Below are 144,179 nucleotides of genomic sequence, written 5' to 3' on the forward strand. Positions count from 1 at the left end.
GTATGTCTCTATCAGTTTTGCACATCGAGAGACTGACATTTTTTCCCATTCCTCCTTGCAAAACAGCTCGAGCTCAGTGAGGTTGGATGGAGAGCATTTGTGAACAGCAGTTTTCAGTTCTTTCCACAGATTCTCGATTGGATTTAGGTCTGGACTTTGACTTGGCCATTCTAACACCTGGATATGTTTATTTTTGAACCATTCCATTGTAGATTTTGCTTTATGTTTTGGATCATTGTCTTGTTGGAAGACAAATCTCCGTCCCAGTCTCAGGTCTTTTGCAGACTCCATCAGGTTTTCTTCCAGAATGGTCCTGTATTTGGCTCCATCCATCTTCCCATCAATTTTAACCATCTTCCCTGTCCCTGCTGAAGAAAAGCAGGCCCAAACCATGACGCAGCCACCACCATGTTTGACAGTGGGGATGGTGTGTTCAGCTGTGTTGCTTTTACGCCAAACATAACGTTTTGCATTGTTGCCAAAAAGTTCAATTTTGGTTTCATCTGACCAGAGCACCTTCTTCCACATGTTTGGTGTGTCTCCCAGCTGGCTTGTGGCAAACTTTAAACAACACTTTTTATGGATATCTTTAAGAAATGGCTTTCTTCTTGCCACTCTTCCATAAAGGCCAGATTTGTGCAATATACGACTGATTGTTGTCCTATGGACAGAGTCTCCCACCTCAGCTGTAGGTCTCTGCAGTTCATCCAGAGTGATCATGGGCCTCTTGGCTGCATCTCTGATCAGTCTTCTCCTTGTATGAGCTGAAAGTTTAGAGGGACGGCCAGGTCTTGGTAGATTTGCAGTGGTCTGATACTCCTTCCATTTCAATATTATCGCTTGCACAGTGCTCCTTGGGATGTTTAAAGCTTGGGAAATATTTTTGTATCCAAATCCGGCTTTAAACTTCTTCACAACAGTATCTCGGACCTGCGTGGTGCGTTCCTTGTTCTTCATGATGCTCTCTGCGCTTTTAACGGACCTCTGAGACTATCACAGTGCAGGTGCATTTATACGGAGACTTGATTACACACAGGTGGATTGTATTTAACATCATTAGTCATTTAGGTCAACATTGGAACATTCAGAGATCCTCACTGAACTTCTGGAGAGAGTTTGCTGCACTGAAAGTAAAGGGGCTGAATAATTTTGCACGCCCAATTTTTCAGTTTTTGATTTGTTAAAAAAGTTTGAAATATCCAATAAATGTCGTTCCACTTCATGATTGTGTCCCACTTGTTGTTGATTCTTTACACAAAAATACAGTTTTATATCTTTATGTTTGAAGCCTGAAATGTGGCAAAAGGTTCCAAAGTTCAAGGGGGCCGAATACTTTCGCAAGGCACTGTATTAGTATATATTAAGATCTCTCTCTCTCTGTCGGCGCCAATAATGAACCTCAAGTGTTGTTTGAGCCCCAACATTACACCATTTGCAGGTTATGCTACACAGCAGATGAATTTGAGTTTGACTTGAGGTGGGTTTTCTAAACGAGTGAGATGGAAGAAAATGGGATCATCGTCTACTAATGTTCGCTACACTGTGTCCCAGTTCAGAAACATCTTCTCCAGCCGGGGAGTTTAAATCCTGTCTTGTGATTCTCCCATCGCTCCTCCGTTAACTCAGGGAACATCTCGGAATATGATTTACTTGCATTTTTGTAAGCCGAACTTTACTTCAAAGTGCGAGATTAATTACTGACCATAATTCTATCGTCCCGATTCCTGCTTACAAGCAAAAACTAATGCAGGAGGTACCAGTGACTGGTTCAATACGGAAGTGTTCAGATGACGCGATGCTTCGCTACAGGACTGTTTTGCTAGCACCGACTGGAATATGTTCCGGGATTCATCCAATGGCATTGAGGAGTATACCACCTCAGTCACCGGCTTCATCAATAAGTGCATCGGCGATGTCATCCACACAGTGACCATATGTACATTTCCCAAACAGAAGCCATGGAATATAGACAACATCCTCACTGAGCTAAAGGCTAGAGCTGCCACTGAGTGTCCTGCATCCGGAAGCTTATAAGAAATCTCGCTATGCCCTGAGACGACCATCAAACAGGCAAAGCGTCAATACAGGACTAAGAATGAATCCTACTACACTGACACTTGTTGGATGTGGCAGGGCTTGAAAAATATTACAGACTACAAAGTGAATACCAGACGAGCTAAATGCCTTCTATGCCCGCTTCGAGGCAAGCAACACTGAAGCATGCATGAGAGCACCAGCTGTTCCTGATGACTGTGTGATCACGCGCTCCGTAGCCAATGTGATCAAGACCTTTAAACAGGTCAACATTCACAAAACCGGATTACTAGGACGTGTCCTCAAAACATGCGCGGACCAACTGGCAAGTGTCTTCACTGACATTTTCAACCTCTCCCTGACCGAGTCTGTAATACATACGTTTCAAACAGACCACCATAATCCCTGTGCCCAAGAAAGCAAAGGTAACCTGCCTAAATGATTACTGCCCCGTAGCACTCATGTCAGTAACCATGAAGTGCTTTGAAAGGCTGGTCATGCCGGAAACCCTAGACCCACTGCAATTTGCATACTGCCCCAACACATCCACAGATTACACAATATCAATCGCACTCCACACTGCTCTTTCCCACCTGGACAAAAGGAACACCTATTTGAGAATGCTTTTTATTGACTACAGCTCAGTGTTCAACACCGTAGTGCCCACAAAGCTCATCATTAAGCTAAGAACCCTGGGACTAAACACCTCCCTCTGCAACTGGATCCTGGATTTCCTGAAGGGCCGCCCCCAGGTGGTAAGGTCAGGCAACAACACATCTGCCACGCTGATCCTTAACACTGGGGCCCCCTCAGGGGTGCATGCTTAGTACCCTCCTGTTCTAAGTTTGCTGACGTCACAACAATGGTAGGGCTGATCACCGACAACAATGAGACAGCCTACAGGCAGGAAGTCAGTATGGTGTCAGGACAACAACTCTCTCTCAATGTGATCAAGACAAAGGAGCTGATGGTGGACTTCAGGAAAAGGAGGGCCTAACAGGCCCCTATTAACATTGACGGGACTGAGGTGGAGCGGGTCAAATGTTAAAGTTACTTGGTGTCCACATCAACAAACTATCATGGTCCAAACACACCAAGACAGTTATGAAGAGGGCAGGACAATGCCTTTTCCCCTTCAGGAAACTGAAAAGATTTGGCATGGGTCCCCAGATCCTCAAAAAGTTCTACAGCTGAACCATCTAGAGCATCCTGACCGATTGCATCACCGCCTGGTATGGCAACTGCTCAGCATCTGACCATAAGGCGCTACAGAGGGTAGTGCGTATGGCCCAGTACATCACTGGGGCCAAGCTTCCTGCCATCCAGGACCTATATACTAGGCGGTGTCAGAGTAAGGCCCAAACATTGTCAAAGACCCCAGTCACCCAAGTCATAGACTGTTCTCTCTGCTACCGCACAGCAAGCGGTACCGGAGCGCCAAATCTAGGACCAAAAGGCTCCTTAACAGCTTCTAGCCCCAAGCCATAAGACTGTTGAACAATTAATCAAATGGTCACCCGGACTATTTACATTGCCCCTCCCCCCACTTTGTTTTTACACTGCTGCTACTCATTGTTTATTATCTATGCATAGTCACTTTACAAATGACATCGACTAACCTGTACCCCCGCACATTGTTATGTTATTTTCTTGTTACTTTTTTATATATATATATTTTTTTTTACTTTATAGTTTATTTAGTAAATCTTTTCTTAACTCTATTTCTTGAACTGCATTGTTGGTTAAGGGCTTGTAGGTAAGCATTTCACGGTAAGGTCCACCTGTTGTATTCGGCGCATGTGACAAATAACATTTTATTTGAATTTGATTTGACAAGAGACTAATAAGACAATAATAGCTTCGGTAATTCATGTAGCTTCCCCGACATGTGTCCTGCACCACCATACACCCACCCACCCCACCACCATCACCCCGCAACTAAATATTTCCCTCCATAGCCTTAAATATTTTGACTTGTTTTCTCCACACCACCCCTTTTCCTCCGCACACTCAAAATGATTCATTATCTCATGATTAGCCCGAAGAGTCAAAAAAAAAAAACAGAAGTTGTTCTCCTTCTTGAAAGACAGAAAACACATCTCTTGTGAGTGTTTTAAAGGCGGCAATTTGAAGGACCGGATCACGAGGGCACTTGCGAAATGGCAGTTTCAGTTTCCTCTCTGACAAGTGCTCAAATGGAGGGGATTAGCCTAAGCCAATGATCTCCAATTTGAGTGTGTCATTGAAACCTCATTTGAAGTGGCGTCAATAACATTATCGCGCCTATTTAGAGAGAATCAAATCTGTCGGCATCCCCAAAATTGTGATTTGGGACTTCTGAAGAAGCGAGTTTGTTTTGGTGCCAAATGTGGAATCGAGGCTTCTTGTCTGCAGTTATTATCTGTATCTATTCACTGGGCCTGAGAGATTTGAACTCGATCCCTCAGTCCATCAGCTCTCAAATTACCCTTTCTCATCAAGTGTTTGAGAGAAGATTAGGCCATAATACAATCTATCATGGTGAGAGGCAGGGTTAACAGATAGTTGGATGTTTCTTGAGGGTTAGACTTTGACTCTCATACCATTTTCATCTTTCATTGTAATTTCTAGAAAGCTAATGCAGTTTGTCTCACTACACAATATCCTATACCGCCCTGTCCTTTCCAGTTGTTTGAAACATTTTGATCAAATACAGTATTTTGTACACAAAATGTTATGTTCCAGTAAGTGAACAGCAATGGTCAATAGATGGCACAAGCATGGCTTAACCCTTCATTTGATAGTTTGTGTACTCAATATCTTGTATTACGTAAACAGTATGATGAATGATTATGATCACTTATTTTTCTTCATGGGCAGTATATAGTAAAGCATTCTTGTTCAGAGCGTTCTTGTTTCTCATCTGATTGTGAACAAAAAGCTCAAACACTTTAACGCTTCAGAGGAGGAGAATACAATTTGAATTGTGGGGGATGGGGGAACCAAGTGTGTGTGTGTGTGTGTGTGTGTGTGTGTGTGTGTGTGTGTGTGTGTGTGTGTGTGTGTGTGTGTGTGTGTGTGTGTGTGTGTGTGTGTGTGTGTGTGTGTGTGTGTGAATGTTTGTTGGTGTGTGTATATTTGTTGGTGTGTTGGTGTGTGTCTGTGTGTGTCCATTTGTTGGCGAGTGTGTGTGCGCACGCACGTCTGTGTGCACGTCTGTGTGTGCCTGGGTATGTGCGCCCTGTCATATGATAAATGTGCTCTCTCTCATAATCTATGTGCTTCAAAATATGATGTATGTGAGGATGAACTTTGAATTATAACCTAAAGAGGGACTCATAAATCTTGTTACTTATGTGAGTAGCGGTCCACAGGAATCCATTCTCTGTGTGTCTGTGTTTGATGAATAATGCAGTCGAGTCTGGCCAGTTGGATCCAGAAAGAGACATAGAGACCTATGGTTGCTGACAAACAGCTCTTTTGGGTTGAAATGAATGTAAGGAGAGATGTGTTGGTACTCAGACTCAAGGTCAGGTGTTGCAATGACACTACAGTCATTATTGGGCATCCAGGACCTAACCTTGGCGTTGTACAGGAAACATGCATTTATGGATGCAGACCTACCCAAAGTCTAATACTGCGTTCAACTTGGCGTAGGTGCAAAATAGTTTGAGGGTAACTGAGAAAGTGTGTGTGCGCACACACACTCGCGTACGTGTGATTCTATTTGCAACCAACAACAAGAACCTTACAGGTACAGAACTAGTAAAGCTAGTTGCCGTAGATCTAGTTGCTGTAGATCTAGTTGCTATAGATCTAGACTTAGGGCTCTATTCAAGCCGCATCGCGGAGGTTCAGCTTTACAAGGTGGTTGAAATTCAAAGGCAATGTTCCAGCTTTATCGGAGACCGCATTTACGGGTAAACGCTGCACATGTCAGCTTAATCGGAAATTATCGTTACGTTTCTGTTGCGGAATCAAATCAAATCAAATGTATTTGTCACATGTGCCAAATACAACAGGTGTAGACCTTGCCTGTGAAATGCTTACTTACAAGCCCTTAACCAACAATGCAGTGTTACAGATTGAATAGAGTCCTAAGCATGGGTAACTCCCCTCTTCGGTGGCTTGAGTGTCAGCTGGCTGTATTTTTTTCCCGGCACTATTTTGATCTGTTAAGGACCCCAAATTACACACACCTGGTTTCCCAGGTCTTAACCCGACACTGATTTGAAAATAAGAACAAAATCCAGCAGACACACAGGCCTCCGAAAGTCCAGAGTTGCTTCATCCCTGGTCTAGACATTACTAGTTGACGATCCAGACATGATCAGTTATCATAAATCCAGTCAGTGCTATTTGATGCGGACCCAAAACACAACTGCTTACCCTGCCACCCATAGACATCAAAACCAGTAGTTGGTGATAGTGCTGACGTCATCCATGTATTCCTATGGAAGACTCCTGATGATGCGTGGAGACAGAAGTATTTGAATTTGAAGTGCTCCATATTGCTGAACGTGCTGAATTGGCACATAAGAATCCTAAGGATCATGGTGATAGTGGCCGTAACTAGCAAACGATCACGGTCGATGTAGTCAATTTCATCCTGCCTGAGAGAGTCAAAGTCCAACATTTTTTTGTTTGGCCATTCCTAATTTTACATAGGATTTCTAGTGCAAGCCAAGGCTTTTGGCACCGCTAGGTTGTTACGCAGTAGCCGACCAGCAGAGCTTGTGACTTCACGCTCCAGACCGGACACTGGGGGCTTGGTGCCAACAGACAGTGCTGTAGGAGTGGCTCCAGATGCAGATGAGAGACGGTGATAAACACTGGGATGTGCATTCTCTGCCCTTGTCAACACACTCTCCTGTCTGACATCACTCATCATCCTTCTCACCAACCCTCACCACCGTTGCACACAGAGAGATCCGCAGCTATAGCCAATGCAATTCAGCACAAAACCCTTCATGAATTTTAATTAAAACCGCACACACACAAAATAAACGGTTGTCGAATAGAAAGCCGTCAGGCCCTCGACTTATCATATCCTTTTAGCAAGACAATAAATCATCAGAGATATTCCAGGTAAGATCAATTAGATTGGGGCTTTGATTGGAGGGGATGTTGTGGTCTACAGCAACAATTAGAACGGCATCAGGCCTTGTGTCTCTCTGAAATGCAACTCAACTTCAGTGTGTGAAATTCTATACTGCAACGAATTCGGGGGCAGACCCAACCGGTACCCAAAACTGAGTCCAACGTCTTTCAACTCCTTGACAAGGTTACTATGTGTTGTTTTCTTTGATGTACTGTGTCTGTAATACACCTCCCAAATCCGAAGAGATGAAAACCGCTCACCTTCAGATAAAAGCAGTAGAACATGAAGGAAGGTGGGAACCTACCAGTTGGCAGAGTCTCAACCTTGTTGATGTCACCTTCTGGTCAGTAAGGATATGAAATGGGACCTACAGAAGAAGAAAAAAAAGAATATGCTGTAGTTCAAAGTCAGGCAATGAGAGCTTTAGGAGGACTGTGCTCAGGGCACTCGGTCAGTAGGACTGACCTAAGATCAGTCATGTCATTGTTGAAGAGGTATAACTAGAGGCAGTTTATTGGTTTACAGCTGATCGAGGGAAATCAGACAGTGCTACATCTTCTGCTAATTGAGTCCCACACCAACAGTAATCGGATCAGAACCTCTGTACTCTTTATCAATTAAGAGAGCAGACTCATTTAGAAGGGAAAGGGACTATTGCACCGATTTATCTTGGCCATGTCAAAGGTCAAGGTTTCTGTTTGTCAATGCAATCAGAGTCGTGTTCATTAGGCACCGCAATGGAAAACATCTTTCAACAGAAAACTAAAATGAGCATTTCTTATTGGACCAGCTAGTTTCCCATTGTTTTAGTCCATTTGGTGCCTAATGAACATGACCCAGGTCTCTTCAAGCAATTGGGCATTGCCAAAGTTATAATGCAGCGTGTCCATGAATTATAACCTCTGTTATAGGTCCCAGAGGTTTTCCTGGTCAAGGTCATGTACAGTAGTCATGAGATCCTGGCCCTATATATGCTGCATTATATGGAGATGTTGAGGTGTCTCTTCATAAACAAAATGTTACACATTCTTTTATGGGCATAGCTCTAAATGTACTCTCAGCCATCATACCATCTTGGGGTATAGAGGATATTCTCTCACTGAGGTACAATGCAGAATAACAAGGTTTGTGTCCAAGCTGGGACTTCAAACAGTCATTTAAGGCCTGAACACAACCTGACAGTGTCCTCTTAAGCGGCCAGCACAAACGGTAAAACCCCCTTCTTCAGGAAATGTAAAAACCCTTAGACTGTCTGTCGGTTCAGAGGCCACAAACTTTCCCAAACACAATACAACGTGTTTTATTTCAGAGCTGGGTGGCTGTCACCAGGGCTTTCTCAGCTTCTCAGAGGTTTGATTTGAACCTAAATTGCATCTGTGGAAACTCATTGCTTAGCCCTTCCTGCTTTCATCCCCTCTTTGCACTCCACTGCATCGTCCCTCCAGTCCCCCTCCCCAAATCATGATATGTCCTTGTCTCCTCCAACCACCAGGGAAAAGACATAGGATGGACAACAATTAACTATAGGCCCAAAACGAATGCTTTCCGCTTAGTTGATCGAACACTGTTCCAGGGAGGTTGAGCGGCTTTCCCCTAACTAACTAGGGCTGTTACAGCGAGGAAAGGGAATAAAACATGAAACTGATGCCTCTGTTACGCATAGGAGTCAGTTACCTTTAAAAAAAGATATATATATATATTTGTCAGTGTGTTGAGAGGTTTTATAAATGAATTTGAAATTAATAGTTTATTGATTTTATTCACTTTAACTAGCTAGCTAAATATGCTAACTCTGCTGTGTTAGCTAAGGATGCTAACTCTGCTGTGTTAGCTAAGGATGCTAACTCTGCTGTGTTAGCTAAGGATGCTAACTCCGCTGTTTTAGCTAAGTGGCTAATTTTGCACGGCCATGTCATCAGGTTTTCAATTTACTATGTTCATTTTGGGGATATTTGCCTAAATCCGTCTTAAAAGTCTTAATGGCTTGACATGGGCCATCACAAAACACTTAAACCTAGACCCTCTGGCACTTGAGGACAAAATGGGCTTTAATGGTGAATTTATTTAGAGAGAATATCACCCCAATGTTTTATACCTCTTCATGTTTTACTCCATTACAAGCTTGTGGCAGTCTTTTTTCATAAGCCCGTTGCATTTCAGTGGTTGATCAATTAATATGACTCCTTTTTTGGCAGACCAGATTAAGGATATACAGTATATACCAAGAATCAAAAGGTTTTAAAATTGTGATTCTGAACTGAATCTCTACCTAAGATATATGCATACATTTACACGCACATAGTACTCATCTGTCAGGGATGCACCCTTCTTACCCCATCCCTTGCTTTCATGTCTTCTCTCAACACCCTACATAAACAGCGGAGACAAGATGGAGAAGAATATTTTAGACAGAGAGAGATACATTAACAACCTTATTACTAATGGCAGTGACCTTGTACTGTAGTGTAAAACCAAACAGCCTTAGCCAGGTGCGGTGCAGGAAGCGCGACCCGTCAGATCAATCCACCATCCATATTCAGAGTATTTACTCTGCCTTTGAGTGAGAAAGATTAGCTCGGAAAAGTTGATTTATGGACAACAGAAAGCTTGTGTGTGTGATTCCGCCATGATTCCCAGCGTTCCCAGTCATTCCCAGCCGGAAAGCCCCTTGATACCCTGTTAGACCTGAGGTGTAATGTTTGATAATATACTGCTTCTGTCACGGCTCTCGTTTTTTTCTCGCTCTCTGTGCAAATACATTACATTCAGGCACAACGTTAAAAGATTTATGAGTGGAGGGATAAAAAAAAGAGAGAGAGAGAGAGAGAGAGAGAGAGAGAGAGAGAGAGAGAGAGAGAGAGAGAGAGAGAGAGAGAGAGAGAGAGAGAGAGAGAGAGAGAGAGAGAGAGAGAGAGAGAGAGAGAGAGAGAGAGAGAGAGAGAGAGAGAGAGAGAGAGAGAGAGAGAGAGAGAGAGAGAGAGAGAGAGAGAGAGAGAAAATATGCATTGATTAAAAGCCTCAGATAGTCCATCCTATACCGCCCTGGAGAACATCAGTTATTTGCATTCTGACACAGCGATTGATAACTGGTAAATGTGTGCGGGAATGACAAATGCAGATTGAAACAGGCTTTGACAAAAACGATAACAGCATCGGTCTCGGAGAGCAACTGAGGTATGAGCAGAGGCTGTTTAAAATATTTAATCATTTTATGAAGGCTGCAAGATGTTGTTTGACCCTGGAGGAGTGTGAATGTCATGAGGATCAGAAATTGCCAAGACCTTGAAGTAAAACAGGGGGGCTGGTATTCCAATTTTCTGTTACTTGGTCTGGACCCCTGTCTTGAGGATATAGAAAATAATATATTCACAGGCAAGACAGGGAGAGGGGATGATATGAAACTATTTGCACTAGTTCTATCATTATCAAATATTAAGAACAAAGCAAATACAAATAGGTTGTTTGTCTGCTTTCTTGCCAACAGGCAAGATGTTAAGAAAAAAAAATATATATACAATATGTATATTTGTTACAAATTACAAAGAAATCTGAACATGATAACAAAACAGGAGGAATTTAATTCCAATAAGGTGGCACAGTTACTTACGGTATTAAACTTCCAGACATTTTAAGTCACTGCCCAATCATGCCCATCATCCTCTTTTGTAGACAGCAGCATTCTGAATCCCTCTCCATATGGCACTTGGCGGGGCCCTGAAGAGAAAAACAGCGGGAAGTGGGAAATATCAAAAGATTCCAATCCCCCCCATTCCTCCCCACCTCCCCAATTCCAAAGGGAACTTGGTCATGTTCGTTGAGGTTTGCATCGGAAAGTTTTGCAATGGGAAATGAAAATGAGCGTTTCTGATTGGACAAGTTCCGGGAAATCCCTCCCTGTTTCAGTCAGTTTCTTCCCAATTGGTGCCTAAAGAACATTATCTTTATCTTGTCTAGTATAGCATTTGGGGAAATCAGCCCCCGAAACATTGACCACCAGTACAATCCTCTTATCAAAGTCTGATGTCTGAGAAGCAACAGACAATTAAGAGGTGCCCACTAATGAAGGAGATTAAGGACTCATAGTAACAAGCATTACAATGATTTGTGTACATGGGTCACAGACAGGAGATAATACACTGCATGACCAAAAGTATGTGAACACCTGCTCATCGAACATCTCATTCCAAAATCATTGGCATTAATATGGAGTAGTCCCCCCCTTTGCTGCTGTAACAGCCTCCACTCTTCTGGGAAGGCTTTCCACTAGATGTTGGAACATTGCTGCGGGGACTTGCTTCCATTCAGCCACAAGAGCATTAGTGAGGTCGGGCACTGGGCAATTAGACTTGGCTCGCAGTCGGCGTTCCAATTCATCCCAAAGGTGTTCAATTGGGTTGAGCTCTGTACAGGCCAGTCAAGCTTTTCCACACCAACCTAGACAAACCAATTCTGTATGGACCTCACTTTGGGCAGGGGGGCATTGTCATGCTGAAACCGGAAATGGTCTTCCCCAACTGTTGCCACAAAGTTGGAAGCACAGAATTGTCTAAAATGTCATTGTATGCTACAGCGTTAAGATTTCCCTTCAATGGAACTAAGGGGCCTAGCCCGAACTATGAAAACAAAACTTTACAGTTGGCATTATGAATTTGCGCAGGTAGCGTTCTCCTGGCATCCACCAAACCCAGGTTCGTCCACTGGATTGCCAAACTGCCAATGTTTGTCTATGGAGATTGCATGTCTGTGTGCTCGATTTTATACACCTGTCAACAACGTGGGTGTCCACATACTTTCGCATATATAGTGTATGTAAATTGAGAGCTCAAGGAAATTTGCCAAGTGTGATGTACCTGCTTTCAACATTGACTTCAAAGTCCGGTAAATCATGCATTGATTTCAATGTAAGTACGCGCAAGTATTCCAGACTATGATTTGTGTGGTTCAATTGGAACTTCCTGCTTGTTACAGTTGCAGTTCATGTAACAACCCCATTCTGCCCACTGAGAGAGAGAGAGAGAGAGAGAGAGAGAGAGAGAGAGAGAGAGAGAGAGAGAGAGAGAGAGAGAGAGAGAGAGAGAGAGAGAGAGAGAGAGAGAGAGAGAGAGAGAGAGAGAGAGAGAGAGAGAGAGAGAGAGAGAGCGAGAGAGGCAACGTCTTGAGCCAGGTTCAGTAGACATTTCACAAGGATTTGGCTCTGCCTCTTAAAAACCTCATTGACAACTGAGATCGAAACAAACACTTCCACAATAGTTACCGTCAACTGTGAAGGATGCCATCATTGCAAGTAAGGTATTTTTTAGATTTAGGAAGGAATCTAAATGTGATATTTTGTCGTTTGTAGCAGTATTTCGGTGAGCACACACACAAAACACACATTTCTAATTCCTTTAATACATCAATTGTAAATGTAATGGCAAAAATAATTATGATATCATATAATTGCATCTAAATAAAAAACAAACTTGTAAGCTAGGATTGGGTCCCAATTCCATTTCAATTATGGAATAAACTGGAATGGGTTGAGTCACTGATGTGGGTTGGGTTGTGCCGTGGCGGAGATCATTGTGGGCTATACTCAGCCTTGTCTCAGGATGGTAAGTTGGTGGTTGAAGATATCCCTCTAGTGGTGTGGGGGCTGTGCTTTGGCAAAGTGGGTGGGGTTATATCCTTCCTGTTTGGCCCTGTCCGGGGGTGTCCTCGGATGGGGCCACAGTGTCTCCTGACCCCTCCTGTCTCAGCCTCCAGTATTTATGCTGCAGTAGTTTATGTGCCAGGGGGCTAGGGTCAGTACTTCTCCTGTCCTATTCGGTGTCCTGTGTGAATTTAAGTGTGCTCTCCCTAATTCTCTCTTTCTCTCTTTCTTTCTCTCTCTCGGAGGACCTGAGCCCTAGGACCATGCCCCAGGACTACCTGACATGATGACTCCTATAATCTCCACCCGGCACAGCCAGAAGAGGACTGGCCACCCCACATAGCCTGGTTCCTCTCTAGGTTTCTTCCTAGGTTTTGGCCTTTCTAGGGAGTTTTTCCTAGCCGCCGTGCTTCTACACCTGCATTGCTTGCTGTTTGGGGTTTTAGGCTGGGTTTCTGTACAGCACTTTGAGATATCAGCTGATGTACGAAGGGCTATATAAATCAATTTGATTTGATTTTGATTTGAATTGGATCATAATTTCAGTTCAATTTCTGAATTGAAATGGAATTGACCCCAACCTATCATCATTGTTGTCTCTCCTCTGAACCATCCTTGTTCCATGACATGGGAACATTCACCGATGCCAATACTCTCTGTTTCTCAACAGCAGCCCAGTTTTGCAGTGCTCAGTGTGCCAGTTGGTGGCGTTTGTTGGCCCTTCTAGGTGCGTACACACATAGCATGTCCTTGAAAACGTTGTGCTCTTCCCTCTCACACCTGCAAAGCTGTCATATTGGCTCTTGTCACTTTTCTCCTAAGGTTACTATACACGCTGTGGAAGGTGACTGAGGAGGAGAGGCAGACAGACAGTCAATTGTACACCAAACCTGTCTACGGTATGAATCAGACCTGGTTTCAACATTGTATTTATTTTCTTTCAAATATTTTAGCTGTGCTTGCTTGAGCTTGCATGGTGCGATGGAAAAAAAAAATGCCAATCAATTTTTACAGTTTATGCTACGGCAATGGGTGGTGAATTGATATAGAATTGATATTTCCGGTTCAGTTACCAAATCAAAAATACTATAGACGATTTAAAACGAACGTCCAGATAATATTGAGCAAAAAAAAAGGTCATTTATTCAGAAATGACATCAACTCAAACTTTACACTTTTTATTAGGCATTTTTAGTTCAGCATTCCACTTTGACTTCAGCACATTAGGGCCATGAAGCAAATGGTCCCAATAACTCTAATCCAACACTGGTAATAAAGTATTACCTGTCAGTTTTTCATCATCATTGCTAGAATTTGATACTCCCCAAAGTAATCTCAAATATACAGCTATGAGAGACTACAGAGGACCTTTTAGAGGGAGAGAGAGAGCATCGTTACGACACAGTACATAATAGGACATTTGAAACATCTCTATTCCTCTGAAGAAAAATCTGTCTATTTCACTTTTGTTTTGTATTTATTTCACTTGCTTTGGCAATTTAAACATACACTATACAGTGCCTTCGGAAAGTATTCAGACCCCTTGACTTTTTCCACATTTTGTTACATTTCAGCCTTATTCTAAAATGGATTAAATAAACATGTGTACTCATCAATCTACACACAATACCCCATAATGACAATTTTTTTTAAACAAACATAAGTATTCAGAACCTTTGCTATGAGACTCAAAATTGAGCTTAGGTGCATCCTGTTTCCATTGATCATATTTGAGATGTGTCTACAACTTGATTGGAGTCCACCTGTGATAAATTCAATTGATTGGACATGATTTGGAAAGGCACACACCAGTCTATTTAAGGTCTGACAGTTGACAGTGCATGTCAGAGCAAAAACCAAGCCATGAGGTCAAAGGAATTGTCCATAGAGCTCAGGGGCAGGATTGTGTCGAGGCAGTTTGGGAACCACCAAGACTCTTCCTAGAGCTGGCCGCCCAGCCAAACCGAGCAAGCGGGGGAAAAGGGCCTTGATAAGGGAGGTGACCAAGAACCCGATGGTCACTCTGACAGAGCTCCAGAGTTCATCTTTGGAGATGAGAGACACTTCCAGAAGGACAACCATCTCTGCAGCACTCCACCAATCAGGCATTTATGGTAGAGTGGCCAGATGGAAGCCATTCCTCAGAAAAAAAACTAATGATAGCCTACTTGGAGTTTGCCAAAAGGCACCTAAAGACTCTCAGACCATGAGAAACAAGATTCTCTGGTCTGATGAAACCAAGATTGAACTCTTTGACCTGAATGCCAAACATCACGTCTAGAGGAAACCTGGCACCATCCCCACTGTGAAGCATGGTGGTGGCAGCATCATGCTTTTTGGATGTTTTTCAGTGGCAGGGACTGGGAGGCTAGTCAGGATCAAGGCAAAGATCCTTGATGAAAACCTGCTCCAGAGCACTCAGGACCTCAGACTGGGGCAAAGGTTCACCTTCCAACAGGACAATGACCCTATGTACACAGCCAAGACAACGCAGGTGTGGCTTCAGGACAAGATTCTGAATGTCCTTCAGTGGCCCAGCCAGAGCCCATACTTGAACCCGATCGAACATCTCTGGAGAGACCTGAAAATAGCTGTGCAGCAACGCTCCCCATCCAACCTGACAGAGCTTGAGGGGATCTGCAGAGAAGAATGGGAGAAACTCCTCTGGCTATTTCAGCCACACCCATTGCTGACAGGTCTATAAAATGGAGCACACCGCCATGCAATCTCCATAGACAAACATTGGCAGTAGAATGGCCTTAACTGAAGAGCTCAGTGACTTTCAATGTGGCACTGTTATAGAATGCCACATTTCCAGCAAGTCTTTTCCTTACATTTCCGCCCTGCTGCAGCTGCCCCGGTCAATTGTAAGTGCTGTTATTGTGAAGTGGAGACATCTAGGAGCACCAACGGCTCAATCGCGAAGTGGTAGGCCACACAAGCTGACAGAACGGGAGCACCAAGTCCTCAAGCAGGTAGCGTATATAAATAGTCTGTCCTCGGTTGCAACACTCACTACTGAGTTCCAAGCTGCCTCTGGAAGCAACGCCAGCACAAGAACTGTTTGTTGGGAGCCTCATGAAATAGGTTTCCATGGCCAAGCAGCCGCAAACAAGCCTAAGATCACCATGTGCAATGCCGGGTGTTGGCTGAAGTGATGTAATGCTCACCGCCATTGGACTCAATCACGCTTCACCATCTAATAGTCTGACGAACAAATCTGGTTTTAGCGGATGCCAGGAGAACACTACCTGTCCCAATGCATAGTGCCAACTGTAAAGCTTGGTGGAGGTGGAACAATGGTCTGGGGCTGTTTTTCATGGTTCGAGCTAGGCCCCTTAGTTCCAGTGAAGGGAAATCTTAACGCTACAGCATACAATGACATTCTAGACGATATTGTGCTTCCAACCTTGTGGCAACAGTTTGTGGAAGATCCTTTCCTGTTTCGGCATGACAATGTCCCTGTGCACAAAGCGAGGTCCATACAGAATTGATTTGTCGAGACCAGTGTGGAAGAACTTAAATGCCTTGCACAGAGCCCATCGAACACCTTTGGGATGAATTGGAATGCCGACTTCGAGGCAGGCCTAATCGCCCAACGTCAGTGACTGACCTCACTAATGCTTTTGCGAGCGAGAGAGAGAGTGTGTACAGGATTAATAGTACTTCAGGCATCTGCCGTATGATGCACAACAAATTTGATTTACTCCATCACTCACTTTAGGAGGATGACTCTACAACTTCACAACCAATCCCTCATCTTTTATTCAAAACTTCCCCTCCCCCATCTCTCTCTCATTCAATCTCCATCTACACCGCACGCCTTCACACTTCCCAAACTTTGTTGTCATACTCTATGGCTAGACGGCAAGACACAGGTATAGCATAGCTATCTGACAGAGACATACTAGCTGGGTGTTTTAGAGGGAAAAATACTCCAAATGCCTTTAACCAGTCAGTAACACAGCGGGATGCCATGGCAGCCTCATGCCCTTAATAACGGTAGCTGTCAATGCAGACAAGGTTGCTGAACTCGAGAGGAACCTGTCAAAAACTCTGAGGCTGTGACTAGCAGAGCCACTATTGAATGTAAACATGAGTACCCATTTGTACAAGCTGGGGGGGGGTTTGGCTGATAAAACGACCATCCTTCTTTCAAAGCTGGTTCAAATCAAGACCATAGTACAGTTTACCTATTGACATTTTAAGGGCTTGGTCTGCTTGTGTTAGTTGTAATTTACTGTTCTGAATTGGTCTTATTGAAGATTGTGTTAAAATAGTCAAATGAGTGACATCAGGGGTTTGTTTAGAAGGTTAAAATGTCTAAAAGAATGCAGGTATGTCTATGACGTTGCTCTCTTGAATAAGCTCCATGTTTTAGACCATCAGACCACTAAAGTGTATAAAGAGCTAAACAATTTGTTGAAGTGACTGACGGGGGTTCTCACTTTGTTTCATTGTCCAGGGACAGGTTACTACAGTTGTATTTCCTACACATACAAACACCACTTAGTTTTTTTATGGTAGAATGAATACATTTGGTACATACAGTACTATCCGACATACCCTAATGTGGAATGGCAACCCTAAAACACCAATGACAACATGATGGTAAGGTACTTAATATTAATTCCACAAAAATATAAATTGTTTGTTTATCACTGTCTTCCCAGTGACAGACGTTAAGCACAGTGACTCAGACAAAAGGAAGGAGAAGTTAAGTCAACGAGAATGGAGGCACGAAGATAAGTGAGAAGGGTATCAAATTAAAAAAGGGGCAATATAAATGGATGAAAATTGATTTTAAGTTGTGATAGTTCCAATAAAGAAAATACCAACCTAAAAAAATGGGCTCACAAAACTGCCTCAGAAACAAAATGGTGCCATTAACGATATAATAGGATTATAGTTTCTGTCTGTTTGTTTGTTATGGTGGATAAAGAAAATCAGCGTTAAAGAGAAAAAGCTTAACAGCACCCTGATATCACTGCCTCTGAAAATTAGCGGCAGACAGAGATCATTTGCATATTAATGTATTGTTTTGGGGAATTTGCCTCGTTAACTAGCCCTATCGCAGTGAACTAGCTATTGCCAATTATTTCCACCAAGCACGCTGTCATAAACACGTAGAAAAATCTGCTGGTTCTGGGGTGTCATTTTTAGATAAAATGTATCGTCAAACCTATATGAATTTGCACCCCAATTATGAGAGCTTGAGTGATGCGTGAGTGGGAGGTGATTTATTTATGAATAACATCAAAGTTGAAGTGCGGGCACTTAATAAAATGTGGTGAAAACAGGCATTCTTTGTGTGTGTACGTGTGTGTTTTGTGCTCGTGTGTCAATGCACATCTTAAGTGGATAATTTAAAAAAACAAGTGGAATTGTCATTTGATTTTAATTATCGTGTACAATTTGAGACAGTCCTTGATACAACGTTCTCAAAAAAGGCATATGGCTGAATACAAGAGGATAATGTGACAGGCTGTTAATTACAGACTTGGGTTATTGTCATTCTCTGGGGATAAACATGGTTTACACCACTACACACCTACAGTAAACAGAGGTTGAGGACACACGGGCCAGAATTCAATTGTACATTGAACAAAAATATAAACGCAAGATGTAAAGTGTTGGTCCCATGTTTCACGAGTTGAAATAAAATATCTCAACAATATGAAGGAGTATTTCCGTCTGTAATAAAGCCCTTTTGTAGGGAAAAAATTATTCTGATTCTGAAATCCATAGATTAGGGCCTAATGAATACATTTCAATTGACTGATTTCCTTATATGAAGTGTACCTCAGCCAAATCTTTTACATTTTTGGCTGCATGTTGCGTTTATATACCAATTCAGTACAGACAATAGAGTTGCAAAGCGCAGTGAAAGCAGACAACAAATACAGTAGATGCCTAGGCGTTAGTTTAGAGGGTTAACACAGCATGCAGAATAGCCAGATTGAAAGCTGGTTGGTCACGCTTGTCTGACATATTCAGGCCCAACCAATGTAACTAACTCAAAACATTAGTCCCTCCGTTTTCAGATTCATCTCCCTATTCGGTTGAACTTCCACACAAGTTGTGTCCCAACTGATGAGTTTTATAGGGTACCCTGGGCTCAAGGTAGATTAACTTCCGACTCATCCTCTTTGAACTGCAGATTCCATTTCAGTGATTAATTTGCATCTTTCGACCATGTCGCTACACATCGCTGGTGGTCTAACTTGTTAGTGCTCTGTGGAGCTGCTATCAGAGGATATGAGGGTCATTGATCTCAGTCTCTGGTGGCTAACCCGTTCTCCATTCGTTCTCCCCTCACCGGTTCTCCATTTGGGCTCCCCTCACCGTGTCGACTTTCCCCCACCATGGTTCGCCAACATAATGACCATCTCTGGGCTAGTTTAGTAAAAAGTTGCCTTGTCGACATGACCGCAGTTGCTTGGGTTCAAAACACGGACCTTAGTGAAACATAACCCCTCCCCACCCCCCACCCAGCCACCCACCCAGCATCCCCACAGCTTCCCCTGAAAGTGAACGATGAAAAGGGGCCTGGAGAAAAGAGAAAGAAAAGAGAAGATGGGAAGGATGAGGGGAAAAAAAGAGAGTGAGCCCAGCTAGACGGATAAGATGGCAGGCGGTTTTGGCCCGCGCTTCACTCCACATCGCACTAGCTACTGATCTGTTCTCCCGACACTGCCCGCCGAGCACATTTCCATCACAGCAGCATCAAACTGATCAAAAAGCTCCTCAAATGGCTCCAGGCACTGCTTTCTGTATGGGCTTCATTATTAACCCTTTCCTGGACTACTGGGGTGGTGTAACACAGTACATTGAGTGTCCATGTGTTGTACTATCAGAGAGTGAGATTCTAATTGTGGTGTGTGTGTGTGTGTCTGTAAATGTATAGGCAGTTTAAAGACTATCAATTCAAATTTGTACATGTGTTTTGTAAAAACAATAAGCTTCAATGTGTGTGTGTGTGTGTGTGCGTGTGTGTGTGTGTGTGTATACACTAGCGTTATTGTTGTTTGCATCTGAGTGTGTCATATTGAAAGTGATTAGCACAACGAACAGGCCCCAAGGTGCACTCAACCCGTGCTTATCTCTTATCTCTCACACACACACGCACACACACACACACACACACACACACACACACGCCCCTCTGTCTCCAGCAGACGAGGCTACATGTGCTCTTGATGTTAATGATAATATTACCAGGCCCCAGGCAGGGGATTGGAATGGGCCTTGGTAATGACCCATTAAAGGAGGAGGAGAGTGGCAGCCATCCCTACTCACTCAGTGAGCCATCACAGTATACGCCTTGGCTTTAGATTGCAGTATTCATACAAGGTACACCATTGCTGTTTTGAAATGGTAGGGTTATGAGTACTAGTTGACGCTGATATGAACATTGATTTCGTATGTTTTACCACTACAAACTCAAATGGATGTTCTATAGGGATTTCGCTGTCTGACGAACCGACATCCCAACACGCACACACCCGCAAGAACGTATGCACGCACGTAAGAACACATGCACACAATCACAATCTGGACTACTTTGAGATAGTACAATAAGCACAACTCTGTAGCAGCAGACAATAGAGAACATGTTAAATTGATAGAGTTGCATGAACCAAAGGTCATGTTTATAGCCTGTGAACTAAAGGGTGTTCAGCTGGCGTCAGCTTGAAAACCTGCAGTAGGACGGATCAGTAGTTAATTAAAACATTTTTTTTTTACAAACACATAAAACATGATAACATCAAACAAACATCAACTACATCGCACCTGCCCAGACCCACTGGCATATAGCCCCATCTCCAGCGCCCACATCACTTTCCACCACATGGCCTGAAACGGCACCATTTTGTTTCTCTCCGTAGCACACACACTTTCAATATTTAAGTAATAAATCATTTGATTTTTTTCCATTGTGCTAATGACGGTGAATTGATCGATTTCCACGTTGTTAGGATACGTTTTTTTCAAGATGATTGATGAGAAGAGAATCGTCCAACCCATCGGGAATCTCACTACACCCCCATATGGCATGTCTGGAAATATGCAGACAGATGGATTAAAAGTATGTTTACATAATAATACTTCTGACAGACAACTTTCTAGCTCCACCCACGACGTGATATAAAATCTTAACATTCTGTCGTGGCAATAAATGTATTACTTAAGTCATTAACTCTTCCATGCCTTTTTGTTTTCCATCTTGGACCAATTTTTCGGAGAATTTCTGAAAAGCTATTTAAGGATTTTTTCCGCGAGGTTATGTTTTTAGGAAGTGATATTAGTTGTTGTAGAATACATTTCATTTTCTTCCATGTTGTTATAGTGTTCTTTAACTATGAAGTTGTTCATGTTCTTAGCGTTATCCTTTGAAAATGAACAAGTAAAAACATTCTGGGGATCTTCAATATGTACCCATTGTTCCTCGTTAGTGCATTTAACAATATGTCGCAAGTAAAAGCCTTGGGTGGAGAGTTGATACAATTCCAAGTATGGAAAGTTAAAACCACCATCAGACTTAAGGAGATGTAAAACCTTTATTTATGACCGAGTATACTTTTGTAAAGAATGTCCTCATTTGGGTAATTGGTATTATCGACAATAAATACAAAAACGTAAATTCGGCATCAACGGCCATTATTGATAAATCTATATCTAGTTTTTTTTGCATATTTTGTTGAACTTAAACATGTTCTTGTATTTGTTTGTATGTGGAACTTTTTTTATATAAACCCTACTTTGATTGATATGTACCAAGTCTGGTAAGATTTTTGCCATTCGATTGCTTATAATTTATTAAACTTATGGGTGTCATATAATGGGACTCTCCAGATTTTTCTGGGTTTAATATAACTGAAATAACAGTTTGACACATGGAAAAGGGAAGTACTGAATTGAGTGACGTGTGTGTTGTCATTTGTGTAAATAAGGTGGCTACTTTTCCCAAAATGTTGAATAGAATTCTATAGGAAAGTCGTCCATTCCTGGTGCTTTTCTCTGTGCGAATGTCTTAACAGTATCGACTTCTTCTTCTTTGGTGATCTCTGTTTTTAGTGATTACTTTTTGTCTGCTGATGTTTGCTTCAGAGTTGTCGAGTCTAAGAAGGCTGTAGGATCCATCCAACTATTGTTTTAATTCTGATTTATGTACATACACGCTTTTACATGTTTTATTAATTACGTTGTTGTTTGTAATTATTGCTTTTGTATCTTTATGTTTTCAAATTATAATTGGTTTAGCATGTATTAGTTTTGTGAGAGCTGTGCGATATTCACCAGGTTCATTTTCCATTAAGTAGTATGCTTTATTTGAGTTTAACCTGTAGTTGCTGGCTCTCTTCAAACGTAAAAGATTGTATTCATTCTTAAGTTCTGAAATTGTATTTTCTTCTCTACCTTTTTCTAAGATAATGATTTCTAACATTTGTATTGAAATTTAATTTCTGAATCAGTTTTAACTTTGCAGAGTATGAGATTATTATCCCCCTAATGTACTCCTTAAAAGCATCTCAAATCAGAGGTCGGCTTTTTTCTGTCCTCTATGTCTACATTTGTAATGGTATAAGGTTTTTATTTTTTAATTTACGTATTTAATACATTTGGGGTCCAGAAGATGTGCTCTGTTCATTCTCCAAACTCTGTCACGAAGTGTATTTTCTATTGGTGTAATTAAACATGTTACCGGAGAATGATCCAATATCGGGGCGGCAGGGTAGCCTAGTGGTTAGAGTAACCGGAAGGTTGCAAGTTCAAACCCCTGAGCTGAGAAGGTACAAATCTGTCGTTCTGCCCCTGAACAGGCAGTTAACCCACTGTTCCTAGGCCGTCATTGAAAATAAGAATTTGTTCTTAACTGACTTGCCTAGTTAAATAAAGGTTATACATTTTAAAAAATCATGAATTCTTTTAATCCAGTAAATTGTTTGGTGTATTTTTGGAAATAAGAATGTAGTAAATTCTTGAATAGCTTTTCTTACTTTCAGAAAAAAAGGAATAGTCCTTTGTAGTTGGGGATAATAACATCTCCAGGTGTCCGGTAAATCATTTGTAGAGATTAACATTTTCAGCCTCTTTGGAGGCTCCCTAAATTTGTGAATACATTGTACATACATTTAAAGAAAGAATTCCACTTTTAAGAAAGAAATACAATTACATTGTAGTATAATTAAGTATTTTTTTCTCTCTCTCTCATGAACCAAATCCATCCCTCTCCACCACGCCTCCCCGTTCTCTCCCTAAAAAAACAAATTTGTCACCACCTCCCTTCCTTGCTCTCCCTTAACCATCCAGACCAAGTTTATCCCAACCTCCATCCTTTCCCCTCTCCCTTCTTTTCAAACATATTTACACCCCTCTATACTACTACTTAATCATCCATTCTCCTTTATTCACACAGAACATACACCCAATAACTACACACATCCATTCTCTACCGCCCTCCTAAACATATTCATATGCACCCTCCTTCACTCTCCCATTCATATACACAGACACATACCCACGCATACACCCACTCACACCCTCTTGCACACACACACACACACACACACACACACACACACACACACACACACACACACACACACACACACACACACACACACACACACACACACACACACACACACACACACACACACACACACACACACACACACACACACACACACACACACACCACACACATGCTAATTTCCTCTTTTATATTGTATTTTCAGTGTCCATGTATCTCATTGGCTCTGGCTAATTCTATCGTTACTTCTTAGAGAACAACAGTTTCTTGGGGACAATAGAGTCTAGATTGTATTGGGGGTAGGGTGAAGTACTATTGTCTCAGTATACGATAAACTGGTCTTGGGCATCACTGTATGTAGCCTAGTGTGCTTATCTGTTTTTTCCACTTCTGCCTCTCTGCTGGGTACTGGGCTCTCTTTCAACTGGAAAGGTTTCCTGCAGCCGGTTTAGTGCTTCATTGGCTCTTGTGAACTCCTCTCCATTCTCTGTGTTCCCTTCCATACTAACAGTATTGCTTGGAATCAGAGTTGGTTTGAGTCTGTGTCGCTTTACCCACATATTGGTATGCTGTTGTGTATACAGTGGGGCAAAAAAGTATTTAGTCAGCCACCAATTGTGCAAGTTCTCCCACTTAAAAAGATGAGAGAGGCCTGTAATTTTCATCATAGGTACACTTCAACTATGACAGACAAAATGAGAAAGAAAAATCCAGAAAATCACATTGGAGGATTTTTTATGAATTTATTTGCAAATTATGGTGGAAAATAAGTATTTGGTCAATAACAAAAGTTTATCTCAATACTTTGTTATATACCCTTTGTTAGCAATGACAGAGGTCAAACGTTTTCTGTGTTTTCACACACTGTCATGAAAGACCCAGCCACGTTTCATCTTCAATGCCCTTGCTGATGGAAGGAGGTTTTCACTCAAAATCTCACGATATATGGCCCCATTCATTCTTTCCTTTACACGGATCAGTCGTCCTGGTCCCTTTGCAGAAAAACAGCCCCAAAGCATGATGTTTCCACCCCCATGCTTCACAGTAGGTATGGTGTTCTTTGGATGCAACTCAGCATTCTTTGTTCTCCAAACACGACAAGTTGAGTTTTGACCATATGACATTCTCCCAATCTTCTTCTGGATCATCCAAATGCTCAGAGTAAGGCCCAAAAATTGTCAAAGACTCCATAGACTGTTCTCTCTGCTACCGCACAGCAAGCGGTACCGGAGCGCCAAATCTAGGACCAACAGGCTCCTTAACTACTTCTAGCCCCAAGCCATAAGACTGTTGAACAATTAATCAAATGATCCCCCGGACTATTTACATTGCCCCCCCCCCCCCCCCCCCCCCACTTTGTTTTTACACTGCTGCTACTCGTTGTTTATTATCTATGCATAGTCACTTTACAAATTATCTCGACTAACCTGTACCCCAGGACATTGTTATGTAATTTCCTTCTTACTTTTATATATATATATATATATATATATATATATATATATATATATATATATATATATATTCTTTTTTTTACTTTAGTTTATTTAGTAAATCTTTTCTTAACTCTATTTCTTGAACTGCATTGTTGGTTAAGGGCTTTGTAGGTAAGCATTTCACGGTAAGGTCCACCTGTTGTATTCGGCGCATGTGACAAATAACATTTTATTTGAATTTGATTTGACAAGAGACTAATAAAGAAATAATAGCTTCGGTAATTCATGTAGCTTCCCCAACATGTGTCCTGCACCACCATACACCCACCCACCCCACCACCATCACCCCGCAACTAAATATTTCCCTCCATAGCCTTAAATATTTTGACTTGTTTTCTCCACACCACCCCTTTTCCTCCGCACACTCAAAATTATTCATTATCTCATGATTAGCCCGAAGAGTAAAAAAAAAAAACAGAAGTTGTTCTCCTTCTTGAAAGACAGAAAACACATCTCTTGTGAGTGTTTTAAAGGCGGCAATTTGAAGGACTGGATCACGATAATTTTTTTCCTTATTTTTGTCTGTCATAGTTGAAGTTTACCTACAATGAAAATTACAGGCCTCTCTCATATTTTTAAGTGGGAGAACTTGCACAATTGGTGGCTGACTAAATACTTTTTTGCCTCACTGTAACTAACTGCTCACGGTCTCCCGGTTGCTTGGGGATATATTGCTCTATTGATTTTAATGGTGGCTCAATCTAAACTATGTTGTCTGGCTTCTACATATTTTGACGGTACAAAACGGAGCTACTATCTCCCCATGCGTCCTATCAGTAATTTCATGGGGCCATTAGTTCCTCTATGACATCATAGAGTAATTAACTCAATTAGGTTACACTTCCGTACCTCGGTTGCGTCATGCCATTGTATGAATGTTCTCATGCCGATGGCGCCAGAGTGGTGCCCAAAAGTCATGATAAGCCCAGTCATTCTGGACAGAGGCTAATGACTGTTTGGTCTAATTGACACTATGGTGGCATGGAACTACCATGACATAACTAAAGTAGGCAAATATTTAGTAGGAAACATCTTTGCCATCAGTACCATGTTTATTTTCATTTAGACAGATGGCAATGTTTGTCAAAAATAGCTAGCAATGCTAATGCTAGATACAATCCAGTTGTCTTCTATCAATCTTAGCTAGCTAGCTAACGTTATACTGAAATCAAAGTCAATATGGCGACATCAAACTGACGATGAAAGATTTTCCTACTAATTATTTGCCTCCTTTTGTAATGTCATTTTAGTTCCAATAATGTACTTTTGATGAACTCTTTATCAGCGCTTATTGACAATGCATTTAGTAGAATCCCCAGTCGGCATCAGTTCAAAGCAAATGTTCGAAACAATACTGTGACGAAACGTGCAAACCGTGAATAAGTTGTTAACGTCATCATTTGTTCTATTTCAAATGGAAACGATTGCCCTTCCCAGCCGGGAAGGGCAATAATTATGCTAATTATGCTTCATCACCATCTGAACAACTATCACCCTGCTTGGACTGGCCGACCAAGAGGTCAAGAAGGAGCTAAGATAAGGTGGCTGTCTCCTGGGTACATGCATCCAACACGGTCCTCAAATGCTGATTTATCACATAAATGCACACACTCATTTAGGTTACAGGACCATTTAGCTAGGCCTAAGACCCCTAGACATAGCGAGTGCAGCAAAATCAGTAAGCTAGTTATTGATTTCAGAACAATAGCAATACATTTTGTAAAGTTGCCTAAGCATTGTGGTAAGTTATGTACTTTTCTCTCTAGGCTAGCTAACATTTCCCCCTTTCAACATTGTTTTTAAGACTGGTTGATCACCATTGCTGCTGTGCAACAAGACAGACATGACATTGATTGATGGACCACATCAAATTTGCTTGCTAGCTAATGACAGATCATGTCAATTTTCCCAGCTAGCTAATAAGCTTACTTTCAGTGGATAAAAAACTATTTAGTTATCTCTTAATATTGTTTGATATGCTTGCCAGTGATGACATCAATAGTCAGACAGACAAGCTTACCAGAACGAGCTTTGATTCAAAATATACTTGTCAATTTTAATCTCTTTCCTAAAGGCTTATCTCTGGTAAAGCAAGCTAAATGACACAAGTTGCTTGCTAAGTCAGCTAGCTACATGTCAAGAAGACAGGCTACCCTCACTTATCTTAAATTACATCAGTACCTATCATGAAAAGCATGCAATTACTTACTGAGGACATAGCTAAATGTGCACAATTCCTTTGCATGGAAAAATCTGAAATTGGTAGTTCTGGCTTTTCAAAAGTTGATGATATTATATCCAAATGATTTTAACATGTGTCAATGGTTTTAGAGGAGCTGGGGTTCTCCCTGCACCACAGCAGGTACATTTAACTTTCTGCACCATTTTGTGATGTTTATTGATAACAACTTATTGTGACCCATTTCAAAGGGTGAATTCTCACTAGGTATCTTTTTGTGACCATTTTGTGTCAGTCATTTGTATAAAAAAAATAAAATTAAAATAAAAATAAGAAGTGAAAGCTATTAACATGCTCATACTATCAAGCTAGACTTTCTGTGTGTCTAATGGTTCCTCCTAGCATTTTGGACAGTTTGTTTTGTGTAAGTATAATGTAAGTATGTTGTATGTCTCTTGTCACTTTCAAACAGGCCCTGCCAGCTATTGACAGAGTGCAAGGTCAGCGTACTGTACACATTCTCAACACATACACCTGCACATGTAAAAGTTACATTCAGCAAGTTTTATGGAATTCACACTGGATCTGTTAGCTTAAGTTGCTAGACAAATCACAGAGTAATTCAGAAACTTCCAATCAGGCCTCTTTTGTAACTCATAACAATTAAGTCAAATAGAGTTGAAGTCAGAAGTTTACATACACTTAGGTTGAAGTCATTAAAACTCATTTTTCAATCACTCCACAATTTTCTTGTTAACAAACTATAGTTTTGGCAAGTCGGTTAGGACATCTACTTTGTGCATAACACAAGTAATTTTTCCAACAATTGTTTACAGACAGATTATTTCACTTATAATTCACTGTATCACTATTCCAGTGGGTCAAAAGTTTACATACACTAAATTGACTGTGCCTTTAAACAGCTTGGAAAATTCCAGAAAATTATGTCATGGCTTTAGATAGCTTCTGATAGGCTAATTGACATAATTTGAGTCAATTGCAGGTGTACCTGTGGATGTATTTCAAGGCCTACCTTCAAACTCAGTGCCTCTTTGCTTGACATCATGGGAAAATCAAAAGAAATCAGCCAAGACCTCAGAAAAAAAAAATTGTAGGCCACCACAAGTCTGGTTCATCGTTGGAAGTCTGGTTCATCCTTCAAACACCTGAAGGTACCACGTTCATCTGTACAAACAATAGTATGCAACTATAAACACCATGGGACCACACAGCCGTCATACCACTCAGGAAGGAGATGCGTTCTGTCTCCTAGAGATGAACGTACTTTGTTGCAGAAAGTGCAAATCAATCCCAGAATAACAACAAAGGACCTTGTGAAGATGCTGGAGGAAACAGGTACAAAAGTATCTATATCCACAGTAAAACAAGTCCTATATTGCCATTCCTTCAGCAAGGAAGAAGCCTCTGTTCCAAAACCGCCATAAAGAAAAGCCAGACTACGGTTTGCAACTCTGGTCTGATGAAAGAAAAATAGAACTGTTTGGCCATAATGACCATCCTTATGTTTGGAGGAAAAAGGAGGAGGCTTGCAAGCCGAAGAACACCATCCAAACTGTGAAGCATGGGGGTGGCAGTATCATGTTGTGGGTGGCAGCATCATGTTGTGGGGGTGCTTTGCTGCAGGAGGGACTGGTGCACTTCACAAAATAGATGGCATCATGAGGGGAAAAATTATGTAGATATATTGAAGCAACTTCTCAAAACATCATTCAGGAAGTTAAAGCTTGGTCTCAAATGGGTCTTCCAAATGGACAATGACCCCATGCATACTTCCAAAGTTATGGAAAAATGGCTTAAGGACCAAAAAGTCAAGGTATTGGAGTGGCCATTACAAAGCCCTGACCTCAATCCTATAGAAAATTTGTGGGCAGAACTGAAAAAGTGTGCGTGAGCTTGGAGGCCTACAAACCTGACTCAGTTATACCAGCTCTGTCAGGAAGAATGGGCCAAAATTCACCCAGCTTATTGTGGGAAGCTGGGAATGTGATGAAATAAACAAAATATTAAATAAATCATTTCCACTACTATTATTCTGACAATTCACATTCTTAAAATAAATTGGTGATCCTAACTGACCAAAGACAGGGAATTTTACTAGGATTAAATGTCAGGAATTGTGAAAAACTGAGTTGAAATATATTTGGCTATGGTGTATGTAAACTTCCGACTTCAACTATATAAACATCCCGTTACTTAAATACACATCCAATTCTAGTTTTTCTCGTATTGGTGTTGTGCGGCACTTGGTTAATTTTTTTATTTGTTGGCTCTCCAAAAGGTGGCTTGTGTGTGTATTAATAACAGAAGTGACTCGCCTATCAGTGATTTGTGTGTGAGCGGTGTGAGTGGTACGTGTGTGTATGAGTGTGTGGGGGGGGGGTGAAACGTGTGGATTTTTCCACCGCAGTGCTGTCTCGTTCCCCTCGTTCCCGGTGACAGGTCTGATCAGAAAGTGATGACAGCCTATGATTGTCAAACAGCCTGTCGCTGAGTGGCAGATTGGCTTTGGCATACGCTAACACTCTCCCTCACTCCCCCCTCCCTTTGCCCCCTTCTCCCTGTTTTTGTCACATCTCTGTTTCCTGGCAGTCGGGCTTGGCTTAACTTGGAGTGAAAGTTATAAAAAAAAACAACAACAGACACAGGCAGTGAGCATACCACCAGGGGAACTCAATCTCGGTGTGTTGTTGTGCTAGGGGAGTCATATTCAATGTCGCACGTCAAAGTTCCCACTGTTAGGTGAAATGAAAGGCATCGAAGATAGTGACAATGAGGGAGTCGCAGCTCGGGCTGAAGAAAGATAGCTGGGTTTGGCGAGTGCCTTGCTCAACGCAAAATAAGGCCTACACCCATCACACTCAATGACTGGACAGGTAGGATACTTCCAGCACATTCTGATAGTCAGTAAAGAGTGTCAAACAGAGTGCATTCCTGGATTATGCACTTCCAGAGATGTCCACTGTATAAAATAAAAAATAAAAATACTGTATAGATATTATATATTAAAATAAATATTTAAATATTATAATAAGTGATAATGCTTAAGTGAATAATAACATTGCCATCCCTAATTTCATTATTTACTGTACCTCCCTACAGCAAACAACCCTGTGTATTAGAACTCAGGATAAGACCCAGATGCAGACAGATAGAATCACAGATGTCTATTGACCAAACAGGGGGCAGGCAAAATACAGGTCAAGGGCAGGCAGAGGTCCGTAATTCAGGGCAGAGTCAGGCAGGTACAGAACGACAGGCAGGCTTGGGGTCAGGGCAGGCAGAATGGTCAGAACCGGGGAAACTAGGGAACAGAAACTTTCGAAAACAGGAAGACGGGAAAGCACGCTGGTAAGACCTGACAAGACAAGACGTACTGCCAACAGATGAACATAGCACACAGGTGTACATGCACAGGGGATAATGGGGAAGATGGGTGATGCATGGAGGGTGTGGAGACAAGCACAAAGACAGGTGAAACCGATCAGGATGTGACATTGTGTGCAGTATGGCAATGTCAACAACAATATATGGTTTAAATCTTCTATACTATCACAGAGGGCTCAACTTAATAAAAATGAGCTAGTCTTTGCTTTATGTAGAACTGGCCTTTGCATTGCGTCTATTTATAACCAGGACACAGTGGCTTCACCATCCAACCAGCTACAAGGGGAAGGATGGATATATTAGAATGTATCCTTCAGAAGGACTTAAGCCCCACCCCTAACCCCATCACTGATGATAGGAGAATCTCAATTGGTTTTGCTCGACTTCTCACGCCCTCTCTTCTGCCTCTTTTTGAAAAAGGTGAAAGGTAATCGAGGAGAGGTGGCGGGGAGAGGAAATGTAGAAACAACTGCTCTTGTATGAAATGAAACTCTCCTTCTCCACTCATCAAGCAAATGACATTTACAGAGGAATCCAAAAAATATATGTGTAAAGTGGTAAAATAAAATGTAGCTGGTTGTGCCAGGCATTTTATAGATAGAAGACAGGTAACATAGTTTTTAAATTAGTGGATGCTTTTCTTCTCTGAGAAAACAACAGCTGATTTAAATGGGGTGTGGTGGATTTCAAAACATTTCCGTGGTAGGGAGCCGATAGAATACCGATGAGGTTCCTCGGCGGGGAGGAGGCTATCGAGGAGAAGAGGACACTCTTCCATTCACCTATTAACGAATTGACACTCTCCTCGACCACTTGGGTCACGGAGGAGAGGAGGATGGAGGAGTGAAGGAGAGGACAGACTTTTGCCCAGTTGAGAATCTCAGCATCTACGGGACTGAGCCATGCCCACCACCCCTCTGATTGGTCCTCTGGTCAACTGGGACTCTATGGGTGCATCTCTATAGTCAGAAGGGGTTTACTCTACTCATCTCCTCTCCTTATCTCCTGTTCTTGATCTTCACTGATCTGAAAACAGAAAGATTTGTTGTCTGCTCTTTCATTTCAGTACAGATGAAAAAGCACAATTAATTGAATTAAAAGACTTAAATATTTATTATAAAGCACCTCGAAACAAGGACTTAAAATCAGCTGATGCTCCCCTGGCTATTTACAGGGGAGCATCCCTGATTTGATTAATCCATCCTGCTGTAATAATATTCAAGCTCACAAAAATATGATCACCTGGGAATCTGTTTGACATTTTTTTAAAGTACGTGTGACAAAGTATTCTCAAAGTGTGACAAGCTATAGGCCTCTGTCCCTCGCAAACTTTGTTGAAGTCAGCTCTGCTGCTCCAGTCGCAAGATCTGGGACACGGCAAACTCTCGGTGGAGATGTTAGGTAAGATGAAAGTGACAAGCCAGCATCCATCTTCAACTTGTCTATTTATATTTATATTCATATTCATGAGCCGTCGGACCATCGCGCCACCATGCATTTAGCGTTATTGTTAAAGGTGAACTTCGGCCTCCCTCCTGGCAGCTGACAGAGAACAATGACTCGAGCTGAGTGACAAAATACCGGCAGGCCTGCGTGCGGATGACTCGGGTTCCGCAGAAGCCGAGGAATCTCATCTGGGGGACTTGTAAAAAATGACTCTCCCCTTCACTTTGGGCATTAAGTGGATTGTTTGTTCCCTTATTAATACATCTCTTTAAAATATATACTGTATAGCAGTTACTGTCGAACAGTAGGCTGAGTTCCGAGGATATGTCCGGTTCATTTACGGCCTTCCCGTTTTAACTGACCATGTGACTCCTGCAAACTTTTTTCATTGTGTCACTGTAGAGAGGTCCACGGGCGCGTGTTGGAACTTTTGGTGCGGGGGGGGGGGAATGCACTCTTCATAAGCAGGAGAAGGCCGTTAACCTTTAAGCGAATGGATAATTCTAAACAGCACTGTAAAATTAATAGACTCTAAACATCAGCGTCGAAAGCAAGCAGCCTTGTCCACCACTCCGTAATCCATACAGCCGTATATCAGTGGCTCAACGCGTCCATTCACGACAGTTATGGGACATATGCTCTTAAAAAATAAACCATGACAGGACAAAGTGTTTGTAGACGTCTCTTTACACAGCATCGTATGCTACGGAGTGAGCTGTGAATGATTGCCCTATCTCTTAAAGTAAGCTGTTACATTGTGCACTGAGTCAATGAGAAGAGGTGAGTCAGGCACAGTGAGGTACAGTTCGTTTAACTAAACCACTAACATTTTCCATAATATGGGAAAAGCACAATAATGAGGAAGTTGCCCGTACCTTCTTTTCGGTTCAAAGGTCACCCCCTGAATTGTAATGGTGATCTTAGTTCTCATCATACACTACACTTGTTACCTTTGATGAGGCCATAACGAAGCCTCTCCAGTGCTCACAAAATACCCCTTCCCCTCTAGAGTCTTGTTACTACATCAGATAGAGGGGAGCCAGCCATATACATTATGCATAGATAGACTGATGGATGAGGATGGAGAAGAAATGGTGTGCCTTCAAAGTGACATGGCGGCAGGGATGTCAATGATGTCGGCAGCACCAGCGGCAGGGATACATATCAACATTGCTCCATCAATTTCAAATCAATGGGACATGTTTGTACATACCGTGAGTGCATCTGGTAGGACACAAGTGAGGTTCAGCCTGGTTCTCAGTACGGATGTATGACAATGTATCACTATTTTAGTTAACTTCTTTGTCTGTGTGTGCGTGTGTGTGTGATGGATATTGTATGAATATTTGAATGCTACACTAATGGTGGGGGACAATTGAGTGAATGCGATTGTGCCGGTCGCGACAAGTGAATGCTATGACCATGAGACTGATTGGGACTGCAGACTATTGCTGTTCCGATAGGGAAACATATTGTACATTTGATCAGTCAAAGTTATTGTTGACTCTTAATAATAAGAAGGACACTGCAGTTATGGAAAGTGTGTATGACTACCTATCTGGGCTTGTATACGACCATCCATTGAAGAAGGAAGTTCTACCCGCCATCTCCTCCCATCATCCCTCTGGAGTCCCTTCCCTGCGAGATTTCACCTGACAGCACTGCTGTACATAGAAACGCCTTCACCTCTCAACATTATGCGGATGCGTCGTCCGTGGTTCGAGTGAGCCTCGTTCGACAAGTGTCAGCAGCTTGCAGGTTTTCGGCTAATGATGCCGCACTGGCTCGCCCGCTGCCCCTCCGTAGGCTCCCGCAAGCAAGAAACGTCCATCTCGCTGATTATAAACAAAACCAAACCCCCCCCCACACACAAAAAAAGCAGGAGGGAACATGAGCCACTGTCAAGTCAGACTTGACGAGGACACGAGATCTGTGTCACCTGAATTTACAGGCATAATTGTGACAGCCAAGTTGGGATCGCCCGTCTGGGACATGTCACTTTTTGGAGTTTGCGCTTATTCTCATGCAAATTATGTCAGGAATCAGAATTGGACAGAATGTGAATGAAACTCTAGACGTTACGGGACCCACCACAATGTCCAAGGCTTATATACCAACCATGTGACAGCAGTTTCTCTTGTACCTTGGGGGGGGGGGTGGAAAACACATAGACATTCAAATCGGCCAACCTGTGCCAGGAATAGTCCCACATAACAAGGGAATGTCGACAGAACAATGTTATGAACCTCAGACTACGGGAAAGTACGAGCCATCTCTTTTCCACAGGCCCTAAAGGCTAAATCTACATTTCCTATACACAAATGGGGAAAGAGCTATCTCTGGTATTACTGATGTACACAGGCAACTTTTTTCCTCCTCTTATCAATTTAAGATTTGATTGCTAGAGGAATCCCACCGCAGCAGTGGTAGCTTTTGTTGCCCGTGGAGGCCCTATGCAATTACAGACTGAAGAAACACTATTCAGCCCGGGTGCAATTCAATCATTTAGTCTCGAATGCATGGAAATACATACCAATCTAACCACAATGCATGTGGACTGAGGGAAGAATACATAAATTAGACATAACAAATGTATTTCTTCTCATTGTTTGTACATGAGACGGTATATCCCGTCAGTCAGAAATAATAATGGCTTATTCAGTCCCTTCTAGGTAAACTAAGACAAAATAAAGGTGAAATAAAAAGTAAAGCTACTCAACGATGAAGAGGTATGCTTTCAGTTGCTTCCAACAGTGACTGATGCCAAAGCGAAGATGCCGTCGTCTGTCATCACCGCACACCTGCGGGTCCTCATAGAGGACGGGCATCATCAAGAAAAGCGTCTGATAGATTTCGAAAACACGGTTTGGCAGCCATCATTATTCTCCAAAGAGATTATTTTGTCACATCTCCATTCTTCATGAGCGTTAGACTCACCCTGATGAATAGTGGCGCGCTCTATCTCTGAACACGGCTTACTTCTGACAGGGACACAACACTTTACAAGATGGCTCTCGAGTGACTGGGACGATTTCAGCAGGGAAAGATGTGTCAACTAGCATTGGAATTAACTCTCTGTCCGACATGAAGGGTCTTTTGGAGTTTTGAGTCTTCATTTCCTATCTTCGGGCCTGGAGGCCAGTAACTGGCAATGGATAGATCAGCCATATTCAACAGCGGTTCAAATCCGAACCGAGAACAGGGTCATTACAGCCCGACGGTTCCAACAACAAACAAAAAAAGAAGGATAGAAAGATGGTGGTTTAGGTTCGCGCCCAGGCTCTGTCGTAACCGGCCGCGACCGGGAGGTCCGTGGGGCGACGCACAATTGGCCTAGCGTCGCCCGGGTTAGGGAGGGCTTGGTCAGCGACTCCTGTGGCGGGCTGGGCGCAGTGTACGCTAGCCAAGGTGGCCAGGTGCACGGTGTTTCCTCCGGCGCATTGGTGCGGCTGGCTTCCGGGTTGGATGTGCGCTGTGTTAAAGAAGCAGCGGCTTGGTTGGTTGTGTATCGGAGGACGCATGACTTTCAACCTTCGTCTCTCCCGAGCCCGTACGGGAGTTGTAGCGATGAGACAAGATAGTAGCTACTACACAATTGGATACTACGAAATTGGGGAGAAAAAGGGGTAAAATTCAAAATAAATAAATAAATAAATTTTAAAAAAGAAAGATGGTGGTTTGTTTTCTATGGCAATAAATTACAATATCCATCCGGACCTCTGCCACCTAGGAAATGTGTGCGACTGGGCCTTCTCAAATAGTAGTTGAGTACCCCTGGGATAAATGACGGAAGTAGAAAGAAGTTAGCAACTAATCGTCTAGAATATGATAGGATCATAGCAGCAATGCAGAGTACGCGATGGTGTACATTTTTAGGACATCTGTACTCTCTATGACACAAGTCCCTACTGAGATATAGGTGAGGTACATGTTGTTTAACACTGTGGTAAGGATTGTAATTCTATGTACTTCTAAGGTCTTGCAGGTGATGAGTGGAATGAGAGCACAGAAATATAAGATGAGTGACATGGGGTTGTTGATATTATTTACACAGTTTCCTTTTGTATTCATTTTGTAAGGAGGAAATTAATGTACAATGATATGTCTGCACAAGTCTCAATCCTTTACATTCCTTGTCCAATTGTCTGGCCACCAATACATCATGGAAACGTGATATTTAAAAAAATAAAACGTTTAAAGTCTAATTAATTTGCAGTACACTGCAGTGCTCGGACTGATTTTTCATTTTGATTATTAAAAGTTGTAAAAACAAATAGAATTGGTGATGCCTCCTGCTGTACACACCCTTTTTTTAACATCATATTTATGCTGTGGCCTTGTAGGGTAATGTTGATGACATCTAGACAATTTATTTATCCGTTTGTTTTACAGCAACAACAACAAAAATGGAATCGCAAGAGAACAAACAAAACATTGTCTGACTGACAGTCATATTGAGGGGCTGTGTTTGTGTGATGACAGCTCTTCCACAAGACGAGCAAAGGACTTCTCGCAAAACCTCTATTCATATTTCCTGTGGTTGAAAGCAATGCTGGTGCTGTAAACAGGATAGTTTCATTGTTAATTCTGTGATTTTGCTTTTCTATCATGTATGTGTGCCACAGGAGGTTGGTGGCACCTTAATTGGGGAGGATGGGCTCGTGGTAATGACTGGAGCGGAATTAGTGGAATGGTATCATTCCATTTTCTCCATTCCGGCCATTATAATGAGCCATCCTCCCCTCAGCAGCCTCCTGTGATGTGTGCAGTATGTAATACCAGACCATGGGTTTTAATGGCCTTGAGCCTGCCTGCCTGGTCCTGTGGTCCACTTATCAAGTTCCCTTTATACATGAAGTTGCTGGTTGAGTGGTATAGTCCGGGGTCTCACAAACTTGGTCCTGCCCCCCCCCCCCCCCCCTGGGGTGCACGTTTTAGTTTTTTTGCTCTAGCACTGCACAGATGATCCGATTAATCAAAGCTTGATGATGAGTTGGTTATTTGAATCAGCTGTGTAGTGCTAGGGCAAAAAAGTAAACGTGCACCTGGGTGGGCAGCACCAAGTTTGGTAAACCCTGGACTATACCACTCGACCAGCAACTTCTTGTATAAAGGGAACTTGATAAGTGGACCACATTTCAGAATTTCTCCAATATGTTTGTTCCATTAAAGAATATTTCCACCTGTTTGTACCTACTGAACAAACCCCGAGATGTTAGTTTTCCAAAGCAGGGTTTACCCCAATGTTTATGTCTCATGTTGCCTCACAACTTTTCTTCTGTGACTTAAATCTCTTAGTATGTGTTTTGTTTTGTTTTATGACTTCCAGGTACTGAACACATGCTGCTAGGCACCCCGGTTCCTCATTGTTTTGTATGAAGCGCCTCAGGCGAATGTACAAGAGATGTGTGGGGTGGCAGTACTGTGTGTCATCTTAAATACCATCCGGAAGAAACCTGCCATGCCCCCTTTATCAAGTCCCCAGGTGACTCGGAAAAATTGGAGGCTTAATTTTATAATACACCTGAAACTGTTAAGTCCCTCAGAAATCCTGATTTTAATGACAATACCCCTTATTCTCTGTATTTCGGTGAGAGAAGTGACTAAGCCTACTGTATATTCCCATTTCCTCTGGTAACTTAAATTTGAAGCTATTCCTACTAGGATTAAATGTGCTGAGCGTCAAGTCTTTGAGTTCTGATTTTCCCAAGTAGTCAGATGTTGACAAAGAACCTCATCTCTTACTGTAATATACAATATGTATGTTACCAGTTCTATCTAACTCAATCATTGGATTGGGCTATATTAGACATTGCAATCATCAAAATAACACGTTTATTTCTCCACCAGTCAGACTGTGGTAAATGTGATGCTATTTAACCAATGATTTGCCCCATATGACATACATACCACTTATGACTATGTTATGACATCTGTCATTACCAATCCATGACATTCAACAGAGATTCGTAACATTATTCGATTGACATGTGTTCGGTTTTGGACAACTATATTTGTCCGTTCAAGTAAAAGAGCGTTTGAGATGATCGTGCACTCAATACATATTTGCTCTCATACCCATTATTGTTATTTTCTCTGTGGCCCCGTGTCCATGACACATAATTGGCCCATAATTGAGTTGAAAGGAGTAAACGTTGGATTCCCGAAAGGAAACTGACATTTACCAAATAAGCGGGAGGCCCACGAATCCCCCTGGAATCGAGGCAAAACCATGCAAATCTGCTTAAACTGTGCCTATCTCCCAATGTTGCAGTCTGCTCCACAGGTAGCTGCATTGTGGCGTTACTTACGATTACAGTGATTTACATAGTCTAAGTACTAGGACCATGCTAAGATCCTTAACATAAGGGGGAGGCCATCACCAGAACCAGCAAAGCGCTGTCTGCTATGAGAAGATAGAGAAGATTAGCCCTTTCCTGCAGTCAATGACCAAAAGCGCCCTCTTTGGCCTCAGGGGTATGTTAATGTTTATAATTTCGCAATTAATAAAGATTTTTGGGAAAATCTGGTGTTTCTATATATTTCAGTCTTCTGCGATGTATATAAAGTGTATTATTGGTATGCAAACTCAAATTGTTATACATTTCAACTCTATATCTGACATGGTACAGGTGTCATGACCCTCCACTATGTAAAACAGCATAGGAAACCCACCTAAATTATATTTTTTCAACTTGAAATTGTATGACTTTTCGTAGTGACCCCAACATTCGAAAATGTTCATATTTCCATGAAAGCTGTACACAACCAGGGTACAAAGATTGTCTTTGGGTCAAAATCATTTACACACCACAAAAACCACAAAGACACACACACACACAATGACAAATTGAGATTTTGTGTGCTACTGATTGACCTCAGCCAGCAGCTCCTGAAGAGGAAGATCACCATGGTTGGCACAGTTAGAAAGAACAAGTCTGAGCTCCCCCCTGCACTCCTCACAACAAGGGGGAGAGAGACCTTCTCATCAAAGTTTGCCTTCACCCCCACTGTGACTCTAGTTTCTTACCTCCCAAAAGAGGAACAAGAATGTGGTCCTCCTGAGCATACTGCACAAAACGGCTGAGATCAGTCATTGTGAGGACAGGAAGCCAGCCATCATCCTGGACTACAACCACAACAAAGGAGGCGTGGACAAGGTGATTGGAACTTACAGCTGCAGGAGGATGACTGCCCGCTCGCCTCTGGTCATCTTCCATAACATAATTGAAGTGTCCTTATACAATGCCTTCATGATATGGAACAAGATCAACCCTACCTGGATGCCTGATAAGCGGAACAAGACGAGGGTGTTCCTGGAGCAGCTGGAAAAGGCACTTGTAACCCCACACATTCAAAGAAGAGAGCACCTCCCTCGCACAGCAGCCTCTGCAGCGCTTGTGAAAGCTGTTCAGGGGGCTGAATCTTGTCCTGATCCACCGGAGGCTGCAGCTGGGGCAGGCAAGAGGAGAAAATGCTATATGCAATACCTTTAGCAATAATGATAATAATAATAAACCTCTACTTTAGTAAAGAAAACAATTATGAAAGGTGTGTTGTAATATACAGTGCCTTGCAAAAGTATTCGGCCCCCTTGAACTTTGCGACCTTTTGCCACATTTCAGGCTTCAAACATAAAGATATAAAACTGTATTTTTTTGTGAAGAATCAACAACAAGTGGGACACAATCATGAAGTGGAACGACATTTATTGGATATTTCAAACTTTTTTAACAAATCAAAAACTGAAAAATTGGGCGTGCAAAATTATTCAGCCCCTTTACTTTCAGTGCAGCAAACTCTCTCCAGAAGTTCAGTGAGGATCTCTGAATGATCCAATGTTGACCTAAATGACTAATGATGATAAATACAATCCACCTGTGTGTAATCAAGTCTCCGTATAAATGCACCTGCACTGTGATAGTCTCAGAGGTCCGTTAAAAGCGCAGAGAGCATCATGAAGAACAAGGAACACACCAGGCAGGTCCGAGATACTGTTGTGAAGAAGTTTAAAGCCGGATTTGGATACAAAAAGATTTCCCAAGCTTTAAACATCCCAAGGAGCACTGTGCAAGCGATAATATTGAAATGGAAGGAGTATCAGACCACTGCAAATCTACCAAGACCTGGCCTTCCCGCTAAACTTTCAGCTCATACAAGGAGAAGACTGATCAGAGATGCAGCCAAGAGGCCCATGATAACTCTGGATGAACTGCAGAGATCTACAGCTGAGGTGGGAGACTCTGTCCATAGGACAACAATCAGTCGTATATTGCACAAATCTGGCCTTTATGGAAGAGTGGCAAGAAGAAAGCCATTTCTTAAAGATATCCATAAAAAGTGTTGTTTAAAGTTTGCCACAAGCCACCTGGGAGACACACCAAACATGTGGAAGAAGGTGCTCTGGTCAGATGAAACCAAAATTGAACTTTTTGGCAACAATGCAAAACGTTATGTTTGGCGTAAAAGCAACACAGCTGAACACACCATCCCCACTGTCAAACATGGTGGTGGCAGCATCATGGTTTGGGCCTGCTTTTCTTCAGCATGGACAGGGAAGATGGTTAAAATTGATAGGAAGATGGATGGAGCCAAATACAGGACCATTCTGGAAGAAAACCTGAAAGAGTCTGCAAAAGACCTGAGACTGGGACAGAGATTTGTCTTCCAACAAGACAATGATCCAAAACATAAAGCAAAATCTACAATTGAATGGTTCAAAAATAAACATATCCAGGTGTTAGAATGGCCAAGTCAAAGTCCAGACCTGAATCCAATCGAGAATCTGTGGAAAGAACTGAAAACTGCTCTTCACAAATGCTCTCCATCCAACCTCACTGAGCTCGTGCTGTTTTGCAAGGAGGAATGGGAAAAAATGTCAGTCTCTCGATGTGCAAAACTGATAGAGACGTACTCCAAGCGACATACAGCTGTAATCGCAGCAAAAGGTGGCGCTACAAAGTATTAACTTAAGGGGGCTGAATAATTTTGCACGCCCAATTTTTCAGTTTTTGATTTGTTAAAAAAGTTTGAAATATCCAATAAATGTTGTTCCACTTCATGATTGTGTCCCACTTGTTGTTGATTCTTCACAAAAAAATACAGTTTTACATCTTTATGTTTGAAGCCTGAAATGTGGCAAAAGGTTGCAAAGTTCAAGGGGGCCGAATACTTTCGCAAGGCACTGTAAATGAGTGGTGTCCACTGATTAAATGCAGTCTTCCTGCATTGTGAAGAGGGAAGGTTGTTTTTTCATGCAAAATAGATTTGGGGTTTAAAATTCAATGAAGGTGCTTTATTTTAGGGGTTTAGTGAAGGCGGGTCATTTCTTATCCTTAGAACAAGGGGAGTAGACAGAATGTTAAGACTACACAAGGGTTAAGCACATGTGTGTGAGGTGTATACTTTTGTTTCAAAGTAGATTTAAGATGACGAAGAGTCCCTCTGTGTGACCCTAATTTAGCCCACTGCAGTAAAAGGTTAACAGGCGCTATGGTGCTAAAATCACTAATATCTCGAACCCATTGTCATTTAAAATCTCTTCAAAGTGCAGCTTGTTTTTTGTTGGTCCAGGAGACAAATTCCCTCGTTGCTGTGACTATTAATGCTCATTGGTGTATGTCATCAAGAGGCTAACACAACATATACAACGAGAAATAGTCAATACGAGTCTCTCTAATCAATGATAGACAAACTACATACGAAATGTCATGTCTTGACCACTTAAAATACATTTTTTGCTGAGGGTCTGGTTACCTTCAAGCCGAGAATTGATATATCCATTAAGAATAAATCAATGTTTTCCTGATGCTACATTGCCTTGTTAAAAAAAATCCCCAAGATAAATAACAAAGCAGAATACTGGTTTAAAGTTTATTTTACAATTGCAGAAACAAAACAATACTTTCATGATTTAGAGGATAGAATTTTGAACAGTATTAATGATACAACATTGAAATGTATAATTTCTTGTGCATTGCATGTTCATTTTGACATACAGTACCATGCACCAGAAGAGATGCCTGCGTAGTTACATTTAATCATGTAAACCACACTGAAGGACCTACTTTTCATTGAAAAAAAGGACATGTTCTGGCTCTACAGTATATATACAGTATACAGTGCCATAGGAAACTAATCAGACCCCTTGACTCTATCCACATTTTTTTTACGTTACAGCCTTATCCTAAAATGGATTAAATAAATACAAATCCTCAGCAATCTACACACAACACTTCATAATGACAAAGCAAAAACAGGTTTTTCAATTTTTTTGCAAATCTAAAAATAAAAAGCAGAAATACCTTATTTACATAAGTATTCTGTTTATCCTGTTTCCATTGAACATCCTTGAGATGTTTCTACAACTTGGAGTACATCTGTGTAAAATTCAATTGACTGGACATGATTTGGAAAGGCACACACCTGTCTATAAGGTCCCACAGAGCAAAAACCAAACCATGAGGTTGAAGAAATTGTCCGTAGAGCTCCGAGACAGGATTGTGTCGAGGCACAAATCTGGGGAAAGGTACCAAAACAATTATGCAACATTGAAGGTCCTCAAGAACACAATGGCCTCCATCATTCTTAAATGAAATAAGTTTGGAATCTCCAAGACTCTTCCTAGAGCTGGCCACCCGGCCAAACTGCGCAATCGAGGGAGAAGGGCCTTGGTCATGGAGGTGACCAAGAACCCGACAGAGCTCCAGAGTTCCTCTGTGGAGATTGGAGAACCTTCCAGAAGGACAACCATCTCTAAAGCACTCCACCAATCAGGCCTTTATGATAGAGTGGCCAGACGGAAGCCACTCCTCAGTAAAAGGCACATGACAGTCTGCTTGGAAAAAGGCACCTAAAGATTCTCAGGCCATGAGAAACAAGATTCTCTGGTCTTGATGAAACCAAGATTGAACTCTTTGGCCTGAATGCCAAGCGTCACTTCTGGAGTAAACCTGGTACCATCCCTACGGTGAAACATGGTGGTGGTAGCATCACGCTGTGGGGATGTATTTCAGCAGCAGGGACTGGGAGACTAGTCAGGATCGAGGCAAAGATGAATGGAGCAAAGTACAGAGAGATCCTTGATGAAAACCTGTTCCAGAGCGCTCAGGACATCAGACTGGGGCGAAGGTTCACCTTCCAACAGGACAACGACCCTAAGCACACAGCCTAGACAACGCAGGAGTGGCTTTGGGACAATTCTCTGAATGTCCTTGAGTGGCCCAGCCAGAGCCCCTACTTGAACCCGATCAAACATCTCTAGAGACCTGAAAATAGCTGCACAGCAACGCTCCCCATCCAACCTGACAGAGCTTGAGAGGATCTGCAGAGAAGAATGGGAGAAACTCCCAAAATACAGGTGTGAAAAGCTTGTAGCATCATACACAAGAAGATTCTAGGTTCTGTAATTGCTGCCAAAGGTGCTTCAACAATGTACTGAGTAAAGGGTCTGAATACTTATGTAAATAGATATTTCAGTTTATTTGTAATAAATTAGCAACATTTTATAAAATCCTGTTTTTGCTTGTAATCATGGGGTATTATATGTAGATTTATGAGGGGAAAAAAACAATTGAATACATTTTAAAACAAGGCTGTAACCTACCAAAATGTGGAAAAAGTCAAGGGGTCTGAATACTTTCTGAAGGCACTGTATATACTATTTATACCTATATATAGTTAATTGTATATTTTTTCCATATTTCTCTATAAAATGACAATATAAAAATGCACACAGTACAAATGCTGAGCTGTAGCATATAGCAAGATATGATGACTTACATTTACACACGCTTGCTGATCATTTATTTATGTATCCTTTTTAAACTTCATTTACAAGTTGAAACTGAAACTGCACACAATACAAAGAAACGTGGTATCAAAGCAAATATTTCAATACCATCCTTAAATAATACTTGATTAGGGAAACCAATACTGTATGCAGAGAAAAGCTAAACAAATGAGTATTCTGTTCTTTCTGTAGTTTGCCATTTGACCTACACATCATCCTTTAAACTGTTACATCCCTTACGCAATGTTGAGGTGATCAGGAGAAGAGAGAGTCTAAATGTTTAAATGTCATCTGGCCATGGAGTTTATTTTAACAACCCTAATGTGTACCTCATCATTGTACCCCAAAAGCACTTATGTAAAGTGCAGAAATCCTAATTCCTTTTTGATTACAACTAAACACCTTCATATCGATCATATAGTTGCAAAATGTGTGGTTTTGTTCAACATTTCTTTTAAAATGTTAGTTTCATCTTAAAGGGATACTTTGTGATTTTGGAAATTATGCCCTTTGCTGAACGAAAAAATAATACGCAACATAAAGCAACATGCAACAATTTAAAAGATTTTACTGAGTTACAGTTCAATAATACGGAAATCAGTCAATTTAAATAAATTCATTAGGCGCTAATCGATGGATTTCACATGACTAGGCATGGGTGGGCTACATGGAAGCCAGGCCCAGCCAACCAGAATGAGTTGTTCCTCACAAAAGGGCTTTATTACAGACAGAAATACCCCTCCCAGACAATCCGACAGGTAAGGCTGTATGTGGAGGTCCTAGGCTGGCGTTGTTACACTTTGTCTGTGGTTGTGAGGCCAGTTGGACAAACTGCTACATTCTCTAAAACAACATTGGAGGTTGGCTTATGGTGGAGAAATGAAAATTATCTGGCAACAGCTCTGGTGGACATTCATGCCAATTGCACACTCCCTCAAAACTTGGGACATCTGTGGCATTATGTGATTAAATGGCACATCTTAGAGTGTCCTTTTATTGTCCCCACCACAAGGTGCACCTGTGTAATGATCATGCTGTTTAATCAGCTTCTTGATATGCCACACCTGTTAGGTAGATGGATTATCTTGGCAAAAGAGAAATACTCACTAACCGGGATGTAAACAAATGTGCGCACAGCATTTTTTAAATAATATTTTTGTTTGTATGGAACATTTCATGGATCTTTTATTTCAGCTCATGAAACATGGGACCAACACTTTACATGTCGCGTTCATATTTTTGTTCAGTGTACTTCCCCAGAGTCAGATGAACTAGCATGCTAGCAGATACTCACAGACTTCCAGTCATTGCGCTAACACTAGGTAGCATTGGCTCGAGAAACTACCTCAAACTTCCTCCATACTGGACACAGAAGCATAAATATGGTATCCACAAGTTCATCGGACTCTGGGGAAGTAGGTAAGTAGCCTCATTGCCAAAATCCCAAAGTATCTCTTTAATTCACTGAAAAACATGCACAGACAAAATATCATATAAATAATCTGCAAAAATGTGTGTTCAATTTAAAAATTAAATAAAATCCAAAACAGAACATGGCCCAGTTTTATGACAGCAGTTACTTCGGACTGATTCCAAAGTCTCAGTTAAGATGCAGTGCAGTATTGAGATATAGTGCAACGGTTCAGTAATCAGTCATATCATCAGCTTTTGTCCAGCTCATTTATGCTTTATCAAACTTTTCTAGTTCAGTGACAAAGATGAGGTGGTCCTCCGGAGACTTGCCATGCGTTTTGCTAAGGTGCAGTTTGACTGCATGCTTGCTGACAAAGGTCCGATTGCACAGCTTGCACTGAAATACAGAGCATGAGTCTTCCTCATTAAGTCCCAGGGAACTGAACGTTTTCTCCGTTATCATTCTGGTAACTGCCTGCTGCTCTCTAAGGTGATCTATGGAAAGCTTTGAGATGTCCTTCATGCTGAAGCCTAAGTGGGACTCCAAATGATTTATGTAAGAGGAAGGAGTCCTAAACTGAGAGGCACAGTCACTGCAGAGAAACAGGGGATGGCCCGAGTCAATGTTTTTCAGGAATTTTGTCCCGCCTGTCCGCCTCAGCTGGTACTTGACATTGGCCAGCCAATGGGAGATCGTGGTCATGGAGAGACCAGTGAACTTGCAGATATGGACCCGCTCCTGGGGGCCTAAGTCAGTCATGACGAACTTGCCGTCAGCCGTCTCCCGGAGACAGGAGGTGAACTGGGCCTGAAGGATGAGGAGGTGCTGAGGATTCCAGTTGGACTGCCGGCCTTTCCTTTTCTGGAATGCAGAGAGCTCCTCCAAGCCTTCCTCGAAGGCGCTGTTGTCCGCGTCAGATTTCTCAGAGATGGAGGATGGGGTGGAGGATTTCGGTGTCAGACGGCCGGTCAGGTTCTTGACCATGTCGGAGATGTCCATCAAAGCATTTTCCCGTAAAGGGGACGAGAGAGATTCAGACAAGCTTGAGAGAATAGGCCTGTTGCTGTTATTGGTATTACAGTTGCTATTGTTGTTCGGCGTAGTGGAGGTGCTGTTAGCAGTGCGTCCATTTGTGTTTTTGGATTTTGTCAAGTCCATGGGTTGGTCATCATTGTCATAGAATCGATTGATTGACTCAACTTGCTTGACCTGATTGGAGTTGTTCATGGGCTTCTCCATCATGTTGTTACTGATCTTGTACAGCATTGCCAGAGGGTCTAGAAAGGGGGTGGCTGTCTTCGAGGCCTTTCCCAAGTGATTGTTCATGATGGACTGCAACGCACTGAGGGGGTTGACAAACGACTGCTCAGGTGAATGATCCGTGATGATTCCCAAGCCGTTACAGCCATTGCTGGCTACCGTCTTTGGCACATCTGCTCCGTTCTTCATTGGCGGATCCGCTTTGCCGTCTTTTGCCTCTCCCTCTCTGCTTCTAGGCTCGCTCTTATCTTCTACATCAATGTTTTTCACCGGCTTGTTGAGGCTATCCGGCATGGGTGACCCCTTCCTCTCCTTGGACAGTGGGGACGGTGACTTGGTAGAGCTCACTTTGCATTTGTTTTCTGACGCCTTCTCGTCCTTCTCCTTCTTCACAGAGACCTTCCCTGTGACTTTTTCCACCAGCTCCTCCATGGCCAGCACATTGTTCTTGTGGCTTGGAGGTGGGGAATGGCTGATTGGTGAATGGATCAGATTGCTGGAGTCAGAGGACATCACCTTCAAGCTGCTAGTGCTGAACAAGGGTTGAACCACCTGGACACTCTGCATGGAGGACTTCAGAGACCCATGGAGCTGGTAGGCAGCGTGGATGCTAGGGTAGCCAGCACCACCCCAGGTGGGCGTTCCAGTCTGGGCCTTGCTGATTGCACTTGACACTGTGAACTCTAAGGACTTCAGGATATCCAGACCTCCTTTGGGAGTCTCTTCCAGGTCTTCCTCTGTGAGATACTTGTAATGTCCAGCCTTGCCAGTTTTCTCACTTTTCTCAGTCAGATCCTCTTTCTCTTCTTTGATCTTATTCTCTGGTTCACTCATCTCCATTTTCTCCTCGTGTTCCTCCCTTTTCTCTTCAGTGTGCGAGGAGTGCAGGAGAAGAGAATCGGGCTGTGACTTCACATTGGGCGCAGGGAGTCGTGTAGAGGTCGGCGGGAGAGGAATGGACTGCATCTTTTCCTCAACCAGGGGGTCAAACACCAGCTGCTTCCCCTTTTTGGACGCTGTGTTGGTCACTTTCAAAAAGTGTCCTGTGACCATCATGTGGGCTGTCAGTTGTTGCAGGGTGTCGTGGGAACTCCCGCACTCCATGCATTTGAGGATCTGGGCCTTGCGAGCCTCAAACTGCCAGGTGTAACTGGCGCCATTTTGGTAGCCGTAGCGGTTATTCGCTGTGACATAGGGGTTAACCACTTTCTGGTCTTTCGTGGTCTCCCCCAGGTGTACACCAGGTGTGACAGACTCTGGTGAGCACGGGGACACCAAGTCCTGAAATGCTCTTTTTCTGGTAGGTGGCACCAGCTTTGAGGTGAGAGCTGGCATGGGTTCTTTGAGAGGCACTTTCTGGTAGTGTTTTGTTTTGATCATGTGGACACTCAGGTCCTGTAGGGATTCAAAGGAATGGCCGCAGTACATGCACTTGAGAACCTTTTGAGCGTCCTCCTTGCCTTCCATCTCCATGAGGGAGCGTTTACGTGGCTTGGACCACCTCTTTCCCCGCTCCTCCTCCTTGTCCTTGTTGTCATCACGGTAGTGGCCTGACTCATTCATGTGTACAGTGAGCCCAACCAGCGTGTCATAGGCTCCGCTGCAGTCCTTGCACCGGAACTTGCTGGCACCGGTGAACACCGGACCGTAGAGCTTGTTGTTCTGCCGGTACAGCTGCACAGTGCTGAAGAGGCTCGGCTCGGGGAGGAGATTATATGGTGTATGCTGCAGGGTTTTGGCCAAAGCCGCTTGGTGCCAGTCGTAGGTCACTCCACCGGTGCTGCCAGTGCTGACACCAGTGCCATTGTTGTTAGTGTTAGCGGTGCTTGTAGCGGTAGTGTTGCTGGTAGTGTTGGTAGGGGCAGAGGTGTTACTGCTGCTGTTGGTGTGGTTATTATTGTTCACAAGTCTGATAGTATTACTGTTGGCGATACCGTTGCTCCCCTTGTGGCTGCTTCCATTGCTGTTGCTGATCACACTGATGACCTTGTTGCTGTTGCTGTTACTTCTTAGCATGTCCTTGGTGATGCTGGACCAAGAGGCGTCCGAGATCAGGTTTGCATAGACAGCTTTCATCTGCGCCAGGCTGTCCTGCAGAGACAGGCCATTGGGGATCTTTAGGTGGTCTACTCCTCCTCTGGCTGCCTCCTCCTTATCCAGTCCGTCCTTGGAGCGTGTGCTCTGGAAGTCGATAAGTTGGTCGCTGGTGTCGCTGAGAGGAGAAGCGTAGCCAGCGTCGGGGTTGGTGCCATTGCTGAACGGGGAGTTCTGGAAGCTGAATTGGTCCCCGGCATCGTCATCCTCGTTGCAGAGGTACTCGCCATCCTGTCCATCCAAGGAGAGACCATCATCTTGCAGGTGCTCCTCATCGATCTTGTCATCAGCCTTAAATTCGTCCTCGTCCCCATAAGCTGAAAAACACAAGATGAGAGAAAAAAGGGACATCAGGCAACTCATCGGGGCAGAACATTCCTAATGGCACCACTCAAATTGATCAGATGTGTCCACCTGATGTGTATAAAGATTCTCGATGTTTGCATCCCATAATGTGCGTTTAATGTGTGTATACCACGCACGCATGCGTGTATCTCTGAATGTGTAAAGAGTGGGTGAGTGTCGTGATTCTTAAGAGATTTTTGTCAATAGTCCTGGCGGAGGACACAGCTTTGCAATTATAAAGTGGCAAACATCGATATCTTGACTATGATAGATAGTCCCCTTCACTGTGCGGCCTAACGAAGGTATCGAACATTACGGCTCAGCAAGGGTAAAGGAGAACACAGATGAGCAAGATAAATATTTCCCCTTGAGTTCAAAAACTAGGGACACAAGCAAAATTCTACATGATGGAAAACCAGTTCCCAAAGCAGAAGATGTATATTAATCAACACAGAGTCCACTTGACAAAAAAGGTCAGTAGCCTACATACAGTATGTTAGAACTCTCATGTTTGTTGCTTTGTAGTGCCTTGATGTCTTAACTCCAAGTTATCATACACTATATAATTTTGATGTACACTGTTGAATACAAAAAAGGTTCACAGTCCTAAATCCTATCCTTCAAATGATTAGACTGCCCAGTGAAAAGGTGACCACAACAGCCACAAGCCGGTTCATGTACTAAAATGGCTTCCTCATCTAGTTGGAGGGCACTGACTCTCTCTGAGTTTGATCCAGTCTCTGCTACCACTGTGCCACTCACACCCTGCCCGTCAAGTGTGCAATAAGTGGGCGAGCATGCCAGGCCCTCGGCTGGGCTGGCATAGAGTTGGCATAGGCAGTGGACTCCTCACAGCGTGGCGCGTAGAAATCGCCGGTGGAAATGACATGACATGCTGTCACCATCCATGGTGTACTAGTTCTCAGGGAGCGGAGTGTGGCTGCTTCCGGGGGGGGGGGGGGGGGGGGGGGGACAGAATGTTATCCATAGAGGATGAGGGTGTGACTGAGTATACTTTCTCTACACAGACTCTTATATCAAGGTTCATCTACATACTATTTTGAAGTGCACTATTTAAAAATAATAATAATCTGAATTGCGGAAAAACGACACCAGTTATTTTTTCTTCAACACAAAAAAACAACAATCAGGCTGTCCTTATGTGGCCTTTCATCAGATAAAGAAGATATAATAGGTAACAACAGCATGGCTATGGTATGTGTCTAATGAAACTGCCTTTTCCTCTGGCATTTACACTTTTAAGTGTTGTCAGCCCTGAAAAGGGAATAACGGAACTCTTTGTCAGGCCACAACAAGATAGAAAAGACACACCATTTATTTAATGACCATTAAGGAAAGTGAATGAAAGCCACGTGACTGAGTACTTAACAAGGCACTACCTGTGTTGTTCAGCTGCCCGGCTGGTTATCTTTAATGGAAGACAACATGTGATTGCAACCCCTGTAGCCAAGCAGGAATCATGGCAGACCTTTTACTTTGAGAACAAGCCTATAACCAGCGTCAACCGTCTCTCAAGTAGAAATCCAGGCCCTCTGGACTTTGAGACAATGTCAGACTTCAACTGTCTCTAAACGGCACTAGGTAGCAAATAAAAAATTGTAGAGGAACACATTTCCAACAATCAAATGTGTTCCAATTTCACAAAACCATGTCACGTTTCACTCAATATGAAAATGTGCTGTATCTACATTACGTATGTTCCATACTGGTAAAGGAGAAATACTGTAAATAGAAAAACGGACAGAGAGAGCGAGGGGGAAAGAGCGAGTGAAAGCGATACAGAGACAGACAGATGGAGACAGTGCTCGGGCAGTTCACTCTATCCTTCCCCATAAGATGCTTGTCCAAGGTGCCAGTATCAGTCTCTAGCGAGGAAGCAGATGTGCTGTCAGCTCCTGAACTGCGCATGCCGCTCAGGCCCATAATCGGAGAAGACATAATACCTGATGTTTGTGAGCTGCCATTTACTGCTGCCTGAGAGAAGCTGGAGGGCCATAAGCAACTGTGACTAGTGTGTGTGTGTGTTGATATAAATGTGTATGAACATCAACTGTAGCGTGTACTGTATACACACAAAAGGTAATACTATTTTGCTCACATAATACCTGAAATCTATCTGTCCGGTACTACAACTAGGCATATCACAGAGCCCCACATCACACCCTTCCACATTTAATCCAATTAAAGAACTGACCACAACAAAAAATGTCAAAAGTGCATCCATTGCCAAGAGCATTCCGTATTTCACTTCATTGGAGCGTTTGGTTGAGTACCTCAAAGCACTGACAACTCTCCCATCACTCTTACTCTCTCACTGTCTCCAAATAGCTCATCACACTAAGCAACACACCCCCAAAAAAATCAATTAGCGTCTCCACTATAATTACCCTTAGCTCTGACTGAGCAGAGTGGGTAAAGAGGGAACGCCTTGACAGAAGAGACAGACAAGAGAACCTTACACTTCTAAAAACAATGCCAGTCTTTTCCTGCACACACACACCTACACCTCAGCCTAGATCCCCCCACATACACACACACACACCCCAAACACGTACTTCCCCCGACATCCCCAGACTGCTGCCTCCCCCTCGGAAACCGTCCGTGTCAAATCATGTGTCAGCGGGAGGGCGGTGGGTGTCACCGGGAGAGCGGTGGGTGTCAGCGGGAGAGCGGTGGGTGTCAGCGGGAGAGCGGTGGGTGTCAGCGGGAGAGCGGTGGGTGTCAGCGGGAGAGCGGTGGGTGTCAGCGGGAGAGCGGTGGGTGTCAGCGGGAGGGCGGTGGGTGTCAGCGGGAGGGCGGTGGGTGTCAGCGGGAGGGCGGTGGGTGTCAGCGGGAGGGCGGTGGGTGTCAGCGGGAGGGCGGTGGGTGTCAGCGTGAGGGCGGTGGGTGTCAGCGTGAGGGCGGTGGGTGTCAGCGTGAGGGCGGTGGGTGTCAGCGTGAGGGCGGTGGGTGTCAGCGTGGGGGCGGTGGGTGTCAGCGTGAGGGCGGTGGGTGTCAGCGTGAGGGCGGTGGGTGTCAGCGTGAAGGTGGTGGTGTCAGCAAGAGGGTGGTGGGTGTCAGCGTGAAGGTGGTGGTGTCAGCGTGAGGGTGGTGGGTGTCCGTGTGAGGGTGGTGGGTGTCCGTGTGAGGGTGGTGGTGTCAGTGTGAGGGTGGTGGTGTCAGTGTGAGGGTGGTGGTGCCAGTATGAGGGTGGTGGTGCCAGTATGAGGGGGGTGGGTGTCAGTGTGAGGGTGGTGGGTGTCAGTGTGAGGGTGGTGGGTGTCAGTGTGAGGGTGGTGGGTGTCCGTGTGAGGGTGGTGGTGTCAGTGTGAGGGTGGTGGTGCCAGTGTGAGGGTGGTGGGTGTCAGTGTGAGGGTGGTGGGTGTCAGTGTGAGGGTGGTGGGTGTCAGTGTGAGGGTGGTGGGTGTCAGTGTGAGGGTGGTGGGTGTCCGTGTGAGGGTGGTGGTGTCAGTGTGAGGGTGGTGGGTGTCAGTGTGAGGGTGGTGGGTGTCAGTGTCCACCAACAAGCCTTTTCTTTCAGCGAAAGAAAAAAACAACATCATTTCTTCTTCGCTCCCTCCTTTTTTGCCATCTGTGTAAAAAATAAATAAAATCAAAAAAGCTCCTGGTGTCACCGGTGGCTAATAAGGCAATCAGTGATGGGGAGATGCTGACAAGGCGCGTTGAGCCGCCCGCTTTCAAGCCTCACTCAGAACAATGGAGAGAGGGAGAGGAAGGATTCAAATAGGGGGAGGACGTCTGTTGTGGTTGTCAGTCAACAAAAGAGAAAAAGAAAAATAAGCCCACTTTGTGCTGTCACAGAGAATGGAAGAGGAAAATATGTTTGTAAAGACAAAAAAAGGAAAGACGATTTGGTTAGGTGTTAGCTGACAGAGGTGTGAACAAGAGAGTTTTGAGTTTGTCTGTCTTTGGGTGGGTCAGATGTGAAATCGACTGTAACCTGAGGCAGCGAGATAAAAATGAAAGGTTTGTGTGCGTGTATGTGAGTGAGCGTGGGTGGGTTTGTAAGCATCTATGCGTATCTATCCACCTGGTGTGCTAGGGAGATATTCTGTACGTATCCATCAGGCCTGTCCCTGTGTGTTTGTGTGTCTCAGTACGTTCATGTGTCAGTGTCAATGACGTGTGCGTGTTAGTATGTGTGTGTGCAAATGTGTGTGTGCGTCAAACACAGAGGGGCCGTGTGACAGCTGTGGAGAGGAAAGGGAGAGCGAGGCCATCTGCATCCAGAGACGAGCCTGTCACTTTGGCACAGGCTTCCTCCAGACAGGTGACACCTCGGCAGGACACTACCGGGCCTTTACTGTCACTGTCGCACGCACACACACACACACACACAAGTTTACAGTACATAGACAAAAACAGACAGACATTCATACAGTCACGCACATGCAAACATGTACAAGCCTTCTCTATGCCAAGCTCAAATCTGTTTTATAAACTGGGTGGTTTGAGCCTTGAAAGCTGATTGGCTGACAGGCGTGGTATATCAGACCGTATACCGCAGGTATGACAAAACACTTATTTTAGTGCACAAATTATGTTGGTAAACAGTTTATAATAGCAATAAGGCACCTCAGGGGGTTGTGATATATGGCCAATATACCACAGCTAAGGGCTGTGTCCAGGCACTCTTTAAGAACAGCCTTTAGCTGTGGTATATCGGGCATGTACCACACCTCCTCGGGCCTTATTGCTTAAATATAATACTGCATTCATCAAAGACATTGTTATCTGTCATGGATAAACATAAAAATAACCATTGTCCTCTTACAGTACTGTTTCTGCATTGTCTATATGGCACTGTGTTTGTGATAGCATGCACAGTGAATTCCCAACTAGCTGTGCTTTCACTCACATGCACTAATGTGTTGACACGCTCAAACGTTGCATCGGAATAACTTGAGAATCAACCGGCTTCAAAACAAATTAGACTAAAATTAAGTTTTGCTTTCCCGAGAGAGAGCCGGCAGTTTCTCTCTCTATATAACGTCTGAAAAATGGAGTCCCTTCATATATATTCTTCCTGGCTCGTTTCTCTTGCGCAAATCTGTCACTTAAACCCGTAACACTATCTATCTGTCACAGGGCGCAGGGGTTACACCATTTGGCTGGTGTCAAACTTAACCAAAGCTATCGTGAGGGAAACAATGTGAGACAGGGAGCGAGAGCAGTTGAGCGAGAAGCAGCACCACCGAATTGCAACTCACACACGTTACACACACACACACCCCTCCATATTTATTTACTCTGTCTCGGAGAAGAGGGCCAATCCCGGCAGTCATTTGCGGTACTAATGTCCAATTCCTCCTGCTCTCACTCCACTGATTTAGCCCGTGTCGGGCTCTCTGCTATTCCAGACCGGCAACCGAGTCGCCGTTTAGACGCCCTTCAAAATGGGGGCCGAAACGTGGCCAGTCTTATTCCTCTCTCTCTCTGCTTTGCTTTGTCACCGGGCCCTCCACTCGCTGCCACTTAGCTGTGATGGCTTTGGACAGGCCTGATCAGTGTGTGTCATTTGACCTGCACGATGTGTGCATGTGTGTGTGTGTGTGCGCGCGAGAGAGGGGGGGACAGTGGGACTGGCTGTAAATAAAATGACATTATTATTTCCTCTGTCCTATCATGTAGAAAAGCCAATTATGGTAATGCACCGCACGTCAGGGGGCATGTCTTTTCCTCCCTCTCTCCTTCTCCCTCTTTCTTCTTCACCGGGACAGCCACTGCTGCACAGGCCTGGGTGGCGTGATGCTGCTGTCTGTTCCAAGCGCTCGCTAAAGCAAGCTGGCGTTAAGGCCTACTGCCTACGTTCGCTAAGGCTAACCGAGGAAAAACTGCCTTTTCATTTACGCCTGTGTGTAAAAGGGTTGACAACTTAGTTTTCATTTCGAGATGATTCTCATAGTCGTTCCCTTTGTTCAAAAAAAGAAGAAAAAGGCCACAGGGCATCCTATTTTTTGGGCATCTTATTTACTGTAATGGTGAGGAACCTCTGTTTTTTTAGTACATGACTGCTGTTGCTGTACAATCTCCTTTAACATTATTTTTTTGCGATTTCAAACCAAATTTGCCTCCTCGATATGCCCAGGAACAAACTATACCAGGAAAGAGCATTCAGTTTTCACCCATCTTTTTCCATCATACAACCCATGCTTAGGGAGTTACCCATTCACTGATTAGCATTATTGTTGTGATTATGTCCACTGCCTTTTTTTTTGCCTCAAGACAGATTAAACTTTATCCCAGCCTCATCAAAAGTGGGGGCCTTTGAAGTTCTGAGGCTTGTTCTATATGGACCCCGCCCAGTATAAAGTGACATTGATTTTGTTTGCCGTGGATCTTGTGGAGTGGTCGCTCTAAATTAATATCTGATTTCCCCTCAACTGCCTGCTTATAAAAATCTGCTCACAGTTCCCAGCCCCCCCTTCCCCCTGCCCATGTGGAATAATTGACCATATGGCACAATACCTGCAGGGCCTCCAATAGCTGTTGTACCATTCCAGCAGGCCGTGCAAATTCATCTCCTCGGCTTTCCAAAATGTCCGGAGGTGGAGGAAAATCATGTTTATTTTCTATTCAATTCACTAAAATGATCATCATTTAAGCCAAATTTGTGTTCATACATAACATTTCTGCCTGTTTTTTGTAAATAGATATTAAAAGATACAAAAGTTGTATTAAGATAATTTGATATTATACACCTGTAGCATGGTATCAAATGTATAACGCATTTGTACCTTCTCATCCACCTTTCTCTCTCTCTCCATCTCACACACACCCCAATGTAAAGTCTACTTCGTCCGATAATAGATATATATTTTTTAAGGTTGTGTAGCACACTTTCCCTGTCATCTGCAGTACACGAACTTGCTGGCCACAACCAAATTATGCTAATGACCTGCTAAAATGGGTCATATAGACAGAGCGTTTTACATTAGCTTCAAACAATAGGGGGGGGGGGGGGGGGGCGCTAAGGTGAGGTCACTGGACTATTGGGTTGTGGAGGGGGGAGTTCTGTCAGTTCACTCTTATGTCCCTGTCCAGAAGAGGGAGATAAGTCCGACATGACTTATCCTGACCACCATGACAACTTTACTCACAGCAACATGAACAAGTACGTCTTCCATCACAAGTTCTTAGTCATGGGGAAAAGTTCACCTTGACCACCACGGTTTCATTAGTTGAAAATGAAACAACTATGCAAACCTCTTAACGGAGGTAATACTAGGCCTAACTACTAACACATTTCCAATACCCATTCAAACCACACAGCATTGACAATCCCAGACGCGGCAAGAGCTTTGGAGTGATCGTTGAATAATTGATGGGCTCAATTAGCGCATTACTCACAGTTAAAAGGATACAGACTGGTGTGTAGATGTACAGTGAAAAGTATTAGTACACCAGAAGAGGAATATCACCTCCCCAGATCTGTGCCTCGACACAATCCTGTCTCGGAGCTCTATGGACAATTCATTCGACCTCATGGCTTCGTTTTTGCTGTGACATGAACTGTAAACTGTGGGACCTTGTATAGACAGGTGTGTGCCTTTCCAAATCATGTCCAATCAATTGAATTTACAACAGGGGGACTCCAATCAAGTTGTTGAAACAGCTAAAGGATGATCAATGGAAACAGGATACAGTACCTGAGCTCAATTTCGAGTCTTATAGAAAAGGGTCTGAATACTTATGTAAATTAAGTTATTTATGTTTTTATTTTTTGTTGATGTTTGTAATTGTTGATCTTGGGGCCTCCCAAGTGGCACAACGGTCTAGGGCACTGCATCGCGGTGCTTTAGACATCACTACCGACCCAGGTTCGATCCCAGGCTGTGTCACAACCGGAGTCTCATAGGCCGGCGCACAATAGGCCCAGCGTCGTCTGAGTTTGGGGAGGGTTTGGCCGGGGGGCTTCACTTGGCTTATCGTGCTCTAGCGACTCCTTGTGGCGGGCCAGCTAACTGCAGGCTGATCTTTGTCATCAGTTGAAAGTTGTTTCCTCCGACACATGGGTGCGGCTGGCTTCCGGGTTAAGCCGGCGGGTGTTAAGGAGCGTGGTTTGGCAGGTCATGTTTCGGAGAACGCATGACTTGAACTAAGCAATATCCGAGCCAGTTGGAGAGGGGGGTAAAAAAATGTTGATCCTAGGTAAATATAACTCCATAACTCTTCATAACAAATTAACAACATACCTGTTTGTTCATATACGTGAAGACATTGTGGGTATTATAATTTTGTTTAAACTAACAACAAGCAGTATGAAACCTTAAAGTTATTTGCTTTATTCTTTGCTGAATCAGTTAACTATAAACAAACAATTTTGAATTTCACAAATAAACTTCTGATAATCAGTCATTTTACTCCCCTGCTCTTCGCTCCTGCATTGCAGTACAGTCTCTCTCCTTCTTCCCTGTTCTCCCTCTCTCCTTTCTCCCCTCCCTCTCTGTTTGTCCATGTTCCCTGGGAGCCAGCTTTGAGCAGCCATAGCGACGGTTGCAGTCAATAAATCACCTTTCCCCCCCACTGTCAACTCCAGGCTGCTCAGAGATGAGACAATGGCCATTATATCATAAGCACTGCAGAGCCAACCCCCATCTGGCTGGCTGCTTCTGTTGAAACCCATGTAACTACAAAGTCGCAACGTTTCGCTAATCTTAGCTGAATGCTACAGAACATAGAGACTAGTATAGCCTCTGCCCCCATTATTGCCGCTTCTCGAAATACGATTTGCTAATGTTAGCTGAGCGTTAGTGTAGCCTCACACCCACTTGGTTAAGCTTTGGGAGAAACCGCCTGGAAGGTTTAGCTATTACAGTTAGTGAAGCCTCTGCGTCACATAGTTATTTCTGAAGAACTACATTGAAAAACGGATGGTTTTGGAAAGGTTAAAGGCAACATTGGAGTGCTTCTGGTGCCACTATAAGCACTCATGCTTCGCTTAGTGTAGTACATTTGAATTCATACACAACAGGTTCTAGGATAAGCATTTTCATAGACCAGCTGCATTGACCATCTTCCCTCATTCCCCGATGTCTTTGCCAATGGTAGGGTCAAATTGAATCATCGTTGTATCACTATCTACCTCTTTATTCCACAGGCATTGTTTGACTTCAAGGGATTCCTGGGAGCTTGACGAAATTCAGTCCTTACTGTTTCTATCTATCCTAGTATTTTCTCTGCACTGACTAAACAAACAAAAAAACAGATTAAAACAAACTGAAATCAACATGCACAAGAGTTCTCTGGGAAAAAGAACAAAACAAAAATGGGGCCTGTCCCTTTAAATCTCCCCCTGAAGTCACCTGTGTACTGCCTGCCCCCTGACAGTGGAATTTCCCTGGCCCAAACAACAGCTGCTCCCATCGCCTAGCAACAACAGGTTGATGGATGACCCCAAAGACGATAATTACCATAAATCACTCTCTTTCTGCAGAGGACAAGAGAGAAAATGGCAAGGGAGAGAAAACAAAAGTATTGCTCAGATACACCTTTCCATGACCCCTGTTGCATCAGTCACACTTTATTTGGTGAATATTTCCCATGAGGGAGAAAAATTTGTATGAGGCTCCCTAATTGGATAATCACTGGTTGCTGCCCAATCGGCGTGGCCGTAAAAAAAAACGCCGCAGCAAGATCTTTTGCTAGAGTTTCTCAGGAGTCAGAGACAGTGTTTATTTCAATGGTTACATTCAGTGAAGAGTCCAAAATTAAACAGGATCAAATTAATTTAAAAAAAACTACACTGGAGAAGGAAAGAAAATAAAAAGTGGATTATGATGGGAGAAAGGCAGTGCAGGGGAGTGAATAGTTGTGTGAGTGAGTGAGTGAGTGAGTGAGTGAGTGAGTGAGTGAGTGAGTGAGTGAGTGAGTGAGTGAGTGAGTGAGTGAAGGCCATGACCTCACCAGTTATGTCTGGTTGCACAATAACCCATCAATCAACCCTTCCCTGTACCCTCAGCCTTCCCCTCTATTTTACATGGGCCGTCCGCTCTGTACACCGCTGAGGAACAACATGCACACACACAGGACACACACACACTCTTCCCTGAAACTGACCCCTTGTCTCTGCGGGGAAAACCCACACAGCTTGTGGATGAGTCAGATCAGAGGAAAGACACACACACGCATGCACATACATACACATGCACACACGCGCGTACGTACACACACGCACGTACGTACGTACGTACACACACGCACACACGCACATACACACATGCACGCACGCACATACACACACGCACGCACATACACACACGCATGTACACACACACACGCGTACGGACACACTGATTGCCAAATCGAATTTGCTGATCATATGAGAACATCGTCTACATTCCACAAAACAATGACAACTCCATTAATATCAATGCAAACAACGTGACAGAAAATAGACCTTGTTACAACATAGCATTACTCTGTGTTGTCAAGCTACATCATTTAAACAGTTTAAATGAAGTGTTACTGGAAAGTTAAGCGAGGGAAAAAAAACTAAAAAGGGGGTCAAGAAAGAGTAACAATTCTGTCAGCCCACATGGGAGTGTTTGTGTGTGTGTGTGTGTGGGGGGGGGGGGGGGGGGGGAGGCCTATTCCTGATGGCCGTGACAGTGAACAGTGAACTGACAAAAGAGGGAGGTAGAGAGGCAGAGGGGGAACGAGATAGAGCCCCTGAAGAAGGAGACGCACTAAATCACAAACTGGCCTCTCACAGAAGAGACCACGTCACTGGGGATCAATGCCTACATCTCCGATTGTGTGCTTGTGTCATGTTGTGTGTTCGTATCATGTTGTGTGTTCACAGTGGTGTGTGTGCGCCTGTGTTGAGATTTCCCAGGGTAGGGACATGACTCTTAGTAAACCATCCATAACAGCTTAGAAGAGAGAAGCAGTAAGTGAAGGAGAGAGAGAGAGAGAGAGAGAGAGAGAGAGAGAGAGAGAGAGAGAGAGAGAAAAAAAAAAAGGAAACCATCGCTCAACACAACATAATATCGTACTGAGGGCTGACTATGGAACATTTCAGAAATGGAGCCGAAAGAGAACCTTACCGCCCTGGCAATTAAACTTTTGTACAGCTTCTCAAAGTGCCCACCGACCGTGCCACTTATATATCGCGCCACGCGGAAACACGCACACCTAACACACTCACACTGTGCCACCCATGAACACATACACACCAAATGGTGTCCACGAATATCGCAACGATATCCACTGCCCCCCTACCGTAATCAATCCCTGCTTTAAAGACACATCCATCGGCTGCAATGTTGATGGGGGTGGTGGGAGGATATAAGAGACAGGGGGAGACGAGGTAAAATGGAGAAGCGTGACTGCTGGGTTGACCTCGGATAAGTCGGGAAGGGCGATGTGTGTGTGTGTGTGTGTAGGGAGGGCAGTAGTGAGTGATGCCTGTCAACTTGCATGTGGCATCCAAAAAAAAATGAGGCTCATGAAGACAAATGAAAAGGGGTCCAGGCGAGTGACTTGGTGGGAGGGATGGAGGGAAGGAAAGAGGGAGAAGTCGCAGGGGGAGAGGCGGGAGGAGGAGCGGGGTTATGGATGGGTGCATGGGAGAGAGGAAAACGAGAGAAAGAAGGAGAAGGGATAGAGGGATACGTAGAGGATCGAACAGACACTTACTCACTGTGTCCACGTGTATTCTATCTGTGTATCGTACAGACAACCCTTTCTGAGCTCTCCCTCTTTCTCTCTCCCTCTGTCTCTCGGTCTCTCTCCCTCGTTCTCAGGCAGTGTCATGTGCGGTCCAGTCTGTGTAGTTTCCCAAGGCCTGGCCCCTCTATGATAAATGACACGTGTCATTCTGTCGGCCCCTGCCACTGGAGCTGGGAGGCCCCTTAGTGATGTATGACCCAACCATGCTGGGCTAAAGGAAATCAGGGCCTTTTTGGCAACAAGCACCAAGAGAGCACAGCCCTTTATACAAGACCCTGTGTGTGTGTGTTCACAAACTCTGCATGGAGATATTTGAGAACACACACCAACGTAGGAATGTGGTCACACACACACACATAATGAAAAGTTCCACTGGTTCCATTAAACCCTATCAAATCTCCCTCCATCCACCCCAGGGACACTGACTTCATTTAATATGCTGAATATCTCCAAATTGGACTGTTCATTTTACATCTCCTCAAGGGGGAGTGTGAGTGCATGTGGGGGTGTGTGTGTGTGTGTGTGGTGCAGCAGAAGCTGTCAGACACACTAGCAGAGGGAGACAAATCATCTTCATGGTCTTTCCAGCTGTTTCCCAAATTTGGTGTGAGGGGGAGAGAGTGAAAAGGCTTCACTTTGAGTTGCGTTGCTTGACGCTTCCCAGAGCCAGATAGCTGACAAACCGTGCCATGGGGAATGGGACACTCTGGTACCACACACACCTGGTCTGTCAACACCCTGCGCAAGCAGGAATAGGAACCGAGCCAGCATCGAAACAATACATAGTACACACACAGAAGACTGAACAAAAGTACAAAAACAATAATAGACTTTGTTTCGATAGAATATATTATTGTGTAATTCATCATTGTAAATAAACAGTGAAAAAAATGCCTTATTGCACCATAACATACAATCTGGTCTACCTGGCAGATCTGAAAGATATCCAAATAAAGGAAGAACGAAAAACAAAATATTTCACTGACAGAAGTCTTTCATCAACCACGTACTGTAGACACATCCACCCACACCTGCCATTTTCTCAGATGTCTGAAAAATGTGTTTCTTAAAAAACAAAAACAGCAAGTTGGCAGACAAAAACACACACACACACAAAATACACACACACACACACGAGGGATGGGTGTTGTGTGGGACCACGGTGGTAGTGGGGGTTGTGAACTTTGGATGACCTCATTTGATTGGCCGCTGGGCCGAGCTGAGACTCCCGGGGGAAAAAGAGAGAGAGGGAGAGAAAAAAAGAGAGTCATTAAGGAGTGAGTGATGAGTGGCAGGCATGGCTGACCCCTCTCTCTCTGTCGCCCCTCCCTCTCACTACTTCTTTGTTGCATGTCTTTCTTTCCCTCTATCCTTCTCATGCTCTTTCTGTCTCTCTCCCCTATGCCACTCTCCCACCCAACCTGCCCCCCTCCTTCCCTCACTGTTTGTCGCTCCTCCTCTTTTACATTCTTTCTGTCCTCCCCTCTTTTCTTCCTCTTTACCACTCCACCTCTGGCCTTTTCTCTCCCCCTCTCACATCATGCCGTCTCCCTCTTTTCCTCACTGTCTGCCCCAAGACTTAGACACTCTATCCCTCTGTACAGTAGCGCACGCACACTCGCACGTAGCTAATAGCCCTTCCACTATTGGCAACGAACAGACATCTCTAATTCTCGATTACCAGGTTATCAGTGTAATGATCAAGTGCGATTGAATGTCAATCTGCAGAGCAGTGAAACCACACACTCACACAGTGTGTGTTTGAGCTCCACTACATTCCATGGAGAGAGCAGAATCAACGATCTACAAATCACCTTGCATCACATTATGTGATCAAATGGATGCCCTCAAAGTAACACTATTTATTGGATAAATTATAATTTGTTGAAATCCAACCAAAAACAACTAATTAACCTCTATAGTCAATCATTTGCGTTTTAACCTCTGAACCTGTGACCTCAAAAGGCAGACAGATACTGAAGGCGTCAACAACGAACTGGGTCAATGATTGATGGAGGATTGACAGTGATCTGGAAAACATGGATGTTTGAGTCAGCCACAATAGTTAGCTAATGTTCAACTTAGCTAATCATTGCCTGACTCTTGCTGTCTCACTCTCTGTGTCAGACAGACAGAATTCAATCATTGCAGATGGCTTGATTAGTTTTCCCCGCTGTGGGAAAGACGAACAGACAGCAGGATTATGAAACAGAGGGATGAACAGACAGGCAACTTGAAAGAGAGTCAGAATAATGGACAAACACGTCTTCAGACAGACTGTATGAGAGATTGAGTGACAATGCAGACATGAGAAAGAGAGACAGAAAGAAGGACCACACGAGAGAGGGCATACAGACAATTTGAAAGTCTGAGAGTCAGACACAAAAACAAGTCTTCAGACTGACTTTATGAGAGACCAGGTGACAGGGCAGTCATGAGACAGACAGAGGGGGACTGGGGGCACCCCACCGCTTCCTAAGAAAGACGACTTAGAGCCGAGCTTAGAGCCCCCCAGTGACTGACACTGTCTGAGTCCGCGTCGGATCAAATAAAGCTTGCGGGCAATTTTGGGGCCCACATGTAGCGTCGAACAAACCCACACACTATACAGTAAATTCTTTCCCCAACACCTATGGAGAATCTACAACTAGTATGTATGGCGCTGCATGACTATTAAGAGTGTTATGCAAAGGAAATGCACATAACACATGGGTTTGCCAGAGTACAGCATAGGAAACACTCTCTCCTTTTGTCTTCTAGTTCATATTTTTCAAAACAGACTTGCTGGCTCTGTCCGGTTACACCGGAGAGGGAAGGGGATAAATAAAGAGAGAATAGTGAGAGAGTATGAAAGAGTAGACAAAACGAGAGAATATGAAAGAGGACCGAGGTAAAGAGATCGGGAGAGATGGATGGATAGAGAGATAGCAATAAAGATGAGAGAGAGAGAGACCATGACACAGAGAGAGATTGAGTAAGGAGAGAAAAATGGAAAGAGAGAGAGGTGAGGATTCAGCAAAAACCCTGGCGTCTGGTCCAGTCTCAAGGACAAACTGTCATCTGTGGGCCGTATCCATTCCCAGATGCAGTATCTTATCTACAGGGCCCAGTAAACTGTTGTCCAAAAAAAAAATGATATTCATTGCTTTTCAAAAGACACTTATCGGTTAAATAAACACTCTTTGGAGATAGAAATTCCCAGCGAAATTCCCCTCCCGACACACAGGCTCATGTGCTGAGGCCAGCTTTTATCCATCAACTCGCAGTAAAAACAGCACCAATTTTTATTTGTCTTATGTTGTGATATACTGTGAACACAGACTATAAGAGTTGTGGATTTACAGTGCTTTTGGAAAGTATTCAGACCCCTTGACTTTTTCCACATTTTGGTAGGTTACAGCCTTATTATAAAATGTATTAAATTGTTTTTTCCCCTCATAAATCTATAAATACCCCAGAATGACAAAGCAAAAACAGGATTTTAGAATTTGACAATTTATTAAAAATAAAAACAGACATCAAATTTACATAAGTATTCAGATTCCTTACTCAGTACTTTGTTGAAGCACCTTTGGCAGCGATTACAGCCTTGAGTCTTCTTGGGTATGACGCTACAAGCTTGGCACGCCTGTATTTGGAGAGTTTTTCCAATTATTCTTTGCAGATCCTCTCAAGCTATATCAGGTTGGATGGGGAGCATTGCAGCACAGCTATTTTCAGGTCTCTCCAGAGATATTTGATCGGGTTCAAGTACCAGCTCTGGCTGGGCCACTGAAGGACATTCAGAGTCTTGTCCAGAAGCCACTCCTGCATTGTCTTGGCTGTGTGCTTTGGGAAGTTATCCTGTTGGAAGGTGAACCTTCGCCCCAGTCTGATGTCCTGAGCAGGTTTTCATCAAGGATCTCTCTGTACTTTGCACCGCTTATCTTTGCCTCGATCCGGACTAGTCTCCCAGTCCCTGCCTCTGAAAAACATCCCCACAGCGTGATGCTGTGCTTCACCGTGGTGATGGTGCCAGGTTCCTCCAGAAGTGACGCTTGGCATTCAGATCTTTAGGTGCCTTTTGGCAAACTCCAAGTGGGCTGTCATGTGCCTTTTACTGAGGAGTGGCTTCCGTCTGGCCACTCTACCATAAAGGCCTGATTGGTGGAGTGTTGCAGAGATGGTTGTCCTTCAGGAAGTTTCTCCCATCTCCAGAGGAACTCTAAAGCTCTGTCAGATTGACCATTGCGCTCTTGGTCACCTCCCTGACCAAGGCCCTTCTCCTCCGATTGTTCAGTTTGGCCGAGAGGCCAGGTATAGGAAGAGTCTTGGTGGTTCCAAACGTCTTCCATTTAAAAATGTAGGCCACTGTGTTTTGGGGGACTTTCAATGCGGCAGCAATTTTTTTGGTACCCTTCCCCAGATCTGTGCTTCAACACAATCATAGCTATGAGCTCTATGGACAAGTCCTTCGAATTCATGGCTTGGCTTTTGCTCTGACATGCACTGTCAACTGTGAGACCTAATATAGACCAGTGTGGCCTTTCCAAATAAAGTACAATCAATTAAATTTACCACAGGTAGATTCCAATCAAGTTGTAGAAACAGGATGCAGTAAAAACAGGATGCACCTGAGCTCAATTTCGAATCTCATAGCAAAGGGTCTCAATACTTGTGTAAATAAGATATTTCAGTTTTTTATTTAACAAATTTGCAAAAAGATCTAAAAACCTGTTTTTGCTTTGTCATTGTGGAGTATTGTGTGTAGATTGCTGAGTATTTTTATTTAATCCATTTTAGAATAAGGCTGTAACGTAACAAAATGTGGAAAAAGTCAAGCCATCTGAATACTTTCCGAAGGCACTATATTTTATTTTACCTTTATTGAACTAGGCAAGTCAGTTAAGAACAAATTCTTATTTTCAATGACGGCCTAGGAACAGTGGGTTAACTGCCTGTTCAGGGGCAGAACGACATATTTGTTGGTTACTAGTCCAACGCTCTAACCACTAGGCTACCCTGCCACCCCATGGTCATTCTGACAGAGCTCTATAGTTCCTCTGGAGATGGGAGAACCTTCCTGAAGGACAACCATCTCTGCAACACTCCACCAATCAGGCCTTTATGGTAGAGTGGCCAGACGGAAGCCACTCCTCAGTAAAAGGCACATGACAGCCCACTTGGAGTGCCCTGTATCCTGAATGAAGGGACAAAAAGACGAGTAGCATCGCAATGTAAAAATCTCGACTCTAACCCTACAAGTAAGTTAGGGAAAACAAAACAAGGGCTTGACACATTTCAAATTAAACTTTTACAAGATGATACAACAACGTCTTGTAAAGTGGCACATATTACTTTTCAGTTAAATGTGTTGTTGTTAGTAGATGTTTCTCCAAGTATGGCAGTTCAGTCACAGATGCGTATGGCTTATTGATGCTCCTGTTGTGTCTGGAAAGCCTTATAGACTGAAGTCTGTGTAACAAGCCACTGATTAGGGGTTCAACATACTATTTTCACTGGGGCTGGCTAACAGAAATGCACTCAAAGTATTTTGGGATTGGTCTTCGGGACTAAAAGCCATTTTAAATGGAGATTCTCAATTGAGAATGCTTTTTATTCGAGGGATAGATTTAATCTGGGTATGGGATAAAATTAACCTTGCTGACACAGCAATGTCCTCTGAGTGATAGGAAGAGAATCTGATATTTGATCAACGCAGACGTCAAATGAATCCGAAGAATGTCCTCGCACAATTTACTTGGAGCACTAAACTCCAACACCCATCCATCCTTAGTATTTGCGTGCTCTAAGCATGAGGAAACTGATGCCGATGTCATGAAAATTGTCAAGTGTCAATTGGCTGTTCGTGACAGGTGACTTGATTCTATGTTAGCATGATTCCACTAGCTAATATGGAACAATGTTGCCACCGTTAAGTAGTCGTTAATACACGCTACCCTACCAAAAGCCTCCATCCAGAGTACAAGTGCACACAATGAAACTACTATCTGAAATGGACCTGTATTTCATTCTGCCCCCTCCCTCAGCTTGCCCAAGGGTCTTAAGGCTCCTCAGCATCAAATGTAGTGCCTTTGATATGATAGAGAGTGATTGTTCTAAACCCTGCTGCCTCTAAGGAACTATATATCCACCTAGCAACAAGCTGTAGGACAGTATGTGTGTGTGTGTGCGTCCAACATATATCCACCTGGCAACAGGGCAGTGTGCAAGTGTGTGTGTGTGTGTGTGTGTGTGTAGTGCAGACATCTAATTAAAGGCTAATAACACTGCGTGGGGAGTTACTGTCCCTCGTAAATCAATGGGCAAAATAATTGCTAATACACTGGTTATCGATTAGCGCAGCTAGCTGCCGCCCAACGGCTCATTTTCAATGGGGGGACTGCGACCACATGTTAACACAGCGACAAGGGTAAAGTGTTATTTCTCTCTCTCACACACACACAAACACAGCTGGGTTGGGGGGGTGGGTGTAGTAGAAATGACTGGGGGCCTTGGCAGTAATTCTTAATTGACACCTGTCAGGGTAATGGCAGCAGTCACAGCTGCTGGGGGAGAATTTCTCCCCACTCCTGTTCATCTGTCACTTTTAATACCTTTTCCTCGCAGCCCCCACCCCCCCTTTTTCTTTCTTCCTACATTTTTTTCTTTCTTCCCTCCACTCACCGTTAAATGCACTCTACCACATTAGTGTTCAAAGCTTCTGTTATGGAAATAAACAAAGAAATAATAAAGATGCTTTTTATTTGTATGATTTAGTTTGGTTCAGTACAGATAGACTCAGACAGGAAGTAGGAAACAGGAAGTTGGGGAGGAGCTACACAAGGTTCCAGAATGTAGATTTTTTTTCTGAAAGGCAGTTACAAAGTCGGACATCAGAGAGATGCATTTAGTTTATTTTTAATTGGTCATTCAGATTAAATATAATCTGCTAAATATGATGCTAAATATGGTCACAAATACTATTTGCTTAAATGTATTGGCTGAAAGTCACTGTCCAAAATATAAAATATAATATTGGCCTTGTGCCACATGCACTAAACAGGCTCTTCACAGTCCTATCAATCTTTTCCTCATAAAACTAACAGTTTGTTAAAACAAAAGAAAAATGAAGAGAGGTCATACTGTGTCAGTACACAGCGAAATCCAGTTGCTTTAGCTAATTGACAAAGGACTGCCTAACATCATACACCCGCCACAAAAATCCCATGTGTCTGGCACTTATCAGTTAACACCCGGACGACTCTGACACACGTCCACATTCTCAATCACACACAGAAGCCTTGACATAAGCTCAGAGACGACTGGAGTATAAGCCTACAAATGACCCCTATCCTCTAAGGTCAAAGGAAACATTAGAAAGGCGGGGGGAAAAAAATAACATACACATTGCTTTGTAACAATAACACACAACTTCCTCCAAAACACACACACAGAGCGTGGGCTTAGATGGAACCCGTTCAGACAGGGACTCCCCAGTGTACACATTGACCTCAAGAGAGTGTACTCTGGACTTCCACTCTCTCTCCCTCTCCAGGTCATGACTCGCTCTTTCTTTCTTCTTTTTATTTTATCGTCTCGCTCTCCGCCTCCGTCTCACGCTGATAGAAACGAGTGGACAGATGAGATGTCAAGCCACACCGAGGGAGGGGGAGATGAAGAGGAAATACAGCTGCTCCGTTCTCCTTGGATACTATGGTTTCCCATACACGTACTGGAAGACTAAACTGCAGGATTGTAGCAAGTTCTTCATTGTTGTAGGTGTGGAGGTTGTGGAAAGATATATATATGTGAGTGAGTGAGTGAGTGAGTGAGTGAGTGAGTGAGTGAGTGAGAAAAAGCTTGTTAAACCCAGGGATAGTTTTACCTCGGCGGCGCTGCTCCTGAGGCGGACGCCTTCACACCGCCACTCTCTCGGCGCTCTTTTAATCCAGGCATATTTTCAACACCCTTTCTTTTCCATAAGAGCAGTCATCGATCTTCATTTGTCACTTAACCTCCACGTAGATGAGGAACGGGAGTATGTGTGTGGAGGGGTGGGTGTATATATATGTGTGTGTAACTCTGATTTCCTATAGGCCTACTGACCCTACATGCAAATTGAAACTATTTGCGTTGAGAAATAGGGGGGCAAACATGACTATCGACTACTAGAGTCAATGTCGACTGTTAATGACACTTTGCATATCCCCGAATATAGCTAGGGTAAAGAGACAGTGGCTGCTACACACAGACACGCACAGACTCACACATACTGTACTACAGCTTAGTTTAAGAGACCTGACAACCTGCAAAGTCTGACAAGCTGCAGTGCTACCAAAACGTTTAGCCTGAAAACACAGGAAGAGAAACCCCAACAGTACGCAACACAATCTCTGTTCGTAATGGAACAAGCAGCGTGATGCAGGACAATATGCAATACAACATATCCAATGTACTGATGCCTAAACCAGCACATCTTATAACCCTGTTATAGGACACCTGTACAAAACTCATGGAAACTCGGCTTAGATCAGCCATTATCTAGCAGTGTTCCTTTGCCTCGGCGACTTCAACTTGATTAGCCAGATAGTCCTTTTGTCACCTAGCTGCAAGCCCCCCACCCGAAACCCCTTCGAAATAATTTAGTTGATACTGCAACTGGAGGTGTGTGTGTGTGTGTGTGTGTGTGTGTGTGTGTGTGTGTGTGTGTGTGTGTGTGTGTGTGTTAGCAAATGTGCCTTGTGTGTGGGGACATGGGCTAATATCAACTTGATTACATCAAGCCAGCTGCAGAACTTGACACCTTGCTGAATTTGTCAGCATTAATCGGCGGGGCCCTGTCGCTAGATCCGTCAGCATCCCAGATAATTATGGAGTCGTGCTAACGATGCCACTAGCTGCCGCCCGCTTGTCGTCGTACGAAGGGAGGAGGCTTGACTTATTTTTCCCTCCCTCCCTCGTTCGGGTGATAATTAAGAGACTGAGACTCCTTTTCATGTAGCAGGCAGGGTTTGGTTGGGGAGAAAAGGAGGCATAGATCGACGTCACAGAAAAGGTGTGTTTTTATTGGTCGCCGTTTCTTGTTTTGGTGTCATTGAGGTGATGATTAAGTATCTGAATATTATGGAGTTTTTCCTGGGTAGGTCTTACCGTGACATTTTACAGTGTAGAGGTTTAGAAGAAAATTGTCCTGAAATCAACACTTATTACAATAAGTGACAAAGGGTATTAGTACTGCAAGACAAGGCCTCAATTTCATAACCCCCTTGGAGAGAATATTGGCATTCTGCACTCTTGTGGTACAACATATTTAAGAAGCATTTGCAGGTGACAGGTTATGTCACCCATACGCTCTAGTATGAAAATAACAAAGCTTCTCTGGACCCATTTGTTCAGAAACTATTATATAAAATGACACTCGCTACCGATTTTTTTTATCTCTGGCTTGAAAATGTATCAAAGTACAGTAAGCCTACCCTGGACTTGCAGGTCACTCCAAATAAGAGTGATAAAACACACCCAAAATGAAAACGACGCACCCTCCGGAGATCAAACGTCAACAAATGACTGCAGCAAAAGTCGATGCTGCCCGGATTGCAGCGCATTGAACGGAACTGCCAAAACGAACAGATGCAGCCATGTTGTTACAAATGGAGGGGAGATTATGTATAGTTACTGGCCATACTAGACACAAGGTACAGCGGCATCCAAGGGGCTAGAATCCACCACTAAAGCATGGACCTCCATTTTAAAACAGTGATATTCAATCGCTTTTCAGCAAAACAAAGCTAGTTGTTTTCACATTCTTATTTTCCTGACTGCAGTGTGTGTTTAAGTCAAGATTTGTATTTAACTTTCAATACATGATTTGGGTTGTGTGTGTAAGTGTGGGGTAGTGGTGGTTTTTTCAGTAATGAAGAAGTCTCTCTGTCACACACACTCAAACAAACTAGTTATTGTCACAGTGTTTTGATGGAGACCACCATGTGTCACACACTGGAAATAATGGAAAGACGATGCCTGCCAAGTTTTGATTGACCATTACTGCCAGTGATGTATGTTCCCGTCACAAATCAGACAATTAAATCAATATTCAAAAGCTGGATGGGAGTCGAGCATGGAGCTGATGGCTTGGTTGAGTGCACAAGCTGCTGGGTCAGATAATTCAGCAGCATTTTGTACATTTCAGTGCATGGTAAAACTAGGCTAAAGCACACAATAAAGTCCCCTTTAAGTGTACACATTAGATATATGCATACTATGTTGAAGTGCATTGCAGTTTACTGGTCCCAAATAATGTACATGCATTCACAACAGTCTCAAGCCATTGTATTTATTAGGAGTTGACTGTAGCCTACATGCTTAGAGACAAAACCCCTTCCATGGCGCCCTTTTCATTCGTAACCATTTTTTCACTAGTTTATCCATATCACCTATTTATACCAGAATATCCTCACATTTAAATTTCTGCATTCAAGCTGAATTCACAACCCCACAGAGTTCAAAGTAACTCCTTCCCAACCTGCTTAACTTCACATTTCCAAAGTCTGTTTAATATTCTAGAACTGTTTTGTTCAGCAGCAGTCGTTAATGCCTGAACTTCAAAGGCAGATTTCTCATTAGGTGATTGGTGGAAATCCTTGTCAATCATTCCATGTTATAAGAGACAAAGAAAAAAACGTCTCCAAAATGACAGGCTCAACTCTGGTCATCTTTCATGATACTTCATGAAAACTCGTATGTGTGTCAAATACATTTTTGTGCACCTCCCCAAAAATAGAAGGAAAAAAACGCACTATCAAAGCGGGGGAAAAGTGTGCATACTGCATAGTCTATATCCTAGAATAGAATCTAGGCTACTCTGAAAAAAGCTCTTTCTATTGTGGGTTGAGTATAGCATTGCATTGGTAAAGAGTAGCCTAGTAAGTCTGGGGGAAAGTTAAAGTTGCTTCTTTGAGGAGGATATTGTCGACGTACTGTAGGTACTCTTAAGAATATTTGAGTGTTACTTTCTGATCTTGACACGCCCCAGCACCCTCCCTCCGCTTCATCCCTTGTCCCTCCCCCCATGGTCATTAATCGCAAAGTATTTACCCCGCTTGGGAACTTTTCTTTCAATTTGTCTTTTCTCCTGCTCCTCGACAGGGGAAAAAGTTGTCCATTGAGTGGCTCAAGCTGTCAAGCGCATGCGTGTTTCCACAGTGAATGATTTACTGTCGCTTAACAGGAATGAATAGATCAAAGGTAGTCGCATGACAGACGATCAATCAGGCATCAAATCAAGGATGGCAATCCCCGAGTGTAACGCAGAGACTTAAACTACGCGCCAGCGACTAGTTTTTCATGGGTACTTAAAGCCGAAGATATGCTACTAGATCAAACACACGTCCAATTGCATTAGGTATATTATATGTGTGTAAAACTTCAATAGGCCTATGGGTTTTGACAACCTATATGTGAATATGAACCCGTGACAAAAAAAGAGGAAAGTATTCGAATTAGGCTTAAATACTTTTCTGGACCAAAAAATATATGTTCATCTCCTTTTGAGTGTAGCTAAATATGTATAACATAGTAAGCTACATTTATGTTTCGAATGTGTGTCTACTTAGGGCTATTTGAAATAAGGATAGGAAAATGCGTCCTTGAGAGTATTTTATGGGAGGGAATTGGGGAAATAGACTTCAGAGTTGTACTTACCTACGGACCGCCTTGGCGCTTGCTGCTTTCTCCTCGGCATGCTGCTGGTAGACTTTCCGCTTGACTTTCATGCAGAGACCAAAATAAAAGACGACCCAAGAGGAAACCAAACAAAATAACGTAGTTTTGTCCTTCTCTTCAATAGAATCGGAATAGAAATTTAGATTCCCGTTCTTTTGACTGGCAAAGGAAGTCTAAACGTCAGTGAAAGTATTATTTAAAAAAAAAAAAAACATATTTCAGCGAATGTTTGTCAAATGTGAAGAAACAAATAGCCTGTCTCTCAACAAAATGATGTTTCTCTGGAAATGTTGAGTTGAAAACAGTTTTTATAAGACCTCTGTTTTAGGTTTCAGTCTAGCAGTGGAGAACATGGACAGCCGCCAAAAGCTTATTCAGTCCGCGGAGCTTCCATTAAAAAACAAGGATTCCAACCCCGGGAACGATACTTTATAACAGATTTTCGCGTTGAAAGTAAAAGTCTTTCAATGTATCAAACTTCCACGGCGATGGAGAACGTTCCAAACTGTATTTCCGCACAGGTGCTGTTCCGTGGTTCAATCTCTGCAAGTAGACACAACATGGGATAGAAGGAGATTGGCATTAGAGGGTTATGTCAATCAGTCCGTGTCAGTCATATCACCACCGCATTACAGATCAAATGGCTATGCCGCCAATAGGCTACTCTCCGTCTCCTCGCGCAAACTAAACACCCACAGCTAGGCTCGGATAGCCTATTCCGACGAAGCTCACAAAAACGATGCCCTTTCGGCTTTCATGTGGACAGTTGATGTATTACCGCTCCAAAGACTTTTCATAAACAAACGAAACGCCAACAGCTACTCCATGAACCGATACGAATGTGGATTTATTGCTTATTTTTTTAAACTCCACATAGTGAAGCTGGAGTCTCGTCTCCGCAGTGAGAAATATGTACCGGGGATGCGCGACTGATCAGACAGGCTCAACTGATAGACAGACACATCGAGTTGCCTTTCCTGCCTCTCTGTTACTCCACCCCTCTGGAAGCGTCACTCTGACAGTCAGAGCCCACCTGTCAATCTTTTTAATTGTTCTGTTGTTTTCTCTCTGTTCTTTTCTATAACATGATAATAAAACACCCCATGTCCAATGCAATGCTCTGGAAAAAAATACTCTCCACGTCCATGCATTATGATAGTTGGTTTCACCAAATTCGTTTTGAGTGTATGAGGCTACACGTACTGCATGTCTTATGCTACTGTCCTCATGTTACATGGACTGCAAAATGGAGAGAAATGATCAACACAAAAACACAGAAAATAACACTGACGGGATATTCTGTATCTGTTCTGATATTCAATTCTCTTCTGAAATTCATTCTTTCATGAACTTTTTAGACCATATATTACATTGCAAAGCTTCAGTATCTTGAAAAAATATATATATACAGGCAGCAGTTGGGAGGAGTTTTTTGTTGTTGTACCTCTTCATTGACACCTCTAAAAAAGGGGGCATTGGAAGTTGCAGATTGATTCGTTACACCTTGCTAGGAATTGACTACTTTGCATGGGGAAGGGGAGGGGCACAGAGTGCAGAAGTCCACTGTAACTGAAACAGTGCACTGCTCTCCATCCCTGCGCATTTATTTTTAAATCCATTTCATTCACTATGTTATTAACATGTCAATACAACAACTTATTCTGCCCGACTGCATTGAGGCAGAGTATCTATTTGGTCAATAACTCAAATAGCCAAGCTGTTGAAAGTATTCTAAACCTAGGACATCAAGAGAACCCCAATTTACCGTGAAGTTGAGTTTTCTATTTTTTAATTAGATGCTCTTTTATTTTGGCTACTCTGTGGGTACATGTGTTACCTAAAGCACGTTTGATGTTGCTAAGTAGGCTAGTTTATAACTTCGGTAGCATTGAAGCTGTGTTACGTTGCTCAGCGGTAGATACGCACCGTTCCACCTACCACCCCATACATCAGATATTTTGGAGATTTTCCATCACCACCATGGCTGCCGCTTCTTGCTAATGCACCAACTCAATCCACATTCTCGGGCGCAGGACTGCATTTTTGCGAGACGGATTAATTTCCCAACGCCCAGGCGGCCGGCAGACGAACCTTGTTTAACTGACCCTGGTGAGTTCTCGGAATTTGCACCATATGTTAACCTCTCTTATCTGTTCATGCCACTCCGCACTTCATTTTTTTAAATGTTAGATATTTTTCTCAAGTCAAAAGGTAACAGATGATGAACCGTTAGGATTTTACCCACTCAAATAAATCCTTACCTCTCAGTGCGCGCGACATACTTGAGACATTGCCAGCATGCTATCAAATTTATCATCTATGCAGAATGGTTGTCGGAGGGGGCTAATAATGTGGCAATATTTCCAAGTACCGCCCCAACATCTGCCTATCTATCCATTCCTCCATCTACCTCGACATGCCTGTCGCGATTGATGTTTCTTACGTCACTAATCTTCAATCAGAAAGTGCATCGTGGAAGTAGAGTTGGCAAGGACAGGCGAGGGTTTTATGCACTTAATGGACAGAGCACTCTGTGTTACAGGAGCTTCTTCATAGGGAATAGGCCTAGAGCGTTTTTAACGGTTATAAGACTTCTCTAGCTGCGTTTACAAGTTTAAGTGTTCAGTTTGAACATTGGAATTTAATTGGTCTTGAAAGGTTTTGTCTCATGTAATTTCATATTCTTAAACTACATTATTTTCCACAGATATTGCTATTATTATTAATATTGTTGGTATTACTATTAGTGTCATTATTATTATAATTATAATTATTATTACATTTAATTTAACATAGGATACCAATGAGATTTGTTTGGCTAAGACTTATAACAAAACCAGAAAAACGTTTTGGTCAACTTTGTCAAAAACAATGAATATATGTTTTGTGCAGATTGATACCTTATTGAATTCTATACAATAGATCCAATGTTGATCTTTGAGAACTTTTATCCTGCCTTAGTTGTGCGCCCTTGTGCATCTTGTTTGGTCTTGTTGCTTTGATCATTTCTTTCTATAAGCCATTGCTGGCATCTTTGGTGTAATTTAGGTATAGTCCAGTTAACATAATTTAGAAATTTGGCTATTAGAAATAGTACAAAATATTCATCCAAAACTGTGTAGAATGGAGTGTATTGCATTTATTGTAGGTCCTAAATTGTTGCCTGTTATTCACTATTGAATGCTCTAATGATTACAGAAAACCAGAACAAATATTTTTCTCAAGGCAAACACCTGCTCAGGAGAACTTTACGACTACTTCATAAAGGTTCATAGTGAATGAAAACACTTCTAGACCATACTTTCCAGCCCATGCTCAATAAGGATGCAGTTCAACTTTAACTCAAAGGGATTGCCATTTGACATTCCTGATTAACTTGCACATAATATTCCTGCTAAAGAATTTGTTTAATTCAGAGTTCATAGTGTTTTTGTCATCTAAGAAGCCCTGAGTGTAAATCATTTTCACTAGGCATTGTGTTGTATTCACAATAAGATGTAATGGGGAAAATAATTAGGTCATCCTCATGTGTGTTTTTAACCTTTTGTATTTGCTAAATTAATTATTTTAGAGAAAATAAACACTTTCATAATATGCATGGTATTGAAAATGTGGTAAAATGGTTATGCGATAATGATCATATGGAATGAAATCTGACTTTGAGGGTATATTGTAGGCTTATATTTTAATTGAGGGTATATTGTAGGCCTACATTTGTTTCTTATGGAATCTAGATACACATATTATGTGTTATGTGATATTATCCAGATTTTTACACACCAAAGATCACATTATGCTGTTTGCTTTCTTATCTGCCCAAAGGAAGCCAGTCTCATGCAACTCACACATACACACATGCATGCACAAGCCTTCACATTGCAGACGGATGCAGGCTCGCAAACACATACACTGGCCTGCAAACACACACCTACGCACACAAACATACACACACACACGTGGTGATATCAGTGTGTTGTGGCCCCATTACAGTTACATTGTAACTATAATTGTTGCTGAATGTCCCCGATGACTCAACGCAAGCCCTATCACATAGGGTTAAACTGGAAAACAAGATGGTGGTTTCTCTGCACGTCCCCCGTGCACATGCATAACCTCTCGTAATGTGTAAGTCAATGTTAACAGCAGAGTATTTTCTGTAGTGTCCACCACTATTCACAATTTGCTGTTTTTTTATGTATTCGTGAAAGGAAGAAACAGAGGTAAGGACGCATTACTCCTAACACGTTATCGTTTATTGCCAGTGTGAATGCAATTACATATTGGATATACCTTATTTTAGGTATTTAAGACTCTTACGAAGAAGATTCCACAATACCATAGTGCCAAGGCCCAAGAAATCTACAGGACACAAAAAAAAGCAGAATTTGAAGCCAGCATTTGTATTAACTTTGAATAGAACTTAAAGGAGCCATCCTGATAATACTTTACACCACACAATTCATGCTATCGCGAACATTGGAGAGTAACTGAGTTTTTTTTTAAAGAACAGTGTGATCATAAAAGAGACATGGCTGAATGCAGAGTCGAACGGCACCATGGTATGACAGGAGTGAGAGCATGGCTACCATTGTCAGTAACAACACAGAGAGTAAACCGAGAGGCCAGACCATAACTCGCTGGGCATTGGGTCCACGTCCACGCTCCCTGGATTTTTCTGGAAATTGTGTTGCAGTTCCCTAGAAGTGGGTGTCTGAGGAAAAGTATGACATATCTGTGACAAGATTGAAGGGAAAATGGGGAGATTTTTGTTTAGATTTGAAGTTCCAGGTGCTAGCGCATTTGAAACGTTTTTTTTTTCTTCTTTCTCCTTTTTTTCTCTCTCTCTCTCCTTCCTTACAGCCAGTCATAATGAATCAGTGCATTATGGTCCAAAAAGCTTCCAAGCTACCAAATCCTAGGACGCCATCACACATGTCCACACACATGTATGTCAAGATCTTACACATTCGCAAACAATAACATGGCATAGTCCCATTTCCCCCCCCCCTCTGCGCATATCAAGTACCTTTTCAAACTGACACAATGACAACACGGTGACGAGTCACCCTCGTTTTGTGTCACCGTCGTCTTCCTTTTTTATCTACGTTGAAAAACACTCCCCTCAGTACATGTGAACATGTTCGTGTAGTTGGCATGTACTGTATATTTGCACACATTATGTTCTTCTTTCTTGTTCTTTCTTCTTTTTTTAGATTGGTTGACGTGAACACGCACAGATTGTATGGATGGTGTACAGTGATACCAGTGAGAATGGAACTACTATTTCACCCCTGCTTCTAAATACTACATTGGCTGAAGGCCCAGTGCTAGAAGGTGAGGGAACATTCCAAAAGTAGTGTACAGTTTACTTATACAAACAACCTCATCCCAAACATTTATGTGATATGCAGTATACACAAAATGTACCTGTATATAGACAAAACATTTTTACCCTTTTATTGATGAAGTAAGGATAAGATATTTAGCTAGAGATAGATTACTCTCCACTCAAACTTTACTGCCCCTTAATGTAAGCCTGAAATGGGTGGCAACAATGGAATATCCAAAAACTAAAAGTAATGAAAGTTAGAAATTACTTTTACAGGCCAACAATTGGAGAAAATATGTTACATACATTAGCTGATGACACTTGATTAACACATTTAGTTTTTCCATTTTATCTTCCAATATAATAATTATTAAATGTAAAGTTTGGACACAAAGTGCTATGCCTACATGCATTTTTTATTAAATACTAAAAAACAATAAAAAATCAAAGCTTCAGATAAAATGTTTGATGCCTCTTTTGACCTGCTATCACACAACCTCATCAGTCACACAAATAAATATTTCAATCAGACAAATACAGTTGAATGCAAACATGCTGTTGGCACAATAAAGAGAAAGACCTTTAACTGCCTGGTTATATGTGTAGCATTATCACTATTACTATCACCATTATCATTGTTTGAGGCATCACCTCAACCAACCAGAGACCCTCCAGCCGTAACACACCAATGCAAGGGTAACTGATGGAATGATAGAATCAAGATTTTTTTAGTGTGGGGGATGAATTCCATGTCGCTTCAACTCCATAATATAATTGGACATGCCATTCGAATGTTATGATGCTCATAACGTTGCAATGTACTGTAACTTGTCCTAATTACAGCCTGACTCATTGGTACTATTGGTCCATAGCTATGCCTCTTGATTCACCATTGAGCCCATTGTTACATTGATTACTTACTGACTCAATCAGTAATCAAATGGTATAAGTACTATTTACAATTGAAGCACTATTAACTACGTATAATGTTATGGTGAAATAACTTTGTGCCTGAGGAAGAACTCTAAGCTTGTCAGCTCAAGATTGCAGTTCTTCCACAGACACAAAGTCTTTTCACCGTAACATACTCCTACTAAACTTTGAATAAAATATAGCCCTTCACTTATTAAGTTTCTTTTTGCGCTCATTGTCATTCAAGTAACAAGACACTTCTAATCGGAGAGATTTGTGACTTACGATAAACCTCCTCTATATGGTACATAATCTTCAATCAATGATGGGTCAAATGAAATCCCATGCATCCATTGACAGCATGAATATAAGCATATATGATTAAAAAACAATAAAGAAGTGGGGTTTACTTTGACACAAGGTATATCTCCCCATCTATCAGATAAGGACGTATAATTAAAATGTCACCTAGCCTAGAAGAACAAGAGCTTTGATAGAGCTTTATACCCACAACTCAATTACTTCTGTAGTTTTTCACCAAATGTTGATGAAGAAACGTATCTGAAGTAGAGACGCGAGAGATGACACACTATGCCGTAATTTTGACAACGCAATTAAAGGTTCATAATCTCTGCCGGGGTCTTTTGATTACCCCAATTTGGACGCCCCAAGATTATGAAACGTCCCATGGACGTTATTTGAGGATGACAGATGCACAGCAAGTTCATTATGAGCCATACTAGTACGTAGCTAAATTAAAATGGTGTTGAGCATGCTATGGATATGTGGACATGTACAGTATAAGATCTACAGATATCGATTCACTCATGTTTAAATTGCTCTGCTATAGCCAAGGCCTAGTCTTTTTGGGGCCCTAGGTGAGATTTGATTGGGGGGACCCCAACCTCGCAGATAAAACATTTAGGTGACCCCCCTCTTGATGGCGGAGAGAAAAATCTACATTTTAAAGTACATTTCCTGCAATTCTACAAAGTTTGCCATTGGATGTAGAGAAAGTATTGCAGTTCAACAGCAAGTGTTCTGCAATTCTACACATATGTTACCCGATTCAGGAATCTAGGTGTATGCCGCAATTCACGACTTCACAGGAAAGCCATTTGAACGTAAAAAATATTTGTTTTTATCAAAATGCGTTTTTTTGGCAGAAATGCCTTCTTGAACATGTGAACTTTCCTGTGCCTTAATAACAAACGTGTATGTCATCTGTACATACAAATAAAATAGTTAAATTACGAGCCTTGTTGGTTGAGCCACAGAAAAAGTTAGCAACCTTCGGACTAGCCATGATTGGCTGAGATAATGAGTGGGCTGGAGATGCCGAGGGAGGAGTTCAGCTTGGTCTGCCATAGAAGCTCATCAGTCTGTGTTGGTAATCCTGTCGAACGTGGCTTTAAAAAAATTTATTGTGTAATGGAGCTGCATAAGTGTGTCTCACCACTGTCTGGAGGATCAAGTTTTGAAATCAGTGAAATTAGAATATGATAGCTAAAGTCTTTGGATTACATCTTCAAACTAAGGGCAACGGGGGCATGGCATTCCTGACACGGAGACGCATTCATGCACAATGATGTATACAGGTAAGATAGTCTAGTGTTAGCTAGTTACATTTTCAGATATTACACGTTTTCTAATTTTGACAGAAAGTGGTGTAATTTCAAACTAAAGTTGTACTGGTAGCTAGCAAACTAATATTAACTGGCTGGCTCCCTAGCTGATGTTATCATTCGTTTCCCAGAGCCGTTTGCTGTTCTAGTTAGGTAACATTGACATGGTTGGTTAGCTCACAGCACTGTGGCATTGTTGGCACTGTTCATTGTTAACTAGCTAACATAACATTAGTTGGCTGGCTCGTTAGCAAACGTTATATGACGTGTGTGAATTTACACTTTACCTAGCTAGGTACATTGTTTACCTAGCTAGCTATATGTCTTAAGCTAAAGTGTATTGTTAGCTACCTAGATAACGTTAGCTGACTGGCTCCCTGGCTGATGTTATTATTCATTTCCCAGAGGCGTGTGTTGTTCTAGTTAGACCCTAGTGTTAGCTAGCTAACATTGAACATGGTTGATTAACATGGTTTAACTAACTAATGTTGGCTGGCTGGCTCATTAGCTAATGTTACTTGACGTGTGTACAACACCCAATGAATATGGCCAGTGTCAGTAAACATCTGCAAAAAAGCGTAATGAAATTGTTGCCAGCAGAGCTGGTTAGGCTGTTTTCATGCTATTCTGAGGTAAACAAATAATCGGCCAGATCGTCAAGTGTGTGCTTCGAGAGGGAAACGAGATGGGTGGGGCTAAAGCGAGGCTGAATGGGTGTAGACAAAGAAGAGCTCTTCACTAGATACCAAAACATTCAAAGGCAATTTTCTCAAAAGTGAGTTTACAAACTAATCAACTTTCAAAGCAGAATTAATTTCCCATTGTTCCTCAAATGCAGTGTATTATATACCATTGTGTAGCTCTGAGTCTCTACTTTTACAGTGCCTTGCGAAAGTATTCGGCCCCCTTGAACTTTGCGACCTTTTGCCACATTTCAGGCTTCAAACATAAAGATATAAAACTGTATTTTTTTTTTGAAGAATCAACAACAAGTGGGACACAATCATGAAGTGGAACGACATTTATTGGATATTTCAAACTTTTTTAACAAATCCAAAACTGAAAAATTGGGCGTGCAAAATTATTCAGCCCCTTTACTTTCAGTGCAGCAAACTCTCTCCAGAAGTTCAGTGAGGATCTCTGAATGATCCAATGTTGACCTAAATGACTAATGATGATAAATACAATCCACCTGTGTGTAATCAAGTCTCCGTATAAATGCACCTGCACTGTGATAGTCTCAGAGGTCCGTTAAAAGCGCAGAGAGCATCATGAAGAACAAGGAACATACCAGGCAGGTCCGAGATACTGTTGTGAAGAAGTTTAAAGCCGGATTTGGATACAAAACGATTTCCCAAGCTTTAAACATCCCAAGGAGCACTGTGCAAGCGATAATATTGAAATGGAAGGAGTATCAGACCACTGCAAATCTACCAAGACCTGGCCGTCCCTCTAAACTTTCAGCTCATACAAGGAGAAGACTGATCAGAGATGCAGCCAAGAGGCCCATGATCACTCTGGATGAACTGCAGAGATCTACAGCTGAGGTGGGAGACTCTGTCCATAGGACAACAATCAGTCGTATATTGCACAAATCTGGCCTTTATGGAAGAGTGGCAAGAAGAAAGCCATTTCTTAAAGATATCCATAAAAAGTGTTGTTTAAAGTTTGCCACAAGCCACCTGGGAGACACACCAAACATGTGGAAGAAGGTGCTCTGGTCAGATGAAACCAAAATTGAACTTTTTGGCAACAATGCAAAACGTTATGTTTGGCGTAAAAGCAACACAGCTCATCACCCTGAACACACCATCCTCACTGTCAAACATGGTGGTGGCAGCATCATGGTTTGGGCCTGCTTTTCTTCAGCAGGGACAGGGAAGATAGTTAAAATTGATGGGAAGATGGATGGAGCCAAATACAGGACCATTCTGGAAGAAAACCTGATGGAGTCTGCAAAAGACCTGAGACTGGGACGGAGATTTGTCTTCCAACAAGACAATGATCCAAAACATAAAGCAAAGTCTACAATAGAAATAAACATATCCAGGTGTTAGAATGGCCAAGTCAAAGTCCAGACCTGAATCCAATCGAGAATCTGTGGAAAGAACTGAAAACTGCTGTTCACAAATGCTCTCCATCCAACCTCACTGAGCTCGAGCTGTTTTGCAAGGAGGAATGGGAAAAATGTCAGTCTCTCGATGTGCAAAACTGATAGAGACATACCCCAAGCGACTTACAGCTGTAATCGCAGCAAAAGGTGGCGCTACAAAGTATTAACTTAAGGCTGAATAATAATAATTTTGCACGCCCAATTTTTCAGTTTTTGATTTGTTAAAAAAGTTTGAAATATCCAATAAATGTCGTTCCACTTCATGATTGTGTCCCACTTGTTGTTGATTCTTCACAAAAAAATACAGTTTTATATCTTTATGTTTGAAGCCTGAAATGTGGCAAAAGGTCGCAAAGTTCAAGGGGGCCGAATACTTTCGCAAGGCACTGTATCTAATGTAAAAAAAAAACACAATTTCAAATTTTGCTACATAAGTCCGAATACAGGTGGTGAGTCACATATTCCCATGGTGCATATTTTATTGTTGTTGCAATATTATAACTAATTTCATTCTACTCATTTTGCTATGGGGTGGAGAGAAAGTCCACAATCAATGGGGGCCACCTGGAGGTAGCAGCCCCCGGCCACCTGCCCTTAGTGCCCAGGTCGGTAATTCAGCCATGATTACTACAAGTTTAAATAGCTGGGTAGACTAACCATTCTAAAAAATGTAAAAATGTTAGCTGACATGGGCTAATTGAATGACTGTCAGTGACTGAAATAGCAAGCGGAAAACTGCTGGTGGACAAGCAAATTTCAGGATATTGCACCTTGTTTATTCTACTATTCTAATGCTCAACAGTACGTTGAGATCCCGACTGAGTTTTATTTATTTTTATGGCCGGGGGCCCAAGGTGATTGCCTATGTCACTTATACCCAGTGCCGGCCCTGGCTATAGCTATGCTATTACAATTGAATTGATCCAAAAGAATAATGACTTTTATTGAAGAACTTTAGATGATTGACTAAGATCATTAAAAACAATATCGCTCGCTGTTAAGATGTAGAGGTTAGACTGTGAAGCCTAATTGTTTGAAGGCAAAAATTCACACAGAGAGAACACAAACAAAATCAAGTCTCTGGTGATTGCTTGTGCGCCTTCAAATCGTTGAGCTGATTAAATTGATGTGTTGGTTAGTAATAATTACACCACAATATAAAAACACTTACTGTGTCATTATTCCATGTCAACTTCAAACATTTTAATGTTTGCCATGTTTTATGCTATAGTCCTATTTACAGTTTGCATTTAGCTTTGTTGTAGGCCTACTTTGTTTTCATTGTTGTTGTCCTTTTTTCCTCTCATTTTTTCTCCTAATTCCCTAAAATTGTTCTACTTTGTTTAACTGAATCATTGCTTGAAAGCAAATTCTCTGCAATTCTACACATTTTCCCATGGTGCGGAAAGAAAATGTTGCAATTTTATAACTCATTTCATGCAATTCTACACATTTTGCCATGGGGTGGAGATATATTTTTGCAGTTTTAAAGCAAATTTCGTGAAATTCGCTATTTTATGCCGTTACTTATGCCATGTTAATTTGATATCTGAGTGAGTTACTAACTAAATCATTGGGGGCCACCTGGAGGTCAGGGCTCCTGGGCATGTGCTCTTCGTGTCCAGTCGGTAATTTGGCCATGATTACTACAAGTTTAGATAGCTGGGTAGACTAACTTACCATTCTATTTTTAGATTTTTTTGCTGACATGGGCTAATGAGTGATTGTCAGTGACTGACATAACAAGTGGAAAACTGCTGTTCCACAAGCAAATTTTGAAATTGCGTCTTGTGTATTCTACTAATCTAACACTCAACAGTAAGTTGAGACGCCAACTGTTTTTTATTTGTTTTTTTGTCCGGGGGCCCTCAGCAGCTAGTAGCCTTAAGCGATTGCTTATTGTCACGCCCTGATCTGTTTCACCTGTCTTTGTGATTATCTCCACCCACCTCCAGGTGTCATCCATTTTCCCCATTAGTCCCTGTGTATTTATTCCAGTGTTTCCTGTTTGTCTGTTGCCAGTTTGTCTTGTCAAGTCAAGTCAACCCAACCAGGGTTTTTTTCCATGCTCCTGCTTTTTCCTCTCTCTCTTTTGCTAGTCCTCACGGTTTTTAGCCTTGCCTGCCTTGACTCTGAACCCGCCTTCCTGACCATACTGCCTGCCCTGCCCCCGAGCCTGCCTGCCACTCTGTACCTCCTGGACTCTGACCTTGTTTATGATTTTATTTGCCTGTCCATGACCATTCTCTTGCCTTGGATTATAATAAATATCAGAGACCCGAAACATCTGCCTCCAGTGTCTGCATCTGGGTCTCGCCCTGTGCCCTTAAAGTACGAACTGACCATAACAGACCCAGCAGACTTGGACCAGCTCCGCCACGCTGTCTCCCTGCAGGGAGCCACCATTGGGAGGCATGAGGAGCTACTACTGAACCTTTTGGAAGGCTTTGCTCCCTGACGGAATGCCACAACCAAGGGTTCAAGGCTATTATGGAGCAAATCAGGGTGTTAGTTCATAGGGAGCCCACCACCTCTCAGACCTCCCAACCACCCAGTATCCTTTTTACTATTAGTGGTGGGTTTGGACAGCCTACCCCGGCTCCCCGAGAACCCTGCTTACCTCCTCCGGAATGATATTCTGGGGATCCTGTAACCTGCCAGGGTTTGCTTTCTCAGTTCCCCCTCATTTTTGAGCTGCAGCCATCTTCGTTCCCTTCGGATCGGTCGAAGATAGCGTATATTATTATGCTAATGCCGGGAATTAGCTATTTGTCGTGATTTGCATGACTTCATGGCAGAGTTGAGGAAGATTTACGATTCTCCGGGATCCGGGGGAGAGGCGGCCCGAAAACTACTTGTATTACGTCAAGACTCCAGTAGTGTGGCAGTCTACGATGTAGACCTTTGCACGTTAGCCGCCGAGAGTGCCTGGAATCCAGAGTCCCTATTTGATACCTTCCTTCACAGATTATCAGAGGTGATAAAAGCTAGCTAGCTGCTCGGGAGTTACTGGTGGACATCGATTCCCTCATCGCCCTCACCATTAGGATTGATGGACGTCTAGGGGAACGCAGGAGTGAGAGGTCTGGCCTAGGTCACACTCGTCTTTCCGCTGCGGTTCGCTCATCTCCGAAGGAATCCGGATGTCCCCGAAGGCTGTTTTTCCGAGAGGATCAGAGGCCACCCAAGCTCCCTCAAGTATCATCGACGACGGGTGAGTCGGATTCACCAGAACCTATGCAACTGGGAAGAGCTAGATTATCGCCTAGGGCACGTTCATACAGGCTAAGCTCCAATAGTTGTCTGTATTGTAGTGCTCTAGGGCATTACATAGCCACCTGCCCAGTGAAGAGACCTGAATCCTTAGTAGGTACAAGTACACTCGTGAGCCTGACTGGGAACCCTCTAATTTCCATTACCCAAACTCCTTTTTATGTGATCTTGATGTGGGGAGACCAGTCTAAGTCTCTCCAGGTGCACATTGACCCTGGGGCAGATTAACATTTCATGGACGCTACCCTGGTATCAGAACTAAGTATCCCTACTCAACTCCTCTGCATTCCCATGGATGCCAGGGCACTGGACGGCCGCTCCATTGGAAGAGTCACGCACAACACAGTTCCCAGTAATATGCGGGTATCTGGAAACCACAGTGAGTCAATACAGCTTCTCCTCATTGAGTCACCCCACATCTTTATTGTTTTGGGATTTCCTTAGCTCCAGAAGCACAACCCCGATATTGACTGGACCATGGGTTCAATCCTGGGTTGAATCCCCTTCTGCCATTCACATTACCTGAAGGCGGCGCAGCGTTCCCCGGAACGTCTGCCTCCAGGGTTGCGTACGACCTCGAATCTCTCAGAGTACCATGACCGCCTGGAGGTTTTCAGCAAGGCTCAATGCTACCTCCCTTCCTCCACATCGTCCTTATGATTGTGCTATTGACCAACTCCCAGGCACCACACCGCCTCGAGGCAAGATATATTCCCTGAGCTGAGAAGTGCTGAGAAGTGCAAGTTCCACCTGTCCACTATCCCGTTTCTGGGATACATCATCGATGATGGGAATGTTCAGATGGATCTTGATCTGCTGGGTTTGGCAGATGCCAGGAGAATGCTACCTGCCCAATGCATAGTGCCAACTGTAAAGTTTGGTGGAGGAATAAGGGTCTGGGGCTGTTTTTCATGGTTCAGGCCCCTTAGTTCCAGTGAAGGTGTTATGAATCCCTTTGGCCCGGCAGTCTAGGGGGAATGGTATCGAGACCCGTAACATAACTCATGCAAAGTGCAATAGTGACAAAGTAACGGTGAGAATGAAAATAACCACAGACAACTAATATTACCGTCAAACACTCAGGGTTTATTTGAAAACACACGGTAACAAGGGGGCAGGAAAAGGGACTTAGCTGGACCCAAGGAAAGAAACAAATATCCCAAAATACCCCTAATGTGTAAAGCTCGTCTTCTTCCTCTGAGGAGGAGTAGGAGAGATCGGACCAATGCACAGTGTGGTAAGTGTCCATAATGATGCTTTATTTACATGAACACCAGAAAACAAAATAACGAGAGAATGAAACGAAACAGTCCTGAACGGTGAATACAAAAAACACTGAACAGAGAATAATCACCCACGAGACACAAGTGGGAAAAGGCTACCTAAGTATGATTCTCAATTAGAGACAACTAACGACACCTGCCTCTGATTGAGAACCATACCAGGTCAAACGCAAAACACAACATAGAAAAAATAACATAGACAGCCCACCCAACTCACGCCCTGACCATACTAAAACAAAGACATAACAAAGGAACTAAGGTCAGAGCATGACACTAAGCTAGACTAGCCTACTACTATACAGCTAACTAACTAACCAAAAATACAGTGGGTGGTCCGCCCAAATTGTAACGCCACAGCATACAATAGAATTCTAGACGATTCTGTGCCTCCAACTTTGTGGCAACAGTTTGAGGAAGGCCCTTTCCTGTTTCAGCATGACAATGCACAAAGCGAGGTCCATGCAGAAATGTTTTGTCGAGATCGGTGTGGAAGAACTTGACAGGCCTGCACAGAGGCCTGACCTCAACCCTATCGAACAGCTTTGGGATGAATTGGAACGTAGACTACGAGCCAGATCTAATCGCCCAACATCAGTGTCCAACCTCACTAATACTCTTGAGGCTGAATGGAAGCAAGTCCCCGCAGAAATGTTCTGAAATCTAGTGGAAATCCTTCCCAGAAGAGTGGAGGCTGTTACAGCAGCAAAGAGGGGACCAATTCCATATTAATTCCCATGATTTTGGAATGAGATGTTTGACGAGCAGGTGTTCACATACTTTTGACCATGTAGTATGTCTTAAAGCATAATTGAGAAATAATTATTTGAAGTTGGAATATTTGTGACATCTCGGCCTTAACCAGTCTTCATTTAAGACTATAATGTTTCATCTGTAGGTGCTATAAAGCAAACATTGGTGTTATACAAAGCCTTAACGATTGCCCTGTAATATGAGTAGTATTTTGATTTAAGTTAAAATAATCTGACATTAATTTATGTATATTGCTAATATAATATTTTTGATTTAGCTATGTTTTATATACAGTATCTTGATGAACATAATACACTCTACAACCATATCACAGTGGTATGTCTGCAACTTAGAGTTATAATCCAATTGGTTTGCATTACCAACAGAGTGAATGTGAAAATGGATTCAAAATGGTTGCACTCTGGCTGTTGATTTGCAGGGTGTGTAATGATACAAGTAAAAGGAGGGCTGTGACTCGTTAAATCACTGATCATCCATTATATTGACCAGATACTCTAGTGGCCACTCTAACAATGAATAGATGTGTTAAAAAAAATGGAAGGCAGTAGGGAGGCAAGATCAGGTGGGACCCTTGTAGCCAATGAGAGGACAGATACTTGTGTGACCGACAGGCACAATGGTTCCCACTAGTTACCACAGCCACAAAGTAAAAATTCATGAAAACAAGAAATTGCTTTTTTTTGTCTTCATTTTAGGTTAAGGTTAGGCATAAGATTAGCAGAGTGGTTAGGGTGAGGTTTAAAATATAATTTTAAGAAGAACATTTTTGGAAATAGGTTGGGTGCATGACTTTGTGGCTGGGGTAACTAGTGACGACCAGGCACAACTCCAAAATAAAGTGTTTTTTCTCAAAGTTGCAGGGATGTCAAGTGTTGTACTTATATCGGTACACTCGTAACAACCTAATCATTACGAAACTTCTATTCGATCAATTAATCTACACAATATCTACACATAGCAAATAAACCACAAAACATTTTTTATAACCAAATACAAAATTCTCATTGACCTCCATGGTGAGTGAATTTTTGCCACCTGCTGGAGAACACCCATTTTGGGCCCAGTTTTCCCTCACTTCGCCTCTTCCTCTCTGGTTACAGTGTCTACTATGCAAATGTCTCTATATAAAATGAGTCATAACTTTAAAACTAGCAGAGATCCCACTCTGGATCTTTGATATGCCCGTAGAGTAAATTATGTTCTAGTTTTGTGAGGAATCACACCATTCAAAAAATGTACTACTCATACAGTATTTTTCCTGAAGGTATTTTTTCATTGTGGATTTGTAGAGGGTGTGAAAGTAGCTAGCACATTGACTTTAGCATATTTGCAATTATTCTGATTAAACGGATTTTGATAAAAATACACTATCACGCTGAAGAACCTATACACAGACTACTTGCTGTGCATACCTTAATGTAAGACCTTAATGTGTAAGACCTTAATTTGAGCCATTTTGTTACAACAGTAAAATAATCATGCAGCAACAGGAAATATGAATTATTATGTGGATTTGTTGTGGGGGGTTTATTTTCCATTAGGACAAAAAAAATGCATATAGGGGGGCCCACTGTGTATTGAGGCCCCTCTTTTAGTCACTGTGTATTGGGGCCCCTCAATAGTCAGAGGGGGCCTATATGCAGAGGAGGCCCCCGAAACGCAGAGGGGCCCCCTCTATAGGCCCCCTCTGATACGCAGAGGGGGCCTATATGCAGAGGAGACCCCCGATACCCAGAGAGGGCCTCAAATACCCAGAGGGGGCCCCTGATAAGCAGAGGGGGCCTATATGCAGAGGGGGCCCCGATACCCAGAAAGGGCTCCAAATACCCAGAGGGGGCCTATACGCAGAGTGGGCCCCGATACCATGAGAGGGCCCCAAATACGCGGAGGGGCCTATAATCAATCCCTATCCCAGTCTGTTGTTCCCACATGCTTCAAGAGGGCCACCATTGTTTAAAGTTCCCAAGAAAGCTAAGGTAACTGAGCTAAACGACTACCGCTCCGTAGCACTCACTTCCGTCATCATGAAGTGCTTTGAGAGACTAGTCAAGGACCAAATAACACCTCCACCCTACCTGACACCCTAGACCCACTCCAATTTGCTTACCGCGTAAATAGGTCCACAGACGATGCAATCTCAACCACACTGCACACTGCCCTAACCCATCTGGACAAGAGGAATACCTATGTGAGAATGCTGTTCATCGACTACAGCTCGGCATTTAACACCATAGTGCCCTCCAAGCTCGTCATCAAGCTCGAGACCCTGGGTCTCGACCCCGCCCTGTGCAACTGGGTACTGGACTTCCTGACGGCCGCCCCCAGGTGGTGAGGGTAGGCAACAACATTTCCACCCCGCTGATCCTCAACACTGGGGCCCCACAAGGGTGCGTTCTGAGCCCTCTCCTGTACTCCCTGTTCACCCACGACTGCGTGGCCACGCACGCCTCCAACTCAATCATCAAGTTTGCGGACGACACAACAGTGGTAGGCTTGATTACCAACAACGACGAGACGGCCTACAGGGAGGAGGTGAGGGCCCTCGGAGTGTGGTGTCAGGAAAATAACCTCAACGTCAACAAAACTAAGGAGATGATTGTGGACTTCAGGAAACAGCAGAGGGGACACCCCCCTATCCACATCGATGGAACAGTAGTGGAGAGGGTAGTAAGTTTTAAGTTCCTCGGCGTACACATCACAGACAAACTGAATTGGTCCACCCACACAGACAGCATCGTGAAGAAGGCGCAGCAGCGCCTCTTCAACCTCAGGAGGCTGAAGAAATCGGCTTGTCACCAAAAGCACTCACAAACTTCTACAGATGCACAATCGAGAGCATCCTGTCGGGCTGTATCACCACCTGGTACGGCAACTGCTCCGCCCACAACCGTAAGGCTCTCCAGAGGGTCGTGAGGTCTGCACAACGCATCACCGGGGGCAAACTACCTGCCCTCCAGGACACCTACACCACCCGATGTCACAGGAAGGCCATAAAGATCATCAAGGACAACAACCACCCGAGCCACTGCCTGTTCACCCCGCTATCATCCAGAAGGTGAGGTCAGTACAGGTGCATCAAAGCTGGGACCGAGAGACTGAAAAACAGCTTCTATCTCAAGGCCATCAGACTGTTAAACAGCCACCACTAACATTGAGTGGCTGCTGCCAACACACTGACTCAACTCCAGCCACTTTAATAATGGGAATTGATGGGAAATTATGTAAAATATATCACTAGCCACTTTAAACAATGCTACCTAATATAATGTTTACATACCCTACATTATTCATCTCATATGTGTATGTATATACTGTACTCTATATCATCTACTGCATCTTTATGTAATACATGTATCACAAGCCACTTTAACTATGCCACTTTGTTTACATACTCATCTCATATGTATATACTGCACTCAATACCATCTACTGTATCTTGCCTATGCCGCTCTGTACCATCACTCATTCATATATCTTTATGTACATATTCTTTATCCCCTTACACTTGTGTCTATAAGGTAGTAGTTTTGGAATTGTTAGCTAGATTACTTGTTGGTTATTACTGCATTGTCGGAACTAGAAGCACAAGCATTTCGCTACACTCGCATTAACATCTGCTAACCATGTGTATGTGATTTGATTTGATTTGATTATGCAGAGGAGGTCCCCGATACCCAGAGAGGTCCTCAAATACCCAGAGGGGGTACCCAGAGGTAAGAATAACAGAGTCTTTATGGCTGGGGCATGAGTCACCTATACTAATGTGGGCCACTTCCTAAACACATACTCTCACTCACTCACTTAAACAGTTGTGTCTCAGGACAGACCAGGGCTCTGGAACAACCTTCAGAAAACCTTTATAGCACCGCTGTATTAAGTGACAGATTTCACTTTTCAAAATACCAGCCATTGACATGCATACCCTTTGAAGAATCTAAATCTCTTTTCACAGAAGATTCTACATGGAACCCAAAAGCATTGTTTGTACCTAGAACCAAAAACGGTTCTACCTTTAACCAAAAGGGTTCTCTTATGGGGAGAGCCGAACAACCCTTTTGGAACCCTTTTTTCCTAAGAGTGTACTTTCCTCTCCTCCTCTGATCCTTTTGTTGTTTTTGACACAAGCACTCCACTGCCAATTAGCATTTTTTTGCCCGTTAATTAGAAAAGTCAAGCAGTGAAATGTTTGTCTTTGTCAGCTCAGCTAGACAGTACTACATTTTCTCAAACACAAAACAGCACTGCATCAATAATATTGACTGTCTCTTGGCATAGTGCAAACATTATTTTTTTTCATTGCTAATTAGTTTGTAAAGGACATTTATATTGTAATGACAGCATTTACTGCAATTTAAAAGCATATATATCATTTATTTTGCAGATCTAGTGTTGAGGAAATAAGAACTGCCCATCCCTCGAAAAAAAAAAATATTAAAAAGTGAGATTGAACTTCTTGCGTAGTCGTTTCCAGTATGATTCGCCAAACCTTTTACGTCTCCACTAAAACAACCATGCAAGATGCCCAGTGAACCACATATCAGAACTCAGGATAAGATGCAGGCAGTTCGAATCACAGAAGTTTATTTACAAAACAGGGGGCAGTCAAATGGCACGTCAAGGGGCAGGTCGGTAATCCAGGGCAGAGTCCGTAAAGTGCAGAACGGCAGGCGGGCTCAGGGTCAGGGAAGGCAGACTGGTCTAAACCAGAAGTACTGAGAAAACAGGGACTAAAGAGAACAGGGGTACAGAAAAACACGCTGGTAGGCTTGAAGAGACAAGACGAACTGGCAACAGACAAACAGAAAACCCTGTTTTTTAATGCACAGGGATCCCAACACCCTACCTTCCACTAGGGACAGCACAAGAGCCTATTACCAGAGAGTCTTGCGACGAGCTAGGGTGTTGGGTTGGGTTGGGATGGGATGGGATGGGATGGAGGATTGGTTAAAACTGTGAGCTATGCTTCTGAGGATTGCGGGTTCAAAACCAGTTCTAAGCACTCGTTTTGTATTTTTTTTCTGTTTCAAACCTTAATCCTAACCTTATACACTCAGAATGAATGCCTAAAGTTAACCCTAATGCCTACACTTAACCAAAATCTCCTAATGTATTCCTAAACTTAACCGTCGAGGTTAGCTTCAGTTTCACTTTTGCCCAGTTTGATTGACAGCTAACAAACAAAAAATATGCCATAATAATAACCGCAACACTGCTGTAATCTACCAACTACAGCACAGATGGCTCCACATGCAATAAATAAAAGGGCTAGCCATGCCATATCTCAGTTGCTAGTTATGGCGAGGTGTATATTTGGGGATTGAACATGGCAGTAATATTGAATGGTCAGTCTTATAAGAATGAGTGACTCGTCCCTGATAAAACATTTGAATCTGACTGCAGTTGATAATCTTGATAATGTAAATGTAATTTCTTTGGGATTCGGTTGAGTAATTATGTATCGCTACTATTGATGTTCCAAATTGACAACTCTCAACAGATGATTGTCTTTTATGTAACTAAAATGTCTGTATTCTATATTGGTCGTCCCATGTAGTTTGAGGAACGTTTTCATGAAGGGGAACCTCTTAATTAGGTCCTCTGTACCTCCCTAGTCATATTGAGGGATGGACCTCACAACGTTCATTAATGATAATCAGCAGGAGTGATCACATGGCCACAAACCCAGTCTCTGAGGACCTGACACTTGAAAAGAAGCCTTAAATCACAGAGGAGTTGTTAATTGCAAAAATATACCAGCCACCTCACTAACAAGTTAATTGGGAAAACCTTTAAAAGGTTCCTCAAGGCCGATTCTCAAGGAGTTGTTGGAGATCCTCTTTCACTTCAAACCGTTTACTTCATCTTTTGTCATTGTGTTTTACGGTCGCAGTTTAGGGTAAAATGTAGTTTGTAGTGGTTAAGACCTCTTACCCCAGGTAGTATTTTAGAGGGGGAAAGATGGGGCAGGGCAGAGCATTCACAATGTTGTACATAGAAGGGTTGCTCTCTTCTGAACAGGCCCCAGTACCACAGACTTATGGAGGATACCAGCCTGCTGTGAAGCTTGAGCCTGAGGGTGTCTTAAAATGTGCACCTTACTGTTCTAATGGGCTCGACGCACATTTCCTTTGAAGCTGTTGTTGGTATTTTGGGTGTTATTGTGAAGTCTTTGCGCTGCATTAATACTTGTAGGCCTACTCAAGAGCGACAGTCATATTTTTGAAGGGACACTGATGACTTGTGATTCATTGAATGTAACTAAATACAGTACCTGAAAAGCACTGACATATCCTGAAACTATTATTGGCCGTACCCCTGGTGGTAGCCTATGTATTATACCATCTTCAAGTTTATGAATCATTCTAGAGTTATAACCTACAAAATCAATCGGTCTCTCATTGCTAAAATGTCTCTCTCGCTCTCCCTCTCTCTCTTTCTCTTTTGCTTTGGTACAGGTCAAATGAGGAAGTAATTTTTCCGTGCTCTCACATGCCCCTGCCAGACACACACACACGCACACACCTGACCTAATTGCTCAATCTTACCAAACTAATTAATCACAGTAGTCTAATCACAGTGACAAGGTTAGGTGGGTGACATTCTCCAAAATCTCCCCCTTTTCCCCTTAAATCCCTTGTGCGTTGACAATCCAACGCACACACACACTAATAATGTGTTGTGAATATCTGGGTATAATCTGAAGTAAATAAGGACTTTAGACCACTTACAATACTCTCAACAGAGAGGGTCTCTCACGGTCTCTCTCTCTCTGTCCCTCAAGGGTCAGTTTTATCAGAAATCATTGAAAACATATCTACAGATGTCGGCTCTTAATCGACTACGGGGTTAACAGTATTGCACTTCTCATGTAGCCTACTTTTGGCCAGCTAATAGCCTAACCACTGATTATGGACTAAACGGTCAAATCATTTTTCTGTGACAATAGAGGTAAAATTAAGATCCTACATATATACGCATATGACTGGGCCCCACCTGTTTTTGAAAGTTAGTAAAGTCACCCCACAGAGGTGAGACTGGGCATACTATGTGTGTGTGTGCATGAATGTGTGTGTGTGGAGGAGGGGGGGGGGGGTTATGGGCGTGGTCAGACTGCTCCATTAATCAAAAAGAATGACACCACGTCGTCCCCGATAGGACGGCTTCACGAGCATAAGGGAGGAGGATGGGGAGGGGCAGCCAACTTTATTAATCAAGCACTCTGATTAATTGTTATGAAGTGTCACCCATAAATTTCTCCTTTGGATTTAATAATCCTTGAGGAAGACTTAACAATCTCTGCTGCGATTTTGAGTTTTATTGAGGGCTGTGTGAGGAGAGGGAGAGGGAGAGGGAGGCTGCGGTGACACAAATAGCTTCTCAGTGGACCGTTCTTCTCAGCTTGACAGTTATGAAATACAATTATCAGTGAGATCTGCTTAAGAATTCATCAGTGGCGCCCCAGTCTTTCCAAGGAGAGTGAAGGTGGGAAAACTACTCCATACAAAGGAAGTCTTAACTGATAAGACATTAAGATATCTCATTCTCCCCACCCCCCACAGTCCTTAAACTATCATTTCAATATCTTTAAGGTTTTTTGTCTCTGGGCTTGTAAAGTTGCTGTTAAGGTGTATATATATATATTTGAATGGATTCCCGTGCATTATATTAAAGCAAAAATCATTCGGTTATCAGGGAAGATGGCGAATGGCATGTCGAATGCAAATCACCAGGATGGGCATAATTTGTTTGAAATGTATTTCTTCTGCTTTCCATTAAGGTCAATAATAGTTGTTAATCTTGCCGGGCAAGGGAAATATACTGTCATCTAATCGTGCAATGCTCTGTCAGGTCTCGTGGTGACAAAATCATGAAACGCAAGGGCTTTCAATCAATTGCCATTTCGAGAAAAAAAAATGTAATGGTGTAGGTTGACTGTGTGCAATTATCATTCCGTTCATATTATTATACAGTATCGTTGTGTTTGGTATGCATACTTTGAGTACATATATTTCAGGCCCGAGCTGACACTCATTGATGAGTTACTGAGCAATATATTCAGATAAGCACCACTGATCATTCTGATTGGTTGTTATGAGCCGAGGACCTGCACATATAATGGTGATCCTTAAATATGAATTTTGAGCGCCGTGAGAATAAAGTTGCTCCAAGCCTATAGCCCAATGTAGCCAAAGCCTTTTCTGAACAGGGGTGGTGAGGTATAACTCAAATGGGGAAGCATGAGGTAAGAATGGTGGAGAAGCTTGGCCCAACTCAAAGCATAGCTTAACTATCATAGCCCATTAGCCATAGACTATCCCAGTCCAGCTGGATTCCCCACTATACTGTACCTATGAACTGCATCCCCCTAGTATATACAGTGGGGAGAACAAGTATTTGATACACTGCCGATTTTGCAGGTTTTCCTACTTACAAAGCATGTAGAGGTCTGTAATTTTTATCATAGGAACTCTTCAACTGTGAGAGACGGAATCTAAAACCAAAATCCAGAAAATCATACAATGTGATTTTCTGGATTTTTGTTTTAGATTCCGTCTCTCACAGTTGAAGTGTACCTAATGATTAAAAAAAAAAACTCTACATAAGTAAGTAGGAAAACCTGCAAAATCGGCAGTGTATCAAATACTTGTTCTCCCCATTGTATCTATATATCATAGCCTTAGCCTAGCTAAATCAAGTAACATCATATAGGCTAAGCCATCTTAAACAGCAATAGTCCTACACCAGTCCTGTTTGGCTCCATATCTATATATCTCCCCACTGCAATCTATACATCATAGCCTTCGCCTAGCTAAATCAAAAAACATATTGCCCATCTTAGTCGTACCTCAGCACACACACACACACACACACACACTACCCCCTCCCCCTGTCTTGTCTGCCCCAGTGGTCAAGGACACCCATATCAGCAGGCGACAAGGGAGGCCCAATCCATCAGAGTGGAGTATGGGTAATGGAAGCACCCCATGACAATGATCATCAGCACCGCAAACAATGGTCCATAAACATCCTCTGACAAGTGGTCAACACAGAGGAGGGAGGGAGTATGTGTGTTTTATAGAGAGAGAGAATGTATGTGTTTGTGTATGTGAGAGAGAGAGTGAGAGAGTGTTGCTGTGTGTTTGAGAGAGAGTGAGTAGAGAGTAGCCAAGCAGAGACGGAGAGAAAGGGAAATAAATATTGAGGTAGACAGCCAGACAGTTGGATAGGGAGAGGGATGAATTAATTCCTAATCAACATACTTACAGAACTGGGAAATCGCCACAACATCGAATCACACAACGAAACAACACGCTTTCTCTCAAAGCTCTCTGCCCTGTTCTCTTTGTTTCGTGTATTATTCAGGAGGATCCAGGACCTCACTCTTACTTCTCAAAAAATAAGAGTTCCAGTTTGAGGACATTGTTCGCCCATCAGCAAATGATGCCCAATTAGGGGAAAGCTGAGTATTTCAAAGTAAGAAGGAAGTGTGTTTTTATTCGCAGAGTAGAGCTGTTGTTATTTCCCAGTCACATTTTTTGTCAGGTGTTTTCTACCCCCCCCCCCCCCCCCCCCCCCCCCCCCCCCCCCCCCCCCCCCCCCCCCCCAAACCCCCATCAATTTAATTAGCCAACATTTGTCTCGGCTTTCCCCTGCTCTCTGTTTATCCAAAACATCAGGAGTGACACTGGCCAATTAGTACAGTGAAATTGTTTATCCCTCCGCTGCGCCCTGCGCTGGAATATTTTCTCTTAACACAAGGGAAGGAGGGGGTGTTGGCTACAAAAAATAAAATAATACAATTAAACATAGGGAGGTGTCCTTTTGTATTTTTTTCCTCAACTGAGTACAAGCTTGACTGTGGATGCTTTACATTGTGTTGAACGTTGATGAGCAAGTTGCCTTTCATTGTGATTCTGTATGTTGCAAACTGCCAAAATTGACCATAGGTTTGCTTGTTTTATGGCCATATATAGGAATCCTAGAAAGAAATTCAACAGAGGATTCAATAATTGGCTTGGGTGTGCTACTAATGATTTTCTGCAATACAAAATAAATGATAAAGTTTCAGATTTCATTTTTTGTCCTTTTTGTGTTCACTTCTATCTTAAGGCAAAGGTAAAAGCTGAAAACGACCATGATTTATAGTCTTCAAATTAAGACAGCCATTATGAATGTCTTCAAAACACCTTTGGACGCTGTTGTTAAGCGCAGATGACATCTTCGGGAATTTTGCTAGTGGCTACATGATTGATGTGCTGAATGCCGTTTTGATGCTTTGAAGGCTGGAGGCTTTTTGAAGTACATGATTGTGAAGTGCCAGCATATGCTTAGCGAGATAAGTCCTTTGACACGCAGACATCACAGCGAGGGAATCTATCGGAGTTGCTTCCTCGAGTGTCCACGCCGAGTGCTTTTCAAGAACGTTTACGTGACTGTCAAGGCCAAGTGCCATTTCTAAAACGGATACATACACACACACACACACACACGCACATCTTGTTCACAGACAGAAAGAGAGACAGGCGGAGACAGCTGTCATATAAAAAGGAACACAAACACATGTATAAAAAAATGTGTTCAATTGAAAAAGATCTGAAAATAAAGTACTGGCAGGGCTGCTCTATTCAACCAATCAATTAATCAATCAAAGCTGGTTGCTATACTTTCTAAAGATAATCCCTATTCTGCTACATTAGCACATTTTAGATTGATTTAATCAATTTAACAATGTTTACTGTGATCAAATGAAACTTACTTCACTAGTTATGTTTCAAGCATATTCCCTGTTGCAATTGAAGTACTGTATCTTGTTTTTGTCCATACAGGCATTATGACTGAACAGGGCCCAACTCTGCTTGGCTCTCTGACTTGAATGGAAACAATACAGCAACTTAGAGAAAGAAGCAACAACTCTACGTGCAAGTTTGTCACTGTACGACCAACCCAGGATGTAAACCACTGTACACCACAACACACACACACTGCCAAAGCCATCTGATTGTGTTGTGTCTATGTCTTTTCTCCTCTGTGGTGGATAAGGGATGGGGAATGAAGGTGGGACTCTGGCCTGTGCTATGAGAACGGTCATGTGACATGACAAGGGCAAGACAAAAAAAAACATGACAGATCCAAAAAGAACAGGTATCAAGACATTGTAAACAATAGATATAGAATCTAATAATTCCAATTATATGGTTGTAACTTGCTCGGAACATCACATTCTCCATAAAACAATGTTAATAGTATGAAATAAGTGAATAAATGTACTATACAAAAAAACTGTATCCCTCCCCTTGCAATTTCCTGTCAGCCATATTGTTTTATTGTAGTGTACGTTTGAACAATGATAACGAGTGGTGAATGCTGGGAACCAAAAAAATACAAAAGCTCAGAACAAGAACAGCTTGCGACTGCATTGCCTTTATATTGGCAGAGAACTACAGTACCACCCCTTGGCGACAGGAGGCACCTCCATCGAGCTTCGGAGGCCCCATGACTTTTAGCTCGGGGCACAACATCACAATCACAGCAACTCATGTCATGCTAGGGGGCCAATCCAGGGCGCTGACAGTCAACAGGAATAATGTAAGTATTTATAAAAGGGCACAGTGTCTTTTTTTTTTTAAATATTTTTTTGAAAATTGGCGAAGGAGTTCAATAGAAAGAAATATGGAATATATGGGGGGAAACACCTTGATAACAGTTGTAGGGTTTTTCGTGGGTAAATCTATGAATTCAGCCTGCTATTTTCCAACTCAATTGAAGCCGACTAAGCTAAAGCCTAGGCAAATCCTAAGGTCTCAGGCAAGGTTACTCATCATGCAAGCCCGGTTCACTGAACCAGTTCCGTCACAACTGTGACAGCACTACGGATATTCATTGGCTGCAAATTGAAGTTGAAGTCGGACATAAATAATCGTATCGCCTTTGACATGAATTCTGGTCCCAATTGAAAACCACTGGCTAACGCAATCTCGGTAAAGAAATTGAAGGCAGGTAGGTGGTGGTTGGCCTTTGACACGCATACACACACAAACACCAAGCGAAGGGTTAAGCATTTTGCCGCCTCACTCCGGTCCTCGTTGCACCGCAGTAGATGGGAGTGTTAACTGTTGACACTGATACAAGGAAATCAAAAATGTCAGAGGGTGAAAAATAAAGGCGTCAGAAAAACAAAATCATCATTCAGCTCTCTGACATTCTGAAGGGCTTGACCTAGGGCTGTTGTGGTGACCGTATTACTGCCACACTGGCGCTCACGAGTCATGAAGGCAGTCCAATTCCACATCACGGTAATTAGGCTTCTCCAAGCTCTGATGCTGCTGATGGTCATTAGTAGCCTACCAAACTTGCTGACTGCCTGGTACTCAGCACTCTATTGTCCCTCTAATCACTCTGACATCAATGCAAATGTCATTGAAAATCTAATCAAACACTTCATCAGAGCTCACGTTGGCCAACGTTTCTAATAGTGATGGCCGCTAATAAAGGAGGAGGATCCCATCAGCTTTCTATGGGCTAGGTCTACTATATATATTTCTCAACGTTCCTAATATCAAGCACATTGCTTATGCTTACAACAGGAGTATAGCCTTCCTGACTGGCATGAAAATAAACCACTGGGAAAAGCGTCCTCCATTCTCTATTTGAGTGCATAGATTACATGTATTTTTTCCCACTGCTCCTATTTCGATAATGGTCCTTTCTAAATTGAAACAAATGCCACACATTTATTATTTAGTAAATGTTAAGACAATATTAAATTAAGAATAGTCTGATGGATGATAATATTAGCTTATCACTTGAATTATATATTATCACTTGTGAATGATGTGTGGAACCCAGGAGATGCTTAAATGTGTTTATGTAAATTAACGGTCAATTACCGTGAGACCGACAGTTATTTGCTTGACAATCACAAGCTGATGAAATGTCATCGCCACCACAGCCCTACCTTGACCTTAACAGACATCTGGCTGGTCAGAGATAGTGTGAAGGGAAAGCGGCCTAATCAGGCAGAAGGTAGGTTTGGCAGGCCTTAGCCTGCATCAGCCTGGGAGTATGTGACACGTTTCAGGAAACTAGGTTTATGTCGTACGACAATACTTCACATGAGAGGCATTTGACTGTAAAATGTAGAAATGCCTTCTGGAACATGTGAACTTTAATGTGCCTAAATAACAAACTTGTATGCCATCTGTGAAAATGAAGATATTGTTAAATTACGAGCCTAGTTGGTTTAACCATGGAAAAAGGCAGGAACCTTCCCGCTAGCCATAATTGGATGAGATAATGGATGGGCAGGACATGCCAAGAGATGAGTTTGGGTTGGTCTGCCATGTAGCATGCTTCTGTCTATAACATGGCGGCTCAGTTTGTGTAGGTAATCCTTTCTAATGAGGCTTTTTTGAAAGATATCACTAGAACTAAAGAGGGAGAAGCGTTCATCCATGTAAGAGAGTCTAGCTAGCTACATTTTCAGATATTATACGTTTCAAATTTTTTCAGAAAGTTGTTTTCATTGCAAGTAAAAGTGTATTGTTAGTTGGCTGGCTGGCTCACCAGTTAACACTACATGTATGGTCTGTTTAGTAATATTATTCGTATCTCAGAGCCATTTGCATTGCTAGTTATAGCCTAATGTTAGCTAGCTAGCTAACATTGAACCTAGTTGGTTATCTTTAGCAACCTGTAGACTCATGCAGGGTAGTAACATTGGGATTATGGTTAATTGTTTAGCTAGCTAGCTGGCTACATGTTTAAACAAAGTATTATTATTTTAATTTAACCTTTATTTAACTAGGTAAGTCAGTTAAGCACAAGTTCTTATTTACAATGACGGCCTATCAAAAGGCAAAATGCCTCCTGCGAGGACGGGGGCTGGGATTCAAAATAAATAAATAAAATATAAATATAGGACAAAACACACATCACGACAAGAGCGACAACACAACACTACATAAAGAGAGACCTAAGACAACAACATAGCAAGGCAGCAACACATGACAACAACATGGTAGCAGCACAAACATGGTACAAACATTATTGGGCACAGACAACAGCACAAAGGGCAAGAAGGCAGAGACAATAATAAATCACGCAAATCAGCCACAACTGTCAGTAAGAGTGTCCATGATTGAGTCTTTGAATGAAGAGATGCAAGTAACCATTTCACTTTGCCGTTTATAAATCAAAATCAAATCAAATATATTTATATAGCCCTTCGTACATCAGCTGATATGTCAAAGTGCTGTACAGAAACCCAGCCTAAAACCCCAAACAGCAAGCAATGCAGGTGTAGAAGCACGGTGGCTAGGAAAAACTCCCTAGAAAGGCCAAAACCTTGGAAGAAACCTAGAGAGGAACCAGGCTATGAGGGGTGGCTAGTCCTCTTCTGGCTGTGCCGGGTGGAGATTATAACAGAACATGGCCAAGATTTTCAAATGTTCATAAATGACCAGCATGGTCAAATAATAATAATCACAGGCAGAACAGTTGAAACTGGAGCAACAGCACAGCCAGGTGGACTGGGGACAGCAAGGAGTCATCATGCCAGGTAGTCCTGAGGCATGGTCCTAGGGCTCAGATCCTCCGAGAGAGAGAAAGAAAGAGAGTGTGGCCCCATCCGATGATACCCCCGGACAGGGCCAAACAGGAAGGATATAACCCCACCTACTTTGCCAAAGCACAGCCCCCACACTACTAGAGGGATATCTTCAACCACCAATTTACCATCCTGAGACAAGGCCGAGTATAGCCCACAAAGATCTCCGCCACGGCACAACCCAAGGGGGGGCGCCAACCCAGACAGGAAGATCACATCAGTGGTAAACATCAATGTCCTGTGCATGTGACAAATAAACTTTGATTAAATTTGATATAATGTGTGTTTGCCTGAGACGGTAATGTGAAGAACAACATGACATGCACCAAAGTCAAATTAGGATATAACGTTAGGCCAATGAGACAGTGTCCAAGTTAAAAAATTATCCTGTAAAATGCCCTGCTTTTATTTCGTCACACTCTGTAATTAGCTTGCCATTAACTTGTAAATAATCATCTTGTTGTGAGTTTATTTTCCTGTAATAATTCATACAAATTAGCTAAAGTTAAGATGTTGTCAGCTATATGATATGGTCATTACGGTGTGTGAACTTGCTAGCCAGCTAACTTAACGTTAGCTAGCTAGCTAATAAGCTAAAAACAAACCAAAACAATGTTTATAAAGTTGCTTTTCGTTCCCAGGTTTGCTAGATTGTATACTAAATACACAGATGGGTTTCCACAGATGGTTTTACAGATGGGTTTATTTGTGTTAAAAAACACCAGTTATGCTATTTTGGACAACTAGGCTGCTGATGTCACGCAGCCTGTTGTTTTTGTGTTTATACTTTTTCATAATGACAATGACTAGTTTGATGTCGGACTACAATAGAATGTTCAGGATGCCACTGCAACAACTGTACACAGACATGTCGATAGATTTAGTATAAACCTGCCTTTAGTATTAAAATCGTTTGTTGTTTAGTACACTAAATCACTCTGTTTAGCACATGGCCTCACGTGAATCCTTAAAGGGATGGGTAGGGCTAAGGCTTAAGAGGGTGTGAACGATGCTGAACGGGCGTAGACAAAGAAGAGCTCTCCAGTAGGTGTACCAAAACATTCAAGGGACATTTTCTCAAAAGTGGGGTGACATGTTTATCAACTTTCAAAGCAGAATAACTTTCCCATTGTCCCTCAACTGTAGTGTATGATTCTTGCTCTGAGTCTCTACTTTTATCTAATGTAAAAAACACCATGTCAAATGTTGCTACATATAACCGAATCGAGCCGGTCGGTGACATATGCTTGGCCTGTACCTGAGCCATACATTGTGTTTGAATGGAAACCGTACACTCACCTATGGAAGTCTTGCGAAACCATTAACTTATATATGGCCTTATGCAAACTGTATGGAAACACATGTCTGACGTTAAAGGAACATTTTATTTGCTGGATCTCTACCACCCTTCATAAATGACTGTGTGCCCTGTGCCTTCAGAAAGAATTCACACCCCTTGACTTGTTCCTCATTTTCTTGTGTTACAAATTGCGGTTACACAAAATAATTTAATGTCAACGTGGAAGAAAAATTATATAATGATGAAATATAAAACACTAATATTTTGATTAGATAAGTATTCAACCCCGAGTCAATACACCTGGCAGGGATTATAGCTGTGAGACTTTTTGGGTGAGCCTCAAAGAGCTTTGCACACCTAGATTGTACAATATTTGCCAATTATTCTTTTTAAACTCGTCAAGTTCTGTGAAGTTGATTGTTGATCATTGCATTTTCAAGTCTAGCCATAGATTTTCAAGCCGATTTAAGTCCAAACTGTAACTAGGACACTCAGGAACATGCAATGTTGTCTTGGTAAGCAACTCCAGTGTATATTTGTCTTTGAGTTTGAGGTTATTGTCCTACTGAAAGAGGAATTTGTCTCCCTGTTTATGTAAGAAAGCAGACTGAACCTGGTTTTCCTCTAGGATTTTGCCTGTGCCTAGCTCTATTCCGTCTATTTTTATATAAAAGAAAAGCTCCCTAGTCCTTGCCAATGACGAGCATATCCATAACATGATACAACCACCACCATGCTTGAAAATTAGAAGAGTGGTGTTCAGTGATGTGTTGTGTTACATTTTCCCCAAACATAATGCTTTGAATTCAGGACAAAATGTTCCTTTTCTTTGCCACATTTTTTGCAGTATTACTTTAGTGCCTTATTGGAAACAGGATGCATGTTTTGAGAATATTTTTATTCTGTACAGACCTCCTTCTTTTCTTCCTTCATTTAGGTTACTATTGTAGAGTAACAACAATGTTGTGGATCTATCCTCAGTTTTTTCCTATCACAGCCATTGAACTCTATAACAGTTTTAAAATCACCATTGGCCTCATGTTGAAATCCGGGAGTGATGTCCTTCCTCTCCGGCAACTGAGTTAGGCAGGATGCCTGTATCTTTGTAGTGACTTGGTCTATTCATACACCATCCGAAAGGTAATTAATACATTCACCATGCTCAAAAGGATATTCAAAGACTGCTTTTTAGTTTTTTTTACCCATCTACCAATAGGTGCTTTGAGAGGCATTGGAAAATCTCCCTTGTCTTTGTGGTTTCATCTGTGCTTGAAATTCAGTACTCGACAGTACTCAACTTCACAGATAATTTTATGTGTGGAATACAGAGTTGGGATAATCGTTCAAAAATAATGCTAACCACTATTATATTTTTTTTTGTTAATGTCGAAAATGTTTCAACAACAAAATGCCACTTTGATGTTGTGGGGTATTGTGTGTATATCAGTGACACAGGCTGAATTTAATTTATTTTAAATTCAGCCTTTAACACAATAACATTTTGAAAAAGTCAATGGTTGTGAATAATTTTTGAAGCCACTCTATATTCTTTAGAGGTCATTCTATTTTTTTCTGCTTTGAAATTAAATGAACCTGTAGAATATCTAGGACATATTTTACACATTAAACTTTTTTCTCTCCCTCTTTTAATTTCGATCCAAACGTGTGAGTCAAATTCAGAGGCGGTCCCCGAGGATGTGAAATGTCATTAGAACAGTATTATAAAAATATTATTGACCTTTGCGATACTGTGCTACTGGATGTCCAGCATCGGCCTTCACTGGGTTTTTAAGACAGAATATTATTAACATATGCCAGTCTTAATAAATGTTCTGTGTCACTTTATGAAAAAATGTAAGTACAACTATATCGTTTTTATGACCCTGTAAAGGTGAAGGCAGCACATATTAAGTTTTTCATGCACCGTGAACTTTTGGAGATGAGCTGCAATAGGTTACGTAATTAATTTCTACTCGCTGCAAACCCGGAGCTATATATTTTCTCCTTTTCCCTCTTTAGTTTATTTTTTTTACCTCTTCGTGGCATGATAGGCCTTTTCAGGAGGTTTTAGTGTGTGTGTGTGTGTCTTGCTTGAAGATGGTGCTGCCCTGAGGCCACTAGATCCCCACTGCTGCCACCAAATGTAGTAGCAGTGTGTGTGTATCACAAGCAGTGGAGGCTGGTGAGGGAGGACGGCTCATAATAATGGCTGGAACAGAGTGAATGGAATGGCATCAAACACATGGAAACCATGTGTTTGATGTATTTGATACCATTCCACTCATTTCGCTCCAGCCACTACTACGAGCCCGTCCTCCCCAATTAAGGTGCCACCAACCTACTGTGATCACAGGGTATATGTTTACATATTTGTTCTGTATGTGTATTAGGAACGGAAAGTTCTCGACCAAAACATTGCATTTTTACTTTGACATTTGTTTGTGTCCTTTTCTTTCTGTGGAAAGGAAATGGGGACAAAATCAAATATGGATCAAAGACTGAGAACTAGTGTTCCTAACACCAGGCCAGAACTGGCTGACATTGAACTGTGACCAGTAGGAGGTCAGTAGCTTCAGACCAGGTATTGCTCTGTGCGTATCAGGAAGTAGAAAATGGCTGACATATTTGTTATTCCCCTAGGATAAGTACTATGCCCAATTCCAAATAGAATTGGACGGAGCAAAACCCTGCACCCACACCGGCCCTCAACTGTTAAGATTGCCCACCCCTGTGTTAGGGAGTACCAGTCACATTCTCCAATACCATGTTCCTCTGTCTACAAGCCAATGAGAATATTGACACGGGTCTTCAGAGACACTGGTAAAATTCCCAAACCCATTTATTTTTTCCAGGAGATTATTCTCAGTGGGAAGTCCTGTGTGACAGTCTTTGAAGAGAGGGTGAGTGCACCAAATAGGCTGCGGTTTCCTACAGGCATTCACAGAGCAATAGGTTATTTGGGGTTACATGCTTACTACAGTCAGTCAACACAGAGGAAAAATGTCATCTGACGTCAGTTGTTATAACTGCTTACGACAAGTGTTGCTACAGTTGAAGACGGAAGTTTACATACACCTTAGCCAAATACATTTAAACTCAGGTTTTCACAATTCCTGACATTTAATCCTTGTAAAAAAATCCCTGTCTTGGGTCAGTTAGGATCACCACTTTATTTTAAGAATGTGAAATGTCAGAATAATAGTAGAGAGAATGATTTATTTCATCTTTTACTTTCAACTTTCATCACATTCCCACTGGGTCAGACGTTTACAAACACACAATTAGCATTTGGTAGCATTGCCTTTCAATTGTTTAACTTGGGTCAAACGTTTCGGGTAGCCTTCCACAAACTTCCCACAATAAATTGGGTGAATTTTGGCCCATTCCTCCTGACAGAGCTGGTGTAACTGAGTCAGGTTTGTAGGCCTCCTTGCTCGCACACGCTTTTTCAGTTCTGCCCACAAATGTTTTATAGGATTGAGGTCAGGGCTTTGTGATGGCCACTCCAATACCTTGACTTTGTTGTCCTCTTCTTATGGCTGGGGGTTCCACTAGCGGCACCCCTCGACAACATTCCGCTGAAAAGGCAGTGCGCGAAATTCAGAAATATTTTTTTGAAATATGTAACTTTCATACATTAACAAGTGCAATACACCAAATGAAAGATAAACTTCTTGTTAATCTACCCATCATGTCCGATTTCAAAAGTGCTTTACAGCGAAAGCACAACATATGATTATGTTAGGTCAGAGCCTAGTCACAAAAACACACACAGCCATTTTTCCAGCCAAAGAGAGGAGTTACAAAAAGCAGAAATATAGACAAAATTAATCCCTAACCTTTGATAAATTCATCAGATGACACTCATAGGACTTCATGTTACAAAATACATGTATGTTTTGTTCGATAAAGTGCATATTTATATCCAAAAATCTCAGTTTACATTGGCGCGTTACGTTCAGTAATGTTTTGCTTCCAAAACATCCGTTGATTTTGCAGAGAGCCACATCAATTTACAGAAATACTAATAATAAACATTGATAAAAGATACAAGTGTTATTCACAGAATTAAAGATACACTTCTCCTTAATGCAACTGCTGTAACATATTTCAAACTTTACGGAAAAAGTAAACCATGCAATAATCTGAGTACGGCGCTCAGACAAGAAATCAAGTCAAACAGATATCCGCCATGTTGGAGTCAACAGAAGTCAGAAATAGCGTTATAAATATTCACTTACCTTTGATGATCTTCATAAGAATGCACTCCCAGGAAGCCCAGTTCCACAATAAATGTTTGATTTGTTCGATAAAGTTAATCTTTATGTCCAAATACCTCCTTTTGTTTGCGCGTTCAGTACACAATCCAAACTCACGACGCGCGATCACTAGGAGCAGACGAAAAGTCAAAAAGTTCTGTTACAGTCCATAGAAACATGTCAAACGAAGTATTTAGGATGTTTTTAACATACATCTTCAATAATAATAATAATTCTCCAAACAGATAACTTCTTTGTCTTCAGAAATGCAATGGAACTCAAGCTAACTCTCACATGAACACACGTCACCAGCTCGTGGCACTCTGCCAGACCACTGACTCAAAGAGCCCTCATTCCCCCCTCCTTCACAGTAGAAACATCAAACAAGGTTCTAAAGACTGTTGACATCTAGTGGAAGCCTTAGGAAGTGCAATATGACCCCATAGACACTGTGTATTCGATAGGCCAAGAGTTGAAAAACTACAAACCTTATGTTTCCCACTTCCTTGTTGGATTTTTCTCAGGTTTTCGCCTGCCATATGAGTTCTGTTATACTCACAGACATTCAAACAGTTTTAGAAACTTCAGAGTGTTTTCTATTCAAATCTACTAATAATATGCATATATTAGCAACTGGGACTGAGTAGCAGGCAGTTTACTCTGGGCACGCTTTTCATCCAAACGTGAAAATGCTGCCCCCAATCCCAAACAGGTTAAGCCATTTTGCCACAACTTTGGAAGTATGTTTGGGGTCATTGTCCTTTTGGAAAACCCATTTGTGACCAAGCTTTAACTTCCTGACTGATGTCTTGAGATGTTGCTTCAATATATCCACATAATTGTCCTGCCTCATGATGCCATCTATTTTGTGAAGTGCACCAGTCACTCCTGTAGCAAAGCACCCCCACAACATGATGCTGCCATCCCCGTGCTTCACGGTTGGGATGGCATTCTTCGGCTTACAAGCCTCCCCCTTTTTCCCCCAATCATAACGATGGTCATTATGGCCAAACAGTTCTATTTTTGTTTCATCAGACCAGGGGACATTTCTCCAAAAAGTACAATCTTTGTCCCCATGTGCAGTTTCACACCATAGTCTGGCTTTTTTATGGTGGTTTTGGAGCAGTAGCTTCTTCCTTGCTCAGCGGCCTTTCAGGTTATGTCGATATAGGACTCGTTTTACTGTGGATATAAATACTTTTGTACCTGTTTCCTCTAGCATCTTCACAAGGTCCTTTGCTGTTGTTCTGGGATTGATTTGCACTTTTCGCACCAAAGTTCGTTCATCTCTAGGAGACAGAAAGCGTCTCCTTCCTGAGCGATATGACAGCTGTGTGGTCCCATGGTGTTTATAGTCGCGTACTGTTGTTTGTACAGATGAACGTGGTACCTTCAGGCGTTTGGAAATTGCTTCCAAGGATGAACCAGACTTGTGGTGGTCTACATTTTTTTTCTGAGGTCTTGGCTGATTTCTTTTGATTTACCCACAATGTCAAGCAAAGAGGCACTGAGTTTGAAGGTAGGCCTTGAAATGCATCCACAGGTGCACCTCCAATTGACTCAAATTATGTCAATTAGCCTATCAGATGCTTCTAAAGCCATGGCATTTTCTGGAATTTTCCAAGCTGTTTAAAGGCACAGTCAACTTAGTGTATGTAAACTTCTGACCAACTGGAATTGTGATACAGTGAATTATAAGTGAAATAATCTGTCAACAATTGTTGGAATAATTACGTGTGTCATGCACAAAGTAGATATCCTAACCGACTTGCCAAAACTAGTTTGTTAACAACATTTTTAATGACTCCAACCTAAGTGTATGTAAACTTCCGATTTCTAGTGTGTGTCTGGCTTTATGACAAGCGTACCGTGTTACCAATATTTTAGAAAACAATGATGTTGTTGGTGTCACACACAATGGATTGAGGAAGCCATTGCTTAGTTTTCTCTGAACACTGAAGTAAGAAACTCAGTTAAATACGAACTCAAATGGAATATGCCCTTCAAGTAGTGCACATACACATTTTAACTGCTTGTTGAAGACACGCATCTTGATAATTGAAGGGGTAGTTATTGAAACCTGTCTGACATCTCCTTTGTGTGTGAAAAATGGGGTATCATTTTGTTCTGCTTCCTGTGATAATTGGTTCCTGGCTTTTTTAATCTTGATCTCTCCTTTCCCACTTCACAAGCAAGACCGACTTTTTATCCGCAAGGTGTTTTAATTAGTGTAACAAGCTCTTGATTTCCAAATGTTCAGAAGCGATTAAAATGTATTGTGCTTTACTATTAATCAGTCAACACACAGTTTTTCTATCCCATGCCTAAGGTTCTTCTAGGTAATCACTGTCCTATTTCACCCAAGATGTTGCCACTAAATATCTTAACACAAAATATATAATTAAAAACCAGTATGAATGAACAATAGTGCTCTGTGCTATATCATATTGAACTGTATTGTATTCTACTGCACTGAATCATATTGAAATGTACAGTATTCTACTGTACTGTACCTCTTGATATTGTATGTCTCCGCATATATCTATCTTCTATTAACTGACTCTTATGACATTTCCATGAAATAAAGGTTGCATCACACAATCTAACTGTACCTTTCCTCCTACTGCGTGTGATCCCACTAGACGCTAGAAGCTTTGTTCTCTGTCACCAGCGATACCCCGCCGCGACTTTCATTTGGCTCACAGTGTGTATCACTTGTTAATTAGATAAGCATACACACACAACACGGCTATTATTTTGTATGGGCCACTATTCCTGGATAAAGGCACCGCCACTATGACACGGAAACAGCCTTTATCATTCAGCTAAACACAAATTACCACCGTCTTTGAAGTTCACTTTGCAACGTTTTATCAGCCCTCCCGCTGCTATGAAGTAATGCTAACGACTTCCGAGAGGCGAATGGTTCATCATGCAAAATGAAACGTCTCGTCAATTATTTGCTTTCTTTCAGGCGAACAGTATCGCATAACTATTGAAAACTTCACTTCTTCTAACAACCTCTAACTAGACTCGTTTCTGGCGTATCTTTGTCATGTTTGGACCTGCAAGTGTAACGGCAGTGGTTCGATGAACTGCGCTTGCATGATGAGTAACGTTGCCTAAGATCTGAAGGCTTGGGTTAGCTCCCAGAGTTAATTCATCCCTGGGCTTTAGTTCAGCGGGCTAACACATGGACTAATACAGTCTTGTGGTGCACATGAGATCTGGGTTTGAACCCCCGTTTGTCACATTGGTTCCATGACTCAGATGGGTCCTGACACGGAGGAGGTCAAAGGGAGTGAAATGTAACAGAAGTCGTTCGGTGGACAACAGTTGCATGGTGATGTAACCGTGTCTGAAACCTGAAGACTTGCATTAGCTCCCCGAGCTGATGTCCAGGCCTTAGCTCAGCAGGCTAACACAACAAACCCACAGATACTTATGGTTCAGTGAAAATAGTTTCCCTCTCCTTCTCTATTTTACCTCATGGATAAAAACAAATGTATTGAAAAACTAAGCAGCAATAGACCTATCATTCAACATATCGTACACCTCTCAGGTGTTAGAAGCATTGTGGGAGAGCACCATTGTTACATCTACGTGCTCCTGGCAATATCAATGTCAAAGCCGGTGGAGCAATTGAGAGCAGGCCTCTGTTTGAAAAGTGTAAGGAGTGGAAGGGTGTGTGTTTGTGTGTGTGTGTGTATCTGCAGAGGGAGAGGCAAAGTGACATTTGAGGGGCACTTTACAGAAGCAGCGGCAGCCAGAGATCTTCGGTATCACCTAAAGAGCCTTTGTCAGTCATTGGAAAGCTGTCACCTTTCAAGGGGCTTGATATGGGAGGGGACTGGCTGACAGGTAGGAATTCATGAGAGGTGTATGACGGTGGATCCCGGCGCTGTTACAGTGTGTGTGTGTGTGTGTGTGCGTGGAGTGAGTGAGGCCCTTTGTCTCAAGAGGATGGGTCCCCTTCAGGGATCAGGCCATCGATCTGATGCAGAAAGAGGAGGAAGAGAAAAGAGATGTTTTCCTTATAAAAGGGAGGCACACGTTTCCCTTCTGAAAATGTCTTCCAAATACATACTTCCAAATATATACTGATTTTCAATTAAGGAAAATCAAAGAAGTATAATTTAAACTTTTAATTTGCAAAAGCACATCCTAGGTCAATCAGGTGAATTCCCATACATTTAATATCTATGTAGTTTAATTGTGCAGGTGTGTTCCAGGAGTAAGTGTCAAGTTCAGTCAATTTAAGGAAACAATACAAATGGAGTTAATTCCCTGAATTGAATTGGCGACATTTGATTTGACCCTAATCTTGTTGGGTTCACCAATGCCAGAATAAAACTAATGCAACCCTATATACTGTACCTCAGAATGCATTGCAAATTAAGTCAAGGAGTTAAGCATCCACTCAAGTCAAGAAGTTCCAAGCAGTCCAATTCAAACCCAGTCCACACCATATCATCAGAGTCTTCATTATGTCACTTCTCTGTGTTAGTTCAAGTGCTTCACGTCGACGTAATATATACACAAGAGGACGTTAGCTACTTCGGCCATTATTCCAGCACTCTGCTGAAATGACTTGAGCTCACTGCCACAGAGTCTCACTGACTTGAGCTGAGAACACAAAGCAATCAAGAGAGTTGCTCTCACCTCCGCTCACAGTGCCACCCAGACTGAGTAAGACTGAGTGTAAATCATGCTGGAACAACTGAATAAACACATCAACCACAATGGCAAATTGCAAGGCTTATTTTTGCGTGTGTGTTTGATGCCTGCGTGTGCACATGTGTGCGTGTGGTTGTATGTGTGTGTCCGATTGTCTGCTCGTGCGTGTGCTGGTGTGTGCACGTGTGCATGTGTTTGTGTGCGTGCTGAGCATATGTGCCTGTGTGTGCACGTGTGTTTGTGTGTTGATGTAATAATCTGTGTTCCCCTCCATATTACACAGTTCTCCATCGCAGTAAATGAGTTCTGTCAATGCTCGTGCATCTCAATTACAGCTGGGAGACAATAGGCAGCAGTGGCGGAGGATGTCAGAGAAAAAAAAAAGTTGGGGAGGGGTGGAAGGAGGAGGTGGGGGTGTGTTTAGTCAATGCCGCCGCCACGTCAGAGCCACCGTGTTTGATAATCTGACTGCTCCTCACACTCTCACTCATACAAAACCTGGCGTCACCATCACTGTGTGAAAGAGACAGAAACTCCTCCCCCACATCTAGTCTAAAGCATTGTAGTCTAAAAATCATATTTTTTTTGTCTAAAGACAATAGCTCTATTGAAGCAGAATCATTCCCAAGGGACGGTTTTAATCAAATCATAGCAAGTTTTACACAAAATCTTTGTTTTTTCAACCCTACTAGCTGAGATCACACGTATAGCTGAAGTCGGAAGTTGACATATACCTTAGCCAAATACATTTAAACTCAGTTTTTCACAATTCCTGAAATTTAATCCTAGTAAAAAATCCCTGTTTTATGTCAGTTAGGATCACCACTTTATTTTAAGAATGTGAAATGTCAGAATAATAGTAGAGGGAATGATTTATTTCAGCTTTTCTTTCTTTCATCACATTTCCAGTGGGTCAGAAGTTTACATAAACTCAGTTAGTATTTGGTGGCACTGCCTTACAATTGTTTAACTTGGGTCAAACGTTGCAGGTAGCCTTCCACAACCTTCCCACAATAAGTTGGGTGAATTTTGGCCCATTCCTCCTGACAGAGCTGGTGTAATTGAGTCGGGATTGTAGGCCTCTTGCTCGCACACACTTTTTCAGTTCTGCCCACACATTTTCTATGGCATTGAGGTCAGGGCTTTGTGTTGGCCACTCCAATACCTTGACTTTGTTGTCCTTAAGCCATTTTGCCACAACTTTGGAAGTATGCTTGGGGTCATTGTCCATTTGGAAAACCCATTTTCGAACAAGCTTTAACTTTAACTGATGTCTTGAGATGTTGCTTCAATATATCCACATAATTTTACTGCCTCATGATGCCATCTATTTTGTGAAGTATACCAGTCCCTCCTGCAGCAAGCAGCCCCACAACATGATGCTGCCATCCCCGTGCTTCACGGTTGGGATGGTGTTCTTCAGCTTGCAAACCTCCCCCTTTTTTCCTCCAAAGATAACGATAGTCGTTATGGCCAAACAGTTCTATTTTTGTTTCATCAGACAGGAGGACATTTCTCCAAAAAGTAAAATCTTGGTCCCCATGTGCAGTTGCAAACCGTAGTCTGGCTTTTCTATGGCGGTTTTGGAGCAGTGGCTTCTTCCTTGCTGAGCGGCCTTTCAGGTAATGTCGATATAGGACTCGTTTTACTGGGGATATAGATACTTTTGTACCTATTTCCTCCAGCATCTTCACAAGGTCCTTTGCTGTTCTATGATTGATTTGCACTTTTCGCACACAAAGTAAGTTCATCTCTAGGAGACAGAACGCGTGGTATGAAGGCTGCGTGGTCCCATGGTGTTTATACTTGCGTACTGTTGTTTGTACAGATGAACGTGGTACCTTCAGGCGTTTGGAAATTGCTCCCAAGGATGAACCAGACTTGTTGAGGTCTACAATTGTTTTTTATGAGGTCTTGGGCGATTTCATTTGATTTTCCCATGATGTCAAGCAACGAGTGACGGTAAGGCCTTGAAATGCATTGAAGGTAAGGCCTTGAAATACATCCACAGATACACCTCCAATTGACTAAAATTATGTCATTTAACCTATCAGAATCTTCTAAAGCCATGACATCATTTTCTGGAATTTTCCAAGCCGTTTAAAGGCACAGTCATCTTAGTGTGTAAACTTCTGACCCACTGGAATTGTGATACAATGGATTATAATTGAAATAATCTGTCTGTAAACAATTTTTGAAAAAATTACTTGTGGCGTGCACAAAGTAGATGTCCTAACCGACTTGCCAAAACTATAGTTTGTTAACAAGAAATTTGTGGAGTGGTTGAAAAACAAGTTTTAATGACTCCAACCTAAGTGTATGTACAGTTGCAGTCAGAAGTTTACATACACTTAGGTTGGAGCCATTTTCACCTTCTGGCATTTCCTAGGCTCTCTGCGACTTCACACAAAACCTCATAATAGCAGCTACCTACATCTGGGGTGATAGAAGGAAAACATTTCCTCAACATAAAATACATTTTATGAATTTTTCATGCCAGTCGGCAACTTTTCAAGACCATCAAAGAGGACTAAAATTTAAAAAGAGTGAATGAAAGAAAAGGAAAGACTTGGTAGCTAGGTAGAAAAGGGGAGGAGGGGGGATGGGTGATGGTTGAAAGAAAGGAAATAAACTAATCCAGATAGATGTTGATTTAAATAAGTAAACCTCGCCGTGTGTCTATTTTCAGCGGGGCTGACGAGACGAGACACACAAAAAAAAAAGAAACAGAGAAAAAAAGAGAAGAAGAAAAAAAAATTAGGCGAGTTGAATTTATCAGCTTGGCACCTGCTCCAGAACATTCTTGATGAAGCAAAGGTTGTCTTCATTAGGCACATTAATATTCATGACGCATGGTAATTTTGACACAGAAAAGGTCTCGGTAACCTTTTCGAGTGTGAGAATTTTTTACTTCTCAAGGAAATTATAGTCCGGCAATGACTTAATTAATGCCTGCTTTCTTGGCCAGGCTTGAGGACCTGTCAGTTTGGCACTGCACGGGCTGTCAGACAACGCCAAAGGCTTGGGGAGAGAAGGATTGAAGGAGAGGAGAGGAGGTGGAGGAGGGGGATAGAGACAGACAACGGGTATACACATCTTTGCCCGCAGAACAAGGCCATGCATTTTTACCTCAACTGATTTATTTACCATTGCTTACTCTGTCACTCTCTCTCTCTTCTCTCTTTCTCTCTCCTTCTCGCTATGTCTCTCATGACTCCCTATTCCAGGTTTGTCTTCATCCTTCTCTGTCTTTCTGACCTTCACAGAGTTAATGCTTTCCAAAGGAGCTTGAAAGAAGAGTTAACCAAAGAAACGTTTTGCAACAACCATCACATTATCATGTCCACATTTTAGAGAAAGGAGCACATTAGAAAACACATTTTGATGAAAACTATGCCATGTGTTCAGTTATTTAATCACTTCTGCAGGTCAGGTACACATATTAGTCTGGAGCTATCCCATTATAGGTCCTTTCTCCTGGCTAACTAATGAGGCCCATCAGCCACTCCTGGGCTAATATACCCAGACACCTTCTACTGCCGGTACGGGGCAAGGAAACCTACCGATCCTTCACGACTGGACTACGACGTAATCTGCTCGAGGGGATACTCAACTGGCCTCTACATCGCGACCACCCCTGAATGCCCATCCGCTAGCCGCGTCCCGCTTGCTGCTAGCTGTCTAGAGCATATTGGACTGTTAGCTGTATAGATCCCTTGGCCAATTCATCGGGCCACTATACCTATGTTGCCAATTGGACTTGGACCCCTCTGCTACTCAGAACCCTACTAATCCATCACGACTGGTCAATCGACGCCACCACACGTGGAGGCCAAAACAGACTTTCCTCCATTGAGACGTCCCTCTAAGGCCCTTCTGCTAGCTTCCTAGCCCCGGTCTGCTAGCTTGCTATCCCGTGCCTGCTAGCTGTCTAAATCGCCGCGTTTCCAGCCAGACCAACCACTCACTGGACCCCTATTGATCACCCGGCTACGCATGCCTCTCCCCAATATCAATATGCCTTGTCTATTACTGTCCTGGTTAGTGAATATTGTCTTATTTCACTGTAGAGCCTCTAGCCCTGCACAATTTGCCTTAACCTACTATTTAGTTCCACCTCCCACATATGCGGTGGGATCACCTGGTTTAAACGTCTCTGGAGACAATATCTCTCTCATCATTACTCAATGCCTAGGTTTACATCCAATGTACTCACATCCTACCATACCTTTGTCTGTACATTATGCCTTGAATCTATTCTCTCAGACCCAGAAACCTGCTCCTTTTACTCTCTTCTCTGAACGCACTAAACCAGTTCTGATAGCCTTTAGCCTTACCCTCATCCCACTCCTCCTCTGTTCCTCTGGTGATGTAGAGGTTAATCCAGGCCCTGCAGTGCCTAGCTCCACTCCTATTCCCCAGGTGATCTCATTTGTTGACTTCTGTAACTGTAAAAGCAATGGTTTCATGCATGTTAACATTATAAGTGTCCTCCCTAAGTTAGTTTAATTCAATGCTTTAGCACACTCTGCCAACCCGGATGTCCTAGCCGTGTCTGAATCCTGGCTTAGGAAGTCCACCAAAAACCCTGAAATTTCCATCCCTAACTATAACATTTTCTGACAAGATAGAACTGCCAATGTGGGCGGTGTTGCAATCTAGCCTGCAGAGTTCTGTCTTACTATCTACTACTTCTACTTTTAAAAATCCATCTTTCCAGGAACAAGTCTCTCACTGTTGCCGCTTGCTACAGACCACCCTCTGCCCCCAGCTGTGCCCTGGACACCATATGTGAATTGATTGCCCCCCATCTATCTTCAGAGCTCGTGCTGCTAAGTGTCCTAAACTGTGACATGCTTAACACCCTGGCCATCCTACATTCTAAGCTTGATGCCCTCACCAGGTACAACCCCAAATCCGTAAACACGGGCACCCTCATAGATATCATTCTAATCAACTTGCCCTCCAAATACACCTCTGCTGTTTTCAACCAAGATCTCAGTGATCACTGCCTCATTGCCTGCATCCGTAATGGGCCTGCGGTCAAACGACCACCCCTCATCACTGTCAAACACTCCCTAAAACACTTCAGCAAGCAGGCCCTTCTAATCAACCTGGCCCGGGTATCCTGGAAGGATATTGACCTCATCACGTCAGTAGAGGATACCTGGTTATTCTTCCTCACCATCTTAAATAAGCATGCCCAATTCAAAAAATGTAGAACCAAGAACAGATATAGCCCTTGGTTCTCTCCAGACCTGACTGCCCTTGACCAGCACAGAAACATCCTGTGGCGTTCTGCATTAGCATCGAACAGCTCCCGTGATATGTAACTTTTCAGGGAAGTTAGGAACAAATATACACAGGCAGTTAGGAAAACTAAGGCTAGCTTTTTCAAGCAGAAATTTGCATCCTGTCGCACAAACTCAAAAAAGTTCTGGGACATGGAGAATAAGAGCACCTCCTCCCAGCTGCCCACTGCACTGAGGCTAAGAAACACTGTTGCCACCGATAAATCCACTATAATTGAGAATTTCAAAAAGCATTTTTCTACGGCTGGCCATGCTTTCCACCTGGCTACCCCTACCCCAGTCAACAGCCATGCGCTCCCCACAGCAACTCGCCCAAACCTCCCCCACGTCTCCTTCACCCAAATCCAGATAGCTGATGTTCTAAAACAGCTGAAAAATCTGGACCCCTACAAATAACCCGGGCTAGACAATCTTAACCCTCTCTTTCTAAAATTATCTGCCAAAATTGTTGCAACCCCTATTACTAGCCTGTTCAACCTCTCTTTCAAATCGTCTGAGATTCCCATAGATTGGAAAGCTGCCGCGGTCATCCCCCTCCTCAAAGAGGGAGACAATCTAGACCCAAACTGCTACAGACCTATATCTATTCTTCCCTGCCTTTCTAAGGCAAACAGATTACCGACCATTACTGACAATTTCGAATGGCACCGTACCTTCTCCGTTATGCAATCTGGTTTCAGAGTCGGTCATGGGTGCACCTCAGCCAAGCTCAAGGTCCTAAATGATAACATAACCGCCATCGATAAGAGACATTACTGTGCAGACGTATTCATTGACCTGAATAAGACTTTCGACTCTGTCAATCACAACATTCTTATTGGCAGACTCAACATCCTTGGTTTCTCAAATTATTGCCTCGCCTGGTTCACCAACTACTTCTCTGATAGAGTTCAGTATGTCAAATCGAAGGGCCTGTTGTCCGGACCTCTGGCAGTCTCTATGGGGGTGCCACAGGGTTCAATTCTCGGGCCAACTCTCTTCTCTGTATACATTATGATGTTGCTCTTGCTGCTGGTGATTATTTGATCCACCTCTATGCAGACGACACCATTCTGTATACTTCTGGCCCTTCTTTGGAACTGTTTTAACTAACCTCCAGATGAGATTCAATGCCATACAACTCTCATTCTGTGGCCTCCAACTGCTCTTAAATGCAAGTAAAACTAAATGCATGCTCTTCAACCAATCGCTGCCCGTACCTGCCCGCCCGTCCAGCATCACCACTCTGGACGGTTCTGACTTAGAATATGTGGACAACTACAAATACCTAGGTGTCTGGTTAGACTGTAAACTCTCCTTCCAGACTCACATTAAACATCTCCAATCCAAAATTATATCTAGAATCGGCTTCCTATTTCGCAACAAAGCATCCTACACTCATGCTGCCAAACATACCCTCGTAAAACTGACCATCCTACCGATCCTCGACTTTGGCGATGTCATTTACAAAATAGCCTCCAACACTCTACTCAACAAATTGGATGCAGTCTATCACAGTGCCATACTTTTCGCCACCAAAGCCCCATATACTACCCACCACTGCGACCTGTACGCTCTCGTTGGCTGGCCCTCGCTTTATACTCGTCGACAAACCCACTGGCTCTAGGTCATCTACAAGTATCTGCTAGGTAAAGCCCCGCCTTATCTCAGCTCACTGGTCACCATAGCAGCACTCACCCGTAGCACGTGCTCCAGCAGGTATAGCTCACTGGTCACCCCCAAAGCCAATTCTTCCTTAGGCCGCCTCTCCTTCCAGTTCTCTGCTGCCAATGACTGGAATGAACTGCAAAAATCACAAAAGCTGGTGACTCTTAACTCCCTCACTAGCTTTAAGCACCAGCTGTCAGAGCAGCTCACAGATCACTGCACCTGTCCGTAGCTCATCTGTAAATAGCCCATCCAATCTACCTCATCCTCATCCCCATACTGTATTTATTTATTTATCTTGCTCCTTTGCATCTCAGTATCTCTACTATTCATCTTCTGCACATTCTATCATTCCAGTGTTTAACTGCTATATTGTAATTACTTTGCCACCATGGCCTATTTATTGCCTTACCTCTCTTATCCTACCTCATTTGCACATGCTGTATATATATTTTTTCTACTGTATTATTAATTGTATGTTTGTTGATTCCATGTGTAACTCTGTGTTGTTGTATGTGTCGAACTGCTTTGCTTTATATTGGCCAGGTCGCAGTTGCAAATGAGAACTTGTTCTCAACTATCTGGTTAAATAAAGCTGAAAAAAAATACAAGGTTGAAGTCGGAAGTTTACATCCACCTTAGCCAAGTACATTTAAACTCAGTTTTTACAATTCCTGACATTTAATCCTAGTAATAAATCCCTGTCTTATGTCAGTTAGGATCACCACTTTATTTTAAGAATGTGAAATATCAGAATAATAGTAGAGAGAATGATTTATTTCAGCTTTCATCACATTCCCAGTGGGTCAGATGTTTACATACACTCAATTAGCATTTGGTAGCATTGCCTTTAAATTGTTTAACGTGGGTCAAACGTTTCGGGTAGCCTTCCACAAGCTTCCCACAATAAGTTGGGTGAATTTTGGCCCATTCCTCCTGAATGGAGCTGGTGTAACTGAGCTGGTGTAACTGAGTCAGGTTTGCTGTTCTGCCCACACATTTTCTATAGGATTGAGGTCAGGGCATTGTGATGGCCACTCCAATACCTTCACTTTGTTGTTCTTAAGTCATTTTGCGACAATTTTGGAAGTATGTTTGCTGTCATTGTATATTTGGAAGAGCGATTTATGACCAAGCTTTAACCCTGACTGATGTCTTGAGATGTTGCTTCAATATATCCACATAATTTTCCTGCCTTATGATGCCATCTATTTTGTGAACTGCACCTTCCCTCCTGCAGCAAAACACCGCCACAACATGATAATGCCACCCCCGTGCTTCACGGTTGGGATGGTGTCCTTCGGCTGGCAAGCCTCCCCCTTTTTCCTCCAAACGTAAGGATGTGCATTATGGCCAAACAGTTCTATTTTTGTTTCATCAGACCAGAGGACATTTCTCCAAAAAGTACAATCTTTGTCCCCATCTGCAGTTGCAAACCATAGTCTGGCTTTTTTATGTGTCACACTCTGACCATAGTTTGTGTTGTTTGTTTCTATGTTTTGTTTGGTCAGGCTGTGATATGAGTGGGCATTCTATGTTGTACAGTGCCTTGCGAAAGTATTCGGCCCCCTTGAACTTTGCGACCTTTTGCCACATTTCAGGCTTCAAACATAAAGATATAAAACTGTATTTTTTTGTGAAGAATCAACAACAAGTGGGACACAATCATGAAGTGGAACGACATTTATTGGATATTTCAAACTTTTTTAACAAATCAAAAACTGAAAAATTGGGCGTGCAAAATTATTCAGCCCCTTTACTTTCAGTGCAGCAAACTCTCTCCAGAAGTTCAATGAGGATCTCTGAATGATCCAATGTTGACCTAAATGACTAATGATGATAAATACAATCCACCTGTGTGTAATCAAGTCTCTGTATAAATGCACCTGCACTGTGATAGTCTCAGAGGTCCGTTAAAAGCGCAGAGAGCATCATGAAGAACAAGGAACACACCAGGCAGGTCCGAGATACTGTTGTGAAGAAGTTTAAAGCCGGATTTGGATACAAAACGATTTCCCAAGCTTTAAACATCCCAAGGAGCACTGTGCAAGCGATAATATTGAAATGGAAGGAGTATCAGACCACTGCAAATCTACCAAGACCTGGCCGTCCCTCTAAACTTTCAGCTCATACAAGGAGAAGACTGATCAGAGATGCAGCCAAGAGGCCCATGATAACTCTGGATGAACTGCAGAGATCTACAGCTGAGGTGGGAGACTCTGTCCATAGGACAACAATCAGTCGTATATTGCACAAATCTGGCCTTTATGGAAGAGTGGCAAGAAGAAAGCCATTTCTTAAAGATATCCATAAAAAGTGTCGTTTAAAGTTTGCCACAAGCCACCTGGGAGACACACCAAACATGTGGAAGAAGGTGCTCTGGTCAGATGAAACCAAAATTGAACTTTTTGGCAACAATGCAAAACGTTATGTTTGGCGTAAAAGCAACACAGCTGAACACACCATCCCCACTGTCAAACATGGTGGTGGCAGCATCATGGTTTGGGCCTGCTTTTCTTCAGCAGGGACAGGGAAGATGGTTAAAATTGATGGGAAGATGGATGGAGCCAAATACAGGACCATTCTGGAAGAAAACCTGATCGAGTCTGCAAAAGACCTGAGACTGGGACGGAGATTTGTCTTCCAACAAGACAATGATCCAAAACATAAAGCAAAATCTACAATGGAATGGTTCAAAATTAACATATCCAGGTGTTAAAATGGCCAAGTCAAAGTCCAGACCTGAATCCAATCGAGAATCTGTGGAAAGAACTGAAAACTGCTGTTCACAAATGCTCTCCATCCAACCTCACTGAGCTTGAGCTGTTTTGCAAGGAGGAATGGGAAAAAATGTCAGTCTCTCGATGTGCAAAACTGATAGAGACATACCCCAAGCGACTTACAGCTGTAATCGCAGCAAAAGGTGGCGCTACAAAGTATTAACTTAAGGGGGCTGAATAATTTTGCACGCCCAATTTTTCAATTTTTTGTTAAAAAAGTTTGAAATATCCAAGAAATGTCGTTCCACTTCATGACTGTGTCCCACTTGTTGTTGATTCTTCACAAAAAAATACAGTTTTCTATCTTTATGTTTGAAGCCTGAAATGTGGCAAAAGGTCGCAAAGTTCAAGGGGGCCGAATACTTTCGCAAGGCACTGTATGTCTAGTTTGTCTGTTTCTATGTGTTTGGCCTGATATGGTTCTCAATCAGAGGCAGGTGTTAGTCGGTGTCTCTGATTGGGAACCATATTTAGGTAGCCTGTTTTGTATTGTGGGGTGTGGGTGATTGTTCCTGTTTCCAGTGTTGGTAGTCACGTTACGGGACTGTGTCGTCGTTATTTTTGTTCGTTGTTTAAGTATCCCATTTAAAATGGATATTCATCATGCTGCATTTTGGTCCTCTTCTCATTCACCCGACGAAGATCGTTACATTATGGCAGTTTTGGAGCAGTGGCTTCTTCCTTGCTCAGCGGCCTTTCAGGTTATGTCGCTATAGGACTCAATTATTGTGGATATAGATACTTTTGTACCTGTTTCCTCCAGCATCTTCACAAGGTCCTTTGCTGTTGTTCTGGGATTGATTTGCACTTTTTGCACCAAAGTTCGTTCATCTCTAGGAGACAGAATGCGTCTCCTTCCTGAGCGGTATGACGGCTGCGTGGTCCCATGGTGTTTATACTTGCGTACTATTGTTTTTACAGATGAACGAGGTACCCTCAGATGTTTGAAAATTGCTCCAAACAATGAACCACACTTGTTGAGGTATACCATTTTTTTCTGTGGTCTTGACTGATTTCTTTTGATTGTCCCATGATGTCAAGCAAAGAGGCACTGAGTTTGAAGGTAGGCCTTGAAATACATCCACAGGTACACCTCCAATTGACTCAAATGATGTCAATTAGCCTATCAGAAGCTTCTAAAGCCATGAAATGCATTTCTGTAATTTTCCAAGCTGTTTTAAGGCACAGTCAACTTAGTGTATGCAAACTTCTGACCCACTGGAATTGTGACACAATCTCTCTGTAAACAATTGTTGGAAAATGTACTTGTGTCGTGCACAAAGTAGATGTCCTAACCAACTTGCCAAAACTACAGTTTGTTAACCAGAAATTTGTGGAGTGGTTGAAAAACAAGTTTTAATGACTCCAACCTAAGTGTATGTAAACTTCCAACTTCAACTGTATGTGTTCTATCTTGATCCAATTATAATACATTTAATTTAAGAAATGTTCAACGCCAATTGGTTCATACCAACCCACTCCGACACCATTTTTAGTTCACTTGCTCAGTACATCTGTTAGCTCATTACATGATCATGCTGCGCTATACATTGTAGTGTCAATCAGCATACTTGACCACTCTTGATTTGTTCATTACTGAAAGTTAATAATTGGAAAAGAGAGCAGAGAAGTGGGCCTAGGCAAATTCCGTGTGGAACACCACAGTGTATACCTTTACTGTTTGAAAAGCTACCAGTAAAGAACACCTTTTCCCTTCTCCTGGATAGATCTGCAGACTTATAACCATAACATTTGAGTTTACCTAGTAACAGTTCATGATCAACTACATCAAAAGCAGCACTGAAATCTAGCAGCACTGCCCCAACTAACTTCCTGTCATCCATACTCTTTAACCAATCATCTGTCATTTGTGCTGAGGCCGTACTCGTAGAATGCCCTCCTTTGTGTGCATGCTGGAAACCATTTATCCGACCACTACATAAGAAATAATGATTTATTTGTACTGATTTCTTCCAATAATTGACTTAACACAGGCAGCAAGCTTATAAGAAGACTATGACCAGTGAATGCAGATTTTATTTTATCCTTTGGTGTTTTCCTAGTGAGTGCAACCAAGTTATGATCACAGCAACCTAGTGCCACTGATACAGCTTTAGAACAATGTTCAGCCATGTTAGTAAAAATGTGATCGACACAAGTTGATGTGATACCGGACCTGTTGGTGAACGTTCTGGTTGGTAATGTCATAACTTGGGTCAGGTTACATACATTGGCAACAGAAATACGTTTCTTTCTCACTGGACAGTTGGTGTTTAAAAAAATCTATATTCATATGTCCCCAAAAACATATACCTTATCCAACATTTCGCAAATTACATCAAGATATTTCATATCAGCACTAGGTGGCCTATATTAGCAACCAACTAGTATAGGTTTCAAATGTGGTCAATGCACCTGTACCCATAGAGCCTCTAATCCATACAACATTAAATTCTTACGTTGTTTTGCTGGAATATGACTCTGTATGTAAACTGCAACTCCACCCCCAGATCTATTTCTGTCCCTCCTGAACAAATTGCATCCAGGTATGGAGATCTCAGCATCCTCAAAAGAAAAGTCCAAGTGAGTCTCTGATATTGCCAATACATGAATATTGTTTGACTGCACTAGACAGCACACTTCATGAATTTTGTTCCTTAAAATGCATATATTCAAGTGAGCAATTAACAAAACTTTCTTTGGTAGATTTACAGTATTTATATGTCCTGGAATTACTTGTGACTGCCGCTCCTCCTAACTCCTTGGAAGGGAGTGTGAACAATCAGTTTGTCATACCTCAGATATGCCATGTCAACTCGTTCTCTTGCAGCCTTCATAGCTGGTATTAGTTCCTGTAGGCTATACGGTGAGTGTACAAAACATTAGGAACACCTTCCTAATATTGGGTTGCACAACTTTTTGCCCTCTGAACAGCCTCAATTTGTCAGGGCATGGACTCTACAAGGTGTTGAAAGCGTTCCACAGGGATGCTGGCCCATGTTGACTCCAATGCTTCCCACAGTTGTGTCAAGTTGGCTGGATGTCCTTTGGGTGGTGGACCATTCTTGATACACACGGGAAACTGTTGATTGTGAAAAAAACAGCAGCATTGCAGTCCTTGACACACTAAAACCGGTGTGCCTGGCACCTACAACCATACCCCATTCAAAAGGTACTTAAATATTTTGAATTCATCCTCTGAATGGCACACACACAATTCATGTTTCTATTGTCAAAGGCCTAAAAATCCTTCTTTAACCTGTCTCCTCCCCTTCATCTACACTGACTGAAGTGGATTTGACATCAATAAGGGATCATAGCTTTCACCTGGATTCACCTGGTCAGTCTATGTCACGGAAAGAGCAGGTGTTCCTATTGTTTTGTACACATTCATGTTTTCGGGTTGTGTTTCGTTTCATTTGAACGACGTCCACAAGCATGTGACTGCAGCGTATCACTGGAGGCTAGAGGACGTTCTGCCAGATTAGGGCTCTTTCTCTTTGAGAAGGACGAGGAGCGAGGACGCAAGGAATCCAGGAAAGACTAACTGAACCCAGACAAGGCTCATAGTCACACTAAGATATTCCAGTAGACACAATTGTCTGGCTCCATCAGGTGAACGACATCCATCCGCTTCTTTTCCTTGTCGTTGAGTGATCCGTTGACACTATTTCCATACGCAACATTTCAACCTCTCCCGAGATGGTGGTAAAGATGGTATAAAATGGAAATATTACACATCCAACCTGAATCCATCTCTGTTTGTGTCTTTGCTCTTCATAACACACACATACACACCCGTACACCCCCACAAACCAAGCAACGCACTGCAGCCTACGGAAAAACTGGTTTCCGCGAGTGAATCATGGCATGTCTAGCCAGCATCAGGCGGTAAAAAATGGGAACATAAGGGAGCATTTCCTTTATCATACCCCATAAAAAGAGTAATTTGCCGGAGCCCTTGTAGCACAATATGGAAGGCGGTGTGTTTCGCTGATAATGTAGAGATGACAAATGGTTCCATACTGGGAGGTTTCCCCCTTTCTGTGTTGCTTGTGTAATAAATTGTGAGGAAAGACGGGGGAGAGAGACTCTGAACAAGAGCTAGATATAGAGAGAGGAGGGAGGGAGAGAGAGTCCTGAACAAGAGCTAGAGGGAGAGAGAGTCCTGAACAAGAGCTAGATATAGAGAGAGGAGGGGGGAGAGAGGGGGAGAGAGACTCTGAACAAGAGCTAGATATAGAGAGAGGAGGGAGGGAGAGAGGGCGGGGAGAGAGACTCTGAACAAGAGCTAGATATAGAGAGAGGAGAGAGGGCGGGGGGAGAGGGGGAGAGAGAGGGGGAGTGAGACTCTGAACAAGAGCTAGATATAGAGAGAGGGCGGAGGGAGAGGGGGAGAGAGACGCTGAACAAGAGCTAGATAGAGAAAGGGGGAGAGAGAGGGGGAGAGAGACTCTGAACAAGAGCTAGATATAGAGAGAGGAGGGAGGGAGAGAGGGCGGGGAGAGAGGGGGAGAGAGGGGGAGAGAGACTGAACAAGAGCTAGATATAGAGAGAGGAGGGAGGGACAGAGGGCGGGGAGAGAGAGGGGGAGAGAGAAAAATAGGGAGGGAGAAAGAGAGGGATAGAGGGGTGAGAGAGAGTCCTGAACAAGAGCTAGAGATAGAAAGAGGAGAGAGGGCGAGAGGGGGAAAAGAGAGAAAATAGGGAGAAAGAGAGGGAGAAGGATAGGGGAAGGGAGAGAGAGTCCTGAAACCTATACCCACTCCGTCAAAACACAAAAAAAACTTTGGCTATACCAGTGAACAAACATGTGCAGACACACACCTGCATGTTGACAATCCAACGCATGCACACACACACTAATAAGTGTTGTGAATACCTGGGTATAGTCTGAAGAAATTAAGGACTTTAGACCACTTACAATACTCTCAACAGAGAGGGTCTCTCTCTCTCTCTCAAGATTATTCAAAGGGCTCTCAACAGGTTGCACTCCCATCAAAGGGCTCTCTTTCTCTCTCTCGCTTTCTCTCGCTCTCTCTCGCTCTCAAGATTATTACACATTCAAAAATTTGCATCCAGTATTTCAACTACTAGTTCATCACCAAATGACATGATTGTACTGCACAAAAACTGCCACAGATCCATTGATTTGAAATCTTGACAATTCTATATCAATAAATACAATATACTTTACAAGTCCCCTCACCGTCATGTTTTGAGTTGTACCCGACACAAATCTATTGTCACACTATAAATATTTCACTATTGTACAGATTAATTAATTCCAAACGAACACATATGCCTGGGGCTCTATGTATGTGTCAAGTGTGGATTTTATAAATATGCTAATTGTGTTGTCGTAGATATTGCCAATGATCAGGTGTGCGTGCATGTGTGTCATATCTTCTACTCAAGAACTCCTCAGTGTCTCTGTCAAGTCTGCCTTGTCAGGACAGACTGTGTTACTTTGATCAACCTTATAGTTCAAAGTGAAACCTGCCTGGATGAGTATGTGTGCGTAAGTCAGACAATGGGCGTGCTTGTGTGTGTGTGTGTGTGTGTGTGCTGGTCGCAGGTATTGTATAACTATGGCCTTAATTCAATGTTCCATAATGCAATGTGCCTTCATACAATCACAACGTTGCTCCTCCAGGCTCATCTTCTATAGAGGTTTTCATTCCAATTCACATCCTTCAACCTAAAGCGTTATGTTATGCACCTAGCAATGTGGAAATGGAAATATGTCACTGTTGACCAATGTCCATTTTCAATGATTTTAGCTTCAACTGCTGTGAATGTATAGATCAATGTGAATGTATAGGGATGGATGCAGCTACAGTATATAATACAAAATTATTCAAAGACTTCCATCTCAAAAGCTGCCAAGAGTCACGTCTGGCTGGTCGCTACTTACACGCACAAACACACTAAGACACTGTACATGGAAACACTTAAACCGGCTCATATATGCACATACTGACAAACGCATACACATACATGCAATTAATTCCCATTTCACTCCTTGATGCAATCATGCAACCCCCACTCCACTGTCAAGCCCAAGGTCTGTATTGGCCGTCGAGCTCTGGCGCGACGCTAAGAGAAGATCTGGTCTAACGACCAACCAGAGGGACTCGTGTCTGATGCAACTCTTGCACCGAGCAACAGCAAAACGTCCACTCTGCTGAACAACAACAAGTTGGCTTTGTCTTATTATTTTGACATCAGGAGTGTCTCGCTCTCACGTACAATGGCACGGAAGACGACCTGTGACACAGTGCAAAATTGAAGTCTGAACTGGAGATCGGCGCACGCAACTGGAGTTCTCACCCAATTCTCCACATTGGCAATGCTTGTTTTATGTGGAAGTCAGTTAGGTGCGCAGATCAAGTTTCGGCCAATGGAGAATTAAAGCCCGTGAGAACACCTGTCAATCCTAGAATAACATAATGATGCCTGCTCCCTAATCTGAATATGACAATAGCTAGCGGGTGGTGGTCTCTCTTCTCATTCTCTCTGTCCTCTCTGTCCTCCCTTGATATCACCCTTTTACATTTTTCTCTGTGTACTCGTCTCACCACCTCTCTCTTCCTTTCTGTTGATAACGTTGTCTCCCACCATCAGTTGCCAGTGTTAGTATATCCATTGCAGTTCCCCATAGTAGCGCCTCACATTGAGCTCTTTTTGAAATGTGCGACACCGCCACTCGTTCAGTCTCTCATGTCTCCCAACCCCTCATTCGTTTGTCCTGAACTCCCTCTCCCGGTTCTTTCTCGCCATCTCTTTTTAACTTGAGTGTGCCTGGTCCCCACTTTACTCCCTCCCTCCTTTGTCTTGTTCCAGTCCTCTATCTTTCTTCCCCTCTCCACCTCCATCTCCATCCCTCTCCTCCCTCATTGCTATATGTGTCCAGCTCCCCGTCCAGTGGATAGATGCTGGCCCCATTGCTACTTCTTCCTGTAACATTCTTATGGGGGTAGGCAGTGTGTGTTTGCGTGTGTCCATGCATGTGTGTGTATATAGGTTGCTTAAGGATTCATTTTGCTCTGCCATCATGGATCAAAGTGACACATGGTCAGCATCAGCACATTATGAACTATGGGCGCCTGCCACAACGGACACATTGTTCCCCCATATCCTGATATGGACAATATAAAAGACCCCGCGAGCCGAAATATCACTCTTATCACTCCTGCGCACTCCTGGATTCAAATAGTATCCGTTATCTTTCAAATGATTTAGGTGTTTGTTTGAGCCTGTCGGAAGGGCATTTGCACGTTAGGGACCACTCCATTGGTTCCATTGCGCCAGGCATGATCATTCATGTGTAGCTCAAGGATTTTCCAAGGAAACAAATAGTATTTGAGGCAAGGTTCGTATCACTTCTGCTCTGTGCTGGAGTGAGGTGTGGAGGGAAGGAGTGCTAGGAGAAATGGGACAATCAGATGGCAGTTGGGGTTTCTTCCCTCCTATTATTCACCTGCTCTCTGTCCACACATGATCATTCACTTACTAGAGAACGATGCCTGGGTGCAACGTGAATAACATGAAGGCAGTTGTAGAGCAAGCTGGATCCTTCACAAATGAGGTTATTTGATAGTCTAAGTTTGGACATGGTCGCTACGTGGTCGCCAAGGGGGTGGCATTAAAGGGAGATCTGAGAGAATGGATAGGTTGACATCAGTCATTTTAATCACCTGCTTCATTATTCAGTGAAGAGATGTCACCTGCTCCTACATACTGTAGTACCGCATAGGGGCATTGGAAGGCTGTCGAGTTGAAGTGCCAATTTGGCATGGGCTCCAAGGGGATCCATGGAGGGCCAGGTTCCACAAAGCCTTAATATTATTTTGCTTATATGTTGATCAATGAGGCCCACTGTAAATACTGTAAACTAATACTGTAGGCTGTCCAAGAACAATTAATAAAGAACATTAACATATGCAATAGACATGTAATAACATATGCCAATACACATAGAAAGTGGATATGCATGGAGGCATGTCACAATGGTGAAATGTCAACACAACTTGAGACACTGTCATTTTAGGAGACACGGCAGCGCTACTGTACCTAGCAAAATAGTGTAGAAGGGATTGCTAACAAACTGTAAGCAATTAGCTGTCTAGCTTAGCGTCTTGACTAACTGTGAGGCGAAACAATGAACTTATTTACCGTTAACTAGCCACCGCAAATCTCTTTGCTAGCAAGTGTGTCTCCAAAACGGCAAGGTGTCCCCGGCAATGATTCCTTTTTGACGCTCTATGACGTGTCCACTTTCCAAGTGTATTCAATAAGTTTTTTTCAGCATTTTCTAAACTTATCAATAAGGCCGGCTTATCAGACGTTTGATTGTCAAGTATTAGTATTAGTCAGTAGACTATGACCTAAATGACCTAGTTAACAGAGCTCCCTTCTTTGTGTGACAGAAGCGTCCTGAAACTGTTCCATAAGGACGTTCCCCGTAGTCAGAGACGCCGTGGTACTTCTTAATGCCACAGTGTGACGCAATACTGTCACCTGGCATGTCACTCCTGTCCATCATCCACGCTGCCTAAGTGGAGGGGGGGGCACTTACATGTGTCACTAACACTCCCATATTACAGCAGGCTCCAAAGATGCTAACGGCCTTGGTAATGTTCACTGGTGGATAGGACAGAGGGGAACACACACGCGTGCAACCACACAAACACAAGACACACAACACAGATCACACATAACATATGGAATTGTTTTAAGATGGTCATACCAAGGACCATTTAGCTATTTGATTTAGATTTTAAAATATAGATATATATACAGTACCAGTCCAAAGTTTTGACACACCAACTCATTCAATGGTTTTTCTACATTGTAGAATAAAAGTGTCGACATCAAAACGATTAAATAACACATATGAAATCAATTTATTGTAGATTTTAGATCCCCCAAAGTAGCCACCCTATGCCTTGTTGACAGCTTTGCACACTCTAGGCATTCTCTCAACCAGTTCCATGAGGAATCGTTTTCCAACAGTCTTGAAGGAGTTCTTACATACGCTGAGCACTTGTTGGCTGCTTTTCCTTCACTCTGTGATCCAACTCATCCCAAACAATCTTAACTGAGTTGAGGTTGGGTGATTATGGAGGCCAGGTCACTCCATCACTCTCATTCCTGGTCAAATAGCCCTTACGCAGCCTGGAGGTGTGTTTAGGGTCATTGTTCTGTTGAAAAATAAATGATAGTCTCACTGAGCGCAAACCAGATGGGATGGCGTATCGCTGCAGAATGCTGTGGTAGCCATGCTGGTTGTGCCTTGAATTCTAAATAGAACACTGACAGTGTCACTAGCAAAGCACCTCTGTGACACTGTGACCCCGTCTAAAGTTAAAAGGGCCAACCAGGTAGGATATTACCCCACCCAAAGCACAGCCCCCACACCACCAAAGGGACAGCAACAGACCACTAAGTCCGAGTATAGCCCACGGAGATCTCCCCCACTGCACAAGCCCGAGGGGGGCGCAAAACTGGATAGGAAAGATCAGGTCAGTGACTCAACCACACACACACGTAGCAAACAGATCATGACACACACTCATGCAATCCATCATTCCAGGGCACATGCATATTCAAAAGTTCAAGTACACACGCATAAATGTACAGTATATTTCTGCTGTTAGCGCTTTTATCGCCTCCAAATACTTGTATCTATACCGAAACAAGAGCCTGACTTCCCTAGATCCTTAGACACCCGGGACTTAATATAACAACAACTTTGTCTCTGAAAGGGATTGCGTTGGAGCGATGGTATGCTGGATATGTTGACGGAATAAGCGTCAATCAAATGGGAGCGAGACGCTTGTGTGTTCCCAGCTTATTCTGTTGTGTTGTTCCCTCAGGAGCTTATCTCCAATCATCAGTGCCAGGCAACCACTGTACACTCCCGAGGGAGGTCCAAATGTCTGGGGAATCAGGCTTCATTTAGCCCTCGAGCCTCTCTCGCCGTTTCTCTCTCCCTCTCTTTGGCTGACTAAAACTCTTTCCTTCTTGCTGTCCTTTCTCTGCTCTCTGGTTTTTCCCCTCATTCTTCCCATTTGCTGTGTGTGACTCCCTCTTGCTCAAATTAGTCCTCTATGTTTTTCTGCCACCTCTCTAACTCTCTCATCGTTCCTTCATACAAACACTCTCCCTCTTTGTTTCGACCCCTCTTTATGCACACCTTCTTCTCCTCTATTTATTGAGGATATCTCGTTTCCATCTCTCTCATCCTCTCCTCCCCTCACACCCACATGCCGTCCCTCCCTTCTTCCTCTCTCTCTGTCTCCCTCTCTCAATCGCTCCCTTTATAGTGCGGCCCCAAACAGACACAGAGCGAGATAGTCACGGATAACGACGGGGGGGGGGGGGGGGGGGGGATAAAGAGTGCTGTAACACAGGAGTCGCCTGTAGCTCAGCCCCTAGCTTCACAAAGGCCTCCCCAGAGAGGAGAGACGATGAGGGGGCCGCCAGTGATCCGCGTGCTGGCTCCGCTTACTGGAGTGGATTAGAGTCAGTCAACTGAAGGGAGGGAGATGAGGGAGGAATGGAATGGGCGAGAAAGAGAGAGAGGAGAGGAGAGGGGGAAAGAGGGTGCGAGAGCGAGAGTTGAGAGGATGGTAGAGAGAGAAAGAAGAGGGGGCAATGGGTAAGAGAGAGAGAAAGAAGGTGAGTGAGAAAAAGAGTGAAAGGGAGAGAGAGATTGAGGCTTTTGACTTCTTGAAAGCACTCTTTGGCAACAAAAAGCATTGTTAAATGAAGGAGGGCGAGCAAGAAAAAGAGTGAGAGAGAGAGAGATTGAGACTTCTGACTTTTTGACAGCACTCTTTGGCATCAAAAAGCATTGTTAAATGAAGGGCATTCATAGACGAGTGGAAGAGAGGGAAGCTGCAAGAGGAAGAGTAGATATCTAGGGGTAAAAAATATATTCATTCATTCGTAGTATCAAAACACACTGGCACACCTAATGGATACACAAAATGTGTAGGTGTGTGCATGCTTGTGTGTGATGTATTTGAAACTCCTAAGTGATTAGATTATTGCTAGACAAGTGACAGAGAGAGAAAGAAAGAGAGAGCGAGAAATAGAGGGAGAGAAAGAGAGAGGGGGGGGGAGAGAAACAGAGGGAGAGAAAGAGAGAGAGAGAAGGAGCGGAGCAGTTCTCACCATGTGATGGCTTAATTTCTTGACAGGCTTGGCAATGAGCAGTCATTTGGAGACTGAGGAAGATGCTCTGCGTTCTAATTGGAAGAGGGAGAGGTAGAGTAGGTATGTGCGTGTGTGCGTGCGTGCGTGTGTGTGTATAATGCAGATAAATAATTTACATCTCGGCGTGAACAAAGGAGATGGGCCAAATGATTGAGTGAGATATGGTGGGATGAACAATGTAGATGGAGGTGGTAGAGTAGTGTTGTATGAGAATAAGTTCTATGTGAGTTTAAGTGGCTATTTGGCTGCAGACGGGTGAACGCCAAGGTCACAGTGGCTATGTTTGTGCCCCCTATTCCATCCACTCTCAAAGCCCATATCAGAACTGCCAGAGAAAAACCCCATTCTACAGTGTCACAATGAACACGTGCATACACACACAAACACCACACTGACACACACACGCTAAATGAGGCTGGGATTCAACGTGCTTCGTTGTCCATGCAACTTTTAAAGGAAATGTGCTCTGCGATCGCGGAGACCACATTCACTGTAAACGCATATGTTGGCTCAATCGGAAGTGACCTTTAAATGGCGAAGAGCCACCAACACACACACGCACACACACATCTCCGGCCCAAAAAAACACCAGGCAACCAGCAACGGTGGGTGGGTAAAATCACCGGGGAAGCCAGATTTTTTCTTACATAATACAACCTATGTGTTGTGATAATTGAGTTGTCTGCTCTATAACCTGTTAGTTCATATGCCTTGACTCTGTATTATATAGGCCTAAGACAATAAGAAGACACAGTGGCACAATACATTCAAAACCGGAGAGCAACATCTGTCCGGTGAAGTCCACAAAGCATGTTGCATGTAACCAACCATGACCTACAGCATGGTGAAGCCAGGTAATGCTGCCGACATTTTCAGACCACTAAACAACTCTTGATTTCGAACCACAGAGAGTGACGGCAAGGCACAAAGAAAACAGGAGCTGCCTCCACTATTCCAACATAATTTTCAACTTCAACATTTCAACAAATCACTTATGTTTAGTCTAATTTAGTGACAACTAAAAGATACCAACAACCATTTAGTCCAATCAACGTAAGCTAAATATGATGTGGCTGTCCATGGTTCTGATTTCTGTGTGTGTGTGTGTGTGTGTTTGTGTGTGTGTGCGTTCGTGCAAGTAGAAAAACATGTTTACTTGTACATGTATACTTGTCGAGGAACGCCAGTGCCATCCTCCTCTCTTCATGTTGACGAAACGGTACACTCTTTTATTTATTGTTGTCTTTGGCTACCTGCCTAAAATGCTTGCTCGCTAGGCTAACTTCCTTTCAGGGGTAACGTTAGATAGTTAACATTAACTTTCTACATCTAGCTACTGTACATATTGAACTTCCATCCTCTCAGGCCAGGGGCACAATGTATGAATTAATGGTTGGATCACCGTTATAATCATTGTCCTGTATGGAGAATTAAGTAAAACCACAAGTCCAAATCCCAATGTCCATCCATGGCTAATTTAGGAAAGGGACAATTTTAGCTAGCTGGCTAGCTAGCCACTGGGGGACAACGACACAACGAGATGCAACAATTCAAGTTGTTTCTGCTCTCAATGCAATTTGACAGGAGTGACACCAAATCCAAACTGTCTTCCCTTGAAAAAAATGTTTAGGGTGCGCCAGAACCATTCACAGTTTAGCTCACTCAGTTTAGCTCAATGCTGATGCCACAGACGGCAACAATGGCATCCTCTTTTGGACCAGACAGCATCAGATAGAGGGCCTACACATACAGAGACAGAGGGGGCACTGTTTCGCTCGCTCTGAAACTTTGTCCTGTGAAATACATTCAGCCTCTAGCGAATTGAAAGAAAATTATGATTCTATATGTACATTTTTTTGGGGAAGCCTGGCTTCCCTTGGCAAGGCTAGGGCAACTCTAAAGTCCACTCCTCACCACATATCTCTCTCCTTCCTTTACTCACTCACTCCATCCCTCTTTTCTTTTTTGAATTCGCCAATTTAATTACCTCAAGTGCTGTCAGAGGCGGCCTTGAAAAATGGCTCCTATAAAACACAACAGCTTCAATCATGAGCGCCACGATTCTCCCGCCGCTGCCACCGATCTCGCCCAATCCCTGCCTCTAATGAATTCATGTTGAAATGTGCAGGGGCTCACTAGTCATGAGACGAGCCGGCGCGAGATGTGATTTCAGATGGTTTCCCATTCTTTATGTCCGCCTTTGGAGATGGACCTGGATGAGATGGTGAAACGTGTTTTAATCCCATTAGTGTAGAGGGGTGAAGGAAACGCCTGTTGGGTCCTGGGATAGGTGTGTTGGGGCTGTCCCCTGTGATTTCACTGGCACTTATAGGGGAGAGAAATGTTAAGTTACTTGTGTAACCCTGGTTTCATGTCACATGGCTCTACCCCGTCGACACTTCCTGTAAATATGTGGATAGACATAAGCAATGCTAGTAGCTCCACTTTGGCCGCTGTAATGCTAGGCAAAAACAGTTGCCCTACAACTTAATCCAATGCAAAGACAACGGGGAAAAAGGTGTGTTCCACTGAATTGAGCCCGTAAGCTGTAGCATGTACATCTATGTGTAAAGCATCAAGAAGATAAACATGTCCTCCTTCTCTAAGACAGCCGTGACAAGCGTCTCATACCTTCACCTCATTTCCCAAAGGTGAGGCGCAGTGATGCTGTGATGTTGATTTAACAAACACTGATGTGTTTTACTTCTGTACTTTACCTCTGCAACATCAGCGGAGGAAGGCGCCAGGATCCAGCATGGAGGATGTGAAGACATTCTACGCAGCTTCGCTAACACATTGACGGTTTTCCCTCCAAGACCTCCCACTTTGGTTACAAAGAGGACTCGTTTTAGGTTAGCTTGAGCTCTGTTTGACAACGGCTCACGTTTCAGTCTCTTAACTTCCAGTTTCTTGTCAAAGGGTGTTATATTTTGTTCACTGTACGGTCCGTGTTGCTCTTCTCCTTCGATTCGTTTTTCGACAACAGGGAAGTTTTTATTTATTTTACCTTTATTTAACTAGGCAAGTCAGTTAAGAACAAAATTCTTATTTTCAATGACAGCCTAGGAACAGTGGGTTAACTGCCTGTTCAGGGGCAGAATGACAGATTTGTACCTTGTCAGCTCGGGGGTTTGAACTTGCAACCTTCCGGTTACTAGTCCAACAATCTAACCACCAGGCTACCCTGCCGCCCCAGATACAGTACGTTACTTAGACACTTCATCTGTAGAATCAAAGACTTGATATAGTATGAAAATAATGGTTTGAGTCTTACACCAAATATCTGGGCCCAAGCTGAACTAACTCCAAAATAACTAATAAAAAAACATGCAAGTAAAGGAAACATTTTTTTTTTTTTGACAAACGCCATTACTGCCATTACTGCCATTAATCTTTTTCTTTAGAGTCCTCCTCAACTTGAGATCCCCCACAATTACCAAAGTCAAATCTGACGATGGGGGAAAATGAATAAATAAATAAATAAATAAATAAACACCTCTTTATACGCTCATCAACAAGGAGGTAAGAATAGCACTCGCTATCACAGGTGAATTAGCACTTTCCTTTTCGTGTCAAAAAATAATAATAATTGTATCCCTTAGCAGCTTCTCCCATGAGGTGTAAAAAGAAAATGGAGGAGGTAATAATGTACGCGGACCACCAGCGGTGCTAATTGATGCTTTCAGAGCCTCGCGTCAATGTTGCTGTCGTACTATGAGGGTGTCTAAAAGGCTCTCGACGAAGTACTGAAGTTAGACCAGTTTAAAAAAAAAAAAACATTTTCCACAGTACCCTTAGGAATGGAGTGGTATGCTACTCACCTCCACAGAATGAAAGCTTGAATATCCCGTTTGTATTTCAACCACCGTACCGGAGACCGTCAATGACAAAGAGAAGGGAGCAGTGGTATAACACTGCGTTGAGGCGGGAAAGAAACTTCTCGGAGTACCTAAACAATTTCATTTTGGAAGTGTCAAGACATTCGACACCACAGTGAAGAGACACCAAAAGAAAGACAGAAAAAAAAAAGAAACACACAACAGACAGTAATAAAAATTCATCGAATTTGCTCTCCCGACTAAAATGGATGACGGCAGCGAGGTCACATTGCCTCCGAGACGATGGGGTCAGAGGGCGCAAACACTTCTGAGAAAAGACAGCATATTTTCATGCATCATGTAGCAGCTAAAGATTTTCAGGCTGAGGGGAGAGTGGCGAGGGGTGGGGGCTGCAAGCAAGGGGGGCATGTTTCTGGTAGGAGTGTGTGTGTAGTCTTTCTGTGTTCGTGAGTGTGTGTATTCTCCTTGTGTTTATTCCGTCTGGGTTGTCACTCTTCCCACCATAACTATGTCATGCACAGGCCTTTTCAGCCTTCGCCCTCTGTGTGTGTGTGTGTGTGTACATTGATTTACATCCTGGGTTGGTTGTACAGTGACAAACTTGCACAGAGAGTTGTGTGTGTGTGTGTGTGTGTGTGTGTGTGTGTGTGTGTGTGTGTGTGTGTGTGTGTACATTGATTTACATCCTGGGTTGGTCGTACAGTGACAAACTTGCACAGAGAGTTGTATCTGTGTGTGTGTGCATTGATTTACATCCTGGGTTGGTCATACAGTGACAAACTTGCACAGAGAGTTGTATCCGTGTGTGTGTGTGTGTGTGTGTGTGTGTGTGTGTGTGTGTGTGTGTGTGTGTGTGTGTGTGTGTGTGTGTACATTGATTTACATCCTGGGTTGGTCGTACAGTGACAAACTTGCACAAAGAGTTTTGTGTGTGTGTGTGTGTGTGTGTTGGGGCTAGGGTAAGGGACAACACGCTGTAAGGGTGACACCTCTCGTGCCATGCATGTAAAACCATCTTCACTTTGACGTCCCTTGTTCATCGCTCGAAAACCTGCCCCAGGGGCAACAAAACCTGTTCGATACGAGGGACGACAGCACTCATTCGATGGGAGCCTGAGAGCCTGTGAAAACCAGCTTAACATGATTGTTCCAACGCGAGTGACTACGACTTGACACAAGCCCGAAAGCATTTATTTTAAGATTTTTGCCCCCCACCCGCCACGGTTTGTCATGAAGGGGGAATTATGTATTATGACATCACAATAGCCGGATGAAATATAAGCTGAGATGGGGGAGCTGATTGTGGATAGGGCTGCGAGGGTTTTCATTAAAAACAGCAAATCGCTCATAAAAAGATTAGGGCTGGACAGTAGCAACTCTGATAGCATAAGGCTTCTGTAGCAGGCTAATCATAACCAGGACTAAAATGTTTTCTCTTGAAGAACATATAATTGTCTGTTTGTTCATAGTGTGGTAGTGCTATAGGTGTGCAAATGTTACACATGGCCCACATTTCGAGTGAAAACATTTCAGAAATTGTGTGTCAAACGATTCACATTTATCTATGAAAGCTATACCATCGTTTTTAGCCGATTGGTCTGTGAATAGGATATGTACACATGTTAATATCAAAACGGCCTTCCCTAGGAAATACATCAAGATACCTATGTACTTTATCAGTTATCTTGATGTTTAAACTGTATCCAACTAGCGTTAAAACATAACATTTCCCACATAACATCCACATGCATCTATCGTACCAATAACAGCTCCTTATCCTTCCGGAAGCATTTTACACCCGAGAGGTTCTGCAAACCCTCCATTGCTGGTTTGAGTCTACTGCACTGGAGTGAGAGGATGTGACACGTTAGCCTGAGGTTCTGCCTCTAGGCCTCAGACATGCTGGGCATCATGGCCTATCAAAGAGGCTCTACTGCCGTGCAGTTCCCCCACATTAACTTAATGTGGCATGCCTTACCGGTTTACGCATCCAAATCCATTACCTGACAAGAACAAACAACGTGTGAAAAGTTGGCGAAGGAGGTACGAAATGGCAATTGAACTTAGATGATTTTTAACATGACAATAACTTCCTTGTTTCATAATTCACCCCGGGGGGGTACGGGCAAACCTGGTTGAGTCAACATCATATTGACATCATTTCAACCTTGCCATTTACCTAATATCGGCTTGTAATGCAAAAATGCAAGCTTCATTAACCACAAACCCAGGAAGGGACTTCTTGTTGGTAAATAAAAAGCGTACAAACGACTGCATACTTGCGTACTCCTACAGTATTTAGCCCTACATTTAACCCCTGCAGCACAGTGCAGATAATAGAACACTTGGTACGTGGTATACAGGAAAAACTAATGGTAATCAGCAAATAGTAAACGTTGATTGTTTCAAAAAAAATAAAAATAAAGTGTTTTTATGCCATTTCTCATTTGGGCGGGATATGCGCGGCAGGGTGCCCTTGAAGGAGTAGACAACAGATGGGTTCGGCGCTGTGTACATCAAAGGCTCTTTGGCTCATTCCATCAAAGGCGTCTACTTCGTTTCCTAGCTTCCTCTGTTTGCTGTGACGACTAGCACGTCACTTTAGCAGTGCATTTCAGGAAATCTTCCTGGCTCACGCTGCACAACACGAACAGCGGAGTCGTTCTTGTCAGAAAAGCATTGTTTTGTTCACATAGTGAAATGGACCGTTTAGCACAGGGTTGCTGGTTCAGGTACTAAGATACATAGTATTTTGTTTATTTATGAGCATCGCAACTCTTGTATATTCAGCAGCATCTGACAAAAGACAGCCGACATGCACAAAGTGCAACGTCTTGTGTTAAACAACACAGCTAGCGGATTGCACATGTACATATGTGAAGGACGCCGCGCTCCTGCTTGCTCAGCGAGCACCACTTCCTCCTAATTCGGCTAACGCGCAGGACCTCTGCCTTGCTAGCACATGTGACCGCCCCTCCTGAAGCGTCTTAGCGGTAAGCGCCAATCGAAACGCTAGCTAGTTGGTGGCGCAAGTGGGGACACTTTAGGCTGAGGAGGAAGTTACACACATCCCCATGTGTTCCCACACACAGGAGAGAGAATAAATGTGGAGACTTGCATGAATTGATTGTTGTAGTACCTGCCTGAATCCTTATTGCAGTACACAATCTGTGTCACGCTCAGCAAAAAAAGGAGAACATCAACGCAGAGGGTCGTAGCCACTGCCATTTGTTCAGTTGCGTCGAGGTCTTTGAAACCCGGCTAATCTACCTTTCACGAGATGAAAGAACAGAAGGAGCACACGCTCGCCACCCCTCCTCTCCACGCCCATTGATTTATTAACCAACCCCACACCATTGTTTACTGTTAATTGCTATTAAATTATACTGCGGTTCCGTGCAAGTTGACATTTCAGCGGGAGTGGCTGTACAACGAGTCATCGGGTTTTTAGCCCCGTATGAATTCAAATAGCACAGGCTTGGGGTGAATTAGAGTGCAAATACATCTAATATGCAAATGATGGAGGGACGGAAAGAGATGGAAAGAAAAAAAAAGAAAGAGATTAAGGAGAGAAAAAGAGAGTGACGGTGGGAGATTGATAGAGAATAAAGTGAGAAAGAAAGAGAGAGAGAGAGAGAGAGAAAGAAAAAGAAAATAGAAAAAAAAGAAAGAGACAGTAGCCGTCATACAGGTATGTCAGTCGTGGGGAAAACGCAAGAAAATAATGGTTCCTGTAGAAGACAATAGCTTCAGACAGGCACACAAAAGGTTCATTAGAGGGTTAACATTATCAGTGAGAAGGAGATAGAGAGGAAATATCAAAGCGACATGTCCGGACTCAGCTGCCCGCCGCCAAAACCTGCCAATCATCGTGACGACTGTTGATTTCTGTTTGTAATCTGATGCTCATTAAGATGGTGGTGGCGGGTGGCATTGATAGGGCGACGGAGGCCGGTCACAGAGGTGGACAGCAGGCAGAGAGAGGGAGGGAGGGAGGGAGGGGATAGTACAGCTACAGATGTAGGATCTTCAGTTGAGCCAGTTTGCGACAGTAGGAAAATCATCCTGCAGTAATCAAATTAAGATCCTACATCTGTAAGGGGAGCTGGGAGAGTGGAGGAGTTGTGACTGTTGATGTGCATCTTCCAAGTGGATGATGCGCAATGGTGGTGGAGGTAAATTGATGCCCCATACACACACACACAGTAGAAGGACTACTGCACTTCACATCAATAAGCAAACCACAGGCCTCAAACAGGAGATATTAGTTTGAATGAATGAAAAACAGTAAGCATCGTGACCGACTGCTAGAGCTTCTCTCCACTGAGCTACAGTGAGCCGCATTATGCTACCAAGTACTAGTGTTTTGCCAAGTACTAGTGTGGCATGTGGAATAATCACACCGCAAACAACCCCCCACAACCGTGTCATGCACTATTAGCGCTGAACGTCAACCCGTGCTAAGAGGCCCCCTGTTACACACTGGCCAAGTTATCGATTGGGCTTGATCAATCAAGTTGCCGGTGAGTGCGCTATAAGTGCCCGCGTCATGACTTGTACACTAGCATCAGGGGAGCTGTCGCGCAGCACTTACAATCAATTACCGAAAATAAGCCCCTTAACCCTCCTCGACGGGTTCCTAGATAGTATTCATTACACCCAGAGTACGATGGTCAAGGCGAGGGTAGGGGTGGTTGGGGAGGCTTGGGACCCCTAGCAGCTGTATTCAGAGTGACATCGCTAGAGGAGAAAGGGGGCGGCGGGGACACATCTGGACAGGCACCTGCCAGGCAACCTAAGCAGCTGGGTACCCATGTGATACCCATGTGAACAACATACACAACTCTGATTATAAAATGCACCTGCTAGCATACCTATGGAACAGGTCCTCAACAAGCAAAATAACACCCAAAAAACCATGAAATGAACTGAGTGTAATGAAAGACATAAATAAAGAGAGCTTGTTGGCTCTCTTAGGTCGGTTGCATTAGGGCCGTAAAACAGTACGTTTTTGTGTTAAATATTTCATTTGAAAGGTGATGGTGGTGGGCACAGTAAAGCTATAATTTCCCTGTGCATTGAGACATTTATTGCATACTGCCAGTACAAACAGGCTAAAGCCTGTCTCCTCCCTGACCTCTTACTGGCCCTAAGAGTGACACTGAGTTTTTCAAACAGAAAGCTGATACTCATGTTTCTGAACATTAAATATGAATTGATTTTATTGCTGTAGTACATACGACTGTAAATCAGGCAGCTAAAGAAAAGGACACAGGGGTGGGGGTTAAAATAATACTAGCCCTTTCAGACCTCGGTCAGTGTTTTCATTCTCAACATTTATTTCATACAATGCATAATATCAGAGCACGACTCTATGTAAGGAAACAATAGAATATCCATTACAGATGTAGTGTCAGGGTCGTCATAAGGAGGAGACCAAGGTGCAGCGTGATAAGCGTATATTCTATTTTATTAAACTAATGCAACACTGAACAAAACTATACAAAATAACAAAACGAGCCGTGAAGCAATATGACTAGTGCGAAACAGGCAACTAAACATAGAATGATAACCCACAAAACCAAAATGGAAAATGGCAACCTAAATAGGATCCCCAATCAGAGACAACGATAAACAGCTGCCTCTGATTGGGAACCAAATTCAGGCCACCATAGACCTACATAAACCTAGACAATGCCAAAACCCCATAGATATACAAAAAACCCTAGACAAAGTAAACATATGACCCTCGTCACACCCTGACCTAACCAAAGATAATGAAGAAAACAAAGATAACTAAGGTCAGGGCGTGACATGCAGGGTCTTAATTTGAGCAATTTTGCTAGAGTACAGCAGGGAAGAAATCCTGCAGCAACAGGAAATGCAAATTATTATGTGGATTATAATGGATTGCTACATTTTCACAAGGGAAAATCAAGTCTGAAATTCCAAAGTGGAAATTAAAAAATTAAGAAGCATTTCTAAACCTCAAATACACAACACGTTTTAAATTTCCTGAATTGCAGGAAAGTTCTCCTGCAAAAAGATGATCAAATTAAGATCCGACATCTGTAGCTACAATTTCCAAACACCAAACATACCAAGTGTTTGCAGGCTCATAAGCTAATCTTGCTTCCTAATAATGAAAAATAAGCAGATCGTACAACACAACCAACAGGAAGCAAGACTCTTACTCTTCTAGCTCTTCCTACAGCCCATGTCTATTAATTATTGTTTCCAGAGTGACAGGAAGTAGGATGAAGGTTGCCGATATACACTGTTTTAAGGTCAGCGCAATGTCCTTAAGTTTAGCATTTGGGAAGGGTAAGCTGGTCCCAGATCTGTGCATATGGGCAACTTCTACTAACAGCATGGCACAGCTAGAACAATGGTGTTAGCAAATTGCACTACCATGTCATGTTAGCATGTTATTGAGTTATCATAATAGCTCGTTGAGCAGGGGAAGCAAAAAGGAGTCAGTACTTCTGGGTTTGAAGGTGACACTGCTAAGTAGATAACGTGACTAGGCTCTGTATCCAGGCCAGTGGTGAAGGGGTTGGGTTAAATGCGGAAGACACATTTCAGTTGAATGCATTCAGTTTTGCAACTGACTAGGTATCCCCTTTCCCACACATTCTCTCTCTGATACACACACACACACACACACACACACACACACACACACACACACACACACACACACACACACACACACACACACACACACACACACACACACACACACACACACACACACACACACACACACACACAGCACTGGTCCACCCCTAGAGAGCTGCCTACAAGGTCGCACCCCTCCCCGGATATGCCCGTGTCACAGAAAAAAAAAGATTATAATTTCAGCCATGTTCACTCTCACCTGTACACTGGTAATAAATCTTGTTTGGTGACAAAAATGTCCAATTAAAATAGGAATTGACAGAAAAATAAGGTTGTGAAAAAAATTCTGGAATGCCACCTCAAGGACAAAGTGGCTGGTAATGAAGAGAATAAATGAGCGTGGGATATAAGAATCTTTATAGAGCAATCGTAAAAAAAACCAGGTTGTTTCCATAGGGGCAGATATAAACTGTTGGTAGTTTAGTTTTAAAACTAAT

The 144,179-nt window shown here is 42.8% G+C and overlaps 1 protein-coding gene and 1 long non-coding RNA gene across 2 annotated transcripts; one reads left to right on the forward strand and one right to left on the reverse strand.

Annotated features, from left to right (window-relative positions):
- Nucleotides 1-41,668: 41,668 nt before the first annotated feature.
- LOC110496330 (teashirt homolog 1) lies at nucleotides 41,669-73,444 on the reverse strand. Its single transcript, XM_021572155.3, has 2 exons — nucleotides 72,090-73,444; nucleotides 41,669-48,685 (listed from the first exon to the last, which is right to left on the reverse strand). Exons 1-2 carry the CDS (start codon nucleotides 72,127-72,129, stop codon nucleotides 45,282-45,284), a joined length of 3,444 nt encoding a protein of 1,147 aa, XP_021427830.2. The 5' UTR covers nucleotides 72,130-73,444; the 3' UTR covers nucleotides 41,669-45,281.
- Nucleotides 73,445-73,651: 207 nt separating this feature from the next.
- On the forward strand, nucleotides 73,652-98,699 carry LOC110496331 (uncharacterized). The gene is made up of 4 exons (XR_002469544.3): nucleotides 73,652-74,219; nucleotides 77,324-77,444; nucleotides 91,075-91,129; nucleotides 98,243-98,699. It is a non-coding gene; the product is annotated as an uncharacterized LOC110496331 (long non-coding RNA).
- Nucleotides 98,700-144,179: the final 45,480 nt, after the last annotated feature.

Source organism: Oncorhynchus mykiss, chromosome 18 (genome assembly GCF_057628025.1).
Source record: "Oncorhynchus mykiss isolate SJ-2025 chromosome 18, ASM5762802v1, whole genome shotgun sequence".
NCBI classification, from domain to species: domain Eukaryota; kingdom Metazoa; phylum Chordata; class Actinopteri; order Salmoniformes; family Salmonidae; genus Oncorhynchus; species Oncorhynchus mykiss.

Bases quoted from the DNA above. Each gene is read 5' to 3' on its own strand.
- LOC110496330 (XM_021572155.3), bottom strand. From the start codon at position 72,129: ATGCCGAGGAGAAAGCAGCAAGCGCCAAGGCGGTCCGTAG. The intron at 48,686-72,089 runs GTAAGTACAACT...TGTGTTTTTCAG, and splicing joins AGCGCCAAGGCGGTCCGTAG to CTTATGGGGACGAGGACGAA.